General features: G+C 41.8%; 1 protein-coding gene across 1 annotated transcript; it reads right to left on the reverse strand.

Annotated features, from left to right (window-relative positions):
- Positions 1–30,525: 30,525 nt before the first annotated feature.
- On the reverse strand, positions 30,526–101,991 carry CACUL1 (CDK2 associated cullin domain 1). The gene is made up of 9 exons (XM_010388875.2): positions 101,350–101,991; positions 79,932–80,058; positions 78,939–79,041; positions 57,507–57,602; positions 52,659–52,761; positions 46,878–46,967; positions 42,924–43,062; positions 36,179–36,222; positions 30,526–35,754 (listed from the first exon to the last, which is right to left on the reverse strand). Exons 1-9 carry the CDS (start codon positions 101,714–101,716, stop codon positions 35,714–35,716), a joined length of 1,110 nt encoding a protein of 369 aa, XP_010387177.1. The 5' UTR covers positions 101,717–101,991; the 3' UTR covers positions 30,526–35,713.
- Between the last annotated feature and the right edge of the window lie 42,188 nt (positions 101,992–144,179).

Raw genomic sequence — 144,179 nt, forward strand, 5'->3', positions numbered from 1 at the left:
ATTTGCTTGGTAAATGTTCCTCCATCCCTTTATTTTGAGCCTGTGTGTGTGTTTGCATGTGAGATGGGTCTCCTGAATACAGCACACTGATGAGTCTTGACTCTTCATGGGATTTGCCAGTCTATGTCTTTTAATTGGGGCATTTAGCCCATTTACATTTAAAGTTAATATTGTTATGTGTGAATTTGATCCTGACATTATGATGCTAGCTGGTTATTTTGCCCATTAGTTGATGCAATTTCTTCATAGTGCTGATGTTCTTTACAATTTGGTATGTTTTTGTAGTGGCAGTTTTTCCTTTCCATATTTAGTGCTTCCTTCAGGAGCTCTTGTAAGAAAGGCCTGGTGGTGACAAATTCAGCACTTTCTTGTCTGTAAAGGATTTTATTTCTCCTTTGTTTATGAGCTTAGTTTGGCTGGATATGAACTTCTGGGTTGAAAATTCTTTTCTTTAAGAATGTTGAATATTGCCCCCACTCTCTTCTGTAGGGTTTCAGCAGAGAGATTCGCTGTTGGTCTGATGGGCCTCCCTTTGTGGGTAACCCGACCTTTCTCTCTGGCTGCCCTTAACATTTTTTCCTTCATTTCAACCTTGGTGAATCTGACAATTATGTGTCTTGCAGTTGCTCTTCTCGAGAACTATCTTTGTGGTGGTCTCTTTATTTCCTGAATTTCAATGTTGGCCTGAATTGCTAGGTTGGGGAAGTTCTCCTGGATAATGTCCTGAAGAGTGTTTTCCATCTTGGTTCCATTCTCCCTGTCACTTTCAGGTACACCAATCAAATGTTGGTCTTTTCACATAGTCCTATATTTCTTAAAGGCTTTGTTCATTCCTTGTCATTCTTTTTTCTCTAATCTTGTCTTCACATTTTATTTCATTATGTTGATCTTCAATCTCTGATATCCTGTCTTCCACTTGATCGATTTGGCTATTGATACTTGTGTATGCTTCACGAAGTTCTTGTGCTGTGTTTTTCAGCTCTATCAGGTCATTTATGTTCTTCTCTAAACTGGCTATTCTAGTTAGCAATTCCTCTAACCTTTTTTCAAGGTTCTTAGCTTCCTTGCATTGGGTTAGAACATGCTCCTTTGGCTCAGAGGAGTTCGTTATTACCAGCCTTCTGAAGACTACTTCTGTCAATTCACCAAATTCATTCTCCATCCAGTTTTGTTCCCTTGCTGGTGAGGAGTTGTGATCCTTTGGAGAAGAGGTGTTCTGGTTTTTGGAATTTTTAGCTTTTTGGTGCTGGTTTTTCCTTACCTTCATGGATTTATCTAACTTTAGTCTTTGATGTTGGTGACCTTCAGATGGGGTTTTTGTGTGGATGTCCTTTTCGCTGATGTTGATACTATTCCTTTCTGTTTGTTAGTTTTCCTTCTAATAGGCCGCTCTGCTGCAGGTCTGCTGGAGTTTGCTGGATGTCCACTCCAGACCCTGTTTGCCTGGGTATCACTAGCGGAGGCTGCAGAACAGCAAAGATTGCTGCCTGCTCTTTCCTCTGGAAGCTTCATCCCAGAGGGGCACCCACCAGATACCAGCTGGAGCTCTCCTGTATGAGATGTCTCTCGACCCCAGCTGGGAGGTGTCTCCCCGTCAGAAGGCACAGGGGTTAGGGACCCACATGAGGAGGCAGTCTGTCCCTTAGCAGAGCTTGAGCGCTGTGCTGGGAGATCCACTGCTCTCTTCAGAGCTGGCAGGCAGGAATGGTTAAGCCTGCTGAAGCTGTGCCCACAGCTGCCAGTTCCCCCAGATGCTTTATCCCAGGGAGATGAGAGTTTTATCTATAGGTCCCTGACTGGGGCTGCTGCCTTTCTTTCACAGATGCCCTGCCCAGAGAGGAGGCATCTAGTGAGGCAGTCTGGCTGCAGCAGCTTTGCAGCACTGTGGTGGGCTCTGCCCAGTTTGAACTTCCCAGCAGTTCTGTTTACACTGTGAGGGGAAAACCACCTACTCAAGCCTCAGTAGTGGTGGGCACCCCTCCCCTCTTCCAAGCTTGAGCGTCCCAGGTCGACTTCAGACTGCTGTGCTGGCAGTGAGAATTTCAAGCCAGTGGATCTTAGCTTGCTAGGCTCCATGGGGGTGGAATCCACTGAACTAGACCATGTGGCTCTCCTGGCTTTAGCCCCATTTCCAGGGGAGTGAATGGCTCTATCTCACTGGCATTCCAGGTGCCACTGGGGTATGGAAAAAAAAAAACTCCTGCAGCTAGCTAATTGTCTGCCCAAACAGCCACCCAGTTTTGTGCTTGAAACCCGGGGCCCTGGTGGTATAGGCACCCAAGAGAATCTCCTAGTCTGCAGGTTATGAAGACAGTGGGAAAAGCATAGTATCTGGGCTGGAACGCACCATTTCTCAAGGCACAGTCCCTCATGGCTTCCCTTGGTTAGGGGAGGGAGTTTCCTGACCGTGCACTTCCTGGGTGAGGCAACACCCCACCCTGCTTTGGCTCACCTTCCATGGGCTGCACCCACTGTCTAACCAGTCCCAATGAGATGAGCCAGGTACCTCAGTTGGAAATGCAGAAATCACCCACCTTCTGTGTTGATCTCACTGGGAGCTGCAGACCAGAGCTGTTCCTATTTGGTCATCTTGCCAGCCACCAAATCATCTGGCATATCTTCACCTGGAAGGTGGGATGCACACCAAGAGCCCATTTTGTTTCTAATTGAGCTTATTTGGATCTTCTGTCTTTTCTTGGTTGATCTTGCTAATGATCTATCAATTGTATTGATCTTTTCAAACAACCAGCTTTTTGTTTCATTTATCTTTTGTATTTTTATTTTTTCTCTTTTTGCAAATAAATGATTTTTTGTTTGACAAAATGCAGATTCCTGTCCCATACTAGATCTACAAATCAGATTTTGCAGGATGAGTTCTAGGTATCTACATTCTTTTCTTTTTAAAAACATTTTATATTTTTATTTTGCCTTAAGTTATTGGGGTACAGGTGGTATTTGTTTACATGAGTAAGTTCTTTAGTGGTGATTTGTGAGACGTTGGTGCACCCATCACCTGAGCTGTATGCACTGCACCAAATTTGTAGTCTTTTATCCCTTGTCCCCCTCCCACTCTTCCCCTCAAGTCCCCAAAGTCAATTGTATCATTCTTATTCCTTTGTGTCCTCATAGCTTAACTCCCACATATCAGTGAGAACATACATTGTTTGATTTTCTATTCCTCAGTTATTTCACTTAGAATAATAGTCTCCAATCTCATCCAGGTCAACTGCAAATGCTGTTAATTCATTCCTTTTTATGGCTGAGTAGTATTCCATCATGTATATATACACCAAAGTTTTTATCCACTCATTGATGGATGGGCATTTGGGTTGGTTCCACGACTTTACAGTTGTGAATTGTGCTGTTATAAACACTTGTGTGCAAGTATCTTTTTCGAATAATAACTTCTTTTCCTCTGGGTAGATACCCAGTAGTGGGATTAATGGATCAAATGGTAGTTCTACTTTTAGTTCTTTAAGGAATCTCCACACTATTTTTCATAGCAGTTGTACTAGTTTACATTCCCACCAGCAGTGTAGAAGTGTTCTCTGATCACCACATCCATGCCAACATCTACTGTTTTTTGATAGCTTATGGCCATTATTTTATTTTATTTTTTTTTTTTGAGACGGAGTCTCGCTCTGTCGCCCAGGCTGGAGTGCAGTGGCCAGATCTCAGCTCACTGCAAGCTCCACCTCCCGGGTTTTATGCCATTATCCTGCCTCAGCCTCCCGAGTAGCTGGGACTACAGGTGCCCACCACCACACCCGGCTAGCTTTTTGTATTTTTAGTAGAGACGGGGTTTAACTGTGTTAGCCAGGATGGTCTCCATCTCCTGACCTCGTGATCCGCCCGTCTCGGCCTCCCAGAGTGCTGGGATTACAGGCTTGAGCCACCGTGCCCAGCCTATTCTTGCAGGAATAACTTGGTATCGCATTGTGGTTTTGATTTGCATTTCCCTGATCATTAGTGATGTTGAGCATTTTTTCATGTTTGTCGGCCATTGTATATCTTCTTTTGAGAATTGTCTATTCATGTCCTTAGCCCACTTTTTTATGGGATTGTTTTTTTCTTGCTGATTTGAGTTCGTTGTAGATTCTGGATATTAGTCCTTTGTCAGATGTATAGATTGTAAAGATTTGCTCCCATTCTGTGGGTTGTGTTTACTCTGCTGACTGTTCCTTTTGCTGTGCAAAAACTTGTTAGTTTAATTAGCTCCTATTTCTTTGTTTTTATTACATTTGCTTTTGGGTTCTTGGTCATGAAATCCTTGTTTAAGCCAATGTCTAGAAAGGTTTTTCCAATGTTATCGTCTAGAGTTTTTATAGTTTCAGGTCTTAGGTTTAAGTCCTTAATCTATCTCGAGTTGATTTTTGTATAAGGTGAGAGATGAGGATCCAGTTTCATTCTTCTACATGTGGCATGCCAATTATCCCAGCAACATTTATTGAAAAGGGTGTTCTTTCTCCACTTTATGTTTTTGTTTGCTTTGTGAAGATCAGTTGGCTGTAAGTATTTGGGTTTATTTCTGGGTTCTCTATTCTGTTCCATTGGTCTATGTGTGTATTTTTATACCAGTACCATGCTGTTTTGGTGACTATGGCCTTATAGTTTTAAATCAGATAGTGTTATGTCTCCAGATTTGTTTGTTTTGCTTAGTCTTGCTTTGGCTATGTGGGCTCTTTTTTAGTTCCATATGAATTTTGAATTGCTTTTTCTAACTCTGTTAGAAAGAATGATGGTAGTATTTTGATGGGGATTGCGTTGAATTTATATATTGCTTTTGGCAATATGGTCATTTTCACAATATTGATTCCACCCATCCATGAGCATGGGACGTGTTTCCATTTGTTAGTGTCATCTATGATTTCTTTCAGTAGTGTTTTATAGTTTTCCTTGTAGAGGTCTTTCAACTCCTTTGTTAGGTATATTCCTAAGGTTTTTTGTTTTTTTGTTTTGGTTTTGGTGGGTTTGTTGTTATTGTTGTTATTTTGCAGCTATTGTAAAAGGGGTTGAGTTCTTGATTTGATTCTTTGCGTGGTCACTGTTGGTGTATAGAAGAGCTACTGATTTGTGTACATTAATCTTGTATCCAGAACTTTGCTGAATTCTTTTATCAGTTCTAGGAGCTTTCTGGAGGAGTCCTTAGGGTTTTCAAGGTAAACAAGCATATTGTCAACAAACAAGAACAGTTTCACTTCCCCTTTACCAGTTTGGATGCCCTTTCTTTCTCTTGTCTGATTGCTGTGGCTAGGACTTCCAGTACTGTGTTGAAGAGGGGTGGTGAGAGTGGGCATCCTTGTCTTGTTCCCGTTCTCAGAGGGAATTCTTTCAACTTTTCCCCATTCAGTATTATGTTGGTTGTGGGTTTGTCATAGATGGTTTTTATTACCTTAAGGTAGGTCCCTTGTATGCCAATTTTGCTGAGGGTTTTAGTCACAAAGAGATGCTGGATTTTGTCAAATGCTCTTTCTACATCTACTGAGATGATAATGTGATTTTTGTTTTTAATTCTGTTTATGTGGTGCATCACATTTATTGACTTGCATATGTTAAACCATCCCTGCATTCCTGGTATGAAACCCACTTGATCATGGTGGATTATCTTTTTGATATGTTGTTGGATTCGGTTAGCTAGTATTTTATTGTCATTCAGTTTGAAGAATTAATTTCCATCTTGATTTCATTTTTGACCCAGTGCTCATTCAGGAACAGGTTATTTCATTTCCATATATTTGCATGGTTTTGAAGGTTCCTTTTGGAGTTGATTTCTGGTTTTATTCCACTGTGGTCTGAAAGAGTGCTTGATATAATTTCAATTTTCTTAAATTTATTAGAGCTCATTTTATGGCCTATCATATGGTCTATCTTGGAGAAAGTTTCATGTGTTGTTGAATAGAATGTGCATTCTGTAGTTGTTGGGTGAAATGTTCTGGATATATCTGTTAAGTTCATTTGTTCCAAGGTATACTTTAAATCTATTTTTTCTCTATTGACTTTCTCTCTTGATGACCTGTCTAGTGCTGTCAGTGGAGTATTGAAATCCCCCACTACTGTTGTGTTGATGTCTATCTCATTTCTTAGGTCTATTAGTAATTGTTTTATAAATTTGGGAGCTCCAGTGTTAGGTGCATGTATGTTTAGGATTGTGAAATTTTTCTGTTGAACAAGGCCTTTTACCATTACGTAACGTCCCTCTTTGTCTCTTTTAACTGCTGTTGCTTTAAAGTTTGTTTTGTCTGATATAAGAATAGCTACCCCGCTCGCTTTTGCTGTCTATATGCATGAATTGCCTTTTTCTACCCCTTAAAGTTTATGTGAGTCCTTATGTGTTAGGTGAATCTCCTGAAGGCAGCAGATAGTTTGTTGGTGAGTTCTTATCCATTCTGAGGTTCTGTATTTAGGCCATTTACATTCAATGTTCGTATTGAAATGTGACGTACTGTTGCATTCATCATGCTCTTTATTGCCTGGGTACTTTGGTTTTTTTTGTTTTTGCTTTTTAATTTGTATTTTTGTTTTATAGGTCCTGTGCAATTTATGCTTTAAAGAGGCTCTGTTTTGATGTGTTTCCAGGATTTGCTTCAAGATTTAGAGTTCCTTTTAGCAGTTCTTGTAGTGGTGGCTTGATAATGGCAAATTCTCTCAGCATTTGTTTGTCTGAAAATGACTGTATATTTCCTTCATATATGATGTTAGTTTCGCTGGATACAAAATTCTTGACTGATAATTGTTTTGTTTGAAGAGTCTAAAGATAGGGCCCCAATCCCTTTTAGCTTGTTGGGTTTCTGCTGAGAAATATGCTGTTAATCTGATAGATTTTCCTTTATAGGTTACCTGGTGCTTCTGCCTCACAGCTCTTATTTCCTTTGTCTTAACTTTGGATAACCTGATGACAATGTGCTTAGGCAAAGATCTTTTTGCAATGAATTTCCCAGGTGTTCTTTGTGCTTCTTGTATTGCACGTCTAGATCTCTAGCAAGGCCAGGGAAGTTTTCTTCGATTATTCTCCCAAATATGTTTTCCAAGCTTTTAGAATTGTCTTTTTCCTCAGGGATGTTGATTATTCTTAGGTTTGGTTATTTAACATAATTTCAGACTTCTTGGAGGCTTTGTTCATATTTTCTTATTCTTTTTTCTTTGTCTTTGTTGGACTGGGTTAATCTGAAGACCTTGTCTTTGAGCTCTGAATTTCTTTCTTCTACTTGTTCAATTCTATTGCTAAGACTTTCCAGACCATTTTGCATTTCTAAAAAAATGTGTCCAAAGTTTCCTTAATTTTTTATTGTTTTTTCTTTAAGCTATCTATTTCCTTGAATATTTCTCCCTTCACTTCCTATATCATTTTTTGGATTTCCTTGCATTAGGCTTCACCTTTCTCTGGTCCCTCCCTAATTAGCTTAATAACTAACCTCCAGAATTCTTTTTCAGGTAAATCAGGGATTTCTTCTTGGTTTGGATCCATCGCTGGTGAACTAATGTGATTTTTAGGGGGCATTGACGAGCCTTGTTTTGTCAAGTTATCAGGGTTGGTTTTCTGGTTCCTTCTTATTTGGGTAGGCTCTGTCAGAGGGAAGGCCTAGGGCTGAAGGCTGCTGTTCAGAATTTTTTGTACCACGGAGTGTTCCTTTGCTGTAGACTCTCCCCCTTTCCCTGTGGATGTGGCTTCCTGTGAGCTGAACTGCAGTGATTGTTGTCTCTCTTCTGGGTCTAGCCACCCAGCGAGTCTACTGGGCTCTGGGCTGGTACTGGGGGTTGTCTGCACAGAGTCCTGTGATGTGAACTGTCTATGGGTCTCTCAGCCACCAGTGCCTGTTCTGGTGGAGGTGGCAGAGAGTGCAAAGGACTCCATGAGGGTCCTTAGCTTTGGTGGTTTAATGCTCTATTTTTGGGCTGGTTGGCCTCCTGCCAGGAGGTGAAGCTTTCCAGAAAGCATCAGCTGTTGTAGTGTGGAGAGGGACCGGCACTGGGTGAGGCCTTAGAACTCCCAAGATTATATGCCCTTTGTCTTTCCCTAACAAGATGGATAGGGAAGGACCATCAGGTGGGGTGGGGATAGGCTTGTCTAAGTTCAGACTCTCCTTGGACAGGTCTTGATGCAGCTGTTGGGGGAGATGGGAGTGAGATTCCCAGGTCACTGGAGCTGTGTACCTCAGGATTATGGCTGCCTCTGCTGAGTGATGTAGGTTGTCAGGGAAGTGGGGGAAAGTCAGTAGTCACAGGCCTTACCCAGCTCCCACGCAAACTGAAGGGCTGGTCATCTCACTCCCACCGTGGCCTCCCCGCCCCACCCCACCCCGCCCGCAATAGCCCTGAGTCAGAGGGCAAGACGGGCTTGAAAACTTGCCCAAGGCTTTCTGCCTCCCAGCTGAGAAAGAAAAGGACGTTAGTTCTGCCCCTGCCTGTGAAGTCTGCAAGCAGGATTCACACCCTCCCCCGACTTCTGACCAGGAGACTTCTTGCCCTGTTGAAATGGTTACAAAGTTCAGCCAAAGAATTCCTCCTCCCTGTGGAGTTTTAACCCCTGCTCCTCTGGCCACCCTCCTGATGGATCCCTGTGGTGCCAGCGGGAATGAGCTGCTTGGGGACCCAGCAAGCTCCCAGGGCCCTTCTGTGGCTTCCTCTACCCCTGTATTTCACTTGGCTCAGTTCTCTAACTCAATTCAGCTCCAGGTAAAGTCAGAAACTTCTCCTGCCAACAGATCTTTGGCTTCTCCAGTGGAGGGGTTCTGTTCGGGAGAGGAGGGTCTCCCTTTCCCGCTTACGCAGTTGGGGCACTCTCAGTATTTGGGGTGCCTCCATAGGTCCTGCGGGAGCAGTCTGCTTCCTTCAGAGGGTCTGTGGGTCCTCTCAGGATTGCTGGCTTGTTCTTGCAGTCAATCTAGAGTGAAAATTCACAGTGCGAGCCTCTGCATGCTGCTCTGTCCAGAGCTGCAATCTAGTCCTGCCTCCCATCTGCCATGATCCCAAAATCTGTTTGTTTTAATTTCATTTAGTTCTGCTCTTCGTTATTTCTTTTCTTCTGCTGGGTTTGGGTTTGGTTTTTGTTTCTCTAGTTCCCTGAAGTGTGACCTTAGATTATCTATTTGTGTTCTTTCAAACTTTTTGACGTGGGCATTTAATGCTATAAACTTTCCTCTTAGCACTGCTTTTGCTGCATCCCAGAGTTTTGATAGATTTTGTCACTATTACTGTTCAGTTCAAATAATTTTTAAATTTCCATCTTCATTTCATTGTTGCTACAAGGATCATTCAGGTGCAGGTTATTTGATTTCCATGTATTTGCATGGTTTTGAGGGTTCCTTTTGGAATGGATTCCCAATTCCACTGTGGTGTGAGAGAGTACTTGATATAATTTCAGTTTTCTTAAATATGTTGAGACTTGTTTTGTGGCCTATAATACGGTCTGTCTTGGAGAATGTTGCATGTGCTGCAGAAGAGAATGTATATACTGCAGTTGTTGGGTAGAATGTTCTGCAAGTATCTGTTCAGTCCATTTGTTCTAGGGTATAGTTTAAGTCCATTATTTCTTTGCTGACTTTCTGTCTTAATGACCTGTCTGGTGCTGTCAGTGTGGTACTGAAGTTCTCCACTATTACTATGTTGCTTTCTATGTCATTTCTTAGGTCTATTAGTAACTGTTTTAAAAATTTGGGAGCTCCAGGGTTAGGTGCATAAATACTTAGGACTATGATATTTTCCTGTTGGACTAGTCCTTTTATTATTATATAATGTTCTTTGTTTTTTTTTAACTGCTGTTGCTTTAAAGTTTGTTTTGTCTGATGCAAGAATAGCTACACTCACTTTTGGTGTTCATTTGCATGGAGTATCTTTTTCCACCCCTTTATCTTAAGTTTACGTGAGTCCTTATGTGTCAGGCGAGTCTCTTGAAGACAGCAGATACTTGGTGAATTCTCATCTATTCAGCCATTCTGTAACTTTTAAGTGGAGCATTTACACCATTTACATTCAATGTTAGTATTGAGATGTGAGGTACTTTTCTATTCATCATGCTATTTGTTGCCTGAATACCTTAGATTTTTTTGTTGTTGTTATGTTTTTTTGTTTGTTTGTTTTTTTGAGACTGAGTCTTGCTCTGTCGCCTGGGCTGGAGTGCAGTGGCTGGATCTCAGCTCACTGCAAGCTCTGCCTCCCGGGTTTACGCCATTCTCCCGAGTATCTGGGACTACAGGCGCCCACCACCTCGCCCGGCTAGTTTTTTGTATTTTTAGTAGAGACGGGGTTTCACCGTGTTAGCCAGGATGGTCTCGATCTCTTGACCTCATGATCCGCCCGTCTCGGCCTCCCAAAGTGCTGGGGTTACAGGCTTGAGCCACCGTGCCCGGCCTGTTGTTATGTTTTATAGGGCCTGTAAGATTTATGCTTTAAGGAGATTCTATTTTGATGTATTTTGAGGATTTCTTTCAAGATTTAGAGCTCCTTTTAGCAGTTCTTGTAGTGCTGGGTTGGTAGTGGCAAATTCTGTCAGCATTTGTATCTTTCCTTCTTTTATGAAACTTAGTTTCACTGGATACAAAATTCTTGGCTGATAATTGTTTTGTTTCAGGAGGCTAAAGATAGGACCCCAATCCCTTCTAGCTTGTAGGGTTTTTGCTGTGAAGTCTGCTGTAATCTGATAGGTTTTCCTTTATAAACTACCTGATGCTTTTGCCTTAAGATTCTTTCCATTGTCTCGACTTGATGACTGTGTGCCTAGGTAATGCTCTTTTTGCAATGAATTTCCTAGGTGTACTTTAAGCTTCCTTTATTTGGATGTCTAGATCTCTAACAAGGCCAGGGAAGTTTTCCTCAATTATTCCCTCAAATATGATTTCCAAACTTTCAGATTTATCTTCTTCCTCAGGAACACCACATATTCTTAGGTTTGGCTGTTTAACATAATCCCAAATTTCTTGGAGGCCTTGTTCATTTTTTTAATTATTATTCTTTTTTCTTTTTGTCTGATTGGGTTAATTCGAAAGTCTTCTTTGAGCTCTGAAGTTCTTTCTTCTACTTGTTGGATTCTATTGCTGAGACTTCTCAGTGCATTTTGCATTTCTTTAAGTGGTGCCCTTCATTTCCAGAAGTTGTGATTGTTTACGCTATCTATTTCACTGGAGATTTTTCCATTCATAGTCTGTATAATTTTTTTTAAATTTAAGTTGGACTTCACCCTTCTCTGGTGCTTCCTTGTTTAGCTTAATAATCGACCTTCTGAATTAGTTTTCTGGCAATTCAGAGATTTTTTCTTGGTTTGGATCCGTTGCTGGTGAGCTAGTGTGATCTTCTGGGGTGTAAAAGGACAGTTTTCTCATATTACCAGAATTGTTTTTCTGGTTCCTTCTCATTTGGGTAAGACTATGTCAGAGGGAAAATCTGGAACTCAAGGGCTGCTGTTCAGATTCTTTCGTCCCACAGGGTGCTCACTTGATGTGGTGTTCTCCCCCTTCCCCTAGGGACGGGGCTTCCTGAGAGCCAAACTGCAGTGATTGTTATTTCTCTTCTGGGTCTAGCCACCCAGCAGAGCTACTGGGTTCTAGGCCAGTACTGGGGAGTGTCTGCAAAGAGTCCTGTGATGTGATCCATTTTCAGGTCTCTCAGCCATGGATATACCAACACTTGTTCCAGTGGAGGTAGCCAGGTAGTGAAGTAGACTCTGTTTGGATCCTTGCCTTTCTTTTTGTTTAGGGTGCTGGTTTTATGTTGGTTGGCCTCCAGCCAGGAGGTGGTGCATTCAAGAGCTCATCAGCCGTGGTTTATGGGGAGGATACAAGCTTGCCCTAGGGTCACCTTTGGATAAGTATTCATGTTTCTCAGGCAGGAGGCCACAGGGCTCCCAAGAGTTTATGTCCTTTATCTTTGGCTACCAGGGCAGGTAGAGAAAGACCATCAGGTTGGGGCAGGATTAGGTGTGTCTGAGCTCAGATCCTCCTTGGGCAGGGCTTGCTGTGGCTGCTGTGGTAGATGGAGTGTGGTTTCTAGGCCAATGGAATGATGTTCCCAAGGTGATTATGGCTGCCTCTGCTGCATCACACAGGTTGCCAGGGAAGCGGGGGAAAGCCAGCAGCCACATGCCTCATCCAGCTCCCACGCAGCCCGCAGCCTGAAAGGCTGGTCTCACTCCCACTCTGTCCCCCAACCAGCACTGTATTTCCAGGAAGCCAATGAGCAGGGCTGGGAACTTGCCCCAGGCCACAAACCTCTCAGCTGAGAAAGCAAGCAGACTGTGGATTCTCTCAGCTTTCCTGGTATGTTCCTGTGGTAGTTCTTGGAGCAAAGGTTCATGGTGTGAGTCTCCACACACGGCTCAGTCTGTCTGGGTGGGAGCTGCCAGTTAATCCTGCCTCCTATCGGCCATTTCCCCCTCCCACCTTACTCCAACCTGAAAGCTTAATAACACACACTCTTGGTGGGGTTTTGGGCAGACTGTACACAGCAGTGGGAGTCTAAATTGACTGATATTGCTTCTAAGGAGGGCAATTTGGCAATCACAAGCCAAATCTTAGATCCATATGTTATTTTACTCTAAGATTCCACTTTTGGGAATTAATCCTAGAGATCAACTGGCTCATGTTCCACATGGCATATACACAGAATTTTTATTACAGGATACCTAGACTGGCCAAAGATTAGAAACCACCTAAATGGCCATTAATGGGGCACTAGTTGAATACATCAGTGCAATGGACTACTATGCAACTGAGAAAAAGAATGACATGCTCTCTGCACTGGAGGGAAGAAATGTCCAAGCAAAGTGAAGGGTATAGAGAAAGTCTATAGAGGGGGATAAATTAGAATTTACATTTGTATTTGCACATTGTATTTACATAAGTATAATCTAGAAAGATAACAAGAAACTTTAACATGATTGGTTACCTGTGGGCAAAAGAAAGGTAAAAATTCTGGGCGGATGAGAGACAGAGGTAGGATGAGAATTTTCCCTATATACTTTTTTATACTTCTAAAATTTGAAACTATGTGAATAATTTCTGTACAAAAGTTTAAATAAAAAAATAATGTAGCAAACCACGCTGGAGATGCGGTGTTCAACTACCTACAGATTTGCAGGTAGGGGCCTCATCTTCTGACAGTTGATGAGATCTCTCTTATCCTTTGATTACTGAGCAGTAGAAACTGATGGCTATTGACCAATTTCCTCCACTTTCTCCTATGTCAAGGTTCTCAGACTTCTCAGCAGACCTCTAATTCTCCCTGGTCCAGATAGTAACTCAAACCCCAGATCATCTCTACCTTGAGTTCCAGAGAATCGTTCTAGACAAGGAATCAGGAAGCCTGATTCTCTTACTGGGCTGCTATGTAATCCTGGGCTAGTCACCTTTCTGCTCTGAGCTTCTGTTTCTCCATTAGTATGTGAAAAGACCTCACTTTGAGATCCTGTTCTCTGGACTACAGGTCTCCCGGAAAAGAGATGGGGAAATGGAAATGACCAGACACTGCCTGTGCTCACTTGTCCTGAGCATGGGGTGGGGGTTGATGAAGTCAAATGTAATTTTAATTAAATATTTCCATGTGCCTGGTGGCTACAGACTTCATGATAAGTCTCTGTTCTGAATGGCAGCTAAGAATCCTTCAATGGAAAGGGAGGGACGGGAGGAGCCTTAGTTGGAAAAACCTGCTCTGGGGAACACCTGTCTCCCGGCACCCCAGGGAGGGTGTCCTGCATCTCTGTTTGAGTTGGGCAAGAGGGAGCAGATTCTGGGGTTTGCAGGGGAGGATGGAAGCGTCAGATTGGGCTTCTGTGTAGTCGTAGGTAGCCCCACTAGCAAGAGCCTGAATCATGTCAGGGAGAACTAGAATCCTCACCAGGCAGGACTGAGAAACCATGCCCTCTCTGCAGGAGCCAGACCACCACCCACCCCCCCCACCCCCCCGCTGGTTTTCCTGACTCTGGCAGCCTTTCTCGCAGGGCAACTGCAGGTGGTGATGAGCTCTTCCCTTGCAATTTCACATGCCTGGGCCTCACAGGAGGGTTTGGAAGATCGTTCATTCATCCCTCGTGTTCCACAAGCTGAAGTTGGGGACATTTACCTCTCTGCCAACACTGTCAGCCTCCCAGGGGACTGGCACCAGAAGGGTGGGTACAACTGATGCTGGAGCCCTGGATCTCCATTTGGAAGCTTTAGAGACCCCACCCCCACCCCACCCCGGTTGCAAGGATGGTACCTGGCACAAAATAGACACTGAAAAAATAATTGTTGCATGAACAACTAACTCAGTGGCTGTGAGCTCTAGAGTGGGAGCACATGGGTTGGCATCTAAACACATTGCTTGCTGGCTGTGTGACACTGGACCAGGGCCTAACCTTGCTGAGCCTCACAGAGCCACTGGGAGGGTGAAATGAGATCATGCCTGCAAAGAGAGCTTCAGATCATGCTCAAGAGAGGGCAGCTGCTGTCATGAGGATGAGGAGGAGGATTCCACTTGACTTGGGAAGACTGGTTCCCACCCGACTGCTTTGGCATCGGTCTGCCCTCATTCTGTGTACTAGGTCAGCGGTGTGTCTCTGGAGAGACCTCAGAGAAGCTGGTGGTGTGGGCTACCCACAGCTCCTCCAACAGAGTGTGCATCAAACTTTGTTTTTTCCCAATCATATAGGTGAACTATAGCATCTTGGGATGGTTAATTTGCATTTCTCTAATATTGATGGAGGCTGAGCACCTTTTGACATTTTTAGGAGATGTTATGTTCACTGCATTTGTCCTGCCTTCTGCCTGATAATGGATCAAAGCTCTTTTTCTTCTAATATGGAAAAACTTAATACAGAAAAGTAGAATCATTGGATCAAGGCTCTAGAGCTGTGCTAATAGAAATTGATGTGGAAATGGGAATGTTCTAGAGCTGTACTGTCCAGTATGGTAGCCACTGACCACACACGGCTATTATCTTGAAATGTGGTTAATGTAACTGAGGAACTGAATTTTAAATTTTATTTAATTTTCTTGAATTGTCAACAGCTACATGTGGCTACTGTATTTTGATAGCACAGCTCTAGAGGCAATAAAGCTGGCCAGGCGCGGTGGCTCATACTTGGGATGCCAAGGCGGGTGGATCACGAGGTCAGGAGTTCGAGACCGGCCTGGCCAACATAGTGAAACCTCATCTCTACTAAAAATTAAAAAAGTAGCCAGGCATGGTGGCGGGCACCTGTAATCCTACTCGGGAAGCTGAGGCGGGAGAATTGCTTGGACCCGGGAGGCGAAGGTTGCAGTGAGCCAAGATCGTGCCATTGCACTCCAGCCTGGGCGACAAAAGCGAGACTCCGTCTCAAAAAAATAAAAAAATAGGCTGGGCGTGGGGGCTCATGCCTGTAATCCCAGCACGTTGGGAGGCTGAGGTGGGCAGATCATGAGGTCAGGAGTTCAAGACCAGCCTGAACAACATGGTTGAAACCCCGTCTCTACTAAATATATAAAAATTCACCAGGCATGGTGGTGGGCGCCTGTAGTCCCAGCCACTCAGGAGGCTGAGGAAGGAGAATCGCTTGAACCCCAGAGGCAGAGGTTGCAGTGAGCTGAGATCGCGCCACTGCACTCCAGCCTAGGCAGCAGAGCGAGACTCCATCTCAAAAAAATAAATAAGTAAAAAATAAAGCTGACATCTGGAGTGTCCTACACTCCAGGAGACTGAACCATTTGTCAAAGGTAGATGACAACGAGAGACAGGCTGTCAAGCCCAACAGCATTCTTGCCCAGGAGTAGGCTGTGTATCGCGTAGCACGTGGGGTACTCACCCAGAAAGGTCCCGAGCCCGGCCCAAAGTCTCCTGATTTCCAGCCAGGGCCCTCCTCCACACCAGGCCCTCAAACCACCTTAGCAGGACACTTCTGGGCAGTGGTCTGCGGGCAATCTTCATGTTGTCCTCAAATGACTGAGAGTCACTGCTTCTGGCATTCAAGTCCGCTGGTGATGAGCCCTGCCCTCCTGTTCAGCCCACTGCCCTGGAACTTAGGGGCCTGCGTTGCCCACTCATAGCCTAAGTATCTACCCCAGATCTACCTTACTTCTGCTTAGGGCCTAGGCTCTCATACAAGGGGTCAGTGGAGCCCTGTAAATGACACCCCTCCTCATGCCACACCCTATTCTCACAGATTGTAAAATATCCGGGCAGGACCCTGATCCCACCAAGCTGAATCTTCCTCCCTTGACGATGAATGGGACCAGGCCTGTTTACCAGAGGAGCCATTCAAAATCCACTTATTTGAGGAAATCGGCGATCTTGTTTACGTCCATTAATCTGAGACCTTGATTGCAGAGGGTTCTAGGGGCTCCACTCCAAAGCCCCCCACCACATGGCCAGCTAGCCAGGTAATCTCTCCACCCTGATTGGGCCAGCGGACGGCAGGTTTCCCAGGACTAATCAGCCACTGGGATGTGACGTCCCTGTCTGAGCTGCAGCCAGAGAGGAGGGTGCCCTGGACAGGATCCATCCGGGAGGCTGAGAGCACTCATGGGGAAAGGCAGCGTGAATTCCAGAAAATACCCATGTTCTTAGCCGGGCGCGGTGGCTCAAGCCTGTAATCCCAGCACTTTGGGAGGCTGAGACAGGTGGATCACGAGGTCAGGAGATCGAGAACATCCTGGCTACCACGGTGAAACCCCGTCTCTACTAAAAATACAAAAAAAAAAAAAAAAAAAAAAAAAACTAGCCGGGCGAGGTGGTGGGCGCCTGTAGTCCCAGCTACTCGGGAGACTGAGGCAGGAGAATGGCATAAATCCGGGAGGCGGAGCTTGCAGTGAGCTGAGATCCGGCCACTGCACTCCAGCCTGGGCGACAGAGCGAGACTCCGTCTCAAAAAAAAAAAAAAGACCCATGTCCCCGACCTCTGGACCTACGTGGAGGGCTCCATTCCTCCGAGCTGCCACCAAGTACTCTCTTATGTGAACCTCCAGGAGGACAAGGACCACTGCCTGTGTGTCCCAGCAGCTCCCACTCCAGGTCCCGTGCCATCACAGGAGCTCAGAGAGTAGCAGCAGAATTAAACACAAGGCCCCGCTAAATTGGAATTTTAATTTTAGCCCTAAGATGAGACAAGTTGAAAGATGACTTTAGAATTATCCCCAATTAGACAACTGTCAGCCTAAATAAAAAAGAGAGCCTCTCCAAAAGAAAATGGTTATTTGGGCCGGGTGTGGTGGCTCACGCCTGTAATCCCAGCACTTTGGGAGGCTGAGGCGGGCAGATCACCTGAGGTCAGGAGTTCAAGACCAGCCTGACCAACATGGAGAAACCCTGTCTCTACTAAAAATACAAAATTAGATGGCGTGGTGGTGCATGCCTGTAATCCCAGCTACTCGTGAGGCTGAGGCAGGAGAATCGCTTGAACCCAGGAGACGGAGGTTGTGGTGAGCCAAGATTGTGCCATTGTAGCCAGGACTACAGGCATCTGCCACCACGCCCAACTAATTTTTTGTATTTTTAGTAGAAATGGGATTTCACCGTGTTAGCCAGGATGGTCTCGATCTCCTGACCTCGTGATCCACCCACCTGGGCCTCCCAAAGTGCTGAGGTTACAGGTGTGAGCCACCGCGCCCGGCTGGAAGACAAAGGTTTTCAAAGGTAAAATGAGAAGGATTATATAATTGTTTTGAAATAATTATCCTTGGCTACTAAGATCAGTTAACGGGTGACGCCAGTCCAAGGTTCCTGGGCAGAAGTATTTGTTGTGTAAGGTTGCAATGGCCTTTGTGCAAGGTTAAGGGTTTGCAGGCTTTTCTGATACTTTTTGTCTCCAAGGCATCCAAGTGTGAGAACCCTTTCTTCATGAACTTCCCCGGCTCTCGTGTTTTTAACACAAGAGATTCCATTTTGATTGACAACTTTCATACAATATAGAAATTAGAACCTAAGACCTAATCTAGCCAACAGGTCCCCACGTTTGGTGGACCCACCACGCACAGCCGAGTCCCCTGGAGCATGAGGCTGAAATGCAGGTTTCTGGGCTCTGCTCCAGACCTGCAGACTCAGAATCTCAGGAGGTAGGGAGGGATGGGGAGGGTAAAAGCTGCATTACTAACTAGCTCCCTTAGTGACAATTCAGCATGCTGGTGTTCAGGGACGCCCTCTTCTTGCCAATGAGAAAACAGAAGGGCAGTCTGTTGGCCAAGGGCCCCCAGCCAGGGAACGTCAGGACCTGAGGCACAGCTCTAAGAAACGCTGCTGTTGCTGAGAGTGGGGGCGAGGGGCACTGGCCAGACCTGGATTTGTGAGAGGCGGCTTACATGAGGCTCTAGACTTCTGCAGCAAGATGAGATCAGCTACCCATCAGGGAACCTGGACTTCCAGCAGGCAGCCCTTTTAGCCAGCACAGTAGAGGCACACCAGGTGGTGGGGTCTCAGTCCGGTGGGGTCTTCAGGAGGAAGCAAGGCTCCTGGGCTGAAGTCTAGTTTCAGGTGGGGCTGTGATTAGGGTCTGGCCATCTTGGTTCTGCCACCTACTGGCTGTGTAACCCTGGGTACCTCTCTGAGCCTCAACTCCTCGTCTGAAAACAGAATAATCAGGGTACCTACTTTTTGGGGTAGCTGTGGGGTGGTGCATGAGATGGCACAAGCTGTTCGGTGTTTGCCTCTCAGGTCCTTCTTGACTCCTTGGGGCTGAATTTATGTTCTTATTACTCTGTTTCCGAGCAGATGAGGAAGAGGAGGGTAGAACTCTAGCTCCAACTCTGCTCCCTGACCTAAGCATCCCAACTGCTCCCAGGCTGGGGACAGAGCAGTTCCATCGTGTAACTCCCAGTCCCTACAAGACTCTGATTAGGAAGAGGCTGCCTGCCCCTATCATGGTTAGGTGCTAACTCATTCTCTGCTTTATCTGTCACATCTTTAACTGCCCATCAGAGCCCATTAGACCAGAATGAGACTCCCAGGGTCGCCGCAGAGCAACAGCATTTCAGCTCATCAGAGGAAGCTGCCAAATGAGCCAGTCTGAGCAGCATTTTGGGGGTAAATATTCACTTCCCGTTAATGGGCTAAAATGCAGAGGTGGCTCAGAGTTTCATTCCCACTGTGCCACTCCCTGGGGTCTGCAGTGTGGCCCGGGAGAAAAAGGCACAGCCTCAGGGTCTGACCTGAGTTGGACCCAGCTCTGTCCCTTGGTACCTGAGGGACTCTGGATAAATTACTGGATTTCTCTGAACTCCACTTATCCCATTTGTAAAACAGGATTGCAAATGTTAGCAGCCCCGCCATGGGACTGTTTTGGTCATTAAATGCCAATTTGTATATAAAGCGCTTAGCGCAAGCCTGACGACAGAAACACTTGGTAATTGAAAGCTACTGTTTTTCCACAAGGACTTCCTTTCAGAGATTGCAGCCTTGGACGGAGGCCTGGGTACAGATTTAATCAGATGCAGGCGCTCCGGATTACCATGGAGATCATCTAATCTAATACGTGGAGGCTGCTCAGGGACTGTTTATTGAGTTAAAAGAAAACACAAATCTAATTTTGGCCCAAAGAAGAGAAAGTTAAAAGGGAACTTGAACATGCTTTGGCTAGACAGTATGATAATAATTACTGCTGTTTTTTTCAATACTTACTAAGTGATAACTGTTTTCCTTTAAAGAGAAAAGTCATCTAAATAATCGTAGCTACTATCATTCTCTGTAATGTTAGTGCTAACCCATTTCTAGTAGAGGGCATCCCTAGCTTATGGGTAGGGGATGGAGACTTCTGTAGGCAGACGCAGAGTTTTAGAGGCCTGTGCTCCTAACCAGCACCCATGCTAAACCCCGGGAAGATGACGTGACAACATTCAGCTCTCACTCCTCTCACTCAGAGGAAGGGGACAGAGAGGCGGCAGCCCTCCAAGAAGGCAGATGCCATGGTGCTGCTCCAACAGCTGCTGGCTGGGCTCAGGCTGGCAGAGCAGCAATGTCAGAGGGGATGGTCCTGAGGACAATAGGGAGACTGGCCTAGCAGTGCCACCAGTGTACCTGATGTCCCCCTGGAGTCAGCCCTGGTAGGACACAGCAACAAACCTGGCAGGAACATGAGAAATAAGATGCCAGGCACAAAGCAAGGACCCGCTCACTGGGGGCCTCATTTAGAGAACAAAAACTTAGGCCTGAGATTCGGTGTCCTGCTCAGGACCCAGCGAAACAGGGTAGGAGTGGAGGGTTCCTTCCAGCAGATCCTGTGACCAGTGATCAGAGGACCACCCTCGCCCCTGTCCATTCCAGCCATTAGAACCTATGGTGCGTGGGCAAGGGTCCCCAAACAGGGCCCGTCACCTGCCCACCCCCTCCTAGAATGACACCGGTCCTCTCACAGGCTGAGGCCAGGGCCAAAGCTGCCAGGCTGCAGCTGTGAGCTCCTGCTGCGGTGGTGGCAGAAATCTACCTACTGCAGCCTGGATATGGGAAATGCATTTTTCACCCCATCAGGCATCAGGGCGAAAGCAATTTACAAACGGTCAGTTGGGGGAGAGACGCGGCCAGCAGTGTTTTGCAGTCCATTAAAAGGTTTGGACCAGGGCTTTGAGAGATGTGCCAGCAACCGTGCAAAGGCATTCATTCACCAGAGCCTGCTCATGCAGCTCACTTTGGAGCTGGGCAAGGACTCCCGGGAGTCCAGTCAGTGTAAGAGGACACTTGAGTTTCTCTGCTGGTGGCTCATCAGGGATCAAGGACTCTGTATTAGTTAGGGTTCTCTAGAGAGACAGGACTAAAAGGATAAATGTATATATGAAATGGAGTTTATTAAGGAGTATCGACTCACACCATCACAAGGTGAAGTCCCACAATAGGCCATCTGCAAGCTGAGGAGCAAGAAAGCTAGTCCGAGTTCCAAAACCTCACAAGTAGGGAAGCCGACAGTGCAGCCTTCAGTCAGTGGCTGAAGGCCTGAGAGCCCCTGGCAAACCACTGGTGTAAATTCAAGAGTCCAAAAACTGAAGAACTTGGAGTCTGATGTTCGAGGGAAGGCAGCATTCAGCACGGGAGAAAGATGGAGGCCAGAAGACTCAGCCAGTCTAGTCCTCCCACATTTTCTGCTTGCTTTATTCTAGCCACACTGTCAGCTGATTAGATGCTGCCCACCCAGACTGAGGGTGGGTCTGCCTCTCCCAGTCCACTAACTCAAATGTTCATCTCCTTTGGCAACACCCTCACAGACACCCCCAGGAACAATACTTTCAATCTTCAATCAAGTTGACAATATTAGCCATCACAGGCTCTTAGGGACTGTCCCTCAGCACTCCACCCCAGAAACTCTAAATTGGGGATCAGCCTAGATAATCTCCCCCGTTTTTTCCAAAGAGAAAATGCAGAGGGAAGAAACCAGCAAGCCACCATCTCATAAATGTATTTACCACTTTGTTTTAGAAATGCTCAAAGCAGCTAACAAAGACTTCACTTACGAGGAAGTGATTACATGGAAAGCAAGAACACACACGGGATCCTCTGGGGGTCTTAGGGCATGTGGGCTGCAAGCAGCAAACACTGACCCTCACCCCTTACAGTGAAAAGGAAAGGCCACTGAGACGCTGTAGCCTTTGGGAGGGCAAGGATCAGATAGCCCCAGCACCGGTTCCAGGTGTCTCTGTTCTTGGGAAGGGCGGGCTCCTGCCTTTTGCATTTCAAATTGCCCCATACATAATTTCAGCTCCAGGAGAGGGGCCCGATTGGCTCAGGTACATTCCCATCTGCTGGCTGAGGAAGGCAGGACGCCTTCATCAGATGTCCCCCCACCCATCCCCGCCCAGAACTATGTTGAACAGAGAAAAGCAGTTCACCCAAGAAAATTATATAAAGAAGTGCAAATGGCAGCTGAGCAGGCCAAAAAAAAGAGTGTTCACTACCATGGGCCAGTTTGTTTTATAGATGAGACTGAAGGTCAGAGTGGTTCAGTGACTTAATAATGGTGCAGCCAAAATTCTGTCTGATCGGGATTCCAGGATGAGCTCTCCCTGCAATAGCATTCAGCCTCCTCTAGTAAATTTGACCTTGGCCTGAGTCTCCTCTCTGAACAGCATATGATGATTAGCCACTTGATATGGTCTGGCTGTGTCCCCACCCAAATCTAATCTTGAATTTCCCCATGTTGTGGGAGGGACCCAGTGGAAGGTGATTTAATTAGGGAAGCGGGTCTCTCCTGTGCTGTTCTTCTGATAGTGAATGTGTCTCCTGAGATCTGATGGTTTTAAAAATGGGAGTTTCCCTGCACAAACTCTTTGCCTGCTGCCATCCATGTAAGATGTTGACATGCTCCTTCTTGCCTTCTACCATGACTGTGAGACTTCCCCATCCATGTGAACTGTAAGTCCAATGAAGCTTCTTTTGTAAATTGCCCAGTATCGGGCAGCAGTGAAAACAGACTAATACACCACTCAACTGTGTTTTCTGGATCATTATTTTAGCTTAGGGAGTCAATGGTCCTGCTGAAAGATCATGCTCTTAATAGCCCTGTTGGGTCCCTCTCCCCACAATGTGTCCCAAAAATCTGACCTTGCACTTTCCAAATGCTGGGGCACTAGACTGGGCTGTCCGCAGGCCCAGAGGCTACCCAGAGCGTAGGGAGCCCTGCCCAACAGAGAATGCTGCTAACAGCCCACAGACACCCTCAGCAGAGATCCTCAGACAGTCCAGAGGCTGTGCTGAGGATGACACTGTTTGGGCATAAGGAGGCCGAGTTATTACAGCCCTTGGACTCTTCTGCCATCCAGACAGCTGAGCCACATTGCAGCACACTGCGATCTGCTGCCATAGGGAGGAATTGGGCACTCACTGGGTACATGCTCCATGCCAGGCCGTGTGCTATGGTTACGTCTTGAAGCCTTTACATCGACCGCTGACAGCCACTGTCCAGGACCAGCGATTGTTGATGTCTTTGAGTTCCAGCTTTCTCAGTGGAAAATGAGGTTGTTGTGAGTTGAGAAGAAAGAGGCATCGAGTGCTCTGTACGGTGCCAGGCGCACAGTAAGCCCTTGGGAACTAAGTGGGAGTAGTTACAGTAGTGGTAGCTGCTGTTATTCTGAGATCTGAAGGCTGGGAAACATCTAGCCAGGGAAAAACTGAAAGCGCCAGTGAAAGTGTGAGTACTATGGTTTCACAGGGGAGTGAACTGAAGCTCAGAGAGCTGAGTGACCTGCTCAGGGAGACACAACTCAACAGGGCCTGGAACCAGCTGGCCCCAGAGGTATCAGGTCTGAAGCATGTTCTTTCAACTGCACTGTGCTGCCTCTCCGAAGTCCTGATCAATATCCCAGCTCTGCCATTTGCTTGTTCCCTTCACCTCTGAGTCTCCAGGTACCTTCATGTCTCCTACCCACGAGGGCTCTCCTGGGCCCTGGCCTGAGGTGGCCTGCCCAGTTAAATAGCCCTGCTGCCCTAAGGCATCCATTATATGTAATTTCACTCCTGTGCATCTAGAAGCTGTTTACCATCCTTGGGAAAAGCGACAAAAATTATTCAAACACCGTTTTCTGCAGAGCTTTATTCATGGAGCCCCGGCTGAAAAGGCTCTCTCCTCTGAGGCTATGATGATCATGGATGGCTTCACCACCACTGCCAGGGAAGGTATGATTACTAGGGTCTTAAGAACAGCCCTGCTAGGTCTAACAGAGGCCCACAGCCCAGTGTTCACCTGTACTGGAGGATGTCAGGAGGGAGGACTGAGCAGTAAAACAAATCACCTTGTAGATGGGGGTTCAAATCTTCCATTGTGTGATTTGGGGCAGGTTAAATTTAAGTCTGACATCTGGGCTGTCTCATCTTGTAATAATTGTATTGCTGTGTAACAAATTACCCCCAAAATTTAGTAGCTTAAAACACCACACAATTATTTCTGAGTTTCCCTGGGTCAGGAATCTGGGCACAGCTTAGCTAAATTCTCTGTTTCAGGGTTTGTGGCAAGGCTGTGATCAAGGCGTCAGCCAGGGTCACAATCATCTCAAGATTCAACCAGACCAACATCTATTCCAAGTTCACTCAGGCTGTCAGCAGGATTTAGATCTTCTCGGGCTGTTAGACTGAAGGCCTCAGTTCCTTGGTAGCTGTTGGCTGGATGCCACCCTCAGTTCCTTGCCCAGTGGCCCTGTCAAGTGAAGGCTGAGCAGAGAACATCAGCAAAATGACGAGTCTTCTGTAACCTAATCACAGAAGTGACAGTCCATCACTTGGGCCACATTCTTTTCATTAGAAGCAAGTTGTTGGGTCCAGCCCACACTCAAGGTGAGGGGACTCCAAAGTGATCTCCAAAGTGAACATAAGGGTGTGAATGTGGGAGTGGCAGTCACTGGGGTCGTGTCAGAACTGCTAACCATACATCTGTAGAGTGGTGCTGGTCACTGCCTCACTGGATTGTTCCTAAGATGTAAGTGAAGCACCTCCCATGCAGACAGGTATCCAGTGAAGAGCAGCTGTCACTGTGTCACATGTGCTCAGATGACATCTATTTCCTTTCCCCAATGCTGTCTGAGCTGTCTTAGGGACAAGATTTTTCACCAAACACTATCTCAACAGGCAAGGCCCTATTTTTGGTTCCCAACACCTTGTTACAGACCACCATCCTGCTTAGCTTTGTTACGGGTGAATCTGGACATACCCAAGAAAAAATTATCCTTTTCAGACAGGGACTTTTTCTTTCGCCTATGCTGGCATAAGCTCTTTGTCTTCTTTAATCAGAGCTCCCTGGCTATTCTAGTCAGGAGGGTGACTGGATTCTGTGCTGTTTATAGATTCTACGATCAATGATCTACCATGACTGTCAAACCAAAGCACACTGGTTCATCCCGAAGAGCAGACAGAAAGACTGGTGTGTAAAAACAAAGTTGATGTGGAGTCAGAGTTTGGTTTTCCCATCTCCCAAAGGCTCCCAATGGGCAGCTGTCATAGACCCATGGAGTGGACTCATGCAACCAAGAGTCACTAGCAGCCATCCTTCCCCTTCACCGTCCTGAGACCTGGCTTTATCCAGACAGCCCCACCTCCTTAACCCAATGTGAGCTAGAGCCAGGTCCCAGCCCCAGCCCCAGGAGGGTAGATCTGTTTAGTGTAAGTCTACCACGGTGGTCCCATTCTCCTCCTGAGTTATCCCAATTCCCCTCAATGAAAACTGAAGGGAACTGGGCTGGTATGCTTCAGGGAAGTTTCACTGCTCTTAAAAGAGACATGCTGGGGAACCGAGGCTCTCTGCTTCAACTGTTTGTTGTCATTCTGACAACTGCAGCAGTCAAGTGAAGATCTTGAAGGAAGCAACACTGAAGACAAAGTGAACATAATGAGGCTGGCAGAGCAGAAAGCGGGAAGAAATCCAAGTCCTGGATATCAATTAATTGTATTTATCAGCCCTGGAACTGCCCAACCTTGGGACTTCTGTGAGGTGATATAAGTCTCTCTCATTGTTTAAGTCAATGATCTCCAAAGTGAACCAGGTGATCCACTGAGGTACAGGAAGAAAACCTAAGTTATGTTTTTAAGAGTAAAGAAGCCTTACCAGTACATAACAGACACACAGGCTGCATGGTAGTGGCCAGGCAGCACATGCCAGTCAGTGAAGAATCCTCAAAGAAGTGCTGAGAGCTCCATATCGCAGAGGGAGCAACAGGGGCACCACTCTCTTCCAGAATATTGTTGTCTGTGTGCACCATCAGCCAACTGGACTTAGATTTTTATTATCTTACACAAGAGCATCTTGACAACAGTATATAATGAGATGAGGACATTAAACCCTCAAATTTGCTGGTTATCTCATAGCAAAATTCTTAACTTAAATATGGTATATATATTTTAATTGATAAAAAGGCTTGAATGTGCCAGTCTTTCCTGTGGTGGCAAGTGTCTATAAGCAATATGCAATCTAGAAGGTATTTTTTAAATGGACAGATCTAACCTGACCCTTCTAGGTAAAGATAACACAATACTAATGATGACCAAGCAAGAATTCATGAAGATGTGTTGCCAAAAATTGTCACCTATAAAAACTCTTCAAAGTGTACATTTAAACTTGGGAAATGAAATTCAAAAATAAGTTGCAGCAGGTTTTGAACCCATTTTTAGCAAAAATAAAAATGCAGCGCTCCTAATTCAGCATAAACAAGATACTGACATTGGAAAAGATGAAAATTTATTATAAAAATTTCAACAAACACTTTTGCAAAATTGGTGGATGGAACTCAAAAATATTTTCAGTAAGCACAGCCATATTTGGATCCACAGATCTTAATTAATGAAGTGACTTATTCAGCTACAACAATCATTAAAACCAAGCATCAAAATAAACTTACCTTAAGAACATTAAGTCGTTTTTATAAAGTGTTAAAACTAGGAGTTTTGAAAATGACAAGCATTTTTAATCATGACTTTCTCTAAAAGAAATTTTTTTTTTTAGAAAGAGTAAAGGTTTATTAACCACAAATACCACAAACAATATTTCCAAACATTTTTACCTCATCTTTTTGATTTTCTACTTTTGTTTTATATGTATTAGTAACCTATGTTCAAATTTAAACATTTTAAAATATGTATGTCTATGTATACACACAAACACACGCTGGGGTGTGCACACTACGGCATTAAAGGCAGGTGAGTGAGTTTACATAGGGTTTTCTGTTTCATTGCTTGTATCCTTAGAAAAAACTTCTCCAATCCCAAGAAAAAAATGTTAGTTTCTAGTTTTTACAATATTTTTTTTTAGTTCACAATCTGGAATTTCTCTTGGTGAATGGTATGACAGGAATCAGTTTCGTGTTCTCTAATTATACCAGCACCTTTCATTAAATAATTGACCACAGACAGCATGTTTTCAAAAAGCCGCCTTTAGTGTACTCGAAATTCTAAATTTGAGTTCTTTTCTGTTTTCTAAACTACTCTTCCACTGACTTGTTGACACTGGCATAACTGTTTTAACTTAATTGCACTTAGAATGGGATGTATTTTTTGGTACAGCAAGTTCCTTCCATTTTTTTCCCACGTTCAGTGGGGATTTTCCTATTTTCATCTGTTTATACTTCCATGAGTTTTTTAGATTATATAAATAAATACCGTTGGTTATCTGAATTGGCTTTGCACTGAATATACATTAACTCAGAGAACTGGCATGTTTAGAATGGTCCAAACGTTCATATTATCGAGTGCTTACAAGCCCCCGTTCTCCCCTCCGTTCTCATTCCCCTCCACCACCCTCCTGAGGAAACTATGTTCCTGAAAGTTCATAACTGTCTTTCCTTTATAGCTTTACTACTTGTGTATGAGTCCCTAAACAATACAGTTTTTCCTGATTTTGAACTTTACATAAAGGTACCCACGCTGGCTCTATTCTGACTTCACTCAACATGATTTCTGAGATGCATCCATGTTGAAGCCCACAGTGGTATGATGCCTTGACTACTCTAGAGAATTCCACTGCATACACTTCATTTATTCACTGTATGCTAGATGGGCATTTGGCTCCCTCCTTCATTCCTTGTAATTATTACACATAATGCTGTTATTAAACATCCCTGTATATGTTTCCTGGTACACATGCACATGAGTTTTTCTAAGTATAAATAGTGGGCTATAAGAGATGCCTATGTTCAATTTCATTAGACAGTACTGTTCTCCCAAGTACAGATTTACACGCCAACAACAGATGGTTTGTTGTCATAATCTCTCAGACTGTTATTTTCAGACTTCTCATGATTTCTGCCAAGTTGTCAGCAAGGAAATGGTATCTGTGGTTTGAATGTGCATTTCCTGATGTCTAATGAGGCTAAACATCTTTTTACATTTATGGGCCATTTCTGTTTCTTCTGTGAAATGCCTGCTAGTGTTTGGGGTCTGTCTCTCTTGAGTTGTTTTCATTGCTGATTTGCATTCGGGTGTTCTTTAGCAGTTAGGTATATATTATGAACATTTATATCTTTTTCCAGATTTGGCTTCTCTTTTCACTCTGCAGCATGTTTGGTATTAAGTACGTATGATCAATGTAGCCAAAGTACTTATCTTTTAATTGACAGTTTGCATTTTCTATCTTGATGAAATTCTTCCCTACTCCAAAGTCATTGTTTTAATCACTATCTTTGGCAGTAAGTGTTAGAATCTTGCAGTGCTCGTTCCCCTCACAATCCATTCAGAAAGGTCTTGGATATCCTTGGCCCTTTGCTCTTCCATTTATATCGAAGAATCAACTTGTCAGGTTCCACAGTGAAAACCACTGGGAACTTTTTTGGAATTGCAATTTGGAGAAAAAGTTGAGATTTAGATAATATTGAGTGTTATCCCTTACATTCTCTACATTTATTTAGGTCCATTAAGTTTTTTTCATCATTTTCTCATTTTAAAATTTCTTAGGTACTTTTTTTGTTCCTATTATAAACAGCATTTCTTAAGTACATTAAAAAACCAACCTTGTATCGCTGAGACCAATCCATTTCAGTCATCATTTGTTACATTTTGAATACACTGTTAGATTTGGTTTGCAAAAAATGTTTATTTTCCTACTGAAAGGTACAACGTGTTTTACACATGTGTGTGTATTTATCTGTCAGATCAAACTCATTAGCTGTACTATTTAAATCTTGTATGTCCTTAATAGTCTTCCTGATTTGGTCTTTGCAAGATCTATTAATTACTGAGAGGGGTCTGTTGAAAATGTCCCTTATGCTGGTAGATTAATCTATTTCTCCTTGTAGTTGTGTTCATTTTTCCTTTTTGTAGTCTTTTTTTCTTTTAACTTTTTACATTTTTTTCTAGACAGGGTCTCACTCTGTTATCCTAGCTGAAATGCAGTGGTATCATCATAGCGCAATGCAGCCTCAAACTCCTGGGCTCAAGCAATCCTCCTGCCTCACGCCTTAGCCTCCCTAAGTAGCTAGGACTAAAAACAGGTACCACCATGCCCAACATTTTTTTTTTTTTTTTTTTTTTTTGAGACAGTCTCACTCTGTTGCCCAGGCCTGGAGTCCAGTGGTGCAATCTTAGCCCACTGCAACCTTCACCTCCTGGGTTCAAGTGATTCTCGTGCCTCGGTCACCTGAGCAGCTGGGATTATTGGTGTGTGCCACCATGCCCAGCTAGTTTATTTTATTTATTTTTTATTTTTTACTTTTAGTAGAGACAGAGTTTCTCCATGTTAGACAGGCTGGTCTCGAGCTCCTGGCCTCAAGTGATCCACCTGCCTCAGCCTCCCAAAGAATTGGGATTACGGGCGAGGGCCACTGTGCCAGGCCCAACTTTATTTATTTATTTTTTTGCTTCAGATAGTTTCACTCTTGTTGCTCAGGCTGGAGTGCAATGGCGCGATCTCGGCTCACTGAAACCTCTGCCTCCCGGGTTCAGGAGATTTTCCTGCCTCAGCCTCCCAAGTAGCTGCGATTACAGGCGTGCACCACCACGCCCCACTAATTTTTGTATTTTCAGTAGAGATGGAGTTTCACCATGTTGGCAGGGCTGGTCTTGAACTCCCGACCTCAAATGATATGCCCACCTCAGCCTCCTAAAGTGCTGGAATTACGGGCATGAGCCACCATGTCTGGCCCTAATTTTAAAAATTCTTTTTTAGAGATGGGGTCTTTGTTGCCCAGGCTGGTCTCAAATCCTGGCTTCAAGCAATCTTCCCACCTCAGCCTCTCAAAGTGGTGGGATTACAGGTGTGAACCACTTTTTCTTTATATATTTTGAGGTACACTATTAGACATGTAGGTACATTATTAGAAAGTTTTGAATTATTATGCCCTTCTGGCTTAACAATTTAGGGAGGGAGAAGGCTTAATAAAGGAAAATAGATTAAAAAAAAAAAAACCTACTCAAGATTACAACCAGTTAAGCTAGTTGCTCTCAGGTTCTATTATGTGTGATATTCATTCTACTATCATGCTTTTTGATATTCAAGGTATTTTAGAATTTTGGATTATTGAGAAACAGACCAAGAAATAAAATTCTCTCACACACACACACACATACACACACAGAGCTGGTTCTAATAGAAAAGGTTTGTACTTAGTAAAAAACAAACCTGCTAAAGGGGAGGGAGGTTAAATGGCACCCTACTTAACTGTGGGGCAGGGGAGTGAAAATGGAAATTGTCAGAGTCGCTGAATTCTGCCATATGTGATAACCGAACGGTAGATAAGGTTACAAATAACCTAGGGGATGACACTAATTTCACAGCAAGAAAACACAAAGGGTTATAAAAAAGCATAGTACCAATAAATGCAAACAAAAAAACAACCTAAGTCCAAAAGTTGATTAAAGGGCCACAGAAGAAACTAGGGTTTAAAAAACAAAAACTACAAATATACTGATATCCGTATCCATACTATATATGAATATAGAATAGATATGACCATATGTATTTTGTTACACACTGTTTTTTAGCACTGGTTACAGAGGTCAAGATCAACACTCACCCTGCAGGCTAAGTAACCGTGGTAACAAGACGCGTGCTCAGTGTGGCTGTCACTTAGGAGGCAATATTAATATGCTATAAGCAAAATCAAATGTTCTATATTATAACAAAGTTTCAGTGAACCAGGTATTAAGGCCAAGGACATCTGTACAGGATTTATAACATAACATAACAAGGCCAAGGACATCTGTACAAGATTTATTTCATTCACCACAATGTTTTAGAGTGATAGTATACGCCCTAATACAGAAGGAGTGATTCAGAACCCACCAAAAGATCAAGAGCCAAAGTCAGTGGCTTTGTATCCCAGGTCAGTAGGAGTTTCCTCCGCCATTTTGTTTTTCTTGGATTAATGAGATGATGTACAGAACGCCCTATGCTGAGCTCACTGGCTTCTGACAAGCAAGCACCACTAGGCACAAGACTTCATTGCTTTATCCTTGCTCTGGCTGTGCTAGTGAGTGGCAAAAGCCTCTTGCCTGTGCTTGCCATCCAAATTTTTCTTAAGCATTCCTGTTACTAGCCATAGCTTCCCATGACTTCATATTTGAATAAGTTATCCTGAAGTGCGTGGCTGTAATATTGACAAACAGGACTAATGAGAGTGAACTGCCATCTGTTTAACAAAACACACTCTTCTAAGAGAACACCCACAGTCTTACTGCATTTAGTACATAGTCACAACATTGCAAATGACATGTAAGAATTAATACAAAATATTTATTTTTTTCAAACCACAGAATTCTTAACCCCAGAGCCACACTATAAAGTTTTCAGAATCGTAAGCCATTAACATTTTTCTAAACAATGCAGTCCAGAGATGAAGGTAATTTCCAACCAGCAGGGATGCAATATATAGTAGGTTCCCCTAAGAATGAAGCTCGAATTAGCATTTCCTTTAATACTCCCATAGCCACTCCGTCAACAGAAGCAGAAACAGTACACGTATTCATGCCACTCGGCTCTGAAAAGAGGTTCAAGGTGGGTCTTGGCCAGTGGAGGAAGGAAAGTGTCTGGGACTTCAGTTAATCAACAGTGGGGACAGAGAAGGATAATTTCCCTTGGAAAAGAACAGGGTTCCTTTCTCATATTCTTGTGGCCAGAAACTGGGGTGAATTTCAACGGGGAAATAGGAGAGCTATTTCTCCATGAACTCCTATGACCTCCATTTTAACTTCTGACAAAAGTGAACTTCATTTACACCATTGTATTGAAAACAGTAATCACAACCAAAAAGGTGCTATAAACCTGTAATAGGTGTCAAAGGGATTGACATTCCGAACTTTAATTTTAAGGACCCTTTAAAAGGCCTAGACTTGGATTAAAGTAAACATAATATTCCAAGCTAAAAGAGGCACCATAAAAAATCAACTCAAAACATCCAAACAATAGCTAGATGACTAATGTGGGTTGTTTTGCTTTTTAGTTGCAAAGCTTTTCAGTATCTCAGATTAGTGTATTTCATAAAACAATGCTCAGTTATTTTAATAGCTGCTTATGAAACAATAACATTTTAACTCAAGGGCAATCCTTCCTGCATAATAATCACAAAAAGAATTAACTGCTATAAAACGGGGGGAAAAAGAAGAAAATAAAGCCAGCCTCAATAATAAAAAGGCAAAATCTGGAAGGGTTACTCTGCTTAAAAAGAGATTAACCAGGATTATTTAAATACTATAATACAAGTGCTCCTGCTCACTTCCAACTGCAGAAACCAATTTTGTTTGCTAGATCACCATTACCTTTGCTAGTATGTGTACAGACCACCACTCGGAAGTTATCCTTTTGTGCTGAAAAGCGTTCAAATCCCTTGTTTGGTCAGTACAGAATATTGCGAGGTGATGCTCATGCAAACTCTTCCTGAGGAATTTATGTGTGCAAATCTGCAACCTGACAGTATGGCATGCAGCCAGGGAGTGGTAGCTGCACAGGTGTGAGCACTGGAGATGGATGTGCAGTGTTCACAGCCATGGACATCCATTCTTCTGCAATCTCATCTACCCACAAATTAGCTTTCACTCTAGACCCCAAAGAAAGGGAGGGTAGTTGCTACAAATTTGTTAAAGGGACAGAAGGAAAGGACTTGTCTACAAAATAATGCACAAAATAATGCACAATCTACCCACAAATTAGCTTTCACTCTAGACCCCAAAGAAAGGGAGGGTAGTTGCTACAAATTTGTTAAAGGGACAGAAGACAAGGGACTTGTCTACAAAATAATGCACAATGCATGCATCTGGGTTTGTGTTGCTTCTTACTAACCTTGCCTAAGAACTATTAGGATAATAGTCACAACACCAGGTTTTGCTTTCTGCCCCACAAAAAAACACTAGTAATTCCTGTCAGGTTAGGGTACAGCTGTGACAACAAAAGGTCACAAAATGACAATGTTACTGAAGCTTAAGGCCAACCTTTAAAATATGTACCGTCTCTCAAAACAATTATCTATTTACTTTTACATGTCATTTTTTCAAGATGACTGACCTGGCTTCCCTTTCAAGGAGCTAGTTTCAGGCTGCACAAACATACTAGACAGTTTAAGCAAATCGGCCACTGACTAACCACACAATCAGCCTGCATGTATGGTTTTCTATCTTCAATGATTTGGGCCTTTAGTGATGTTGGTACAAAAGCCAGTATGTAATTGGGGTAGAAAAACCATATACTATACTGGCAAGAATACAAAAGGCCAGGCACGGTGGCTCACACCTGTAACCCCAGCCCTTTGGAAGGCCGAGGCGGGTGGATCACTTGAGGTCAGGAGGTCGAGACCAGCCTGACTATCATGGTGTAACCCCGTCTCTACTGAAAATACAAAAATTAGCTGGGCGTGGTGGCACGTGCCTGTAATCCCAGCTACTCAGGAGGCCGAGGCAGGAGAATCACTTGAACCCAGGAGGCAGAGGTTGCAGTGAGCCAAGATCACACCACTGCACTCCAGCCTGAGTGACAGAGTGAGACTCCATCTCAAAAGCAAAATACAAGAAAACAGAAGAAAATACTTTCTGGCAAACAGTCAATATAAAATGAGGGGAAGGGGTAGGAAATCTTACTTCCTCTCATATTGCAAACTCAGAATTTTTAAGAATCCCAATAAATAAGCAAAGTCTATTTCAACTTAAACAGGTCCTTCATACTGCGATGTGCCTCAAGGGGCCAAGATGATGAACAGCCAGGACATGCAGACTGGGAGACTATGTACAACCTTTCTAGAGTGCCTTCCAGGCAAGGTTTTGTTGTACTAAGCCCTGACCCATAGCCAGCTGCAGTCACTGAGCAAAAATTTAGAGAAACTAAATTTTGCAGACTTTACTTTGCCCACTTTTTATTAATACATACATAGTAAAATATAAAGTATTTCTCCATGAACTTAATAATGCAAAAGCATCCAAAGATTTTAATGCCAATTCACATTATACTGTGATGCTTTTATAGGGAAAGTTCTTTTGTAAAAGAATGCTCTCTCCCAGAAAAAGCATTTGGGTATATTAGGATACTGAAGAAATTGTCCACATTTAAAGAAACATTCCAATTTTATTCCTTTCAGAAAAATTACCACCACTCAGACTTCAGTTCTAGGTGTGAATTGTAAGCCTGCAGCAAGCATTCCACTGAGAAAAGTAAAATGTGAATGTCATGATGAATGGAATTCTCCTTGATACTAGAATGTTACCGGTGTAGCAACTTAAACTGTCCAGGTCATAGTGAGAGCCTGTCTACATTCTTACAGCAATTCAGTGTTCATCGATGCAATCCAGGATGCTCACAGAGTGAACTGAGTCAAATTAAAGTCCACAAAATCCACCAACTCTGGTTAAGTACTTTAAAAAATAAATCTGACAACCTTTATCTTTACTTCTCTGCATAACAGTTTTGCAAATCAAGGACTTCTATTACTGGGTGACTTACTTGCTCCCAATATCCCACTTCTAACTCTCCCATCCACACCACTCCCCCCAAAAAACAACAAACTGAATTGACAGAGGCAGCTTTATGAAAAACCTGCAGAGCAGACATGCAACAGTATCCCTGGGATGTTTCTTTTCCTCTCAAGTTCTCTGAAGAGGTAAATACTCTTAGTCTGATGTTGCCTAGTAGAGAAGCCTATGCTCAATTAAGATTCAAGCAAAATTGAGAAGAAAAGTATTTTTCTCTTGCTGCATCTATTTTCTTGGGCTTACAACAACAGCCTTTTATGAAGGACTAAAAAGCACTGTGGATGTAGAGAAACAGAAATATAGCTTTGCCACAGCTAGAAGGAAGCCTTAAGACAGCAGTGCTACTTCTTCCCTATCACACTCAAATATAATGTTCAAATAACAGACTTGTTTTAAGTAATTATCTCACTCATTTAAAATGAAGTGATGGGGAACCCCACCCCACTGGGTGTATTTGGACTTAATAACTATCTGCTTCCTAGAGCATTACAGGAAGTAGCTCTCAATAATACTAAGGGGAACTTCAGAGCTAAAGTACCGCCCATCCCTAAACTAGAGTACTGCCAATACTACAGCAGCTGGTGACATCGTGTTAAGTGGCATAGGGAATGGAAATGCTCTGTGAGAGTTGGTCCCCAACATTAACATGAATATGCTATGGTGAACCAGGGGAAAATCTAACCAATGTGCAACAGGTGTCTATTTTCCCACTTAATTAGCATCCTGCTACAGGGCCACACCTGCCATCTTGGTGGGTGAGTTTAGATACCATACACTTCTCCAGGAGGAGTTTGACAACATGGTCACACAGTTGCAAAGTGCACAAAGCTCAAGGCACAGAGTAGAAAAAAGTTGTGAACTGATGGGGGAAAGTTCTAGCAAAAGCAGAGTTAGCATTTTCCTTTACTAAGACTTTCTAATGCTAAACAAAGACCAACTCTTTTAAAGGGGGTTGTTTTGGTTATGGGTAAAAAATACTGTATTGTAATGATCTGCTTAGTTTTAAAGCAAAAGAGATCCTGACATGTGAAACCAATACACCAAAATGCCAAGTCCACAAATGAACAAAACAAGTGCTTAAAAAAAAAATTCTGCTCTTCTATTTTTGGAGGAAGCTGCTGATTTTGGCTGTCAGATTTCACTTAGAAATGGTCACTTTCTGAGATGCTTTTTCCTCACAGAATCTGTAGATAAACTCTTAATTAAAAGATTGTCCCATTTCAAAATCACCCCCAAGTCTAGCAGCAACTTTTTTTGTTTTTTTTTTTTTTTAGTTTTTGTTTTAAAATTACAAACCAAGTAAGAAGTCCAACATCCTCTTCCACGAACAGCTTTGTGACAGAGCTCCTGAGTGTCTGCAGCCCCCACTGTGCTCTGAATACAGTCTCTGCAGCTCCAGTGTGTCCTCTTTTCAGGAAGGAAAGCACATTCACTATCTGTACCCCCTGGAACTTGCACACGCTGACGAACTGTCTGAAAAAACATCAGAACAGGAAAAAGTATGAAGAGCAGACAGCATTTGATAGTAGCAGGAATCTGTTTATTCAACACATTTCTCACTCCTCTCCCAACTCCCCAAAAAAGGCTTTAAAAAAAAAATCCTCAAAACCATGTGGTGTGGAGAGAAGTAAAAGCGGACTGAGATCCTAAGGCACTGAGACTGGGCTACAATGTCATCCCAGTAGAAACTAAAGAACTTGGTGGCCTCTTGCCAACTCCCTGAGAACCATCACTACCAGCTGGAGCTGCCACAGCATGCAAAGCACCCTGATTACAAGCAGTGCTTTATGAGAACAACATGGGTATCATCAAATTCAATGCACTGTTATCACAGTGCATTAATATGGCTGCTTTACATCACAAAACCATCAAGATGGGAAGGAATATTATTACTTACTATAAGCCAACTCATCCCCAGCTCTCTTCCGGGACTGGTCACCTCTGGGGATAAGAAAAGAAGAGGCAGTCAACAAAACTGACTTCACATCAAAACAAGAGGAATGGATCAACATATTTGAAAATAAAAGTACAGCAGACATTTCAGTTCTAACCAAACAACCTATTTAAAAATACATATTAAACATCTTAGAATCTTGATGTACCTCACTATGCTTTCTGGAGATGGAAGAACATGAGCCTTTACCTGTATCAACCAGCTCATTGTCGAACACCTATGGAAGTTCTAGTTTCACTTTGGAGTTAAGTAAATACAGGTTCTCAACAAAACTGACTTCACATCAAAACAGGAAGAATGGAACAACATATTTGATAATAAAAGTATAGCAGACATTTCAGTTCTAACCAAATAACCTATTTAAAAATACATATTAAACATCTTAGAATCCTGACGTACCTCACTATGCTCTCTGCAGATGGAAGAATATGAGCCTTTACCTGTATTAACCAGCTCATCCTCAAACACCTATGGAAGTTCTAGTTCCACTTTAGAGTTAAGAAAATAGAGGTTCTGACTAGGCCCTAAGCTACCTACAAAACCTATTTTTTGTCTCTCCAGATTCTCAGACAATAACAGAAATGACTCAAATGCTTAGGTAATGAGTAATAATAATCACTACTAGCCTTTCTTTCTCAGCATTTTAAGTTGATTTCTTCCTGAAACACGAATTTTTTCTTTTTAGGCTTCAGTAATGCCACAGCACACGTTCCTGACCTTATTTCACCCTGTCTGTCATCCTTTTCAGGTCTCCTTTGCTGGCTCTACCCAGCGCTCTGTCGCTGGTCATCTTTTCTTCTCCACATGCATTCTTCTTAGTCTAGGATGGTGATCATACACTCTCTCCACAGGCCAGAGGCTCCCATATCTACATCTCCAGCTCTGCCTTCCTCTCTACCCTTGAGATCTGCAGGTCCAACTGCCTCATCACCATGTCCATTTGGATAATTTACATACACTGGCAAGTTTACCATCACCAGAATACAATGCTGACTCCAATCCATCTCCATACCTCCCTCAATCTTCCAGCTCAATCACTCAGCCCAAAATCCTTGGTCATCCTCTCTTTCCCTCACTCTGGGGCATTCTGTCCCAAAACCAATCATTCCTCATCAACTCCACTGCTATGATCCCAAGCCAAGCCACAGTCTTCTCTTCCCTACACAAGTACACGAGCATTATTTATCAACCCAGACAAGAGCCAGTGATCTCATGTAGAAGACAGATTAGTTCATGCCTCTCATGAAAGCCCTTCAGTGGCTTCCCACTACAGTCAAAAATTAATTCCAACTCACTCTCCAACCTCACTTTCCTCCACTCTCGGCCTCAGTTCACTACACATCAGCCATCCTGGCTCACTGGCTGTCCCTTGCACATCAGCACTTTACTACTTACTGTCCACTCATAGGACTTATTACTCAATATTATTTTTTTTTTACATGTTATTTGCCTCACAACATCAGAACGTAAGTTCCATGAAAACAGGAACTTAGCCTGTCTTGTTCACCCCACTGCTTAGAAGAGTATAGACAATAAATATTTGTTGAATTGATAAAGTAGTGAGTAACTTATAGTCTCAAATTATTAAAATGCTAACCAAGGTGATTTATTTCCTGCTTTTGAATAATCTTCCAGATAAAGTTTCCCATTTACTTTCTCTGGTTATGTTTAGGACCAGGGCAGAAACCTCTTGCTAAGCTGGGTAAGGAGCCTCAACTGACTGGCAGAAAGAGAACACACCATATGACCTCTGAAGGGTTTTTCTCTAGGCACCACATTCAGCACAAACTAGCTTCCACAGCCAAAAGAGCTCTAACAGGCCGGCCCTCAGGCCACTTTTTAAACACCTGTTGTTAACACTACACCTAGCCAAAGCCAAGTGAGTGTCTTCCATTGTTATTTACACTAATATCATCACCGTTGCATTCACCAAATATTCTGAAACAAGTTAATGATCAAAAAGGAAGACAGAATTTTATATCTGGAACCTTGACTTTCAGACACAACCTTCATTTCCATTCCTCAAAGGCTAAATAACTGAACATGTAAATGTAACAGGAGAAAAATACAGATGTGAAAACAACTGGAGGCAGGAAAAGGAATATCAATGTGATTTATGCAAGAGGCTGCTGAAGAGATTAAGTCCAGAATGCTCTCTCATAAACCAGACCCTTACTACAAAACGAAAAAGCCCGAATTTCAGCATCAACTGCTCAGCTAAAAGACCTATGTTCTTACCTTGGTTACTTAGATCTAGTAGTTATCTTCTGTAGTGTTACCTCTGACAACAGATACCAAACTCCCACCCCTCACCAATCAATTCAATTATGTAGGTAAGAGATAAAAAGCTGTTGCTTTTAGCTTATATGTTAATTCTAGCCTACTCTATATTTCCACGCACCTTAACGATTACAATTCACAAAAATTCCAGCTCAAATGAGAATCTGTTCACTAACTGCAAAAAAGGATGTATTTGACAACATTCACATTATTTTAAAACTTATTCAAAGACTTACTCTGTGCTATCCACATTAAAGCTGTTTGTTACCTACTCAGGATCATCACATCACTTAAGTTCATCTTACATGAAAAAGTACTGAACAGGAATCGTGGTTGGTTAGGCATAAACCATAAAATGACTTCTCAGGTAAGAAGAGGCAGAAACAGAATTCTTAAGACAGGCTGTACTATATTCTTCTTTTTGGGGGGCATCAGCGTACACCACTTCTTCCAAAATATTATCCCTAATCAAAGAAGGCATGAAGGTCCGTGCACAAGAGCAGAGGCAGGCTCTCCATCAGAGCTGCCAAAGGTGGCATGTGCACGTCCTTCCTGGCCAGCATGAGTAAGCTCGGAATTAGATACAAGAATGTCCACTTTGGCAGGCTTACTCTGTGCAAAGCACCTGTCAGAATAATTTATGAGGCAGAGTTTAATCCTCATAGTACATGTATAATAAAGTGTTAATTATAAAAATGGTCCCATTAAGTTTGTAAAAACATTTTATCACCCCTTGGTATATCACCTAATACTTAAATCCAGCCAGAAGTTTTATAAAATAATTCTGAGAAACAAAAATTCCTATTTATACCAAAAATCCAAGACATTTCCCTGAATATAACCAAACTGGCCATTGGCTGACTAGTGCCACGTTAGTCCTTCATGTGCAGAGGCAATGCAGCCTGAGGTTATTTACAGAGGAGTTACTCATCTCATCCCAAGCAAATCTGACATAAGAGCTACCATAAACCAAGCAGTCCTGTACCCTGTTCTCTTATTCCAGTACCAAAATTAGGATTAGAAAAATGGGCATGTTTGAGCAATTCCACACATTGCTCTGGAAGGCAAACTCAATATGCTTAAAATTCACAAGAGTTATATTCCTATACTGCTTCACCAAAAAGTTTTCAGAAGGTTGTCTTTTTTTTAAAGGTAGAAACTCATCCTAAATTAAGAGCAAATGTTTAAATAAAACATGAACGTATGAAAGTATAAAGACTTCAAAATTGGCCAGGCGCGGTGGCTCAAGCCTGTAATCCCAGCACTTTGGGAGGCCGAGACGGGCGGATCACGAGGTCAGGAGATCGAGACCATCCTGGCTAACACAGTGAAACCCCGTCTCTACCAAAAAATACAAAAAACTAGCCGGGCGAGGTGGCGGGCGCCTGTAGTCTCAGCTACTCGGGAGGCTGAGGCAGGAGAATGGCGTAAACCCGGGAGGCGGAGCTTGCAGTGAGCTGAGATCCGGCCACTGCACTCCAGCCTGGGCAACAGAACGAGACTCTGTCTCAAAAAAAAAAAAAAAAAATTCAAAATTATGGTAAGCCTAGAAAAAACCCTAAACATCATACATTTAAGAATGTTGGGCTGGGTGCAGTGGCTCATACCTGTAATCCCAGCACTTTGGGAGGCCAAGTGTATCACTTGAGGTCAGGAGTTTGAGACTAGCCTGGCCAATATGGTGAAACCCCGTCTCTACTAAAAATACAAAAATAAGCTGGGTGTGGTGGTGCAAACCTGTAATCCCAGCTACTCAGGAGGCTGAGGCAAGAGAATCACTTGAACCCAGGAAGCAGATGTTGCAGTGAGCCGAGATCACGCCACTGCACTCCAGCCTGGGCAAGAGTGAGACTACACCTCAAAACAAACTAAAAAAAAAAATTGGCCGGGCACGGTGGCTCATGCCTGTAATCTCAGTGTTTTCGGAGGCTGAGGCGAGAGGAACCCTTGAGCCCAGGAATTTAAGATCAGCCTGGGCAACATAGGAAGACCCTGTCTCTACAAAAAATTAAAAGTTAGCCAGGGGGGGTGGAGTGCCTGTAGGGCTAGCTACTCAAAAAAATTTAAGGAAAAACTATTAACTATAATTCAAAATACAGATATGGCCAAAAAAAACCTGAAAATCAGATACTTCTGCATGACTTCTGCAAAGCAAAACAACAAAACCACCATAAGCAAAAACAAATTGAGAAAAATATGTCATCTCTTGGACAGAGAATCAATGTCTTCACTATAGAGATTTCCTAGAAATCAAGACTAAGAAAGAGAAAAACAAGCAAAGAACTTTAAACAGGTAGTTTGCAGAAAAACAAATGCAAAACATACAAAAATATGCTCAACCTTACTCATATAAGAAATGCAAATTAAACCACTTCTGAGTAATTATTTTTCACCTACTAGGTTGGCAAAAATACAAACGTGTAACAACATACTGTACACACAAGGCCATAAAGAATAGGGACTTTCCACCTTTGCTGGTGGATATGCAAAATGGTACAAATCCCCTGTGGAGGGCAATCTGGCAATATTAATCAAAATTACAACTGCATTTATCATTAACCCAGCCATCCCATTCTGAGAATTCACCCTCCAGATATACCTGTAACAAGTACAAAATAATACATATACAAGGTGATTCACTGCAGCACTGTCCATTATAACAAAAGACTAGAAATAACTCATGTGGCCATCTACTGGGGACTGGTTAAGTTTCACTCTACACATATGATGGAATGTGTAAGAAACAGAAATATGAGCATATATTGTGTTTGCTTGTATTTATATTTTAAAAAATGAAGGAATCACAAACAAAAATGGTTACTTGATGGGGTGGGATGCATAGGGAGACAGGTGGGAGCAAAACTTCTCAATGTATACTTTTTACAAATGGCCTCATTCTGTGTATGAAAATAATACCACTCTCTGCTGGAACTTACTACAATTAATGTGAGGAAATACCTAATCCCTTGACACTAAAGAGAAAAACCTTTACATTCCAGCATTTCCCACTGGCCCTTCCTTCCCCTAGCCACAGAAAGCCCCAGGTCTCCCAGGCCCATCTCCACAACTTCACTGATCCCTTCCAGTGTTAAGCTGTCAGTGATGGGGTAAATGATCAGTGGATTACTCACTGCCCCCACTACCACACCAGTACAGATGTCACCAGGACAGAAAAAGGAAATACCAGTCCAGGGACCAACAAATTACCTGCTTTTGTCCCTAATCTGAGACTTCATAACAGTGACCCTAGTCAAGGCTTGTTTTTCTGAAATTCAGTTTGGCCTCAGACCCTTTGAAAAATGCCCAGCCCCAGCTCTAGCCAGGTAAGTGAGTCAACACTCAACCTACTATTTGTAGACATGACTATGCCTAAGATACCTCAAGCGTGTTCCTTTCCACAACTTTCTTCCTATCAGGAAGCCAGATGAGAGAAGACACATAGCAGTGCTAAGAGTAAGGATTATAAAAATGCAAGATATGACTGTGCCCTTCAATGACTTGCTGATATAGGTTGTTTTCTCATAGGGAATCACAAAAATTTTATAGTAATGTATTTTAGTTGAAAAATGCACTCTGCAAGATTTTCTGGGATATGACCACAATAATGAAGTGCAAAAACTTTAGGAAAATTATCAAAACCAAGACAGGCAAATAAAGAGATGCCCTACTTTTTAAGAAGAAAACACTAGAATTTAGGGCAAAAGGGGAAGTATGAAATACAGAATTTAAAGCCTCTTTGCTAGGTTAGCCATAAAAGTACATTATAACAGATCATAAAAGTTCTATAATGTTTTTCCATATGCACAGGACTAATACAAGAGAATCAAAGTTAAAAGAGCTCCTGGAGCTTGCCCACCTAACTGCTCACCCAGTGAGAAATCCCTTCTTCAAAAGGTATGGGCTGGGCCTGGCAGCTCATGCCTATAAATCCCAGCACTTTGAGAGGCCGAGGTGGGCAGATCACTTGAGGTCAGGAGTTCGAAACCAGCCTGGCCAACATGGTGAAACCCCATCTCTACTAAAAATACAAAGCAATTAGCCAGGCGTGGTGGCGCACGCCTGTAATCCCAGCTACTTGAGAGGCTGAGGCGGGAGAACTGCTTGAACCCAGGAGTGGAGCTGTGGTAAGCCGAGATTGTGCCACTGCACTCCAGCCTGGGCAACAGAGCAAGACTCCGTCACAAAAACAAAACAAAAAAAATGTATGTAATGAAGAGCAGCTTCCACAAAATCAAAACCCGGCTTCAACATTTCTACAGACAAGGAGCTAATTAATGTCTTCTTGCAGCAGCAAGACTCTTGGCCAGTTACCTCCCATTCTCAGAACCTTACCATTTATCCCATGTCAAGCCAAACTGGCCTAGGGAAATGGACATATTTGACCACTAAAGAAAAAAAAACAACTTGCCTTGTAAAGCCATTCTGTATAAGTTCTCTTTGAAATTTCTGATCTTGAGCAGCATATTCAGAAAGTTCAGATTCCACCGCAGGAGGAAGAATGTTTGGAATAAATTTAGAAAATAGAGTTGGAGCCATCTGAACCCACTCTGTGAGGAAAGGAAACAATTCATTAAGGAAAGCATATAAACACATCAAATTAAATGGAAAAGGTAAAGTTTTCTTTTAAAATACACAGTAAGCCAAATTTAAAGCAGGGGAAAAAAATTAGTGCAATCCCATTCTCGTAAAAAACATATAACAGTAAAATTTCCCTTCTAAAAGGAATTTTACAGGCTGGGCGCGGTGGCTCAGGCCTATAATCCCAGCACTTTGGGAGGCCAAGGCAAACGGATCACAAGGTCAGGAGATCGAGACTATCCTGGCTAACACGGTGAAACCCCGTCTCTACTAAAAGTACAAAAACTTAGCCGGGCATGGTGGGCGGCACCTATAGTCCCAGCTACTCGGGAGGCTGAGGCAGAAGAATGGCGTGAATCCGGGAGGCGGAGCTTGCAGTGAGCGGAGGTGGCACCACTGTACTCCAGCCTGGCCCACAGAGCAAGACTCCGTCTCAAAAAAAAAAAAAAAAAGAATTTTACAGTATGAAGAAAGCCATTTCTATATTTTACTGATTTAACAGAATTTAGTGAAAACCCCTAGGGAATTTTTGAACAAATCTTAAGTATGGAAGAAAATATGAATGTGATTACCACACAATTCTGAGTGGGAGGGGACTTCGAGGGAGGGGGCTTGGTGGAAATATCAGCCTTATTAGCCATTAATTAAAACAATATATAATATATAGGCCAAGAATAGAACAGTACAAATAATAAGTAGACATATTTAAAAAAAGAGGCAGCTCAAAAGGTAGGGGGGACTGAACGTTTAAAGTGGGCTGGAGGTAACTGGTTAGTACTCTGAAAATATTTTTTGACCCGTTAAATTGCAGCAAATATATATAAACAACAGTGGAAAAAAAAAAAGTGGTTATCAAATCATTTTTTAAAAGATCAGGAGACTATAGAAAATAAGGCAAAGAAGTTACAGGAAAACACCTGTACCAGATATGACAAAGATGAATTAGTATCTTTATTATAACGAATATGTACAAATCAGTGAGACCAGGTAAATGAGTGAAAGAACCTATAAGAGTAATATAACAGAATAAATAGCCCTGTTAATATTTAAAAAAAAAATTCAAGCTAAAATAAACATGCTCTCTCCCTTTTATTCAGTGAACATTAAAGAGAGTTAACACCCACCTGTATCAAGGGCATGGGGAAACCATTATTTCCCTTCCTTGGTGGTGGTCCTCAATTAACGCTATTATTCATTTTGAATTGTTTTAATCTAGCCTGTTCACATTTTTCCTCTTGGAAAACATTTTGGCTATACATCTCAAAAACTATAAAAATATCAATATCTTGAATCCAGTAAACCCATTTTAAAAACAATAATCTGAGTAAATGATTATAAATTAGAAAAAGCCACATTTGATGCTGTGGAACATTTGGTCTGTGTTAAGTAAAAAAGTGGAAGTTAACAAAATGTCTTGTTGAATAGCTAATTAAAATTGGCAAATAAACACTGCAAATGATACAAGGACCAATTCATTCAGTCACCCCTTGGGAGAAACTCATGGCAAAATGTTTCCCTCCTTCCAGTCCAGCGCAAATATGGCTTCACTAAGAGTCTCAATACAGTGCTACGGGGAACCACTAATCAGTCAGAGCTGGCAAAGTCAAACCCATCTGCTACAAAATAAAGATGAAGAAACAAAGTGTGTGTATTAACTGAAAAAGGGCAGAATAGGATTGTTGCAACTATTTCTAAAGACTGGATGCCAGAAATGGTAAGTCATCAGAATCTCCAAGGATTACAGCCCAGGAATCTAGACTTTAAAAAGCCTTCATAAGAGACTCAGATGCAGTCATACAAAGACCAGCACTTAAGAACTACTGCAGTGGAATAAACTTTTCCTTTCAAAAGTCAACTTTTAAAATATTCTAATCTTAATCTGTCAGGTGAATAAAATGGCTTTAATAAACCAGCAACATAATGGGTACTGGCAAAACATGTAAATGTCAAAATATGTTTTCAAGTATCTCAGAAAATGTGCAGGGCAGCAAAAGGTTAGTATGTGATAAAATTCACCTTTTCAAAAGGACAATTCTCAAATATAGAATTCTCCTTACAAGTAGTATAAACCCTATTACAAGAGTTTGAACCTGGATAAAATAGCATTTAGATAAACATGTACCCACAATACTTTTCTACCTTTAGTGATTAACTTTATTTTGCAATTTTGTTACTTATAAAAGCCAGAGCTTATAAAGCTGCCTACTTGGGAGGCAGAATTTGTCATACTGCACTTAGATGCTTTCAAAAGAAAAAAAATCATTCATAACCTAGTACACACACACACTATTTCAGGAGCCATCTTCATCACACTGCTGTAAAATTCTGAGAAACTAGATACAGAAAAATTTCAGTTTATTGGACACATGCAATAAAATATCTTTACTACTTTATACAAGTAATTTCTGTCAAAAATCAGAGAGTAGAGCTCAAAACCTAGATCCAAATTTAACAATAAATTTGAATACTCTAGAAGTCATTAATCATTTAAAGTAGCCTAAGAAGGTTTTTTTTTTTTTTTTTTTTTTTTTTTTTAAAGACAGGGACTCGCTCTATTGCCCAGTCTGGAGTGCAGTGGTGCGATCGGCTCACTGCAAGCTTCACCTCCTGGGTTCACACCATTTTCCTGCCTTCCGAGTAGCTGGGACTAAACACGCCCACTACTATGCCAGGCTAAGTTTTTTTGTATTTTTAGTAGAGACAGGGTTTCACTATGTTAGCCAGGATGGTCTGGATCTCCTGACCTCGTGTTCTGCCCGCCTCAGTCCCCCAAAGTGCTGGGATTACAGGTGTGAGCCACCGCACTCGGCCTAAGAAGGTATTTCTAAAATCAGTCTACCAGTACCAGTTTTCACTTGGTTTCCATTTTAGCTTGCTAAATTCTGACAGGTCGTTTAAATTAATGAAGCAAACAAGCCATCAATTAACTAAAATAACCATTAAACTCAAATGGATAGTAATAACAGCAGTGAATGTTTGCATGCTTATTACGTTATCAGGTACTGTGCGTTAAGCTCTTTATATCATGTTTTCTTTCATTTAATCCTCAAAAGAATTTCACAAAAAGGTAATTACTGTCTAAAAACCATCCCTTGTGTTTATAGATTGTAGAACAATGTTCTATCTTGATAACTTCTGTAATCTCTCTCCCATGGACATTTATAAGTTGCTAGACAACTCTATGACAAGTTTGAGGTTCTCGCTTATAGAAAGATATATACAAAAGCTCCTTGGGATTCCTTTAAATTTATAGTGTTTTATTCTAAGACAGACACATTAAGATAATTTAAAAACCATGCTTTTGATTATAGTTATCTTTGGTATTTCCTTTAGTTCTTGTGATTATTTCTATTTCTCTCCCCAGAACATCTTTACAAAATGACTGTAACTTTACCAACACTTACAGATTCTTTGCAAGTTACTTAACAGGCCAAAGAAGATGGACTTGTGAATGTGGATGTCTGTGAGTATGTGCAGCGTGAGGTAGGAAGTAAAGGATAAATTAAGACCAAATATGAGATTCAATTTTATCCATAAAATAAATTGTATTCTACAATTTATTTCTTGTATTTCCTTAATAGGTTCTGCAAAAAAACAAACTAGTTGGTTTCCACTAGCAGAGAACATTCCAACTGAGCTCTGAGTTTACATTTTACAATGATGAATATCTATTCAATTTTTTTGCTCCAGCAAATGCAAGTACCATTAGGCCTCACAAAACACATACAGAACCACTGCCGTCTTGGAAAAGGCTGTAACTACAACAGAAATGAGAAATGTTTACCTGGTCTGAGGGTATACAGGCCTTTCACAATATTTGCCATAGTTGAAGGTGTGACCTGAAATGGTGTTGACTGGGCTTCTAAAAGTAAAGCTGAAATAAGAGAAAACAGGTTAAAAAGAATGTAACACGTATTGATTGTCAAGATTTCTCTATTACTGTTCTCCCAAAGACTCCCAAAACATAAACAATTGTAAGAAACGAACAGTCAAATAAACCAATCAAACGTTTATATACTAAGGATTTTTTCAATCCAGTGCAGTAGCTAAAATACGTGAAGGTCTGCTGACACACTAATGGAAATGAATCAATTCATGGAGGTTCTGAAAAGTAAAAGCTTTCTAAAAGCACTAGTATAACCTATCATGAATGATACATTATAACTGAGCTGAGTTGAAAATGCTTCCATTACTTTTGGAAAATAAAGTATCATACAATAACCTCCCTCAATCATTTCTCCTTCCCCCAAATCACCATTAGTAATTATTTGGTAACTGTGATCAGAGACAGAAATTCATTTCCCCAAATGCTACATCTACTATTTTCTTACAAGAGCTAAGGGCAAGGGATGATGATGGCTCATCTTTCTCATTTTCACGTCTTTGGTGACCCTGACTCTGAACATGACAACAGAGACAGTTTTCTTTTAGGTTATCTACTGCCACACAAACATTTTTAAAAAGTTTTTAACGAGGAGGAATAATTCCTCTAGATTAGATCACTAACAAATACAACTAACAATTCCTCTAGATTAGATCACTAACAAATACAAATTCCATTGATTAGTGAACACAATAGATACTACTGACCTAAAATGATTCATTTTTAATTTATCTCAAAGACCTACATTTGCTAATAACAACAACAAACTTGGGACGATTTTACCCTAAGCCAGGCTTGTAACATCACATAAAAACTGATTTTGTTCTGTTCATGCCTTTCTAAAAGGAGAAATATCATCTTACTAGGCCAATGAGGATTTTATAGTCTCAAACATACAATTTGAGTTACGTTTGAATATATATGATGAAGGCCATCAGAGATGGACTGTTAAGTTTATCCTTCCCATTTTATCATCAGTAGACAGTTACAAGTTTGAATGGCATAGACCACCAGGGGTGTCCAATCTTTTGGCTCCCCTGGCCCACAATGGAAGAACTGTCTTGGGCCACACATAAAATACACTAACAACAGCTGATGAGCTTAAAAAAAAATTGCAAAAAAACTCATTTTAAGAAAATTTACGGGCTGGGTATGGTGGCTCACACCTGTAATCCCTTACACTTTGGGAGGCTGAGGAGGGTGGATCACGAGGTCAGGAGTTCATAGACCAGCTGGCGAAACCCCATCTCTACTAAAAATACAAAAAAATTAGCCAGGCATGGCAGTGGACGCCTGTATCCCAGCTACTCAGGAGGCTGAGGCAGAGAACTGCTTGAACCCGGGAGGCGGGGGCTGCAGTGAGCCGAGATCACGCCACTGCACTCCGTCCTGGGTGATAGAGCAAGATGTCATCTCAAAAAAAAAAAAGGTTTACAAATTTGTGTTGGGCAGCATTCAAAGCCTTACTGGGCCGCGTAGGGCCCGCAGGCCATGCGCTGGACAAGCTTGGCGTAGGCAAATGCTAAGCATTTCAGAAAGTCATGTTGCTTTAAAACGCAATGTTTAAAAATTTAAATTCTAAGTGTTAGGTTTTCAGAATTTTTCTACTCATAAGATTCTAATTTCAACATGTATCCAAAATCCAAGTGCTCTCTCTTTTTATTAATCCATCTTCCTAACCTTTTCACCATTTTGGCCTCCAATTAGGCATGATCCTACTAACTCTTCATATTCAACAACATATTGATTATGTGGTCAAGTATATACATTTGCAAACCATTCTTACCATAACTGTAATCACCTATGTCAAATTTGATAGCTATGAAGACATGATAAATACAAAGATACACAAAATGTACATAAATTTGAAATAAATTTTAAAATGATTACATTTAATAACAAAAGATTATTAGTTAATAACAAAAGATTATTAGAGTTGAGAAGGTGTAATATTTCACTCAAATCTCCACTTAAACTCTTTTTAGGAAAAGTGTTTAAAAGATTTTCTAGTTAATCTCCCCTTTTAAGGAAAAAGAAATGGGAGTTTGGGGGTGGTAACTTGAGAGAGGAAAGAGTACTGAGTATTTAGCAAGTGCTAGGTACTTTACATATATTTAATTCTCACAAGTTCGGTCATCTACCTTTTTATTTTTGACAGGTAAGAAAACTAAGGCCAAAACAAAAACCCCTCACTGAATAGTTCATCTAAAGTCACAGAGTTAGCCAGAGGCAAAAGAGGTTCAAGAACTTGTGTTTCACTCTAAATTCTGTACCTCACCATATCAACACCAAAATGCCTGCTTATATGCAACAATCATCACACGTATCAATAAGCCATATAGTTTAAACACAAGAATAGATAAGTTCTAACCTGAAAGTCTAGACAGGTTAAGTGCCTCGCTGAGAAAGTCACACATCTTTTGATACCTGAATTGGGACCAGAACGAAGCTCCTCTGCTCTTTCAAGTATTCCTCAGTGCTACACACTTGCTCAGGAGATTCTCTCCTTTATTAATTTGAAAAGCAATTCTTAAAATTAAAACTGAAAATACTCTTGGCTTCAAAAAAATTTCAAACTACAATGGTTTGAACTAAAAGGCAAAATTGCCTACTAAGAAAATTAACTAAAACGTAACTATTTAGAACACTATGCAAACTGAACTAGAAATTTTCTGCTGTAAAAGTCAACATACTATATTTTCCCACGAAATTTCTACCATTAACCCCATGCTACACATTTATTGTTACATTTGCTCAGAATCACTAACACACTATGTAAATAACCTTGATTAACAATAGATCCTAGTAGTTCTGCAGCTTTCAGAGTTTAATTCGAATAATTTCAAAGGAAAACAATTTTACTATCAGCCAAAAATAGAAGCCACTTTATTTTACAAGCAAATATGTATAAAAATGATTATACCATGGAGCCGGTAGAAAACTAGTTTTATCCCCAGTAAGAAGTTACTGTTTTCATTCATGAAACATACCAATAATGAATGATATGGGCATTCAATAACTGATTCTTTATTAACAGACAGTATTCGTTTTACGTTTTTGTATTGGTTTTAAGACATGGCTCCCAAATTCTTCTGACATGCCTTTTATCAAGAGGTGGGATACATTCCTCTCTCCTGGAATTTCGGCTCTGTGACCACTTGCCCAGCAGAATACAGCAAAAGTGGCACTGTGCCAGCTTCTGAGCCCAGGACCTAAGAAACCAGCAGTTTCCATTTCCTGTATCTTGAGATACTCACTCATGAAGGAAACAGGAACCAAGAGCTAGCACCAACTTACCAGCCATGTGAATGAGTTACACTGAAAGCCCCAGCACCCAGTTAAGCCACAACAGACAATGCTGAGCAGAGCAGACATAAGCTACCCCACCAAGCCCTCCCAAATTGCAGAGCAAAATAAGAGACTGTTGGTGTTTCAAGCCACTGTGTTTTTGGATGATTTGTTACACAACAATAATAAATGTGAACACTAGCTTTCCAGATCTATCTGAAGCCACGGGAAGGAAATTATTGATCAGATTGTAGAAAAATTACAGAAATTGAATGTAGTTATTTGTTCTGCTGCAGTAAAGGGGTAATATAAAAATGTATAAGTGGAAACGACATTAATAGCTGTGCTTTTCTGTTTGTTTGAAACTTTAACCTCTGTTTCTGTTTCTCCATTTCTAAAATGAGAGTAATGATTACACCTATCCTATAGGGTTAGGAGAAATATTTTTAAAGTATAGGTCCCACCAAATACAAGCAGTGCCTGTGTGTGTTTAAAAACCTTTGATGATCATCCACATAATACAGTTAAACATTGTCCCTTGTTGTTCTGAAGCTCAAACCAATGAGGCCAGTCATTTCTCTAAGTACAATGCCTGATAATTGCGCAATAAATATCTGACAAACTCAGTTTTGTCCAATTTACAAAAGCTTAAGGACTTTTCTGTTTACTTGGAAATAAAAAGATATATCCACCTTTAAGTGTAATTTTTATTGAAAACCAGACAATATGATTATGTTTTCTCTCACCAGATCTGGACTACTATATTCTTTCTTGAAAATTCTCTTTGCGGCCGGGCGCGGTGGCTCAAGCCTGTAATCCCTGCACTTTGGGAGGCCGAGACGGGCGGATCACGAGGTCAGGAGTTCGAGACCATCCTGGCTAACACGGTGAAACCCCGTCTCTACTAAAAAAAAAATACAAAAAGCTAGCCGGGCGAGGTGGCTGGCGCCTGTAGTCCCAGCTACTCGGGAGGCCGAGGCAGGAGAATGGCGTAAACCCGGGAGGCGGAGCTTGCAGTGAGCTGAGATCTGGCCACTGCACTCCAGCTCGGGCGACAGAGCGAGACTCCGTCTCAAAAAAAAAAAAAAAAAAAAAAAAAAAAAAAAAAAAAAAAAGAAAATTCTCTTTGCATACATCCAATAAAATTAGTTTCCAAATTACTGGCAAATATAAAAATATATTTACAAAGTAGACAGGCTTTTTCTACCAAATATTAGCATTTCTCTACAGAATTTTAACAAGATTTCAAAATGCTCTATCTTATCATGAAAGCAAAAAGACAATGTCAGTATCAGGAAATACTTAAGTGGTTATAATACCTGGAATACCTCATGAGACAATGTTTAAAGATGTATATAAACATCTCCCAGCCTTACAAAAAAAAAAATGCATGTCATATTCCCAAGACTCTCGGCCTCTTTTCTGATTCTGGAATCTCTTGGGAACATAATGAAATGTATACTATCTTCAACTACACTATTCTTTGAAAAAACCCTACCTTTCTAAACTAGCCCCATGCTCGGTAATTCTTTCACTTAACGTTAAAAACGGGGGAAAAAAAGTTTATGGTCAAGCTTGGAACAATTCTTTTGTAAATTCTAGTAAAAGTTCATTGTGGTAGACACTAATTATGGTTCACAGGAAAGCAAAAATACATCCTGCCAACCCAAATATGTGCCATATTCGAAAAAATGACTTGATGTGTCACATAAGATATGAGCTTTAAAAGGATGCTGAGACATTAGGTTACAGGGACTTCCTAACTCCACCTGGAGAAGTATATTCTTTCAGGAAAGGTAGGATGAGATGCTACCCACTGTGAGGGAAACAGGACTCAAGAATGGGGAGAGGAGAAACTAACTGAGCTTAATATTCTTAATAATCTACACAAGCACATGAAACATTTTACAAATCCTAATTCACAGGAGAGAAAACTCAGGGCCACAAGAGGCAAAGAAGTTTGCCTAAAATAGAGAATGACAGAACCAGACTAGAGAAGGGTTTCTGCACTAAAGAGTAAAAATCAGAGGATTCTGTACTACCATTTCAGAGAAACAACACTGTATTCCTTATAGAGTTACGGGTAGTAAAGTTAGAAGTGAACTTCCTAATAATACTTTCCCCACTGTCAGGGAAAAAAAGGGGCGGGCAACAAGTTATCAGGGCAGACACAAGAGCACTGTCCAATGACCTGGTAAAGGTGCTCACAGCTCACCAGGTGACCTTCAAGTCCCATTTTTAATTCCGCAGCGTCTCGGGTGGGCTTCAACACTTCCTATCTGGTTCAGAAGATGTTAACATTGGGATTTATGACATGACAGTGCTCTCAGACCAAAAAGAAAAAGGAAAGATCATTGCTAGTGTTATCTCACCCCTATAAGCTGAATTACTTACGCATTAGGCTGTAAATGTGCTTTTCTGCAACATGTTCCGTAAACAGCTTTATAAGGTCATCTTTTAAGTCTCTGTTAAGCTTGGTTTCGATGTAAAACTTATTCTGAAAAATAAAATGAAATCTTTTTTGTATATTAATTGGGGAAATGGTTAGTCTAATGAACTCGAGCTCTAAATATTTTAGAACACAATGCATAAAGGCATCAATTAAAACAGAAAAACTCAACATCCAACAACAAAAGCCCTGCAGCTGTTAGTTACTTGTCTTTCTGGCACGGGTTGAAAACATGAAAAAAAGTTTTGAATCATACATCTCAAAGAACACTGGGAGATATCCAACATTAACTAGACAGGGATGCACAAACATTGTAGAACCACACTGTGTGGAACACCCTTTAAAAATGCATCATCAAAAGACAACATGGAGAAACACTAATAAAAAGTACGCCATTTATCAATGATCTGGGTTGAAAGCAGGCTGTGGACATGCACTGGTTGACTCCCCAGCACACACTCAATTTCACTGATGAAAGTCAGTCAGCTTCTGTTATTCCCTGGGGACTACCTTTGATTCAGAGGTAGACACTCAAGGCAGCCCAAGCAGCCTTAGAGAAACCTTGGCATGAGGGAAAAATCTCTTGCAGTCGTCTTATAACCATGAGGGGAATGTCAGGCCTCTGAGCCCAAGCCTGCACCTATACATCCAGATGGCCTGAAGCAACTGAAGAATCACAGAAGAAGTGAAAATGGCCGGTTCCTGCCTTAACTGAGGACATTATCTTGTGAAATTCCTTCTCCTGGACAATGAGTCTCAGAAGCTCCCTCCCAGCTCCTAGCCTGAGCACCTTGTGACCCCTGCCCACCAGAAAACAACCTCTTTGACTGTAATTTTCCACTACCTACACAAATCCTATAAAACTGCCCCACCCCTATCTCCCTTTGCTGACTCAGCCCACCTGCACCCAGGTGATTAAAAAGCTTTATTGCTCACACAAAAGCCTTTTGGTGGTCTCTTCACACAGACACCCATGACAGGGAAGAGGATAAAACAGATGTTATGGACAGCAGAGAGACCAAAAACCAAGTCCTTAGTAATACTGTTGAACCACAGATTCAACCAACCTTGGACACAGCCTTATTTCTGGAGTTTTATTACAAGAGATAATACTCTCCATTATTTAAATCACTTTGAATCATGTTTTCTGTTTCTTGCAGCTGAAATCTTGACTAGAATTACTGGCAAGTCCAAAAAAAGTTGTGTTTGTTTGTTTGTTTGTTTTTTGTTTTTTATTGAGACAGAGTTTTGCTCTTGTTGCCCAAGCTGGAATGCAATCATATTGGTCAGGCTGGTCTCAAACTCCTGACCTCAGGTGATCCGCCCACCTCTGCTTCCCAAAGTGCTGGGATTCCAGGCATGAGCTACCACGCCCAGCAAAAAAAGTTTTTCATATTTAAGTGTTAATGCAGAAGAGTAGAAAACACATAGAGGAATGTTAAGTTGCTCACTGATTCTCTCAATTTAAAAAGATTTTTTTTTGGAGATAGGGTTTCACTCTATTGCCCAGGCTGGTCTCAAATGCCTGGCCTCCCACTTAAGCCACCTGAGTAGCTGGGATCACAGATGTGAGCCACTACGTCTAGCCATTTAATTCTTACACAAGTTTTTTCCGTCTTTTTAAAAAATATATAAAAATAAGATGCACATGGTTAAAAAATAGAAAGCATGCAAAACAGTATGCAATAAAAAGTCTCTCAATGCAGACCTTCTGACCCATTCCCAAAAGGTCCCATTCATTCTACACTGGGAAAACTTCTGTATATTCTTTCTAGGATGTTCCTTGCATATACGTGGATATGCTTTTTTCCCCCTAAAAAAAAAAAAAACTAGTGAGAAAATATTAAACACTGCATTGTATCTTGCTTTTTCATTTTTCATTTAATGTTATATATTGGAAGATTTTTCTCTTAAAAAAAACAGAGTTGTGTTACTTATAATTGCATATTTTTCTGTCTTCCATAAATTATTTAAATAATAGTCCCTACTGATGACAATACGAATGTTCCTCAATGTTCTGCTGTTTTTAAAACCTGTGTAATTCTTATATGTGGAATTCTTATAGGTGGACGGATGTTAGAGACCAGCCTGGATAACATACTAAGATCCCATCTCTATAGGAAAAAAAAAAAAATTCCTAACATTAGGTATGGAAAAATCTACTCCTTCCTTACTGATCTGAAATGTCACCTTTCTTATTAAACTTCTACATTTACTTCAGCTTATTTCTGGGCTCTGTTCCCTTGATCTGTCTATCCCTGCCACCAATGACAATCTGTTGGGAGCAAGCCCCCCAAAATCTGGCCATAAACTGGCCCCCAAGACTGGCCATAAACAAAATCTCTGCAGCACTGTAACATGTTCATAATGCTTTTCTCTCCTGGTATATTGTCCTATTGACATTTAAGATCTGAATGCACAGCATTTTAATGTACCCTTTCTACTCTTTGTAAGTAACTAGAAACCATTAAAAATAAATAGTATGAAACTTAGAAACTCCAATTAGTCCACCTCTTTTTAACTTTGTCTCAGGTACAATAATGTTAAATTCCAAAATCGTAAGCAAAAATAAATGTCTTTATTTGATCTCTGTGCCTTTCAACAAGACCTTAGTTACAATTAATCTTCTAGTGTAATGACAATTTCTTGATATTCATATAGACAGACTTCTAACAAAGACATTAATTTTGACAAATGTTTTAAAAAATTTGTTTCTGTGTCAGCAAAAGAAACTTTGCTTATTATGGCACTAGTAGGTTAACATTTCAAACTATTTTCTTTAATATACTTTTCTAACAAAGCAGTACCAAAGTTCAAATAATTTCTATCTTCTGGACAATAAAAACAATTTAAATAACAAATTTTCAAAAGTAACTACAAAGCAAATTCAGGTTCTTAATCTATAAGAAAAGTTGTAGTTAAACTTTACAATCTAGGATCCCTTATTTGAATTCTGCTAGCTGAAAGAGTAAGTTTGAAGTTCATTTACTCTTAATTGACACAAGACTTCTTAAACCCCAGGATCCCACCATAAAGTTTAAGAAAGCAACAATGACAATACAGAAAAGCGTAAATCACCTTTTTTAACCTATTCTTTTAATAAACTAGCTATTTACCTTTTGATTCAAAATTATAAATTAGACTTTTGTTTTTATTACTAATGCCACCTAGCCAACATGCTTACTGGTAAATGTCATTAAAATGGCAGACATGCAAGTCAAGAAATCTATTCACCCACCCTTAACTCCTTTATCCACAAATAGTCTTTCAGCTCCGCTTCCATACCTGGTCTCCACTGAAAACTTTAAAACTGCAAGAAAAAGGAGTCGGCTGGCACGGAAATAAAATGTTTGCTCTGTCAGTACAGGACATTTACCTAACACAGACTCCTGATGAATAGCCCATGATAGGATTTCACCAAACGATACAATGTAGCTACCTCCCAGGCTTACACTCTTCCCAATAAGTTAATTCTGCTAACCTAGAGGCACTTATTCCTAGTGTCATCAATAATATTTTTCCTTAGTTTCATGATTCATAAAGGAGTTCTGGCACTTAAACCAAAAGAAAAGCCTTTTATACATTTCTTTCTTGGTAAAAGGCAAAAACCAGTTTCTTTGGTTTAATTATTTCAGTAATGTTTGATAGTTGTTGACATAGAAGAACTTTTTTTTCTGCTTTGAAATTCCGTAACAATTGCTGAATAGACAAGTAGGCATTAAGATAAGCAGTCACCCACATGAGTACTTATTTTATTTCTGCTATGTGGAAGGCACTGTGTTTGGTTCCAGAAATATAAAGATATGTACCCTTTCTACTCTTTGTAAGTAACTAGAAACCATTAAAAATAAATAGTATGAAACTTAGAAACTCCAATTAGTCCACCTCTTTTTAACTTTGTCTCAGGTACAATAATGTTAAATTCCAAAATCGTTCATATAGACAGACTTCTAACAAAGACATTAATTTTGACAAATGTTGACATCTGTTTGACAAATGTTTGATAAAAACTAGTACTATTAAAATTGTTGTCAGTAACCAAGAAATAAGTGTAAATGAAAATCATGAAGTACTACATCGTCTTTTGGGAAGTGCCTTCTAAATTAGAGGTAGGGGTACTTTTGTTTTTGTTAAGTGCATTTTATGGAGAGTAAGTCATTCGTAAGATTGCCATCCACATACAGCAACCTACATGCTACAAAAAGTAGGATCAACCTGAACATCTCATTCCCTAGTCTAATAAAGAATGGGGATCATGGTTTCTAAGGGCTCCTCCATTCAACGGGAGCACTAACATTAAGACTCTATGACTGGATATTTAAAACAGGGAGGAAGCTGATCAACAAAGTCACAGTCTACAGCTTATACTCATAGCATAACTCTCCAAATAAAACAGATCATCAGAATGGCAGCAATGTTTTACTGTTCTATTTTTTATGGAAGAACTTACTTGGCATTTTACTTTCTGAGGACAAGAAATCTTACATATCTTTATATTTCTGGAACCAAACACAGTGCCTTCCACATAGCAGAAATAAAATAAGTACTCATGTGGGTGACTGCTTATCTTAATGCCTACTTGTCTATTCAGCAATTGTTACTTACGGAATTTCAAAGCAGAAAAAAAAGTTCTTCTATGTCAACAACTATCAAACATTACTGAAATAATTAAATTTCCATTTCTAACACAAATGTACTAAAAGAAAAACAGAACATGCTTAACTCTTTGCATCTATTTGTGCTCTGACCAATACACCCAGGTATTTGGGAAGGAGGAAGGAGTTCTAACTTACCATATATATGAAAAGAGGCACAATGCTCTGCAATGCTCCCATATATTGTCCAAGAGCTATATTAAATCTTTCAATATAGAGATCTGGAGGGCTGGCCTGTGAGAAAGAACAGAAGTGTGATCAATCTGGGAAACCTGGGAAAGACCTTCCACCACAATCTGAAATACAAATAGAAGGAATTCAAAAATTCATAGAGATTCACCAAAAAAAAAAAAAAGAGGAAGACACGTACACTCTGAAGGTAAGACTTCTACCTTTGTTCCAAAATCTATGTAAAACAGGTTTAGCCATCTTTAAAAGCTGTGTAACCTCAACATACTAATTAAAAGGCTTTTTCTTTTACTAAATAAAAAGGTGCACTCAGGCCGGGCGTGGTGGCTCACACCTGTAATCCCAGCATTTTGTGAGGCCAAGGTGGGTGGATCACTTGAGGTCAGGAATTCAAGACCAGCCTGGCCAACACGGTGATACTCCGTCTCTACTAAAACTACGAAAATTAGCCAGGTGGGGTGGCAGGTGCCTGTAATCCCAGCCACTTGGGAGGCTCAGGCAGGAGAATCACTTGAACCTGGAGGCGGAGGTTGCAGTGAGCCAAGATCACACCACTGCACTCCAGCCTGGGCGACAGAGCAAAACTTTGTCTCAAAAAAAAAAAAAAAAGATGCACTCAAAGATAAATAACATGATTTTTTAAAACTATTACTGAATTACATGGATATTCTATATAGAAACCAAAATATATCTGAAGCTGGAATAAGTTGAGAGGATATTCAACTAAGTGGTATAGGCTTCATGTATTATTAGAATGGCTAATGAAATTTACAATTACCTTAAGCACAGAAATATTCTGATTTCTATGCTAACTTGGTTGTAAACCACTTCTGTAGCTAATTATAAATATTAGTTAGAAAGCATGGACACAAATGACACATACACATCTTCAGCTCTGTAGAGTAGTAAAATACATTTCTCTATTAACTCACTTTTACAAAATACCAAATCATAAAACCATCAAAAGAGAACACTTCCAACTTTTTTATATGTTATATACTGAGTAGAATATAGACTGTGTTCCTCTAAAATTCCTATGTTGAAGCCCTAAACCCCTAGTACTGCCATACTAGGAATAAGGAAGTAATTAAGCCTACATGAAGTCATGAGGGTAGAGCCCTGATCCTACAGGATTAGTGTTCTTAGATGAAGAAACACTAGAACACTCAGGTTCTCACTCCTCCCACAGGGCTCAGAAAAAAAGGCCATGTAAGGACTGCAGTGAGAAGGCAGCCATTTACAAGCCAGGAAGAGGGCCCTCACCCGGAACCAAATAGGAAGCACCTTTGTCTTCGACTTCCTAGCCTCCAGAACCAGGAGAAACAAATTTCTTTGTTTAAGCCACCCAGTTCATAGTACAGCTGACCCTTGAAAAACCGGAGAGTTAGGGGAGCCAACACCCAAACACAGTCAAAAATCTGTGTATTACTTTTCACATCCCCCCCAAATTTAACTACCAGACTACTGTTGACCAGAAGTCTCACTGGTAACATAAACCGTCAATTAACACCTATTTTGTATATTATATGTATCATTTATACTGTAGTCTTAAAGTAAGCTGGAGAAAAAATATTAACAAAATCATCAAGAAGAAAAAATGTATCTATTCATTAAGTGGAAGTATATCATCATAAAGATTTTCATCCTCATCTCCACAGTGGGAAAAGGGTTGGCCTTGCTGTGTCACAGGAGTGGGAGAAAATCCATGGATAAGTGGACCTACGCAGGTCAAACCCGTGTTGTTCAAGGGTCAACTGTATTTTGTTGCGGTAGCCCAGTCGAAGACACTGTTTCACAAAAGTGCATCCATGCATGATTTCATTCTATTCTGTAAAGCTAAGTTAATTAGGTCCCATTTTAACACTAAAGAAACACCTAAATGGCCACTAATTTGTCTAAGATTAGACCATCAGCAAACAATAGATCCAGGTCTTCCAATTAAGAATTCATTTCTGGGTCAGAGTGTTAGGGGATGAGCATGGTACAAAAGAGAATGCAAACAAAACTGATTCTACACAAGAACTAACTTGTGGCAGTCCCACAGCCTATCAATCACATCTTACACAAAAAGTCTTGCTTTCAAATAAGGATATTAAGAAATGTCATATGGAAGGATTCCTAAATATTAAATTTTAAAACATGAAATTATAAGACCACTTCAGCTAAGCTGTTTCAGAAATGTTCAAATGTTTTGATACTACTTTCAAAGAAGATTCAACTCATATTTCAGTTCTACTTAGAAGCTTATATACATGTAAAGAATTGTCTTTACTTCTCCTAATTCATCTTCCATTACTGAGTACTTACAGGTTTGGTGCACGCTAGGTGTTTTTATTTACATTTCCTTTTTTAATTTTTTTTTTTTTCTTGTACATTTTGAGACAGGTCTTGCTCTGTCTTCCAGGCTGGAGTGCAGCTCACTGCGGCCTCCACCTCCCAGGCTCAACTGCTCGATCCTCCCACCTCAGCCACCTCCCAAGTAGCTGGGACAACAGGTATGCAGCACTAGGCCTGCCTAATTTGTTTGTTTGTCTGTTTGTTTGTTTTGGTAGAGATGGGGTCTTGCTATATCGCCCAGACTGGTCCTAAATTCCTGGGCTCAAGCCTCAGCCTCCCAAAGGGCTGGGATTACAGGTGTGAGCCACCACACCCAGCCCATTTCTTTTTCTTAGTCCTTCTGCCTATAAATTGAATGTTATTTCCATTTTACAGATGAGGTGACTGGGGCTCAGAAATAGTCACCTGCCTATAATTCTACAGTGAATAAACCCAAGAACTATGAGTCAAACCATGATCAATCCAAGGTCTTCTACACCTACTTAAATTCTCTTTCGGCACCTTGAAACCTTTTCATAAACTTCTCAATATAGGGCACAACTGTCTACCTCTGGTTGCACAGCAAAGAACAGGACTGACAATGGGAATACTAGCACTCCCCAAAAGACATAAGGCCTCCCTGACTGTTCTTTCTACCTGACCATCTCCATCCACACCCACTAAGCTGGCTAACTTCTCCTAGTCATTCCTTCAAAAATATCTGACTACATCGCCCTTCCGTGGGGCACCACTACATTCACTTCCCTCACTGGGTAGTCTCTGTCACTACCTTCAAGCCCCTGGAGGGCAATATTTGTGTCTTATCTGTGTATCTCCAGTGCTGACCACAGTGCGTGGAACATAGTAGATACAGAATGCATTGTTTTCCAAGGAAAGTGTCTTGTTTAAATCTCAACTTTGACTCTCAATCTAATTTAGCATTATTTAAATCTAAATTCCTACTTAACAAGGCTGTATGACATTAAGAAATTCATTTTGCCCTCAATATCTATATCTATACATTCAAAATAGGAAAAATACTAGCTGTGGTACTTCCAAGATGTGATGAAAATCAAAAAAAATAGTGGGTGTTTTGAAAATGTCAAGTATTCCACATGTATATGCAACTAGGAAGTAAACTCCTTTCTGAATTAACTACCCATTTGTCTAATGCTTCAAAAAAAAATCCAACAACATTTTTGTTTTTGAGATGGAGTCTTGCTCTGTCACCAGGCTGGAGTGCAATGGCATCATCTCGGCTCACTGCAACCTCCGTCTCCCAGGTTCAAGTGATTCCTCTGTCTCAGCCTCCTGAGTAGCTGGGATTACAGGTGTGGGCAACCACACCCAGCTAATTTTTGTATTTTTAGGAGAGATGGGGTTTCACCATGTTGGCCAGGCTGGTCTCGAAATCCTGACCTCAAGTGATCCGCCCACTTCGGCCTCCCGAAGTGCTGGGATTACAGCCATGAGCCACCGCACCTGGCCTAATAATATTTTTAAAAGCATTCTTTGTTAACTAAAGAACCTGGGGAAAATGGATCCATGTTATAAGCAAACTTTTACCTATAACTCGTGAACAGAATCATATGTAACACCTTCCTCTAAACTGCTTCGAAGAACTCTAAAAATTATTATTTCGGCAAAGAAATACATTTTAGAAGTATTATGTGAAAAAAATCTTAAAAGCTGTTGCATCAAAATAATGTTCTCTTTTTACAAAAGATCACTTTATCCTACACTCTAGGCCCCATTGGGGAAACTGTTACCTATTTGATTTACCTTATTTCAACATGACAGTATTTGTCTTGGACATTCAAGTTTTTACCCCTAAACAAGCAAGCTTTGCTTTTTCCCCAAAGAAAACAAGAAAACACTGCCAGAAAAATAACCATTGTTACAGGATCTTTGGGGTGTCGTTTTTCTGGCCAGAAACCCGTCTTTACCTGAGTTTTGCTGGGACACTGGGCTCATTTTGCCCACTCGACCTAGCAGGCTGCGCTCGGCTCACGCTACTGGCCTGGGTCCCATGCCTGCCAAAGGCAAGTCAGGTGTGGAATGGCAAGGGGTGTGTGAGTGAGCATGGGGTCCGGCCACTGAACACAGTCAGACATGCTGGCTGCTGCAGCAGGGCAAGCAGCTCCAGGTGCTGGCACAGGTGCTGGCTCTCTGAGAAGCTGTGGCCGGACCAGGCACACCACAAGCAGCTTCCACAGATGGCACTGGGAAATATGGTGGTGCCTGGAAGCTTGAAAACTCCAAGAACCAAACGGCCCCAAAGAGGGAGTGACAGCCCTGGCTCAGGGAGCTCACAGGTCTGGGCTTCCCGAAGGGTCACAACTCTTCTTTCCTTCTCTTCGCCCACAATGTGGCGAGCAAGGGGCATGTCTCAGCCCTGTTTGTGTTACAGCTCTTTAGCTTCACCATTCAGTGGGCCCCGAGTTCCTGTCCTGCGACCAGAAGAAAAGATCCGCAGACAAGTGGAGGAGCAAGACAAAGAGGAGCTTCACTGAGCAACAGAACAGCTCAGAGGAAACCTGCAGGGAGCAGCTCCTTTCCACAGCCTGGGTGTCTGGACAAGGGTTCAGCTCCTAGCAGAAAGGGTAGCTCCTCTCTGCAGCTGGTCGTCTCACTGTCTGCACAGCTCTCAGCAGAACACAGGCCCTTAAGTGAGTGGCTCCTCTCTGCAGCTGGTCATCTCAACAACTGTTCAGCTCTGGGTAAGCCCAGGGCTTTTATGGGCCCAGAAGGGAGGAAGTACGTGCCCACTGGTCCATGGCCAGCCACAGGCAGGCCTGGAAAAGGCACCACAAGTTCCCACTCCAGTCTGTAAGACTGGCAGCCTGGCCCCAGCCTTCAGGCCCTCCTTGGCTTGAAAGGGGGGCCTCACTGGGGACCTGCCCTCTTCCACCCAGGAACCTGTCTGCCTGCTGCTGCCGTTCATGGAGCCCACGCTGTAGGTGCCAAGAGGCGCCTGCAGGCCAGCGCCAAGCTGAGCTCGGCACCCCTCGGCTTCCTTTCTATACTTGTCAGTGCCCAAAGTCCGAAGGGGACTGAGGTAGCAAGGGGCTAGTGTGTTTACACTGCCCTGAGCATGTGCACACCTGGCCAGGCTGCAACAGCACCTGGGCTCACCCCCAACTTTGCTCCAAGATCAGAGTGGGTGCCAACAGCAGGGAGAAGCCAGGCAGTGGGAGCAGACTCCTCTGAGCGTTTGAGGGCAGGGGGTCCTTCCTGGGCCCCCAAGAATGCAGGGATGTCTGAGTCCACAGCTGTGGATTGGGTGGCTGCAGCAGCACCCAGTGTGCTCCCCTCCAACTTAGAAGAGGCAAGGCTCCTGCTTGTCTCTGGCTCCTGCCGGCTCCATGGAGCGTGCAGCCCCACCCGTGCCACCTCCCTACTACAGTGGCGTGATGGCAGTAGCCACTCCAGATGGGCCGCCACTGCCATCACTATTACTCCAAACTTGCTCCAATTTTTCGTAACAGATCTAGATTCCCTGAGTTTTGTAATATAGCTGTGTGAGAATATTTTTAAAACAATGAGTAATGCATTCATCTGGTTGAAAATTCAAATGAGTTAAAATAGGTTTAGAGTAAGTTTTCCTTTCATTCCTTCCTCCCTGAACCAACCAATACTTTTTATATCCTTCCAGAAGAACTTTATGCCTATACTAGAAAATAAATGTCCCATTTATAGCTCTTTATACACAAATGCTAAGGTATAATCACACACATCTATACTTTCCCTAACAATGGATCTTGTAGTCAGTTTTATTCCAGTAGTTCTCGCTAACATTTTGGTCTCCAGTAACCTTTACAATCCTAAAAACAACTCAAGATTCCAAAAAGCTTTTTGTTTATATGCAGGTTGTATCTATGAGTATTTACCATAATAAAAATTAAAACTAGGTTCTAAAAATACATATTAATTCATTCTAAAATGACAATAACAAACTCATCACCATCTTATTTTTATGAAAAATAACTATTTACCAAAACAAAATTTAGTAAGAGGAGTGTCACTGTTTTTGCATTTGTGCAAGTCTCTTTAGAGCCTAGCTTAATAGAAGACAGCTGGATTCTCATAGCTGCTTCTGCGATGGAATCAGTTGTGATGTGTTATTTTCTAAAATAATCAATGAATTTGTTTTACTCTATTCCATTAAAAGCCACTGGTCTATCTTCTACTTTGAATGGATCTTTTCCATATACACTTTATAACATCACATATTGATCATTTGGAAAATACTGATTCTCTGAGTTATGTAGATCTTCCCAATGTTGATTTCATTAGACAATATCAAAAAAATACATCTCTGATGAGACAGTATCAACACTTATCTCATCAGAAGTCTTTTTAAGTATTGGGAAGCTATCAAGGTCACCGTGGTAGATACAAATTTTCCAAAATTTTAATTTTCACTTCAAAATTCAAATTTCATTATTGGCAACAAATACTGTCAGTCATTTTCCTTGAAGTGACAATCTTAGTTCACTAATTTCTGAGAAAATGTCTGTCAAATGCCAAAGTCTAACCATAGTCTGTCAGCCATTTTTCAAGTGAAAATAGTGTTCTATGGGGAAAGGCAGGGTTAGTTCAAAATTCATACAATCACATAAGCACTTTTTCTCAAAACCGCCATTGTACTCTGGTATGCAGTATCCCATTTCTTTACATAAAATATTTTTTAAAGTATAAAGTCACAATTTAATAAAATTAATAATTTTCTCTGTTTCATCTGGGACATTCTTAATGAAAACGGCTTCCTCCCCCCCACAAGCATGTGGAAATGAAGATTCATGCTAAGGCACCAGCATCTATCCATCATTATTCACAGACCCCTCTGAAAGGCTTTTGGGGACCCTCCGAGGGCCTCAAAACACACACACTAAGAATATCTATTTCTGTAAGATGCTTGAATGTACTATTTATTTAATCAGATGTCATACTGATAGCTTGGTGCTAATCCTTTGTTACCAGATTGTTGCACTGAGTAACTTCATACAGATGTTACAGACAATAATTTCAAAACAACTTTCAAATTAAAAAAGGTAGAAATAGATAATAGTCTTATGCATAACTATATAAAAATAATTTCAGTGTCCAGTTTAAATAGTCAAATACCACTGTGAAATACCACTAAAAATATATACATATACATACATGGTCCTAAGGTGAAAAATGCCTCACAGCAAGAAAGGAAAAGACAGATTTGATATACATACCACACCTTCACAGAAGGGAAGGGGAAAGAAAGCTTGTCATCCTTAATTTTCAAAGCTAAACAAGAAAGGTTGGTTGGTCAGTCACCCTAATCTGATGTATATTAATAATTTTAGAAGAGGATGATTTGTTTAAACAATTTTACTAGTCAACAGACTTAAATATACTATCATGCGGGTCAGTACTGCCCAAAGGAACTTTCTTTGATGATGGGAATGTTCTATATCTGCACTGTTCAATATGGTAACCACTGGCCACAAGTGGTTATTGAGCCTTGGAATGTGTTTAATTAAACTAAGGAACCCAATATTTACTTCATTTTAATTGTACTAGTCATACATGACTAACTGGACAATGCAGATGTAAAATACAAACGAGTTCTACAATTTCATATTTATATCCTTCCTCCTCTGCCTACTCCCGTCCTCGTCCCCATCCAACCAAAATGAAACATGAAAAAAATTAAGAATATGTGCTTTTATCTTCACAAAAGCATTCTGGTTGTCTTCAAATAAATAAGTGACTTTTGCATGCTGGAATGAAGTAGACAGGAAGAAGGGGAGGAAGGCCCTAATAAACATGACGAAACATGTATCTTTGTGGAAGTAATATATGTTCGTTGAAATTTTTAAAAATTTAAAATGCAACTATAGAAAAATAACCACTACCAACATCGGTAGAAAATTATTACCAGGCCGGGCGCGGTGGCTCAAGCCTGTAATCCCAGCACTTCGGGAGGCCGAGACGGGCGGATCACGAGGTCAGGAGATCGAGACCATCCTGGCTAACACGGTGAAACCCCGTCTCTACTAAAAATACAAAAACTAGCCGGGCGAAGTGGCGGGCGCCTGTAGTCCCAGCTACTCGGGAGGCTGAGGCAGGAGAATGGCGTAAACCCGGGAGGCGGAGCTTGCAGTGAGCTGAGATCCGGCCACTGCACTCCAGCCCCGGCGACAGAGTGAGACTCTGCCTCAAAAAAAAAAAAAAAAAAAAAAAAAAAAAAAAAAAAAGAAAATTATTACCATTTTGGTAACTTTGTTCTTTTTTTTTCTTCCTGTGTGCATGTGTCTGTTTCTAAACAACTATGGCTTATTTTGTAACCTGATTTTATTTTTATTTTTTTTAGAGACAGAGTCTCGCTCTGTCGCCCAGGCTGGAGTGCAGTGGCACGATCTCGGCTCACTGCAAGCTTCATCTCCCAGGTTCACGCCATTTTCCTGCCTCAGCCTCCCAAGTAGCTGGGACTACAGGCACCCACCACCACGCCTGGCTAATTTTTTTGTATTTTTTTTTTAGTAGGGACGGGGTTTTACTGTGTTAGCCAGGATGGTGATCCGCCTGCCTCGGCCTCCCAAAGTGCTGGGATTACAGGCGTGAGCCACTGCACACGGCCTGTAACCTGATTTTATCGCCCAGCTAAAGATCATCACCATCTCTCCCAGGTCAAATTTCTTTCTATAACCTAATTTTAAAAACTGTTTGGACACATCATTGTCTATTTCATCAGTTTCTTGTCACTGGATATTTAGGCAATGCTTTGCTGTTTATGTTGTCCAGGTCTGTATGGATACTTCTAATCCAGACCAGCACTCTAGCTGTGCAAATGTATGAGCAGCATCAGCAACAACACAATCTTATTCTTTCTTTTTTTTTTTTTTTTTTTTTTTTTTGAGACAGAGTCTCACTCTGTGGCCCAGGCTGGAGTGCAGTGGGGTGATCTCGGCTCACCACAAGCTCCGCCTCCTGGGTTCTCACCATTCCCCTGCCTCAGCCTCCTGGGTAGCTGGGACTACAGGTGTCCGCCATCACACCCGGCTAATTTTTTGTATTTTTAGTAGAGACAGTGTTTCACCATGTTGGCCAGGATGGTCTCGATCCCCAGACCTCATGATCCGCCCGCCTCGGCCTCCCAAAGTGCTGGGATTACATGCGTGAGCCACTGCGCCTGGCCCACAATCTTAAACATAAGATACACTGCACTCCCTGCTTAAGAGAGAGACTAGGTTCAGGAACAATGATACATTTCCATAGGCCAATGGACCTCAAAGAATGCTTCTCTCCGAATCACTTGAAGGGACTGGTAATGATGCAGATTCCTTTGCCACACTCCAAAGTCTTGATGTGGAAACTTTCCAGAGGTGTGTATTTTTAGTGAGAACTTCAAGGAAGTCTAAACAGCTGGCCCACCTGTTAAGCATTTAGGAACCTCTACATCTTAAGCCTCTTCCAAGAAATGAGAGGAGCTCTACAGGAAGGAAGTCTGCAGGATTCAAGAGAAAACTGAGCAGTAATCACCCATGTAACACAGGCTTTACTGCAGGACAATTTAGCTGCAAACTGCACTGAAATCAGTAAAAATAGGATACACTAACATTTTAACATTATTGTTAGACTATAGGTAAATTTTTCTCTTAAAAGTTAATGGCTTCTTGACTCGTATCAAATTCAGGGAGTATAAAGTTATTAAAATACAACTCAAGTTCCACCTCAGCTTGGAAAGCAGAAAGCTGTGAAAGAACATCACTCCCATTCCTATGATAAGAAAAGCTGGTTAACCAAAACAATCACAGTTTTTGAGCTCATCAGACACCTAAGGCGTCTTTAACTTACACTTGCAATGTCCAACTAGGTGAGAAGAATTTCAGAGCGACAAGTTCCTCTAAAGAAAATAAAGGACAGATGGACTATTTCTCTGTTGGTGATGGTAGTCATAAAAGCATGTAAGCAAACTACAGAAACGGTAACGGCCAAGTGTGAACTAACAGTGCAGAATCCCTGGGAGCTTCAACACAAGGGCAGTCAGCACCTCCTCCCCAACTCTTTTCCATGGGTTTCCACTGGGTCATCAAGAGAGGGACTGTGGGCAGTGAAAGAAATCAGAGAGGCCATCCTCCATGACAGGACGTGCCGGGCTTAGCAAGACTTGAGGATGAAGCAGGAATACCTAAAGAAGTCGATGAACACATCATGGAGTCCTCCATGACAAAAAAGATGGTGATTAACTGCCAATGGAAGACATGAACAAAAACTGCCTGCGCCCTAGAACCTACCCAGATTCAAAGGAAAAGCCATTTGCTGAAGGGAAGGGGTAAGAAACCCTGCAACCTGCTGACCCTTCTTTGACCTTAGGCAAAAACTATCTACCACTGGAAGACAGGCAGGTGATCCTCCAGCCCTGCTGACAAAGGTCAGCAACCATTTTCAGGATGGTAGAAAATCCACTCATGCCCAGGTTTCCACACTATTACGAAGCAAAAATACACTGCTGCTGATGGAAGCGCAGGAAACTTGCTTACTCCCAAGGTTCCCCAAAGACACAAGGTAAAATTTGGTTGCCACAGGGTGTGTGCCAGGCAGGACGAGGGAGGGGAGAGTGGGGGAGGGAACTCACCTGCACACTGACCAGAGATCAACAAACTAGAGCCTGTGGGCCAAATCTTGTCTACCCCCCGTTTTTATTAAGTACAGTTGTTCTGGAATACAGCAATGCCCCTTCATTATGTAATCTGTGTGGCTGCTTTCATTTGCACCAGCAGAGCTGAACGCAGGAGCTGGACAAAGACCACACAGCCCATGAAGATATTTACTATCTGACCCTTAACTGAACAAGCTGACAACCCCTCACCTGACAAGACGTAAGGGCTATCCGCAACTGGGGTGGGGAGAAGGTGTATGGGAACACTGAGAAAGCCCCACCTCCGAGACTTAGGGGCACAGGGACTACCTATGACTGAGGCAGGAGCAAGAAAACAAAACAAAACAAATTCCCAAACAAAAACCCACACACGCAAACCTGCCCTGCATTCCCACCCCAAGCCGCATACCAAGTAACAACAGCTACGGGAAGCTGGGAGAGGGACAACAGAGCAAAGACAGACATCCCCCTACCCCTCCCAGTGAGACAGGGCCTGGTAGGAGCTGAGGGCAGGAGCAAAGCACTGAAAACACTCCTGAATCACATAAAGAACGGGGTAGCCACAGTCCACCACTAGAGGAACATGAAGCCTAAAGCAACAAGAAAACTCAAACTATCAACTACTGACAAGATTAACTCAACTCCTCATACTGACAGAAGAGAGGCATGCCCGTTTCGTTTTTTTTGTTTGTTTGTTTGTTTTGAGACAGAGTCTCGCACTGTCACCCAGCCTAGAGTGCAGTGGCGTGATCTCTGCTCACTGCAAGCTCCGCCTCCCAGGTTCATGCCATTCTCCTGCCTCAACCTCCTGAGTAGCTGGGACTAAGGCACCACCACCACGCCCGGCTAATTTTTTCAGTTTTTTTTTCAGTAGAGACGGGGTTTCACTGTGTTAGCCAGGATGGTCTCAATCTCCTGACCTCATGATCCGCCCGCCTCGGCCTCCTAAAGTGCTGAGATTACAGGCGTGAGCCACCGCGCCCAGCCAAGGCATACCCATTTCCAAACAGAAACTGTTCTTTTTAAGCTAAACTGGTTCTTTTTATTCTAATAGTTCTAAGTTAAACTGTTCTTTTTATATACAATGTCCAACATTCAATAAAAAACTAAGACCAAAAGAGCAAAAACACAGCCCACTGTCAAGAACTAAACATTCAACATGCACAGACACAGAGATGGCCCACATGAAGGAGCTATCATACGGACACTGTAAAATAACTATGATTAATACATGCAATGACCTAGTAGAAAAGGCAGATAACATGCACAAAAAGATGGGAGAATTTCAGCAGGGAAATGGAAACTATTTTTAAAAGAGTCAAATGGAAATGTTAAAAATTCTCAAATAGTTTATTCCAAGTCCTTTAACATTTATTCCTATAATAAGTACAATTTTGGCAGTTTTGTATCCCATACAAATGCACCTGGATGCCATCTCAAGGATCCTTAATACTATTTTCTCAATCAAATTGGGAATTTTTCTAAAAATCTGCCTTTAGATGACTATAGCAAAAACTACTAATGGGTAATATGCTTTCAGTCCAGCTTATTCCATGACTTTCCAGAGCAATACCATATACTACTACGGACAGCTGTGTCAAGGCTCTAGAAGCAACAGCCGTTACATACTGGAAGCTGACAAAGACGCTTCATAAAAACTGAATTTCTTGGCCGAGCACGGTGGCTCACACCTGTAATCCCAGCACTTTGGGAAGCCAAGGCAGGCAGATCACCTGAGGTCAGGAGTTCAAGACCAGCCTGACCAACACAGAGAAACCCCGTCTCTACCAAAACTACAAAATTAGCCAGGAGTGGTGGCACATGCCTGTAATACCAGCTACTCGGGGGGCCGAGGCAGGAGAATCGCTTGAATCTGGGAGGCGGAGGTTGCGGTGAGCCAAGACAGCACCAGTGCACTCCAGCCTGGGCAACGAGAGCGAAACTCCGTCTCAAAAAAAAAAAAAAGGAATTTCTTTCCAAATATACAAATACATCTGACATTCCATTCTCATTCTTGCTGTGCAGATATTTCCATATTAGAATAATATCCAAAAAATAGTGATATAGAAGGTAATGATCTTCAGGAGCTATTTAAGAGCTATTACATATCAGACACTTCTCATATAAACTATAAGCATGGTTTTCAATTGAAAGCTACAATAAAGTCAACTGAGTCTAAGAAGATATTTCTCTTTTCACTTAGATCTTTTACTTCTCAAAGTTAACTGCCACTACCATTATATGAAATTTTTTTCATTATTTATTTCTAAAATAAGACTTCCTTCATTTTCCAAATACTATTTGGACTTAATAAACTGAATTAAATCTGGCTTCTGTGATCCTGGGTTCATTTAGCTTATCTACATGAAACAATCTGTGTTCTAATCCTAGCTTTTAAAGTAACTAGCTAGGTGACACTGAGCAGCTATAAAAGGTTCAAGTATTACTAAATGGAGAAATATTCAAAGAAGCCAGATAAGGCTAGGCTGACTTCTCCCTTCCCCACACACTTTATCTCTATGTAACACTTAGCAAACACTAATTTACTTACACTACTTACACCTATTTGCTATTATTTTGGAAAGGAAACCTTTTTCCTTATCTTTTCTAACTTAAGTTACACAGTTCAGTCTCAAAGACAGTATATTTTAAAAAGAATACAATTCATAATTGTACTCTGTACACCATGATAATAAACAAATGCAAATCGCTATTATTTATGTGATTTTACTCTCCTGCTCATTTTCCAAGTTCTGAATGATGTTCCACCTGCAACAAATACCTGCCTCTAGTAATGTCAGTGGTAAAGCCAGCATATGTTTTTGTAACCAACTTATACCAAGTACTTTTTACTGGATCTCTATTTTGGGCCTGGGATTATGTTAAGTCCTATGAAGGCACATGAAAATGCAAACAAAATCCTTGCTTTTAAAGGAAGACAGTAAACTTATTAGAATCACGGTCCGAATGAGAGTCTATCAAATGATCGAGGGTTAGGGCGTCTCCCTGGCAAATTCTTGGGTTTGCCACAACAACTGCTTTAAGTTCTAGCAGAGATGAAAAAAGCAAATTTCCACATAACTTAGAAACATTTTCAGTAGAACACACGTGTAAAGGGCTATTTACCAGTTGCAATGATATTTATTTTATTTGAAACCTATGAAGAAAAGATATCAATTTTCTTATTATCTAAAATCTTACTTTAGCAAGGAACAAATAGAGTATGTGGGGGAGGAAAGTTTTCTTAGAATACACTTTGTAGTACAAGAGATTTAGAAATTAAAACCTTTAAAATGCATAAAAAATGTCAAAAGACCATACACAAGATAACTAGTTGAGTTATGCTGCCACCCACTGGACAAAAAATAAATAGCAAAGCAATCCTTGCTCTCATTTTAACCACCAAGGGATTTATTGGTAATCTGGCAGTTTATTGGCAATCTGGCAGTAAAGATTTTATATGCAAATTGGAGTCTATAAATAGTGAATCAAAGTTAAGTACTGTTGGCTGATTACGGTTTAGTTTCTATTAATTTCCATTATTAATTTATTTGACAGTCAACAGTCAACTTATTTTGCTTAAAACCAAGATATAGACATCAATATTACTCTAATTTCATTAAAATGGTTTAAATGTAATCAGTTAACTTACTTTTAATTAAAAGTTAAATATTTAAACTACTATAAATTCAACCTTATTTGAGATAAAAACTACATTTCCCAGCACCTTTGTCTCTGTGGTCTCTCCTCAACAGGACCCTGAATGCAGGTTAGTAATATCTGCGCTAATCCTCCCATTTGAATGTTACCATCCTGGCCTAGGAAACAAATCTCTGTGTCAACACTGTTTACTGGGGCTAACGGACAGTGTGAGTTCCAAAGCACTGACAAAAGAACTGTTAATGTGTCACTGACTACAAAAGTACTATATCAAAATGTCAGAATATTTTTATTTGGTGAAAATATGATAACACATTAGCATATACAATAAATGTATCGACATTAATTGGGGAGAAAATGCCTCACAATTGTTTCAATGGATTCTGGATTCAGAAATACACATAGAAAAAAATGAAATGAGGAAGTGTCATTTAAGACAGTTTTAAAAGATTATATATCCATCTATCCATTACAGTAGTCCCCCACCTTATCCAGTTTCCCTTTCTGAGATTTAAGTTACCCAGTCAACCACAGTCTGAAAATATTAAACAGAAAACTCCAAAAACAAACAATTCTTTTTTTTTTCCTAGAGTTTCACTCTTGTCGCCCAGGCTAGAGTGCAATGGTGTGATCTCGGCTCCGTGCAACCTCCGCCTCCCAGGTTCAAGCGATTCTCCTGTCTCAGCCTCCTAAGTAGCTGGGACTACAGGCGCCTGCCACCACACCCAGCTAATTTTGTATTTTTTTTTTAGTAGAGATGGGGTTTCTCCATGTTCCTCAGGCTGGTCTCGATCTCCCGACCTCAGGTAATCTGCCCGCCTTGGCCTCCCAAAGTGTTGGGATTACAGGTGTGAGCCACTGCACCTAGCCACAATTCTTAAGTTTTAAACTGCATGGTCTTCTGAGTAACATGATGAAATCTTACACCATCCAGCTCCATCCCACCTGAAATATCTATCAGCACTTTGTCCAGCATATCCACACTGTTGACACTATCCATCTGTCAGTCCCTTAGCCATCTCAGTTATTAGTTCAACTGTCACGATCATCACAGCACATGCTCAAACAACCCTTACTTTACTTAATAATGACTCCAAAGAGCAAGAAAAATGATGTTGGCAATTCAGATATGCCAAAGAGAAGCCGTAAGTGCTTCCTTTAAATGAAAAGGTGAAAGTTCTCAACTTCACAATAGGAGGAAGAACTCTACTCCAGAGGTAGGGCTTGGATATCAGGACCAAACGGAGGACAAGCTAAAAACAGGTCAGGGCAGAAGCACCTCCCCATAAGACATGCCCACCAGTGTGCCATGTCAGTTGAACACTGCCATGGCAACACCCAGAAGTTACCACCCCTTTCCATGGCAACAACCCAACCCAGAAGTTACCACCCTCCCCTTCGTTTTAGAAATTTCTACATACTGCCCTTATTTTGCAATAGTTAAAAGTGGGTATGAGTGCAGAACTGCCTCTGAGCTGCTACTCTAGACACACTGTCCACGGGGTATCCCTGCTCCACAAGGAACAGTACCAGTCTGAAACTGTCTTCCTCTTTTTAATGCAGCATTTAGTCTTTAACATTTCATATAATAGACATGCTGAAGTTTTATTATCCTACTATTTTTCTACTTATCTCATATGTTCTCTGTACTTTTAAAAAATCCTTTCTTGATTTATTTTAAAATTATTCCATTTTTTTCCCCTCTATGTCTTGTTAACTATGTTTTTTTTACTACAGACTGCATCCTTGCCTTATCATAGTCTAAAAGAAAGTAGATAAATGGCTCAAATGTTAGGTTCCTCTCTCTGAGTTTCCCTCTCTCAGATCCTGGCGCTGTAATTCACTTTTTTTGTTAGTTCTGTGGTCTAATTTTTGTAATTGCTCTCAGCGGGGGGACGGTCCACACTATCTAGTCTTAGCAATTTTATGTCCACTACCGGACCCAATAGAGTCATACTTAAATATGATACATTAGGGTTACCACTAGGAACCCCTGCAACCAATAAAACCACTCAGCTTTTTTACACTGACGAAAAAATCAGCTGTGCTTACTTAAGGAAAGTAGTAAATAGTATTTTAGATTTTTGAACAAGAAAGTATGTCCATCAAATTAGGGTTTTTAGATTGTTCAGCCAAAAGAAGAGACTGCAGGAAGACAATCAATTAAAAGAATACTCCACTAGTGCGGGCATGAGCCAATGATGACGTGGAAGAGGAAGACAACAACGGGAATGAAAGAGGACAGAGCAAGAGATGTTATAGTATTCCATCCACCTTAAGCACCCAGAAATACGAGAGAAAAAGCTAAGAGGAATATGAAATATCAAGTCTCAGAAAGAAACTAATTTGAATGAAGAGGAATTTAGATTTGGACCTCAGTATGAGGTATCTATAAGATGAAATTCAAATCCAACAGGCAAGTGTAGGTCCTAATCTGAGGGTCCTGGTCCGGGTCTCTCACCAAAAATATGGTAATTTCTAAACGTTTCCATACAATTTTCCAAAACTATTCAGAATATTGTTTACTGAATTGGTAAACCAATTTACTCTCTATAGTCACCTATTTCCATTCATTGATATAGGAAAATACCAGAATTGGAAATTTACATTTTGACGTTCTGGAGATACAGAAAAATAAAAATAAAAATAAAATTTCGTTATCACATTTAAAGAAAGAACAGCCGGGAGTGGTGGCCCATGCCTGTGGAGGCCAAGGCAGGATGATCACTTGAGTCCAGAAGTTCAACACCAGCCTGGGCAACATGGTAAAACCCCACCTCTACAAGAAACACAAAAATTAGCCAGGCATGGAGGTGTACGCCTGTAGTCCCAGCTACTTGGGAGTGCTGAGGCCAGAGGATCATTTGAGCCCAGGAGGTCAAGGGGCTGCAGTGAGTCAGGATCACACCACTGCACTCCAGTCTAGGTAACAGACTGAGACACTGTCTCATAATTAAATAAATAACTAAGAAGAGGGGAGTTAGTAAGGACAAGAGAAGAGCATGGTTTAAAAACATTAAGGCAAAATATACTGTCACAATTTCAAATAATCCAGCAGTAAGTTAAAATGTATAGATATACACACAGTGAAATATAATAGTAAGGAGAATACTAAGGGGACTTAGCTATTTATTAGTTTAACAGCAACAACAACAAAAAAACTTTTTAAAGTGCCTGAAGTAGAAATGTCATTATTTCCAAAATGAAAGAAATGTGTTTAAAAAAAAAAAAGAGGCAGCAAGTTAGATTATGCTGTCACGTAAATTTACATTCAACAAATTATTCTAAAATCTCTAAAAACCATGTTCTCTAGTTTTTAAGTCATCACTAAAAATAACTGGAGAATATGGGAACATTATTTTATATACTCTTCAATCTCCCCAACAGGATATGCCTTGGGATAAAAATAAATAAATCCCTCTGACATATAAACTATACAAACCCACAGCTATTTTAAGATGCCCTTGACTGAGGCTGACACCCTCTAGGTCCAAATCATTGATTTATCAACTCCAGCACTAAATTTCTGATTATCTGTCAAATGCAACTCCTCCCACACACTTGTTTTGGCTCATAACAACAATATTTCATTATGAAAACCAGAGCTGCAAACAAAATGCTCCATCCAAATAAAATGTTTCTGTGGCACAGTCTCTTGATCTGTCCCCCATGAAAACTGCCTTAAGGTCTCTATAAAATAAAGATTACATCAGTCCACACACACCACACTGAACAAACAAATAAAATGCCTACAAATCTAAAGAGCATAGGAGTAGCGGTCATCTGAAGCTAATTATGCTACTCTTTCCATTAGCACAGCTCATATTCAGTTACTCAGCATTCAGCCAAAACACATTTGCTGAGTTGTAATTGTGGCAGACACTAAGCATAAAAAGACAAACAAGACAGAGTCCCTCCCCATCAAGGGAGGGCCTGTGAAGTAGTCAGATAGGGAAGCAGAAACAATAACACAATCACTGCCCTAATAGAGTTCTTATTGCTGAGATGCTATGGATCCACAGAAGAAATGCCAATAGTCTGTTCTGTTTAAAGAGGAGTGCAGGAGTTCCAGGAAGGCTTTACACAGATGGACACAAATGAGTTTAAGCCTGAGAAAAGAATGAAGCAGCATTTGCCAGGCAGGAAGCAGAAGAAAAAAATACCTTACACCTTAGTGTAAAGAACTAGATATTGTAGTAAATCTACTTCCTTTTAATGTCGAGAAAATACCTTACACCTTAGTGTGAAGGAACGAGATATTTTAGTAAATCTACTTCATTTCAGTGTCAAGAAAATGTATAAGATGAAATATATATTAGCATGTTTAATAAAGAGGCAAACACACAAATACTGAGTGACAGAGCTGAAAACAGAGCCCCGGATCCCCATGTTTTAAACTACTCCCCACTGCTATTTAATAATGGTTACAAACTTTATAATCTTATAAAAGGAATCATTTTGAAGCTAGACTTTTCATAAGACCATGTTGCTGAACTCAAAGTGGGACATGTATTGATTCTAAAAACAAACTAAATTCCCTGGTTTTACATCATATATTACCCCTTTTAAAAACATTAACATCAGGCTGGGCACAGTGGTTCACACCTGTAATCCTAGCACTTTGGGAGGCCGAGGTTGGCAGATCGCTTGGGTCCCGGAGTTTGAGACCAGCATGAGCAGTATGGCAAAACCCCATCTCTAAAGCAAGAAACACAAAGAATTTGCCAGGCATGCTGGCACACACCTGTATTGTCAGCTACGGGGGAAGCTGATCACCTGAGCCCAGGGAGGTCAAAGCTGCAGTAAGCCATGACTGTGCCACTGCACTCCAGCCCGGGAGACATAGTGAGACCCCATCTCAAAAAAACTAAAAAAACACTAACATCAAAAGAAATATCACCCTGACTTATGTTTTAATCATTAATAAGAATCATCCCTATATTAAAATATAAAACTAAAAATTATTTGATTTCATAATAGGCTGTATTAGTAGGGTGAGGGAAAACAGACACAGTGATATACACAGAACTGATGGGAATGCAACTTGATACAACTTCTGTGAACCACAATATGGACTTAGTAAACGACATTCACTTCAGCACTGTTCCTAATAGCCAAAGACTGGAAGTAACCTAAATATTCATCAATCAAAAACTAGTTAAATTAAGGTATATCAATAAAGTAAGGCAGTTGAGATAAGCATTTACTTCAGTAAAACACTTGAGAAATGATGATGAACCTGACTAGGGTACTGGCAAGTGAACAGAAGTGGACAGAGTCCACAGCGAGACCAGAATTTCATAAATTGGATTCAGGTAGGAATTCAGGTAGATGGTGGAGTGAAGAATTAGAAAGCAAATCACTCAAAAGCTATAAAGCATAGATCTAGGGTTTCATCAACAATTTATACACAATGCCTAGGCACTAAATATATGTGTTAAATGAATAAAGATTTTATAGTTGGCGGCAAAAATATGAAGAAAGAAATTTATACTAACAACGAGAAAAGTGTACATTTGACTATGACAAAACACAGCTCTATCATTTGAAAAAGAAAACAAAATGCTACTTAGTACAACAACTGTTTGGGGGAGAAAAGACAAAAAAGACTAAACTATCTCAGACCACAAGTTGTGAAGAACAATATCCAAAGCCCAAAGCACAACCCAGCATATGCTATAAACTGTGGTTATTTCAGAACTGCTGGGGTGCTTCCTAATTGTGGTGTAGACCCTGGTAATCTATTGCTGAGTGACTTTTCTTTTTTTTTTTTTTTTTTCGAGACGGAGTCTCACTCTGTCGCCAGGCTGGAGTGCAGTGACGCAATCTCGGCTAACTGCGACCTCCGCCTCCTGGGTTCAAGTGATTCCCCTGCCTCAGCCTCCTGAGTAGCTGGGACTACAGGAGTGTGCAACCATGCCCGGCTAATTTTTTGTATTTTAGTAGAGATGGGGTTTCACCATGTTGGCCAGGATGGTCTCTATCTCCTGACTTTGTGATCCGCCCATCTCGGCCTCCCAAAGTGCTGGGATTGCTGAGCGATTTTTCTAGACATTGTTCTACTTCTATACCAAAAGCAAAGTGGGATCAAGCCCTGGTATAAAGATTATTTGGTTGGTGCAAAAGTAACGGAGGTTTCTGTCATTATTTTCAATGGCAAAAACCGCAATTACTTTTGCACCAACTTAATAATACCTGATCTTCTAGCACTGAAGGTTTACTGAAGTGGGGAGGGGGAGGATCAAGCTAAGTGCTCCCTTAAACAGAAGATTTTCTGCAACCTGCCCCAGACTTTAGAGCTGAGATGATGCCTATTTACAGGAGGTTTATCAATAAAGTGTTTACTTCAGTTGTTCATATTGAAAGGCATTATAAATTAGTAGGCAAACCACTCTTCAAAGATGATAGTACAAGTTCCAAAAAAAGTTAAAACATACACATATTTTGTATCATAAAAGTCACCAAATATTGACATTAACTGAAAAAAATAAGGTTTTAAATAAAATAAATGTTGACATGGTAATCAATGGAATCAGTTAAGTTCTGAAATATATTTAATCCAAAAATTTCCACAATTTATACCAAATTTTCAAATTAATAATCTATTCCAAAAATTACGTGATTTGATCAACATTCATCTAGAAAGCATTTATAAATTTATATCATAATCAAATTAACAAGCTTCCAAATGTGTATTAGACAAGCTAACTGCAACCAGTCAGGAAAACCCAAGGAAGCAAAAATCAATACAATCAGTTCTTTACCTGCAGCTCCTTCGAGACTCTCTCTAAGTGATTAGTTATCTTTTTAATCAGATCACTATACATCTGTTCCGAGTGCTGCTGGCATACACATTTATACACACAACTGTAAAACAAACAAAAACCCCCACAAACCAAGTTAATCATAAAGCACTTAACTCAGACCAAAGTTAAACACCACTTTTGATATACAGCCACAGATCCAATAATTTGCACCTTCAAAAAGTAACCAATCACAACTTTTAAATAAAAAATTTATCCTCCCCCATCAGTGTTCGGATGGAAAAAGATAGTACCATCTGCTGTAAATATGCTCTTCTAAGTCATGTATTACACATTTAATCAGTACCAGATAATCTAATATTAGGTGAGAATCTAAGGTCTGAATATGATAACTATTTATAAACCAGGTTCTCGCTCTCTTTAAATGAATGTCAAAATAAGGAAGAGAGAGTGATTGATTATCAGTAAAGAGAGGTTTCTAACTCACGGAAGTGTTTGCAATACAACCTCTTTGTACATCAGCTGTGTGGAACAACATACTTGCCACTTCCTCCTTTCACTGTGCTGATCTCATATCCCACCCCACTTCCTAATTTGCTGCTTCCATTTACCAGGAGCTGGGAAACAAAATAACCGAAGAGAGTTAGAACCGTGTGTCAATAAACACCAACAGATTAAACTAAGGTCTCCCTTTGAGACTAAAACTACGATTTTTACGCCAGATACTTCGGTCATTCTTGCTTTTATTGCTGACTTCCACAGTGTCTGCATTATGTATGGTGGAGGTGGCAGACTTACTCTGTCGTAATTTGAAAACCACTTTTCAATCAAAAGTATAAACCAAACCCTCCAATCCGTAAGTGTGGAAAACATAAAACACTTACAAAGCCTCATCTTTCGTTTTCTACATTACATATTTGTGTGCAGAATAATTCAAGTGCCCTGAACCTCGGTATACCCTTTCAAACCCAAGCAAATTAAATCTTGACTTACCTGTATATCTGTTCATAGGATATGGGGATATAGTCACCAGGACTCTGAGTTAAAAGTTGATCTATGGCACCATCCAATTTTGGCCAGTATGTGCTCTTATAATCTTCAATAGTTATAACATTCATTACTAAAAGTAAAAAGTAAAATAAATATTACTACGTGCCATATGTGCAGCAAACACAAATCACAGCCATTTTGCACTCTCAAATTCCTCTCACTTTTCTGATTTTACACTGACACTCTATTATCTGACTATCCTATTTCAATTAAAAACAAAAAAGGCAACCTGGTCAAGGATGTTAAGCAGCCATTAATCATGAGTTTAAGAGGAGTTAGTATGAACCTGTCCATCTTTAAAAATAACAACCCAACAAGCAATCATCACTGGTTTCCTTCTGGGTTTCCTGTAAGCCTCTGTCATCAGCGGAGCAGTCTCAAACATGCTCTGACCCTCAAATACACAGTCAATTATGTGACAAAATGACCTATCAATGAACCACAGGAAAATTCAAAGAAACTGTGAACACCAACAATCAATCTTTGTAGACATCCTTGAGGAAATGTACCTAAGGACAGGACTATGAGGATTAAGGTCCAAATGCTGCAGTCACAAAGAGGTTGCTGGAAAACTTGCTGAGATTTACGATACCACCAGCACCTCTTCATCATTACTACAGCTCCAACTCAGGCTGCTACTATCTTAAACTGGATAAGCCCAACAGAAAAGAAGTCAGTGAACTGGCACCCTGCGCTGAGGCTTACTTCATTCCTACAGACAGGCTTTTACTCCCACACTACAGGTTTCACAAAGCGTTTGTAGAGTGGATCCTAACAGCTTTGAAATCCAAGTAACAGTTGCTTCACGGCACTGAAATGTTAATATTTTAAAAAGAGCTACCAGAAGAACCTACCAATATTCTGTGTCATGAACCACAGTTACCTCAGGAGTAACAACAACGAGACCAGGTATTTCACTATTTTGCCAGACTAGGAAGCAGAGTGGTTAAGTGACTCAAGAACACAAGACTCATTACTGTCAAAGATACCAGGTAAAACAAAGCCTTCCCAGCGTCTTTTTATCACATTATCGATTTCCACACCTTCGTCATCCAGGTTCCAGATTTTTTTCTATGTACCATCTATATCACTTTTGTTCAATACTTTCTTTAAATCAATTCACTTGTTATTTAATTTTATTTCACAGGACATCTGAGGAATGAACTACTGAGGAATGTTCACAAAACAACATGGTATAATCTTAAATGCATTTTGCTAAGTCAAAGAAGCCAGACCCAAAGGGCTACATATTCTAAGAGTCCCACTTACATGATACTAATAAAGGCAAAACCACAGGGAGGAAAACAGATCAGTGGTCGACAGCGGCTGGAAGGTGGGGAGAAGGATTATCTATAAAGTAGTAGCATGAAGGAATTTTTATGGCAATTAACCGTTTTGCATGGAACTGTGGTGGGGGATACACCACTTCACGCATTTGTCAACACCAACAGAACTGTATATCAAATGACCATGTAAATTTTAAAAAAAAACCAACAAGGCTGTAGTGGTAAGGATGGAATGCAAAACACAACAAAATGAACCTAATTACAAATGAATCACATAACCCACACTGAAGGGAATGGGGAATAAAGGAGTGTTTTGACTAATGTAAAGCTAAAGACAAAAAGAATTGTACATGCATGTGCGCAAACATACAGTAGGAAGAGGCCAGACCATGTAGGTCCTTATGGGCCATTGTAGACTTTGACTTTTACTCTAAGATGGAGGCCTCTCTGGAGGGTTTTGAGCAGAGGAGTGACATGATCTGGCTTAGGTTTTATACGGATCATTCCAGCAGCTGTGCTGAGAGTAAACTCAGTTTAGAGGCTGTGAGCTGATATGGGGTTGGGCCAGAGGGTGGCACTGAGGACAATAAGGAGAGGTCAGATTTTGAAGATATTTTAAAAATAGAGTCAACAAGATTCACTGATAGATTAGCTGTGAGATGTGAAAGTAAGGTCAACAGTAGCTCCTCCAAAGCTTTTCACCTGAGCACCAAAGGATGGGGTTGTCGTTTACTAAAATGAGGAAGACTGCACAAAAAGCTTAGCTGTCCAGGGGGCATAGCAGATACTGTTGGTGCCCCACCCGCCCATTTACCCCATCCATACCCTAAGGCTACTTCTCTCAGTGTTTTGTCCAGCTGCCAGAGCTTGCTCTGCTTGCAGAAGGAGAGGTAAGAAATTGTGGGAGAATTAACAACCCCAAAGCAGCCTTCAACCAATGGCTACTGAGGATTCAGTGTCATTACCCCAGTAGCTCCCTCTCCTTTTGGGTGAGATGACTCTCAGGCCCCTGTGCTACACTGACTCCCAGAGCTCCCCACTGGTACTAAACTCCAGCTGCCTGCAGTGGTGACTTTACCTTACTGGCTTCCTTACCTTCCCTGTCTCACTTCCCCAATCCCCCTAGAGCTGCTTCCCAGGGTCACCCTCTTGCACTTGGTACTGAAAAGTGTTACACACTAGCTCTAGAATATGACCCTTTGTATTTATGTAATCCTTAGGATTCAACAAAAACTGACAAAGAAATTACATTCTCACTATGTGATTCTGAGTTAGAGAATCCCTTATCAGTGTACCACCTAAACCACATGAAATACCTCTCTACACCAAAAGTTGAGAGTTGAAGCTTAGATAACATGCTCAAAAAGAAAACTACAAGTAGTAATGCCAGTAATTAATATACCAATCTCCTGGGCTCCTAAAATGCTTAGTTCAATAAACCACATGCTATGGCTCCAGCTGGGAGCACTCCTACTTCTCAAGCGCAGGCTTCGCACTTTCGCAAATCACCAAGTCAAAGATATGAAGAAGGGGGGAAAAAGAAACCAAAATGTAAAGTCCTGTAGTTCTAAGTACAAAATGGGGACTCACTACAGAAACAGTGACTGCTGATGCTTTTAGATATCTTTGAAAAGAGACTTTAAAATCAAATTGAAAAAGGCATGTGTCACAGTAGAGAATCTAAAACCCTATTTCCACACATAAAAAAAAAGCTGTTTCTATTTCCACACGTATTATTATATACAATATACATCTATTATATACAATATACATCTATGTTACTTGAATAACTAATAGAAAGCCAATTCAGTGATCTTACATGCTAGCTAACATAATTTCTTCCCAGGAAGCTTCTTCATAACAATCTGCAGTCAACACTTAAAATGACAATCCAGGAAACTTTAAGATATTTATTTACTTGCTTATCTCAACCCAATCCTTGTTTTAAAAAACAAAAACTCCTAGCTATTTGTTCAGTTTAACATCTGACACATACAGTCTCAGAGTGTGTGTGTAATCTTGAACTTAAAAACTAGATCCTTATGTTAGAGATACGTAATCACTTTCAACTTTGCCCATAGAAAAGTTTACACTGACCGAAAGAAAGAGTAGGCCAGGCGCACTGGCTCATGCCTGTAATCCCAGCAGTTTGGGAGGCCGAGCAGAGAGCAACGACTGAGCCCAGAAGTTCAAGACTGCACTGGGCAACATGGTGAGACCTCACCGCTACAAAAATTTAATTAAAAAAAAAATTAGCTGAGCGTGGTGACGCATGCCTGTGGTCTCAGCTACTCGGGAGGCTGAGGTGGGAGGATCTTTCAAGCCCAAAGATCAAGGTTGCAGCAAGCCATGTTCACACCCCTGTACTCCAGTCTGGGCAACAAAGCAAGACTGTCTCAAAAATGAAACAAAACACAAAAGAGTAGCCAAAATTCATGCTATGTGTAGAAGACGGCTGATTTACTACTTTAAAATGGGAATGCTAAGATCAGAGAGCAGCATGACGAGATCTTAGGAGATCTGCAGGGCTGCCTATTTAGACAATACTTTTCAACTTTTTATTTCTTGATTTCTATCGTTCAGTATTAAGCCTGTATTAGAAAATACATAAGCAAAAGGAGGAAATAAAAAATCACTCATAATCTCACCACCAGTATATTGTGGCTGTGCCAGTGTATTGTGCCAGTCTTTTCAATGTATATTACATGTGGCTAAAGAGTATATACAGACATCTAATTAGCTAAAGAATTCCTTGAATTTTACTTTTTAGATAATTAACTAAATTCCTTTTCTGTATGTAATGAGCATTATCAGCAAGTAAGAGCCAAAATGAAAGTATGAAACCGGCTGGGCGTGGTGGCTCAAGCCTGTAATCCCAGCACTTTGGAAGGCTGAGACGGGCGGATCACGAGGTCAAGAGATCGAGACCATCCTGGCTAACACGGTGAAACCCCGTCTCTACTAAAAAAAATACAAAAAGCTAGCCGGGTGAGGTGGCGGGCGCCTGTAGTCCCAGCTACTCGGGAGGCTGAGGCAGGAGAATGGCGTGAACCCGGGAGGTGGAGCTTGCAGTGAGCCGACATCGCGCCACTGCACTCCAGCGACAGAGCAAGACTCCGACTCAAAAAAAAAAAAAAAAAAAGTATGAAACCTAAAGAAACTTAAGTTACCACTAAATTACTAAATTTCATCTAGGTTAGATTTTCAGCTTGAAAATAATGAATTACTTTTTAATCTATTTAAAGAAGGCACTACAGGTACAAATACCTACAAGAGCCATGCTAATAACATAAACAAGTAAAGCAGACCTGGTGCAAGAGTAACAAAAGTGGTGAGGGCTTTATTGAACTGCAGAATGTGTGTTGCCCTCTAGAGGCATTGAAGTTCAAGAAATTTTAAAACACTTATTTAAAAAAATGTAAAACCATCATGCCACAAGGCTTAAACCTAGAAACACATATTTATAAGATAACAAGCTCACACAGTCTAAATTCCACTGAGAAAGTAGTTTAACTGACCTTTACTAAGATAAAATGAAACAAAGTCTAAAACACATGGAATAGCTGGAATCTTCATTCAGGAAATATTATCCGGTTGCTGATAAACAGGAAACCATTAGAGTTCTATAATTCATACCAGGCAGGAATAAGTATGTTCAACTCTTACACTTTTTTAATCCAAATAAGTTGACATATTATTTATTGTCAATCTCCCTCAAACTAGGCGTAAGCCCCATGGAGAAGGAATTCACTGCTAGAACCCTAACTCTAAACAGGATATGACACCTGGTAGGTACTCAATAACACCTGTAAAGCGAATTAACTTAGTGAGTCAAAATAAATGCTGAACAGAAAAACAGTGCAAGATATACTGCTTATTAGCTGTTTTGGAATTAAAGCTTAAATCACATGTGATTTCACACAGGCTAAAGCAAACCGGATTAGCCCTACTATACAATCCTGTTAAGGTTTTTTTGTTTGTTTTATAAGGGAAGAATAAATTCAGAAATTATAGTAAGCATTATGAATTCATACTTGGTCTACTGCAGAGACTGATCATTACTTTCTATCAGTGCTTCCAAAGTGTGAGATCCAGAGCAGCAGCAGCAGCATCACCTGGAAACTTGCTGCAAATGCAGATGGTCAGGCCCCAACACAGATCTGCTGAATCAGAAATTCTAGGGGTGGGTGGAACCCAGGAAGTTGTTTAACAAGCCCTCCAGATAATTCTTAACGCCTGTTGAAGTCTGAAAAACACTCTAATGCTTCAGCAGCTCAGGACAGCCAGGGTTCACTTAGGTGTTCCTCTTTCCTCAACTGCTAATATATGGTTTGTCTGTTCTCAACAACTTGAAGAGTCAAATAAAGGTGTGAATATATCAAACAAAATGTTAAAAAGGTAGCTAGGAACTGTCTTCCTACCAAAGATTCACTAAAACTCTTCTCTTCCATATCCTTTCTCCCCATCAAAAGTCACCTTCATTTAGAATAGACTCTAAGAATGTAGTAATTGCAATTATAAAATAAATTAGCCAAATTTAAAAGGCTAAATTATGAATGACTTTTTAGATTAATTATAATTAACTGCAACTAGATAATCAGAACGGACAAGGAGAAAAGAGCCCTTTGTTACCTATTTAACTTCAGCTAGTTAATGTATGCTATCTAAAAGAAAAATATGACTTTTTGTCACTAGATTACGCTTATCTGTCAATAACAATCCAATAAATCTGGCTGAATGTTTCAGCAAAATGTTCTGCTCCCTCCAGCACAGGGGGACGACTGAACTCTTCCAAGTGTTGGACTCAGAGCAGCTGAAGGCCAAGAACATAACCTGAGGAATGGAAGGGAAGCCCTTGTAGATAAAGGAGAGGAATGGTCATAAAAAGTGTAAGAAGTAAAAATCATACAGAAATATTTTTAAACAGAAAAAACTTTATCAAGATAAGAAAATATTTTTGTATAGTTGTACTGTGTTTATGTTTTAAGCTAAGTGTTATTACAGAGGAGCCAAAAAGTTTAAAACTTAAAAGGTTTATAAAGTAAAAAAGTTACAGGAAGCTAAGGTTGATTTATTATTTAATTTCTTTTTTTTTTTTTTTTTTTTTGAGACAGCGTCTCTCACTCTGTCGCCCAGGCTGGAGTACAGTGGTGCAATCTCAGCTCACTGCAACCTCTGCCTCTGGGGCTCAAGTGATCCTCCCATCTCAACCTCCAGAGTAGCTGAGACTACAGGCAAATGCCACCACACCCAGCTAATTTCTGGTTTGTTTTTTTTTTTCTTTGGTAGAGATGAGGTTTTGCCATGTTCCCCAGGGTGGTCTCAAACTCCTAGGCTCAAGTGATCTGCCTGCCTCGGCCTCCCAAAGTGCTGGGATGACAGACGTGAGCCATAGCATTTGGCCAGAGCAATTTTTAAATAAATTTAGTAAAACCTAAGTGTACAGTGCTTTTTAAAAGTCTAGAGCAATATACAGAAAGGGCTTCACATTCACTCATGCCACTCACCCACACAACTTCCAGTCTTGCAAGCTCCAATCATGATAGGTGCCATATACAAGTGTACCATTTTTTTATCTTTTATACCATGCTTTTACTGTACCTTTTCTATGTTTAAGTATACAAATACCATTATGTTAGTTGCATACAGTACTCAGTACAGTAGCATGCTGTACATATCATACAGGTTTGTAGCCTAAAAGCAATAGGCTATATCCTATATAGCCTAAAGGTGTAATGGGCTATACTACCTAGGTTTGTGTAAGTATACCCCATGATGTTCCCACAGTATGCAAAATCGCCTAACAAAACAATTCTCAGAATGTATCCCTGTTGTTAAGCAAAGCATAACTGTACTTTATCCTTTTCCTTATTAGGAGGGGAAAAAAAACCTGTACCATCTACTCAGGTATATTTTGATTTGCCAGTACAAGAGGGCAGCAATTGTTTCTAAAGTAAGTTAAAGCCTTTTAAAAGTTGTGTGCTTTAGGTATTTGTTTGGGAAGTTTCTAAGCTTTAGGGTTTATGGTTTATATAATTCAATTTAAACACTATGGACAATTTAAAATGTCTACTGTGATCAAGAGTTAGTCATTCCTCAATGTATCGTTACATTCACGTAAACAGCCAGATGACACTGATGTCTTATTTTCATTTCATCTAAGTTCCCATTAACATACTCTTTAAGGGTTCTGTGCTCCCCACCCCATAACAAGACAACATTTTGGTCCAGATAAGCCTTGTAACATACAAGCTGTATAAAACCTTCTTTGCCTTGCTTCAAATGAAGTGCCTCGTCCCCCAAAACACTGTCAAACTTGTAGAGCAAACACACGGTTACCGTTTTACTGCTTAGAAATCTACACGATTTTCAGTTAGAGGAAATGTAATAAAATACTAGAAACTTCCTTCATCACTACTATCTAAAAAAAAAAAAAAAAAAAAAAAAGCCTAGCTGTTGTAGCCTACCAGCAGATTGAGATCTATGTTCCTGTAGAATAGTTACTGTACAACACTGGTTCTACCATTACAACATCACATAGGAGCCTGTGACACCGTTCCTAAAATGGACATGTTATGACATACATACATATACAAAAAGTTCAAGAGCTATCAAGACATCCAATCTGGCTCCAACTCCACCTAATCCAAAATCTCATAAAATTCAAAGTACTCAAAATTCAAAATAGAAAAGTATTTGCCCAACTGAGATTACATAGGTGTAAACTATGCTAACTGCAGGTTTACCACAGTTTTAAAATTTAATGGTGTCTTCCAAGATTTAAGTAAGCCAAGCTCTCTTTGGCATTAAAAGCCCAGTAGAGTCTGAATCTTGAAGCAGTAGCCTGGGCAGGTGCTGAGGTGGGTATCAATGGTGGATAAACAAACCTTGCCCTGTAGGCCCCTGAAAAGGTCAGGACTTGAGGACAGAATACTACAAAAAGGCATTTTTGGAAATGGGTGGGAGATGCAGTAGAAAAGTTTGCAAACTAAACAGTAAAAAGAAAAGAGAAGGATTATTCTGTGGAGAAACTGAGAGACAAAGGGTTAGCACTCTGAGACCTAGAAACATGCGGGTCAGGACTGTGAGGGAGTGAGAAGCACAGAACTGGCAGATTAAGATTAAGCAGGAGTCAGCATGAGAAATGCTCAAACATCTAGCCCCACTCCTTTCATTCCAGAATGCTATGCGCCAGGAAAAATATGCTTTACTTCCGCCTCCACCTATCCACTCTGCCATTCTCTCGGAGTGGAAGATCCTTCTCTAGAGAAACTAAACAGTCCCAGAGAAAAGACATTCACATACTAATATTTGGCAGTTCCTCAACAAAATAGCAGCTCTGCATTCAATCAGCCTAACATGAAGCCCAACACTTAAACCTGACAAGGCCCATTATAAACACAGAGCTAGCAATTATCTTTTTTCACTTTTAAATATGGATAGACAACTAAGAATCAGGAAAGATTTGTAGAAAGTCTCAGACAAGAGATCAAAACAAAATTTGAAAAGCTAAAAACAAAGATAATCCAGAGAATAGAACTTGTTTAAAAACTATAATTACTACATTCAGAAAGGTAAGATAAAAATTAAAAACCGTGTCATAAAAAACAAGCAATCCAAGCGCTCTTTTTCTTTTTTTTTTTGAGACGGAGTCTCGCTCTGTCACCCAAGCTGGAGTGCAGTGGCGCGATCTCGGCTCACTGCAAGCTCCCTCTCCCGGGTTCACGCCATTATCCTGCCTCAGCCTCGCGAGTAGCTGGGACTACAGGCATGTGCCACCAAGCCTGGCTAATTTTTTGTATTTTTAGTAGAGACGGGGTTTCACCGTGTTAGCCAGGATGGTCTCCATTTCCTGACCTTGTGATCCACCCACCTCGGCCTCCCAAAGTGCTGGGATTAGAGGCGTGAGCCACCGTGCCCAGCCCCAAGTGCTCTAAAAAAAAAAAAAAAAAAAGGCCGAGCGCGGTGGCTCATGCCTGTAATCCCAGCACTTTGGGAGGCCAAGGCGGGAGGATCACGAGGTCAGGAGATGGAGACCATCCTGGCTAACTCGGTGAAACCCCATCTCTACTAAAAATACAAAAAAAATTAGCCGGGTATGGTGGCGGGTGCCTGTAGTCCCAGCTCCTCGGGAGGCTGAGGCAGGGAGAATGGCGTGAACCCGGGAGGCGGAGCTTGCAGTGAGCCGAGATTGCTCCACTGCACTCCAGCCGGGGCGACAGAGCCAGACCCCGTCTCAAAAAAAAAAGTCAGTGTTAAAAATACAACATCAAGGAAATCTCCCACAGCTTTATGAGAAAGGGGATGTAGCAAAATGTGGTCAAAAGACTTAGAAGATCAAAACAGAAATTCAACATTTGACTACCAATAATTCCAGAGAAAACAGAATAGAGAAAACGTAAAGGGAGAGAAATATTAACACATTAATTTTTTAAAATCTCAGAAATTTTCTCAAGGGGAAAAAACGAATGGCACCTGACTTCTCCATTGTAATATGCGTGCTTAAAGTTAATGAAGCAATACTTTTAAAATGCCAAGGAAAAGTTATTTTCCGTTAAGAATTCTATACCCAAACTATCAATCAAGTGTGAAAACAGCATTTTTAGATATGCCAAGACCTGAAACTTTATCCACACACTCTCAGGAAATGACTAGAAGATATGCTCTATACACATACTCGGAAATTCATCAATAAAAATGAAGACGAAGAAGCAATCATTCCAAGTATCTGGGAAGTCCCTGAGTGGCAACTATCCACTGGCCCTAAGCAATAAACAGAAGCAAGAGGACTAAGCTTCACAAACAGACAAAAACAAAAGCTGATTTGTTCGAGCATTTCAAAAACACCAGTGCCAGGTACATGGTGAATCAAACGAAGCTACTGAGAAGTTTTAAGAATAAGTTCGGTTGGGTGCGGTGGCTCATGCCTGTAAACCCAGCGCTTTGGGAAGCTGAGGCAGGTGGATCACCTGAGGTCAGGAGTTCAAGATCAGCCTGGTGAAACCTCGTCTTTACTAAAAATACAAAAAAATTAGCTGAGTGTGGTGGTGTGCACCTGTAATCCCAGCTACTGAGGAGACTGAGGTGGGAGGATCGCTTGAACCTGGGAGGCGGAGGTTGCAGTGATCCGAGATCACACCATTGCTCTCCAGCCTGGGCGACAGAGCAAGACTCCATCTCAAAAAAAAAAAAAAAAAAAAAAAAAAGGATAAGTTCAACAATAATTATGCCAATACAAATAAGGCAACTAACAACATTCTATGTAAAATAAAATGGAAACTGAGTATACTTTAGGCCCTTCAGTAAATATTTACATAGCTATAATGTAAATATGGCTTACTGATTAAACCACAAATTGTGGCCGGGTGCAATAGCTCACATCTGTAATTCCAGCACTTTGGGAAGCCAATGCAGGCAGATGGCTTGAGACCAGGAGTTCAAGACCAGCCTAGCCAACATGGCAAAACCCCATCTCTACTAAAAATACAAAAACTAGCCGGGCATGGTGGCACATGACTGTAATCCCAGCTACTCAGGAAGCTGAGGCACCAGATTTTCTTGAACCCAGGAGGCAGAGGCTACAGTGAGCCGAGATCACACCACTGCACTCCATCTCTACTAAAAATACAAAAAATTAGCTGGGTGTAGTGGCGGGCGCCTGTAGTCCCAGCTACTCAGGAGGCTGAGGCAGGAGAATGGGGTGAACCTGGGAGGCAGAGCTTGCAGTAAGACAAGATCACGCCACTGCACTCCAGCCTGGGCAACAGTGCAAGACTCCATCTCAAAAAACAAAACAAAAAACAAAACAAAAAAAAACTGTGATAATAAAAGAACTAGAAAGGTAAGGTATGTTAGAGGTATAAAAGAATTAAATCCTGGAAGTCAATAGACAATATAAAAATGATAAATTAAGCAGTAACAATATCACCACATTGAAATGTGTGGCTAATACCAGAAGAAACAGCTAAATGAATCGTAATTAAATGACTGACTTTGAGTAACAGGTCCAGGAATGGGAAGGGGTAGGGAAAGGAACCACTGATTTTCATTATGTGTCTTTTTGCATAATTTGAGTTTTAAAATTATAAACCTGTATTATTTTAATAAGAGCAAAGTACTGTTTTTGTTTTTTAAGTACAAAGAGTTTGGTGAATCTCAAATCCTCAGAAATGAAAAAGCAAAATCTACTGAAATTAAATTTTTGTTTCAGGATCAATTTTGTTTCATAGTATCTCCAATATTCTAAGGCAAAGGAAATGAGAAAACTCAGAATTTACCAACTGCCTCTGGACCTCTCTCTACCTGACTGTTCCACAGACACCTTAAAACAGACAGACACACACACACACACAAACCCTCACTTCACACCTTTACTCCTTCACATCTGGGTCAAAGGCACTGACAGCTACCCGTCATCCAAACCAGCAATCTTTAATCTTCATCTTCCTTCCCTCACCCCCCAAATTTTATAGATTCTAGTCCCTAAATATCTCCAAATTGAAACCTAAACCCCCTGTCTTGTAAAATTTTATTCGTTCAAGTCTTCATCTTTTGTCTAGACTACAGAAATTCTAACACCCCTAACTAGCCTCTAGGCCTTCATTCTCTCTCCGCTCTAAATTAACACACTAAAACAAATTTCTCCCTTGAAACTTCCCATTACTACAGAAGAAAATCCTTCCTCTAACACTGTCCTTCACTATCTAGCCTTTTCTATCTATCCATGTTTAATTTGTGCCACTCTCTCCTCATACTCTGTATTCCAAAAATAATTTCAATTCTGGGTCTTTGGCACAGGCTGCCCCTCTGCAAGGAAGTCTCTTCCAGTTCAGCTTCCCCATCCCCACCCCCATCCTCCTGGCCAACTTCTATTCATTTTTATAAAGACTCTCTTTCCTGAATGCTACCAAATACATAACTCTTTTATAGCATTTAATCATAATGTATCATAATTATCTTTCTGTCATCTCCCACATTAAACTGTGTCTCTTCATTACCAGAGGCTAAAATATTACTTTGGCATACAATAAACACTTAATAAAATGCCATTCAGATGATGAATCAGCATACCTGCAACTACATATTACACATCTATTCAACTTTATCTATAGAGGTTAATAACCAAATGTCCACAGAAGCAGGAAGAAAAATGAAAGGCCAGTTTGCCCTGTCAAGACATACCATAAAAGAATATCAACAATCAACTTTTACATAGTGCTTAACAGTTTACAATGTGAATACATATGGTCTACGGTTTACAGAGTTTACAGTAAATAAACAGTATTCAATTTCTTTAGAGATTTGGGACTGGGCCTTAAGTAAACATTAAAATGGCTTTCTCTTACAGTTTCATCAACGTCATTTTACATGATGCAGGTCAAAAAATAGCAAGACAAGATCCCCAATAAGATCCTGAAGTTTGGCCGGGAACAGTGGCTCACTCCTGTAATCCCAGCACAAATGGGGCCAGTTTGGTGGAGTATGATCAATCTGAAAACCCTGACCTCATGAAACTCTGCTTACACACCCCTCCTTCCCAATATGAGACTAACTTTACTTGATTGAAGACCTTGCCATGATATTACCTGAAACCTCACAAAAAAGATTCTCTCTCTAAGCAGAACTCACTGTCTCTAGATCTCTAACTAGAATCAGATTTCCTAAGGGAATAAGTACCAAACCTAAATAAATAGGAGACAGCTTACATTCCAAAAGAACTATAAGACTTTAATACATTATACAGCAGAAATCTGGGAATACATGTGGGAATGGATTCGGAAGGTGCTGAATAATGAAGATAGAACTTTAGATGAGACAAGTCATTAAAAGGAATGCACTTACTAAAGATTCTTTATTCACTATACTACTTCAAGAAGCTGGGTACAGTTCTAACAGTTTGGTTAACTGAAACCTGGACTGTCACCCTGCATTAAAAACACTTGGAACTCTCACTGATTAACAGCAGGATTAACAGCAGATTAGATACTGAAAAAGAGAACATTTGTTAGTGTGAAGACATAGCATTAAAATTTATCCAAACTAAAGCACAGAGAGTAAAAAAAAAAAAAAAAAAATCTTTAAGAAAATGAACAGAAAGAACCTCAGTGACTCATGGTACAGTAACAAGTGATATAACGTATGTGTAACTAGTGGCAGGGGGGTTCTGACAAAAAATAATGAATAATTTTCCAAATTTGACAAATTCTAAAACCCCACATATTCAAAAACTAAACACCAAAAAAGAACATAAAAAATTGCTGAAAACTTAAGATAAAGTAAAAATTTTTAAAGTATCCAGAGAAAAAAGGGACATAAATAGAGAGAAACAAAGATAAGACTATACAGACATTTATTAAAGAAACAATAAGACCGGGTGCAGTGGCTCACCTGAGATCAGAAGTTTGAGACCAGCCTGGCCAACATGGTGAAACCCTGTCTCTACTAAAACTACAAACATTAGCCGGGCATGGTGCCACATGACTGTAATCCCAGCTATTCAGGAAGCTGAGGCACCAGATTTTCTTGCCCAGGAGGCAGAGGCTACAGTGAGCCAAGATCACACCACTGCACTCCAGCATGGGAGATAGAGTGAGTCTCTGTCTCAAAATAAAAAAATTTTTTTAAACTGTGATAGTGGCTGGGCACTGTGGCTCACACCTATAATCCCAGCACTTTGGGAGGCTGAGGCGGGCGGATTACGAGGTCAGGAGATAGAGACCATCCTGGCTAACACGGTGAAACCCCATCTCTACTAAAAATACAAAAAATTAGCTGGGCGTGGTGGCGGGCACCTGTAGTCCTAGCTACTCAGGAGGCTGAGGAAGGAGAATCGCTTGAACCCGGGAGGTGGAGGTTGCAGTGAGCTGAGATCGCGCCACTGCACTCCAGCCTGGGCAACAAGAGCTACACTCCGTCTCAAAAAAAAAAAAAAAAAAAAAGAAGAAAAGAAAAGGAAAGAAAAGAAAAGAGAGAAACAATGCAGGTCAGAAGACAATGGAAAGACATCTTGACATCTTTAAAGTGCTTATAGAAGAAAAAAAAAAGGCTGTATAGTTAGAATTCTACATCCAGCAAATATCCTTAGAAAATGAAGATAAAGATTTCTGCAAACAAAAGCTGAATAAATTGAAGGCCAACAGAACTACATGATAAGAAATATTAAAGGAAGTTCTAAAGGGGGAAGAAAAATAAGAGGTGGAAACTTCCATCTACACAAAGGAAAGAAGAGGGACAGAAATGGCAACTATCTGGGTAAATACAAAAGATTTACATTCCAGTTTATTGTTATTTCAAAGAACTCTCAGTATGATTCCATTCATATGAAATATCTGGAGGCTGGGCAAGGTGGCTCACGCCTATAATCCTAGCACTTTGGGAGGCTGAGGTGGGCGGATTACCTGAGGTCAGGAGTTCGAGACCAGCCTTGCCAAAATGGCAGAAATCCCGTCTCTACTAGAAATACAAAGTTAGCCGGGCATGGTGGTGCATGCCTGTAGTCCCAGCTACTCGGGAGGCTGGGGCAGGAAAATCACTTGAGCCCGGGAGGTGGAGGTTGCGGTGAGCCGAGATCACACCACTGCACTCCACCCTGGGCAACAAGAGCGAAATTCCGTCTCAAAACAAAAACAAAAACAAAAACACACAGACACAATGATCTGGAACAGGTAAACCCATAGAGACAGAAAGCAAATTGGTGGATGCCAGGGGCAGGGAGAAGTGAGGAAATGGGACTAATTGCTTAACGGGCATGGAATGTTATTTTGGGTTGATGAAAATGTTTTGGAATTAGATAGAGGTACCTGCACAACACTGGGCATGTACTAAATGCCACTGAATTATTCACTTTAAAATAATTAATTGTGTGTTACATAAATTTCATTCCAACTTTTTTTGGGGGGCCGAAGTGGGAACAGATTCTCATCATGTCGCCCAGGCTGGAATGCAATGGTGCGATCTCAGCTCACTGCAACCATCACTTCCTGTGTTCAAGCGATTCTCCTGCCTCAGCCTCCTGAGTAGCTGGGATTATAGGCGCGCACCACTATAACCAGCAAATTTTTGTATTTTTAATACAGACGGGGTTTTACCATGTTGGCCAGGCTGGTCTTGAACTCCTGACCTTGTGATTCACCCACCTCAGCCTCCCACAGTGCTGAGATTACAGGCAAGAGCCACCACGCCTGGCTCATTCCAACTTTTAAAAAAAGATAAATGACTGTTTTGAGCAAAATTAATGACAGTGTATTTGGGGAATTATGACATACATTAAAGTAAAATGTACAATAGCATAAAGGACAAGAGTGGATAAATGGAAGTATACTGCTATTAGGCTTTTACATTATAAGTAGTCTAATACTATTTAAAGGTAGACTGTTGTAAGTAAAACTTTCGTAATCATAAATCCTAGAGTAACCTCCAAAGAGCAAAACAACCATCCTAATAAGCCAAACTGGAGACAAAACTGCATCATAAAAATAACAAAAAAGAAGACAGGAAAAGGGCTGGGCACAGTGGCTCACGCCTGTAATCCTAGCACTTTTGGGAGGCCAAAGTGGGCGGATCACCTGAGGTCAGGAATTCAAGACCAGCCTGGCCAACATGACGAAACCTCGTCTCTACTAAAAATACAAAAATTAGCTGGGTGTGTTGGCACATGGCTGTAATCCCAGCTACTCGGGAGGCTGAGGCAGGAGAATCGCTTGAACCAGGGAGGTAGAGGTTGCAGTGAACCGAGATCATGCCACTGCACTCCAGCCTGGCCACAGAGCAAGACTCCATCTCTAAAAAAAAAAAAAAAAGACGGGAAAAGAGGAAGATTTTTTAAATAACAGATGGACAAAGAGTAAACAAAAGTGCAAGACAGTATGATTTAAACCCTACCATATTGGTAACTACATTAAACACAATGGTAGCAGAGGTTGTCAGACTGGATTTTAAAAAAGCAAGATCCAACCATATGCTGTCTACAAGAAATGTACTTTACACAAATAAAAGTAAAATGATGGTAAATACACTATGCAAACAACAATCCTTTAAAAAAAACCTAGAATGCCTACAAGTAAAAGTAGTCTTTAGGGTAAGGAATATTAACAAGGATAAAGACAGACATTCCATCATGATAAACAGTCAATTCATCAAGAAGATATGCAATAATCCTAAATATGACGGACTAAGTAAGATTAATGAAACAGAACTGACGCCCATACATACATGATCAGTTATTTCTGACAAAGTTGCCTCAGTAAGAAAAGGATAGTCTTTTCAACAAATAGTGCCAACACAATTAGATATCCATATGTAAAAAAGGAGCCTCAATCCTTATCTCACACTATAAAGATATCAACTCAGAATTCAGATCACAGACCTAAACATAAAAGCTAAAACCATAAAACTGCTTGAAAAAATACAGAAAATATCTTGACTTTGAAAATATCAGACAAATATTTCTTAGGATACAAAAAGCAACAGCCAGAAAAGAAAAAATTGACAGTTTAGACATCATCAAAATTAAAAAACAGCTACTCTTCAGAGGACACCATTAAGGAAAAAAAAAGACAAGCCAGAGAGAGAAAACAGTAATAATATATGCCTGACAAAACGTGTATCCAAAACTTACAGTGAATTCTTTACACACATTAAGACAAACAAGAAAATAAATGAGCAAAAGATGTGAGCCGATGCTCACAAACAAAATTATAAGGCAAGCAAATGATCACATGAAAAAGCCAATGGCACATGTAAAAGAGAAATGCAAAGTAAACACACAAAGAGATACTACTACTTATCCTCTAGAACAGGGGTCCCCAACCCCAGGTCGTGGGAACCAGTTGGTGGCCTGTAAGGAACCAGGCCACACAGCAGGAGGTGAGCTGTGGGCTTACCACCTGGGCTCCGCCTCCTGTCAGATCAGTGCAGGAATTAAATTCTCAAAGGAGCGCCAACCCTATAACGCAAGGGATCTAGGTTGCACGCTCCTTATGAGACTCTAAGATATGATGATCCGAGGTGGAACAGTTTCATCCCAAAACTATCCCCCAGTCCACAGAAAAATCGTGTCTTCCACGAAACTGGTCCCTGGTGGGGACCAATGCTCTAGAAAGGCTAAACTTCAAAAGACTGACAATACCAAGAATGCAGAACCTAACCAGTTTAAGTGCCAATTAAGTGGAGCAACTGGAGCTGTCATATACAGCTGATGGGAGTGTAAAATGGTGCTACCACCCTAAAGAATTGTTTGGCAGTTTCTCATAAAGTTAGTATCAATAACATATAAGCAAGGAATTCCACTTGTATGAAACCTTTACCCACATCAAACCTTGTACATGGTTGTTTACAGCAGCTGTGTTCATAACAGCCAAAACGAGAGACCACCTAAATGATCAAACTAATGACCAACAAATTAATGATTTTTTGGTAAAAAAAAAAAAAAAAAAACCTACTTTGGGATATCCAAAAACAAAATAAAATACTACTCCTCAGCCAGAAAAAAGAATAAGTTACTGACATATGTGAGAACATGGAAGAATCTCAAGAACAGAATAAGAAGAAACAAGTCAAGCACAAAACAATACACATTGTATGATTTCATTTATATGAAATCCTACAGTGAGTGACACAAAGCAGATCAGTAGGAATGCTTGGGGCTGGGGGAAGCAGGCAGGGCTAACTGACTGCAAAGAGACACAGCGAAGGCGGAGCATGGTAGTTTACAACTGTAATCCCAGCACTCTGGGAGTCCGAGTCAGGTGGATCACTTGAGGCCAGGAGTTCGAGACTAGCCTGGTCAACATGGTGAAACTGCATCCCTACTAAAAACACAAAAATTAGCTAGGCGTGGTGGTGTGTGCCTGTAATCTCAGCTGCTTGGGAGGCGGAGGTGGGAGAATCACTTGAACCCGGGAGCCGGAGATTGCAGTGAGCCGAGATTGTGCCACAGCACTCCAGCCTGGGCGACAGAGTGATACGCTGTCTCAAAAGAAAAAAAAAGAGAGAGAGAGAGAGAGAGGGAAGTATTTCAGGGTGACAGAACTGTTATCTTGGTGGTTGTGGTGGTTACCGCTGGACAGTCCTCCGTGGGCCACATGCACTCCCACATGTCTTACTGAGTATGCCAGGAATGCAAGGCCATGACCAATCACTCTTGAACCTGGGCCATTCTGTACCTGGTAACCTTGAAAGACGAGATAACATCTCCCCCTAGACAAAGAGCAGGCTTGCTACTGCTTTCTATAAAAGTAGTAGATTCCCCAAGTTAGATGTTCTTCAGCTGCAACACAAAACCATTGAGAAAGCATCCATCTTGGCCATAGCATGTCACCCTCTTGGGACTTGGGGCAAGGGAGAACCTATGCAAATATAGCAATTCTCATGCTGTGTGCTATAAGAAAAATAAATTCTTTCATCTCTCACCCAGGAGTCCCCCAGCTTATGTCAGCAGCCAGTAATACAAGTTGAGAATTCTAAATCCAAAAATCCAAAATCTGAAACTTTTTGAGCACCAACATGACGCTTAAAGGAAATGTCCATCGGAAAATTTTGGATTTTGAATTTGGGATGCTCAATCATTTAGTATAATGCAAATATTCCAAAATCCAAAATAAATCTGAAATCCCAAACACTTGTGGTCCCAAGCATTTCGAATGAGGGATAGTCAACCTTTAATTGTAATAGGCTACCTTTTAGCTATTAGTAGGGTAAAATCAAACTCCACGCCAGATGGTAACACGGGTTAAAATGCATCAAACTGCACACCTAAAATGGGTACGCTCTATTGAACGGAAGAGAAGGAGAAGAGGTGTGGAGGAAGAAAATGGACACAGAAGAAAAAGAGGAGAGGAAAAGGAAGAAGAGTCAGGAAGAGGTGGTCAGAATAGAAATGCCTTAGTAGGTAGAGAAATGAGTCCAGACACATGAAGAAAGGAATATGAATGTGTCATGTTCTAACCCACTCTTACTCCCTAAACTGTGCTCTGAGAAGGTCCTTCACCAACTGAGAAATATATAAATAATTAAATATAATTACTGGAAAAAAATGCTGTGGTGGTTGTCCCTTGTAATTCTGGGTTAAAGATGGGCAATATTGCCATTAAAAGGGGTTCCCTGATTTCAGTGGAATAGTTCTACTTCCAGAGCGACAAAGTAGACGTTAAACCATGCTTACATCTCTAGGATTAACTCTATGGATCATGACTGTTAACACACTGTTGGATTTGATGAGCTAGTATTTTTTTGCAGTATTTTCATTTCTATCTAAGTAAAACACACCTATAATTTTCTCTTCTTACACGTCCTTATCTGTTTTAGAATCAAGATTTCACAAGCCTCATAAAATGAACTTGGTATTTTTTCTATTTTCCAGGACAACTTGCAAAAAGAATTAAGTGTTAAAGTCTGATGGAACGCATCAGAGTATCTGGATCCAGAGCTTCTAAAAAGGGAGATCTTTACCATTTCAGTTTATTAGTTCAAGATATTTCTTCTGATACCAATTTTCACATTTAATAGTTTTCTAAGAATTCTATTTGTCATTTAGGCTTTCAAATTTATCAGCCTAAGTTCATAACGTTCTTTTTTTATCTGATATTTGTAGTTATTTTCCATTTTTCATTTATTGGCATCTTTTTTTCTTGTTCATTTTATCAGAGGTCTGCCTAGCTTACTAAACTTTTCACAAAAATAATCTTTTGGTGTGACAAATCCTTTTGTTCTCAATTTTACTGATTTCTGTTCCTAACTTTATGCTTTTTTTTTTTTTTTTGAACTCTTCAAATGAACTTTACCAAGGCAAGCTTCCTTCATGACTCAGGTGAAGTCATTCTGCCACTCTACAGAAGGTCTGGTTCCACAACACAGCCTTCAACCCACAAACTATACAATACAAACATGATTATCATGAATAAGGAGACAAAGTTATATAAATTTTACCAAACCTACATATCAATGTCTTTGACTAAGGCAGTATCTTGAGGCAAATAAAATTACACGCTGTTCCCACACACAGTGTGTAAGAGTTCGACTATCTGCATCAAGGCAAATATTTTCTCTGCACAGCTAACTGGACAAGTACAGCTTGATAAAATTAGTAGCTAGAAATGAACTCTCCAGCTGCTTTACCAGATGCCATTCACAACTTGCAGTTAATAATAGGAGAGAAAAACCTGGCTGTGATGGTCACATCTCATTTTCAACATCCTATCACCACCACACACACACACACACACACACCCCAAAGTAAAAGCACATTCTTTTCCTAGCTATGGAAGCATACATACACCCTGGTCAGAGGCAGTTTCGGATTACAAAACAGATTTTGGTCTTAAATCTTTCTGCTTGCAATTGAGCATTAAGACAAATCATAACATAAAGTTCAACATGCGACCCAATCTTGGGTTTGGACACAAGACATAACCCATCCTGAAAGGCTTATTCTTATGAGTGTAAACTCTGAAGAGTGATTTTATGCATTATTAGCTTCAAAACAATGTCGGAGCTGCCACTGCGTAGGAAAGCAACTCACACATTACCCTAGCAGGATGCAAAGGTGTAACACAGAAGAGGAGGAACAAGGTGTAGATACAGGTCAACTTCCAAAGTCCTGACTTGTTTAATACGGACTAGCCAAAAGCACAAGAACACAAGTTGCCAGATTTCTTTTTTCTCTCTGGCTGCAAAAGACTGAAGGCCTTTCCCTAACGAGACTCAGGCAGCCTTATTTTCCCCTCACTTTGAGGGTGAAACTTCAAGAGAAGACGGGTGCGAAAAGCGGTTCCCAATGTTGAGAGACTGCCAGCTGTGATAGGGATCGCGGTGGTAGAACTTGGGGCTCCGTGTGTACCAGGCTGCCTCTCTAGACCAGGTAATACAAGAAGCCAGGGCCGCTCAGGCGCTGGCCGCAGACACCAAATGAGGGGGAGGGGACGGTGAGGGGGAGGGAGGCACGGAGGCGAAGGGGGACGGGAGAAGAGGAAAGACCGAGGCCTGAAACAAAGGAAGCGGGGCTTTCTCCAAGAGGGGGTGGATTCGGCGTCCGAGTGAGGTGGAGAAAAGCCAAGGCTGCTGGGAAAGGCTGGACTCACAGAACTTGGAGGTGGAGGTGTTGATGTTGATGGTGGAGCTGGCGGTGGGGGCGGGGGCCGCCTTGGCCACGGCGGCGGCCGCGTCGCAGCTCTTCAACATCATGATCACCCCATTAGCCTCAGGCGGTGGCGGCGGCCCCATCGGGAGCCCCTCCTTGGGGCCTTTCCTGTCCACGGAGACCGCGGGCACCGCCAGCAGCTGCCCCCCTGGAGGCTCTCGGGCAGAGGCCGGGATCGAAGAGGGATGCGGTGGGGGTGGCAGGGGCTGCCGGAAGCCGTCCACCGCAGCCTCCCAGTTGTTGTGGTTCTGGTCGTCCATCATCGCCTCGTAGCTGCCCCCCTCCTCCTCTTCCATGCTTTCCTCCATCCTGCTGGCCCCCGGCACCCGCCCGCCTCACAGGCACCTGCCAGCCGTCTCAACCCCGGGCCAGCGGGCACCGCTGCCTCCCCGAGCTCACATCGCCGGGGGCAGGAATGGGCGCAGCGGAGAGGGCTGTGGTGCGCAGGGTCTCTCGCTCTCCACGGGGCCGACTAGCTTGGAGACGCGGCTGACGGCGGTGGGCGCTCCGGGGCTCTAGTCTGGGAGAGGCAGCCGTAAAGCAGCGGCGCTCCTCACGACATTTTACAGCGGCTTCCAACAGGCAGTTGGAAAGGGCAGCGGGGGGCGCGGCCAGGAGGGCACGTGGTGCGAGGGACTGGCCGCAAGAAAGCGAAGCCAAAAGGGGCGGGAGCTGTGAGTCACTCCACGCAACAGGGCAGAGGTTCGCCCCGCCTTGGCTGGCAGGGAACTGACAAGGGAGGTGCGACGGGTCCGGACGGGCAATCGCCGGCCCCGCCCCCGGCCCGGACTCACGTGACAAAGGTGTTTGTCCTGCGCACGCGCGGTCGCAATCTGGTTACCATGACTACGAGGAGCCGGCCGGCTACAGAGGACGCGCGGAGCGATCTTGGCAGTAGCCGTGGATTGGCCAGACTTACCTGAGGTGTTTTTCTCGAGTCCTCCAAATCTACCGGGCCTTCGCACCTCTGAGTGTCTCGGGGCCCCGGCTTTTGCTTGGGACGGAGATACGGTGCCACAAGAGACCCCGGGGTCGCAGGTTATAAGCAGATGAGACCGCCCTGGGCGGCCTGTGGTCCGACTGCTCCTTGGGTCGGTCCCCAGCTGTCGGGACACAAACGCACAAAACCGAGACCAAAAACCGAATCACACATAGCAGGATGGCGCAAAAAATAAATGCGTTTGAGTTACTCATGCGTGTTTTTAAAATTCCTTTACGCTTGTATGCACTGAGGCCAGCAATCCAACTTTTAAAAATGCCGGCTCCGGCCGGACGCGGTGGCTCACGCCTGTAATCCCAGCACTTTGGGATGCTGAGGCGGGTGGATCACGAGGTCAGGAGATGGAGACTCTCCTGGCTAACACGGTGCAACCCCGTTTCTACTAAAAATACAAAAATTAGCCGGGCATGGTGGCATGTGCCTGTAGTCCCAGCTACTCAGGAGGCTAAGGCAGGAGAATTGCTTGAATCCGGGAGGCAGAGGTTGCAGTGAGCAGAGATCGTGCCACTGCACTCCAGCCTGGGCGACAGAGCGAGACTCCACTCAAAAAAAAAAAAAATGCGGGTTGGGCGCAGTGGGTCAGGCCTGTAATTCCACTACTTTAGGAGACCTAGACGGGAGGTCCGCTCGGGCCCAGGAATTCGAGACCAGCCAGACCAACATAACAAGACCCCGTCTCTCAAAAAATATTAGCAGGGCATGGTGGCGTGTGCCTGTGGTCCCAGCTACTCCGGAGGCTGAGGTAAATCACTTGAGCCCTGGAGGTCGAGGCTGCAGTGAGCCGAGATCACGCCGCTGCACTCCAGCCTGGGTGACAGAGTGAGACTGTCTCCAAAAAAAAAAGGGGGGGGGGGGGGAAGAGAATTAAGTGGTATGCTGAAGGGGAAAACATAAAACCTTAGAATTACATGTGTGGCAAAAGAAAGGCAGAAGGAAGGCAAATTCTGTTTCAGACAACTGATGATTTATCATCAACAGACACTTTCTAGGTAGATGGGTGGGTGCGTGCGATGAGATAAAGGGTCTTTACATTAAAAAAAAAGCCCACTATACAGGGAAGATAGAGTCAAAAAAGTGTCTCTAACATACTGTGTCATAAAGCAAGTCTTTACATATCTAAGGATTTATATCATAGCCACCATATAGCCACAAAATATATGAAGCAAAAATGAACAGAAGTATAAGAAGACAGAGAAGTCTACCATCAGAGTACGTGATTTTTCACTCCCTCTCTAATTGCAGTGAGTTGAATACGGCCTCCCACAAGGTATATCCATATCCTAATCCCTAGAACTTGTGAGTATGACCTTATTTGGAAAAACGGCATTTGCAGATGTAATCAAAGTTCTTGAGATGAGAAGATCATCCTGGATTATCCAAGTGGGCCATCAATCCAACGACAGTGTCCTTATAAAAGAGAGGTAGAAGAGGAGAAGATGCAGAGAAGAGGAGGAGGTAATGTAACTACAGAAGCAGAGATTGGTGTGATGGCATTCACAAGTCAAGGAATGCTGGCAGCCACCCAAAGCTGGAAGAGACAGATTCTCCTCTTGAGCCTCTGGAGGGCGTGTCATCCTGCCAACACCTTGATTTCAGACTTCTAGATTCCAGAACTGAGAATTGATGTCGGTTTTTTTAAGCCACTTGTTGTGATAATTTGTTAAGCAGCTGATTACAGGAAACTAATACATAGATCAAGGGGGCCAAAAAAGTCTTCAAGGGACTGGAAGAGTTGAATAACACAATTACCAAGCTTAATCTAATATATATGTGTAGAATATTGCCTTAATGACTGTAGAATACACACTCCTTTCAAGAATATGCTCAACATTCACAAAAATTGAACATACTGTGTCATAAAGCAAGTCTCTACATATCTAAGGATTTATATCATAGTAACCACATTTTCTGGTCACTATATAGGTAAGTTAAAAATCAATAACCAAAAGATAACTGGTAAGCCCCATATTTCCACTATTCCAATTAACTCATGAGTCATAAAATCATAATAGAAATTAGAAAACATTTAGAACGGATGGGCTTGGTACTATCATAGCAATATAACTTCTATCCTCTTGAGGGCCCTGCTCCAAGGGTTTTTACCCAGCACACTGCTGAATACTAAACCTTTTGTATGTGTGCTGTCAAAATGATCAATATAAGACACTCATTTTTGCTGTAATTAAACTAGTGTGACAAGACCTAATGACAGTTGAGCGAAACCAGTCACTGACGGGACAATTTTCTATAAGAAATCCTACTGAAAGGAAACCAAATGAACATATTGGTAACTGGTTGATTTTGTGGCACTGTAAGACATTGTTATACTTAAGAGCATATTATACTTTAATAGTTATTAACATAAAATCTTTGATTTGTTCTGGGCTGTGGAGATGGGGTATAACATTATTGGCAACATTGACCCAAAAACAGTGAACACAGGTTAATAGCCACTATGACCTTCCATAGTCACAGATATTCATCTATTCGTTTGGTTTTTGTTTGTTTCTATTTCCCACTAGGGTGTGAATTTCATTAAAGCAGGATAAATATATGTGTAAAATTTCTGTGTCAGTTTGGATACATAAAGAGGAAACTAACTCAAAACCCAATAGTTATCTAGGGATAATGAGATTATAGATGGTCTTAATCTTCTTTGTATCTTTCAATGTTTTCTTGGTTCTCTACAATAAGTATGTATTATTTTTATAATCAGAAAATAATTCTGAAACTTAAAGATAAACAAAAACGTTAAGGAAGTATAAATTGGGATTCCATAGGTTAAAATGTTTGTTTTGGCTTCCAGAAGTGAAAACTCAAATAAAAATTGCTTTAAAATCAAGGTTGTTCATTGGCTAAGAGACTGAGAAGGTCTAGGAATGGCAGAGGTGAGGCAGGGCTCAGCGATTACTGAGCTCTGCTTCTCTGTGGTGTTATTTGTTCTGTTATCTCTTGTGCAGGCTTCACCTTTAGGCTGCCTACAAAATGCCTGCCACAGCCCCTGGCCTCATGTCCATGTACAAGAAAGTCAAGATGAAAAGGGCCTGTAAATTCTGGTTGCTTTCTATTATGAGCAAATTCCCAGAAACCCTCAGCAAACTTCCTCACAGTGTGTCATTGGTCCATTCCTAAACCAATCACATGGCACTTAGACCTGGATTCCAGAGCCCTTTACTGGAAAGGGTATGGATTCATTCCTGGAAAATAAGGCCCATTCCTGGAACTCAGCATGGGATCAGCTTCTCCCTAAGTACATTGGCTGAGTGGGGAAGGAGTGGATAGAAGAACAAATATTGGAGTCAATCTGGAAGGTTTAAATAAGTGCTGGGTAGGCTACAATGTCCATTATAGGCTGAAGTATAGAATCTCCTAGAACTCTACTACCTAACCTTACCCCAGCCTCTCCACTACCTGCCCTTCATAAATGCCTCCCTAATCAATATATCTATGCACAATTATGTATGTACTGATTAGAATCAAGAAAGACATAGCCGGCCAGGCACAGTGGCTCATGTCTGTAATCCCAGCACTTTGGGAGGCCAAGGCAGGTGGATCACCTGAGATCAGGAGTTCAAGACCAGCCTGGCCAACATGGTGAAACCCTGTCTCTACTAAAAATACAAAAATTAGCTGGACGTGGTGGCACATGCCTGTAATCCCAGCTACTCAGGAGGCTGAGGCAGAAGAATCAATTGAACCTGGGAGACAGAGGTTGCAGTGAGCTGAGATCGTGCCACTGCACTCCAGCCTGGGAGACAGAGTGAGACTCCATCTTAAAAAAAATAAAAATAAAAATAAAAAAGAAAGACATAATCCATGTTTCTTTAATTATGAAATGCATATGTGGCCAATTGTCTAAAATAGTTAAAACATGGGGGTAGGATGCTACAGAGACTTGATTACTCAGGATTAGTCTTTGTATGACTTTAAATACATTGTCACTTTCCCACACAATATTTATTTGTAATTGTTCAATACTTTTTAATGAATAAGTGTATGACTAGCTTAAATCTACTTGAAATCATATTTTATATCAAAAGACGTTTTTCTTTTTGAGATAAGATCTTGCTCTGTTGCCCAGGCTGGAGTGCAGTTGCATCATCATGGCTCACTGCAGTTTTGACCCCCCAGGCTCAAGCGGTCCTCTCACCTCAGCCTCTCAAGTGCTGAGACTACAGGTGTGCACCACCAGGCCCAGTTAATTTTTGTAGAGATGAAGTTTCATCACGTTGCCCAGGCTGGTATCAAACTCCTGGGCTCACTTTGTCCTCTGAAAGTGCTGGGATTATAGGTGTGGCCCATGGTGCCTGGCTGAAAAGACTTCTGTCCTTTAGTCAACTCTGACAGCACAGCATGTACTATGTGATACATTTGTCCCTAAGAGAAAGTATTATTGCAATTTTTATTTATTTTCATCTGTCCTTCCAACCTGGCATTTGTGGCATTGTTAGTGAAAGATGAAATTGCTCAGAAGTGAATAAGAGGAAAGAAGAGGAGAAAAAATATATGCGAAAAATCCAAAAATTATACATGCCTCTTCTAAGCAGTCAAGAACTCATTGAATCAGAAAAGACTGTAGTAGACAACATACAGACATATAGATGATTTCTCTTAATTGCTATTCATTTTAAATTGACTATTAATTACACAAAGGAATTAGCATGGAAAACTGAAAAACTCAACTTTGATGGAGATAAACTATATTAGGATAAAGAAGAATGAATACTTGTGTTTAATCCCTAGGAGATTAGAATTGTACCAATACAGCATTGACAAAAAAATAATTTGTGAATGCATAATGCAGTTGGAAGTCTAACTGCAAAGCTATCGGAATGATCTTGATTAGAAGGTAAGAGGATTAGAGCCGTGTAAATAACTCAAGCCTCAACAGTTGCACACTGAGATTACAGATTACAGTGAGGACGTGTAGCCACTCGGGGGAGTATTCTGTATTCAGTATTTCTTTCCATGTTCAATTTTATTCCTTCCTTTTACGTCTTAACATCTGAATTCTAAATTCCATCCTAGCAGGGAAACAGAGAAAACGATGCAGATTCTCTCATAAAGCTGATGAGTTTAGGAACTGAAGGAAATTACTTGAGGCTGAAGGAGGTCAGGGGAAAAGAAGCAGGCAGGGGACGGGGAGTTATGTCGACACCTCACTGCAGGCCTATCCCTTTCACTCAGTCATTCACCAATATTTCTGTGTTCAGGTACTGTGTGGGGGCTCTAAGAGTAAGTGGATTGCTGGGTGCATGGCTTACGCCTGTAAACCCAACACTTTGAGAGCCCGAGGCAGAAGGATCACTTGAGCCCAGGAGTTCAAGACCAGCTTGGGCAACATGGTGAAACCATATCTCTATGAAAAATACAAAAATTACCTGGGCATGGTGGAGTGCTCCTGTAGTCCCAGCTACTCAGGAGGCTGAGGTGGGAGGATCTTGAGCTCAGAGGCGGAGGCTGCAGTGAGCCAAGATCACACCACTGCACTCCAACCTGGGTGACAGAGTGAGACCTGTCTCAAAAAAAAAAAAAAGTAAACAGACAAAAAGCACTTCTTCTCCTCATGGAGTTTCCATTCCATGGGGGTATCAAGCACCAAACAACCATATGAGCCAAGGCATGACAAGCGCTACGAAAGAATGCCATGACTGGGCATTACAGAGAGAATTCTTTTACTTTGGAGGATCAAAGAGAACCTCTCTGAAAAAGAATATTTCTGCTAAGATGAAAGGATGGGTAGAAGAGAGCCAGACCATTAGTTAGGAAGATAATATTCCAGGCAGAAGGGAGAACACAAGGAAGATGTTTGACATCATCTCTGAACTGAAAGAAAGGCAATGAGACTGCAGTAGCGTGAAGGGGAGTGGATAGGAATGGCATAGGCAGAAAGGACACGGCTGGGTCATGCAGGTCCTCATAAGGCCTGTTGAGGATTTAGTGTTTCTGTTTGAATGGAAAAGAGTTAGAGAAGTGGCATAGGAAGTGACCTACATTTGATAAGGACATCTAACTGCCTTGAGGGGAATGGCCTGTGGGAAAGGAAAGAGTGAAAACAGAGACTAACTGGGGAATTGTGGCAATACTTCAGGCAAGAGATGATGGTGGCTTGGACTAGGATGGCAGTGGATATAGAGAGAACCAGGAGGCTACAGATTTTGACATTAGAATGGACAGTTTTTGATGGTGGATTCAACATTGAGGGCCAGGGAAAGGTTTCAAGGATGGCTCGTTCTAGTATACACCAGGATAGATCATCACGTTCTATTCAAAGCTGGGAATTTATCAGATGCATGCAAGGGAAGGAAAGTTCAATGAGCAATGGAAATGATGAATCAGCCATGGACTCCAAGCTGAATAAGAAAGTGAAGATAGATGGAGCAGATGGGTAGAGAGAAGGTAGAGTTTTTCATGGATGAGAGGTGTCCGTGAGGTTGAAGAGCTATTGCAAGGGACATCTGTCCTTAAGCAAGAAACTAGCAGGTTGGGTCATAACCCAAAGTTAGGCTGAATTCATGATTTCAAAGGTATTGCAGTTACTGCTGGTGACAAGACCTACTGTGGGAATAGCAGACATTGACTTTTGTTTTTGTTTGTCTGTCAAGTGCCTGATTTCCTTCCTATTTGTACACATTCACATTTGTTTGCTTAGGCAAGTCCCCACCTACTGTGGTGCAGGAAGCCAAAGGGTGCCAGACATTCCCTCTCCCCATACGCTACCATCAAGAGCAAGGGCACACATGCTGTGCTCAGCCAACCAGATCCCTCTGCCAAGGTATCTGAGTCTGAAGAGAGTAATACAAAACCACGGGAATCACTGGAAATGATTCATGACATCTGCAGAGTTCAGGTTTCACAGTAAGGGTGGGACTAGAGGCAATGTGTTAACCAAGCTGCCCCTCTGGCATGACCTCAGCTGTATTCTCAACTGCCCAGCTTTCCTTGCTTTCTGTCTGTGTTCTAGGCCAGTCTCCTCAAACTCAATGTCCTTCCAATAAATTCCTCTTCTACTTTAGTTAACTGGCATTCGTTTCTGTTGTTTGCAACCAGAAACACAGACAGGTATAGTGGGACCATGGGAGTGGTTGGCCAAGATGGAGTGGAAGCAAAAGTCCCTGGGTGGGAGGAGACCTCACCTCAAAAGGGGCCGCTGCCATGGGCCCCACATTTTAAAGAGCTCTGTATGTGCCTTTTGTATGCTACACACAGTAAATTTACCAAGGGCATACAAGCATTGGTATTCAGTGCTCAGAGCTGGTGCAGCATAACCACACCCCACACATTCACTCTCATGCCTCACACCACGCAGCTCCCATTAAGTGCTTCTCTGCACTCTTGGTCCTCAAATCAGAAAGCAACCACATCTGGAGGCCATGAAGGTTTCTGGATGGTGTCATATGAATGAAAGAAACTGCTTCAGAGTGCAGACAGGATCTGAACAACAGAAGCACTTAACTGAGAGAGAAAACTAACTTTTCAAATCCTTTTCAGTTGGCATTGATGCAGTAGATTCTTGCAAAGCAAAACCTCATTTCTCAGTTGCATAAGTGACCATTTTTGTGTTCTCATGCAGGGTCCTGGAGCTACTCGCTGCATTAAAGCAATTTAAGTTAGACAAGATAGATAGACACTGGAAGAGTTCAGTGAAACAATAAATGATGTTCAAATATGAGTGAATTGTGGTCTTTAGTGGAAAATGAAATTACTTTTGTATTTGCACTATCCACAGTTGCACAACCACAGTTGGTGTGAACTGTCACTTACAAGAAAAAACTAGAGTTGTCTATTTTACTTCTTGAATTTACTTCTTGAATAATTTTTTTTAATTTTTAAAGAAAATTTGAAAGGAAATAAACATGTTTGTATGACCATGAAGAAAATTAATGTATGATTTTCCAAAAATTTCCTTTAATTTCTTTGGAGAATATTTTTGGCCATTTTAGATCATGATACAATCTGGAAAAAGATTTTAATAAATTGAATAACATGCTGCTGTTGTCAATTTTCTTATTACATCCCAGCATTAAAGAATTTGAAAGGAAAATACTTAAAAGTACTGTATTGATCTTGATGTTGCTTGGAGACAGTGAAACTCATATCAGTGATAGAAATTTACATAATGAGGCCAGGAACGGTGGCTCACACCTGTAATCCCAGTACTTTGGGAGGCCGAGGCAGGTGGATCACGAGGTCAGGAGTCGAGACCATCCTGGCTAATATGGTGAAACTCTGTCTTTACTAAAAATATAAAAAATTAGCCAGGCGTGGTGGCCAGCACCTGTAGTCCCAGCTACTCAGGAGGCTGAGGCAGGAGAATGGCGTGAACCCGGGAGGCGGAGCTTGCAGTGAGCCAAGATCATGCCAATGCACTCCAACCTGGGGGACAGAGTGAGACTCCATCTCAAAAAAAAAAAAAAGAAAAGAAAAGAAAGAAATTTATATAATGAAATTAAAATATTTTGTACTATTTTCTGTGACAGTAATTGATTATATACAGCCTAACCCCATTAAAATGTTTGAGCATGATATATTAAATTTATAGTTCATTTCCCATCTAAGTATGGCTTTAAGAACTTAATTGATAATTCCAGTTGCTCTGACCTCAGCAGAACATAGTTTCTGCATTTTCAAATTAATGAAAAACACCCTAAGAACCATAATATCCCCAGAAAGGTTGCCTAATTTGTCATTACTCTCAATAGAACACAAATTACATAAAAGTCTTGATTATAGCAACATAATTGGTAATTTACTTAAAAGATGGCAAGAAAATTAACTTTCATAAAATACATATAATTTATGAATTATGTATGTTTTTTTATTACTCATCCACATGTTGCCAGTCCATCGGAAGAACACCCAGAGATACACAATAATAGTTCCATTCAGTCATCCTTGTTATTTTACCATAACTTTACATGCATTTTTTATTTTGGTATCATCTGAAGGTATGTTTGTCAAGGAAGGAAGATAGGAAGTGTGTTACTTAGCAGTTTGTTAGCTGTATGTATAACATTTAAATATTTAGACATACAAATGAGTCAATTTGCACTTGTGATGCAAAAGTTAGAATTAGGCCTGGTGAGGAGGCCAGGGAGGTAAGAGGCCAGAGGACTGGAAGGGCCATCCGTAGGGATGTTGACGTTTCCCTCAAGAGAATGAATGATGGCAGGAGTTGGCATAGAGATTAAGTCCACACAGGAACAAGAAAGAGGAGGTTGGCTGGGCGCGGTGGCTCACACCCATAATGCCAGCACTTTGGGAGGCCAAGGTGAGCAGATCACTTGAGGTCAGGAGTTCAAGACCAGCCTGGCCAACATGGCAAAACCCTGTGTCTACCAAAAAATACAAAACTAGCTGGGGGTGATGGCGCACGCCTGTCATCCCAGCTACTCGTGAGGCTGAGGCAGGAGAATCGCTTGAATTCTGGAGGCAGAGGTTGCAGTGAGCTGAGATCGCACGACTGCACTCTAGCCCAGGAGACAAGTGAGACTCCATCTGGAAAGAAAAAAGAAGGTGGGGGGGGGAGTTGATAATGAGCAGGAAATCGTTTCTATGAGGAGGTGAGGTGGAAAACTTCAATGGTGAGAGCCTCAGCGGAGCTCACAAGAGGGAAGGGAAGGACTGAAATGGAAGCAGTGTGGGAACAAGGAAGACACCAACACCACCTCCCTATCAGAGGAATATAGGACATGAGAAAACAGTGTGCCCTTCAGAGGTCACAATGGAGGCAGTGCTCAGAGAATAGCTCAGGTTAAGGCAAGAACCTGGAGGGACTATTTCAAGCAAAAAATATATCAAAGAATGTGCTGCCAGGCACAGTGGCTCATGCCTGTAATTCCAGCACTTTGGGAGGCCGAGGCAGGTGGATCACCTGAGGTCAGGAGTTCAAGACCAGCCTGACCAACATGGTGAAACCCTGTCTCTACCAAAAATACAAAAATTAGCCGCCGGGTGTGGTGGCACATGCCTGTAATCCCAGCTACTTGGGAAGCTGAGGCAGGAGAATCGCTTGAACCCGGGAGGCAGAGGTTGCAGTGAGCCGAGATCGCGCCATTGCACTCCAGCCTGGGTGACAAGAGGGAAAGTTCATCTCAGAGAAAAAAAAAGGAACTCAGAAGTTTATGAAAAGTCATTGCTTGCTTGTACTTTGGGTGATGAAACAACATTGAGTGGTCCAGGGTGTCCAATCCCAATGGAGTCTTAGAGGAAGAAGGTACCTGGGCCTAACACAGTTCAGCTGTGGCCTGCAAGGGAAGCCCTTCCTGGCACCGAAATGCAGGACTGGATCTCCACTGTCAGCCATCACTGCCAGGTTCCAGGGGCAGATCCGAGGTTGGCAACTGTGAGCAGCAAGACACCTGGTTCTTTGATCTTGGCACCAACACTCTCAATGGATTAACCCTGGGTAGAGGCCAGTGTGTCTTTTGAAGGCCACACTAATCATCCAGGAGGAGTTGGTATCTATCTTGTCATATTTAAGAGGCAGCAGATACAAATGAGTCTCTACTTCACTTGTTTCACACACAATCAGCTCTTTCATACACCATACCTCAAATTGACTTTCATACTCTAAACCCAAACATCAGCTTTGGCATGGGGGTGCCTCCTGCTAGCCTACAGGTCAGTTTTGGCAGCAACCCTCTATGTATCTGGTCAATATTATATGTTTATAAAAAGTGCATGCTTTGCCTCATTACTTTATAAAAATGAGTAGAAAATGGAAAACTGGATGATCTGGTACCAGTGATTAAGAAAAAAATCTATAAAGTTAATCCGATCTAGACACAGATAGAAACCATTAGGAGGAGGCAAGCAGGCATTCTAATCTCTATCCGTCCATTCATGGGACTTCAGCCAGTCATTCATGTGTTTCATTGCAAAGTAAAGAACAAAATTAAGTTCAAAAGGCAACAAAGTACTGTCAAGGACTATTGGAAAGGACAGTTGTAATTGAGGATTTTATAATATTTCTAGCTTTATGAGAACCGTTCAGTTGTCCCAACATTTTGAGAGGCATGTTTTGTAAGGAAACAGAGGCCTTCCTGTGCAGTCATCAGAAATTCAAAACGGAAAATTCTTTCCTGGGGCACAATATCTCCGAGGTGAGAGTTTAAGCATCATCCTTAAAGTGTGAAAATGGGAAGGTCATTGACTTGGTTGTATAATTCTAAGTCAGGGAAGGCATCCGATAGCTGTTGTAAAGCTACTGGGTGCCTGGCCCATACCAGTGGCTTTTTCATCCAGCCTGGGCTGCCTTTCCTTTAGACAAGAACTCCCCTTAAAACCAACACTGAGGAGCCTGAGGGTGAGGATGGCCACAGCATTATACAGCTTTTCCACGTGGCCCAGAGCACCATGCCTAATAATACAGTCATGCGTTGCTTACTGATGATAATGCATTCTGAGAAAGGGGTTGTTAGGCAATTTTGTTGTTGTGGGAACATCATAGAGCATATTTATACAAATCTCAATGGCACAGCCTACTACACACCTAGGCTATGTGGCACAGCCTGTTGCTCCCAGGCTACAAACCTGTACAGCATGTGACTGTACTGAGTACTGTAGGCAATTGGAACGTGTTGTGAATCTAAACATACCTAAACATTGAAAAGGTACAGCAAAAAAATATGGTATCAAAGATAAAAATGGTATACTTGCATAGGGCACTTACCGTGAATGGAGCTTACAAGACTGGAAGTTGCTCTGGGTGAGTCGGTGAGTGCGTGGTGAGCGATTGTGAAGACTTAGGACATTGCTGTGCACTACTGTAGACTTTATACAGTACACTTACACTACACTAAATTTATTTTCAAACATTTCTTTCTTCAATAAGTTAACCTTAGCTTACTTTAACTTTTCTACTTTCTAAGCTTTTTAATTTTTTAACTTTTTGACTCTTTTGTAATAACACTTAGTTAAAACACATGCTGTCCAGTTATACAAAAATATTTTCTTTCAGCTGGGTGCAGTGGCTCACGCCTGTAATCCCAGCACTGAAGGAGGCCAAGGTGGGTGGATCATGAGGTCAGGAAATCGAGACCATCCTGGCTAAGAGACCAACATGGTGAAACACCGTGTGTACTAAAAAATACAAAAAACTAGCCGGGCGCGGTGGCAGGTGCCTGTAGTCCCAGCTACTTGGGAGGCTGAGGCAGGAGAATGGTGTGATCCCAGGAGGCGGAGCTTGCAGTGAGCTGAGATTGCGCCACTGCACTCCAGCCTGGGCGACAGAGCGAGACTCTGTCTCAAAAAATATATATATATATTTTCTTTATATCCTATAAGAAAGCTTTTTTCTATTTTGAAAATTATTTTTTACTTTTTAAACTTTTTTGTTAAAAACTAAGAAACACACATTAGCTGGGCCTACACAGGGTCAGAATCATTAAGACATCAGTAGGTGACAGGAATTTTTCAGCTCCATTATAATCTTTTGGGACTCCCGTTATGCATGTGGTCTGTTGTGTACCAAAACATCCTTTATGTGGTGCATGACTATATTAGTAATATTAAGGCTACTACTAACAATGATAATAACAATGGCAAACATTCACTGCATGTTAACTATGTAGGATATAATAAATTCCTCTTCAAAGGTTTTAGCCTGTAGATTGTTAAGTACAATGAGTTCTGAGATCCTCTCCAAGGAACCAATGTATCAGTATGTTCAGCTCCCCTGTTCTTTGTCCTTCATTTTAAAGTTTAACTTCCTCATAGTTTCCGTAAACAATCTTTTCCACCAGTTTTAATCAGTAGTTCACATCTGTTCTTCTGGTCACCTGCTCCGTCCTGACTCATACTGGTCACCTGTTTTTGTTTGTTTGTTTTTTGAGACGGAGTCTCGCTCTATCGCCTAGGCTGGAACGCAGTGGTGCGATCTTGGCTCACTGGAAGCTCCGCCTCCCGGGTTCACACCATTCTCCTGCCTCAGCCTCCCGAGTAGCTGGGACTACAGGGGCCCACCACTAGGCCCGGCTAATTTTTTGTATTTTTAGTAGAGACAGTGTTTCACCGTGTTAGCCAGGATGGTCTCGATCTCCTGACCTCGTGATCTGCCTGCCTCAGCCTCCCAAAGTGCTGGGATTACAGGCATGAGCCACCGTGCCCGGCCTGGTCACCTGCTCTGACCTAAGTCACCTTTAGTTACCTGTTCCATAATCATCTTTCCCATCGAAGCTACTCACCCCTCCACTCTGATTTGTACTCCTACTCTCTTTAAAATAGCCAATCAGAATTAGCTTAGACTCCGTGGTCCAACCCTAGCCAAGAGGGGAAGGACACAGCAGCAGGAGCTACCTGCATCAGGAATAAGAACCTCTTCCCCTCCCTTGTTCAGCATGCTCTTGCCATTGCTCCATCCACAAGTCACACCCTTCTATAGAAGTAAAAATTGTCTTGCTAAGAAAATTAAATTTATGTTCGAGCGCTATTTCTTTGGTGGCACCGAAAATTTATTTCTAACAACTGCATGCCAGACACTGTGCTATCTTATTTAATCCTCACTAGAACCCTATGAGGTAGAGTTTTTACAGCTGAGGAAGCCGAGGCTAAGAGAGCATAAGGAAAGTCCCACGGTCAGAGGTTAGGAGCTGGAATGTAAGTAGGTGTCCCCCACACCCCATTCTGGAGGTGTCCACAGATGGCCCAGAGGGATGCACATGCCCTGGAGAAATGCAGATGGCTGGCCAGCAGGAGGATGGTCAGTTCCGGAGGCAGCCTGGGGCAATAGGACAATAGCATTTAGGTCAGACAGATAATACTTACCTCTGAGAACTGCTGGGAGGGTTCCCTGAGGTGCTGAGGGCCTGTCTCCTTCTTCCTGATATCCTCTTTCCAAGAGGCACCGCTCTCAATATTCCCCAGAGACAATGGAGGTGTGGATGGGAGGGCTTGGCCACTCCCTAGCCATTTGCACTTTTCTTCCCATCAGCTAACCTCCTTCTTCATCTTTAGAAGGTCCTCTCTTTCTCCTCTTTTTACCATTATTTTTCCCCACCTCTCTATGGCTTATGCTGCCCACACTACCTAAAAGCAATGCTAAAGCTTAGCCCTGTAAGCCGAAAATAAAATTCTAAGCCCCACAACCAAATTGAATGAACCCCTCCTCTCAACCAAGGGGATTTCAAAGAAACCTGAAAAACTAGTTCAGGCCGTGATGGGAAGAGGGAGTTGAACATGCCTCATTGTACTCTCCTCCCCGTGGCATATCAGGCACAACTGACCAGCATTAACATTAAAAGGGCAATCTGAAGACAGAACAGATTCTTGGTAGCAGTAAGATACCGAATCCCAACCTGACTCTATTATAGCATCACATGACAGATAGCAGGCCCTGAAAAAATTCCAAATATTTTACCCCAAAATATATTTATTTGACATAATCTGATATGGCCCTGCAAATATCTCTCTTGTGGGAAAAATTTACTTTCTATTGAGAATCCCCTTCCCTTTTCAGGTCTTCTTCTGATCCTGAAGAGATTGGCTGAGAGTCCAGCACCTTTTAAGGGTCTGAATAGAAAACACTTGTCATTTATTCCCTCTAAGGGCTGCCACCTATGAGACTTCATCTACATAATAAGAACCTTGGTCTCACAACCCTTTATCTTAACACAGACACTACTTTCTATTGATTCCAAGTATTTAGATAATAGCATAGCTGTCTCAAGCCAATCAGGAAATCTTTGAATCCACCTGTGACATGTAAGGCCCCAACTTTGAGTTGTCCCACCTTTCCAGGCAGAACCAATGTATACCTTAGATATACTGATTGATGATGTCTTATGTCTCCCTAAAAGGTATAAAACCAATCTATAACCCAACTACTTTGGACACATGTTCTCAGGACCTGTAAGACTGTGTTATGAGTCATGGTCCTTACACCTGGCTCAGAATAAATCTCTTCAAGTATTTTACAGAGTTTGACTTTTCTGCCAACAGCCCTACGAAACACAGAGATGGCAGATATCTGATGCAGAGTCAAGAAGCAATTATTTGCAGCTGGATTTCAATCTGTACCAGACTAGGTACGCCCTGGGAACTTGAGTCCAGTTATTACCACCCCAGACCTGGGCAAAATCCAAGTGAGTAAGTGGGAAATTGTGAACTTTCCTTGAGGCCGGGAGAAGTGTCAAAGCACTTTACAATCAAGCCTAATTGAAAACAACAGCTCTTTAATCTAAATTTCCAACATAATCAGCCTTCTGGTCACCTAATCATAATTAAATTAGACTGGCAGTGTATTTCATACGTGCTAATTAAAAGCACCAAAAGAAAAAGCTGTGTCTGTACACTCCCTGCTACAGCCAAGAGTGAAAGAACTCCCTGGGCTGTAAATATAGAGATGTGGGTTCCAGTTCTGCCTCTGCTCAAACTGGCTCTGTGACTTTAGGCAAGTCACTTAGTCCCTCTGAATCTCTCTCTCTCTCTTTTTTTTTTTTTTTCGAGGAAGAGTTTCACTCTTATTGCCCAGGCTGGAGTGGAATGGCGCAACCTCAGCTCACTGCAATGTTCACCTCCCGGGTTCAAGTGATTCTCCTGCCTCAGCCTCCTGAGTAGCTGGCATTACAGGCACCCACCACCACACCAGGCTAATTTTTGGTATTTTTAGCAGAGATGGGATTTCATCATTTTGGTGAGGCTGGTCTCCAACTCCTGACCTCACATGATCCACCTGCCTAAGCCTCCCAAAGTGCTGAGATTACAGGCGTGAGCCACGGTGCCTGGACTCTCTCTTCTATCTATAAGATTCCAATCAAAGGAATTCTTTCTGGGAAAGTGCTTGGCATTGCACAAAATGTCACCATTGATTAATTTTGCTCATTCTTGAACATAACTAAAATAATACAGTATGTACGTTTTGTGTGTGGTAAGAAGCCCACTACATTTTTTAGGGCATTTCATTGCCAAAGAAAAGACAAGCCGAAACTAGGAAAGGTTTTGACTGTTCAAGCATTAAACAATTCTTGGGTCCCATGGATTGCACAGGCGGGAAGTTGACTTACACACACTGTGCACTCTCTAAGAGGGGCAAACTCCCCAGTACTAACTTTAGATGTGGCCCAAGAAATAATGATCAAGGAGGAATCTTCCAAAGGGTGGGGTCAGGGCCACCAAGAACAATGGATCGGGGTGCTTCTTCTAGGAATCAGAATGGGGTTTAATGGAGGGATTCCATCAGTGGTCTCACCTCCCTAGTGCCTGCCTTTGCAGGATCTCACAATTGCCATAGCCAGTGGCTGCTGTCTGCCATCCTTTCCTTTCTGAATTCAAGTGTGTAGTGTCGTTGCACTGTTCCTTTTTGTTTGTTTGTTTCTGAGATGGAGTCTCACTCTGTCCCCTAGGCTGGAGTTGGAGTGGAGTGCAGTCACGCGATCTTGGCTCACTGCAACCTCCGTCTCCCTTTCAAGCAATTCTCGTGCCTCAGCCTCCCGAGTAGCTGGGACTACAGGTGTGCACCACCACACCCGGCTAATTTTTGTATTTTTAGTAGAGACAGGGTTTCTTCATGTTGGCCAGGCTGGTCTTGAACTCCTGACTTCAAGTGATCCGTCCACTTCAGCTTCCCAAAGTGTTGGGATTACAGGCGTGAGCCACTGCGCCCAGCCAGTAGTCATGCTGGCTGTTCCTTTCTTCCTTCCTTCCTCCCTTCCTTTCTTTCTTCTTCTTTTTTTTTTTTTTTTTTTTTTTTTTTTTTTTTTTTTTTTTTTGAGACAGAGTTTTGCTCATGTTGCCTAGGCTGGAGTGCAGTGGCATGGTTTCGGCTCACTGCAACCTCTGACTCCCAGGTTCAAGCAATTCTTCTGCCTCAGCCTCCCGAGTAGCTGGGATTACAGGTGTGCTCCACCACCACGCCCAGCTAATTTTTGGAATTTTTAGTAGAGACAGGGTTTCATCATGTTGGCCAGGCTGGTCTCAAACTCCTGACCTCAGGTGATCCACCTGCCTCTGCCTCCCAAAGCTCAGGGATTACAGGCATGAGTCACTGCACTGGGCCATCATGCTGTTTCTACTCTGCCTCTGTATGCTGGGTGTGGAGGTGGGGGCGGTGGGGAGTCATTTGGATAACTTGTGCTTTTAGTTTGTGTCACCAAAGCAAGAGAAGCTGCATCCAAACTCAACAGAGGACTGCACATCCTCAGCTTTGAGTTGGATATGACCTAAGAGGTCTTTGAGATATTTCCTTTGGGGAGAAGGTGTGTATTCTGGGGATAGTGTGAGGCAGATATGTGCACACAGATATTTAGCTGGTCACCAAAGATAAGTGACCCCCTTCTGGATTGTGGGGTTATCATTAGGAAGCAGCAGCTGTCCAGCCAGGGATAACATTTTCCAGCCCCCTTGCTATCTTTTTAGAAATTCAGATGGGCCGGGTGCAGTGGCTCACGCCTGTAATCCCACCACTTTGGGATGCCAAGGCAGGTGGATCATCTGAGGTCAGGAATTCGAGACCAGCCTGGTCAACATGGCAAAACCCCGTCTCTACTGAAAATACAAAAAATTGCTGGGCATGGTGACTCACGCCTGTAATCCCAGCACTTTGGGAGGCCAAGGAGGGCAGATCACCTGAGGTCAGGAGTGCGAGATCAGCCTGACCAACATGGAGAAACCCTGTCTCTACTAAAAATGCAAAATTAGCCAAGCATGGTGGCGCATGCCTGTATTACCAGCTATCCAGGAGGCTGAGGCAGGAGAATCGCCTGAACCTGGGAGGGGGAGGTTGTGGTGAGCTGAGATTGCACCATTGCACTCCAGCCTGGGCAACAAGATTGAAACTCTGTCTCTAAAGAAAAAAAAAATGCAAAAAATTAGCCAAGCATGGTGGCAGGTACCTGTAATCCCAGCCAGCTGGGAGGCTGAGGCAGGAGAATCGCTTGAACCTGGGAGGCAGAGGTTGCAGTGAGCTGAGATTGTGCCACTGCCCGGCACAGAGTGAGACTCCATCTCAAAAAATATAAAAATAAAAATAAAAAATAAAAATAAAAATAAAAAAATTCTGATGAAATTCACATAACATGAAATTAGCCATTTTAAAGTGAGCCATCCAGTGCCTTTTAGTATATTCACAGTGTTCTGCAGCCACTCCCCATATCAACTTCCAAAACACTTTCATCACTCCAAGATTTGAAAAGCCTGTACCTACTAAGTAATTACTCCCTATTCCTCTTTCCTCCTAGCCCCTAACAACCACCAAACTGCTATCTGTATGGATTGACCTATTCTGGATATTTCTTATAAAAGGAATCATTCAATATGTGGTCTTTTGTGCCTGATTTCTTTCATTTAATATATTTTCCAGGTTTATCCACGTTGTAGCATATATCAGCACTTCATTCCTTTTTATGGCTAAATAATATTCCATTGCATAGGTAGACCACAATTTGTCTATCCATTCATCACTGATGGACACGAGCTCTTTTCACCTATGAGCTGTTGTGAATAATGTTACACACACTTGTGTACAAGTACTTGTTTGAACACCTGTCTTCAATTCTTGGGGATGGAAACCTAGAAATAGAATTTTCCAGTGCTGGGTCAAGATGGTAATTCTATTGAACTTTTTGAGGAATAGCCGTATTATTTTCCATAGCATCAGCTCCCTTGGATTTTGGTGGGATCATGTGACTGAAAACCTGTTTTTGCCAATAGCAAGTGAGTGGAGGGGATCTTTGTCACATTTGGGCAGGATGTTTCCCACAGGCCTGGCCTAGGCATAGTTGACTGCAGAGGACTCCAAGGTTATATACAGGAGGGAGGAGCCACAAGAAGGAAGGATGTGCTTCCTGGGTGAAGGCTGCCTGAACACAAATAGCCACGTCTGTGGTACAAACAAGAAATAAACTTGTGTTAAGCCACTGAGGTTTTCAGGCTTTCTCTGCCACAGCACCTGGTGTTATCTTAACTAATGCATCACTCAAGAACCATTGCTCAATCCCCAGCTTCCTGGTAGAGTTCCACATATATGGTCCATTCCTGCATCTCAACTTGCCTATATCAGAAACCATATTTGTCATTTCTATTCTATTCTTTTTTTCCCCATTATTTCTATTCTAGACAGGGATATGTCGGTTGCAAGGATCAGAAACCATTTAAACTAACTGCAGCAGAAGGCAGGGTTTATTATAAGACTACCGAGATCTCATGAATGCTGGAGGTAGAAAAACAAAATACCTCCAAGCCTCCTGCAAATGATCAGAGGCATAGCAAAGGGAGGTGGGGGGCAGAGAAGATGCATGTCCCTGAGTGCCAATCAATGAGGGTGCCACAAAGATAGAGGCAGAGAACTTTCACCATTTTGGTTTTTGCATTGAGTTCCTATCTTTAGCTATGTTGAACATGAAACCTCTGGTTAGGTGTTTCCTATTAGTTTCCAGGAAAATTCTGGTCCCCAGCCTCCATTTATCTCTCCACCCTAGGACGGGGATCCTTATCTCTTACTATAGGGAGCCAAAGCAAGTACTACTGTTACGGAAACATCAGGGGCTCGGTCTAGGTCCTGCTGCTTGCCACACAGAAAGTCAGTCATTTGGATGACAGAATAAGGCTTTAATCGGGTGCTGCAGCCAAGAAGATAGGAACTCAGGCTCAAATCCATCTCCCTGACCAACCAAAACTAGGGGTTTATACAGCCAGGAATAAATGTAACAATGTGTAAGAAAACAGGAAGTAGGTGGGGAAGGAACCAATCATGATGAATGAAGGGCCTGGAGTCTTTTGTCTGGATAGGGTGATCTGATGAGTTTCAGTTCTTGATTACTTTCTTTTTTTTTTTTTTTTTTTTTTTTTGAACTTTTTGCACAGGCTGGAGTGTAGTGGCACAATCTCGGCTTGCTGTAACCTCCACCTCCTGGATTTAAGCAAGTCTCCTGCCTCAGCCTCCCGAGTAGCTTGGGTTACAGGTGCCCGCCACCAAGCCTGGCTAATTTTTTTGTATTTTTTGTAGAGACAGGGTTTCACCATGTTGGCCAGGCTGGTCTTGATCTCCTGACCTCAAGTGATCCACCTACCTTGGCCTCCCAAAGTGCTGGGATTACAGGTGTGAGCCACCGCGCCTGGCCTGATACCTTTTTTGAGAGGCCTGAAGGTCATTTCCTCAGGAAGGAACTCAGATAAAACAAATGTAAGTTTCAAGCTTTAAGACCAAAAGGGTCCATTTCTATGTATTAAAAAATAAAAATAAAAAATAAAATAAAAGATCATGGGACATTGGGTTGGTTTCACTATCTCCACCTCCCCATCCAGGGCCCACGTGGTCTCTGGTCTCTGCTTCTCTCCTGCAACTGTTCCACACACTCTGGATCTAGACCATCATCTTTTGCCTGCTTCTCCTTTCCTGCACTCCACTCCCCCACTGGAGATGGCCCAGCCCTCACATCTGAACATCCAGCCCTCACATCTGAACATCCAGACCTCACATCTGAACATCCAGCCCTCACATCTGAACATCCAGACCTCACCGGCTTCTTTCTGTCCTCTGAAATCTTAAGTTGTGCATGCTCCACTCCTGTTTGTCACCTGAAATTTATTGCCTTGTGTGGCTGGTTCCTTCCTTAGTGCATCTGTCTCATCTCCGGGCCACAGTTTGACCCCCAGGTCAGAACCTGGCTCCACCATGTCACCTTGTGATCTCAAGCAAGTTATTTAATGTCTCTGAGCCTCGGTTTCCTCAGCTACAAAATGCATAGAATAATCAATGTACTAATTGTGTTTTTAAAAAATAAAAATAAAATGGGTAGAATAGTACTCATTGTTCTCACAATGATTTTTTTTTTAAAGATAATGCAGATAAAGTGCTTAATAGAGTACCTGATACACAGTAAGAGCTCCCAGTACCAATGGTTCCAACTCCCTCCTCAGTCTAGCAGGGGCTTAGTGAGTAGCAGATGTGATGATTGAGTCAATCAGTGGTTCTTAGACTTTCAGATGATCAGACTCAGATGAGCAGTTTGGGGAAAGGTCCCTGCCTCTTCCCCCTATGCAACTGGGTCAGAATCCCGGGATTGGGTTTGGGATCCTTATTAGCAGCCAGTTTTGACACACTCAGGGAGACTCTACCAGGCTGGGTGGGCCACCTCCAGTGGGAAATAGGGAGAAAGTGCCGATGTCCACCTCAGTTGGGTCTTTCCACAAGCAGTCACAGGAATTCCCCCCTCACTCAAGTCCTTGTTCAGTATCCCTTCCTGGGAAGGTGGCTGTCTCCCTCCATGCCCTTCCTACTCCCTCATTGCACTTTTCACTCCTTGACCCTGGAGTGTGTGTTTATTTGTCATCATCTGTCTCTCCTGCTGCTCGATGAGGGCAGAGACCTGTGCCCCTGGCAGTGCCTAGCACATAGTATGTGGCAAGTACATTTGGCAAATCAAAGAATGAACCAGTCTCTGTTAACCCTTCCTTTCCCATCACTTCACAAGATCTTGGGCAGATTTCAGAACTTTCGGATCCCTTTCCTTATTGAAGCTCAGCCCCCTCTGGTTTAGAACTCTAATCTCTTATCTGACTCCAAGGTGACCCCCCTCCCCACCATAGATGGGCTCGCAGCCACAGGGTTTTGCATGAGGTCAAGCAATCTGCCTTCCCGTCTTCCTCCTCTATGACCTAGGGGTGGAGGGAAGCTTGGTCTGTCTCTGGGACAACCCTCCCCTTCTCTTCTCCAGCTTCTTAGGAGTAGGAGCTGGGAGCCAAAAATTCAGGATAAAGGACAGCAGTCTCCTAGTGTAGCTGTCACATTGCAGTCTTCTTGGGGTTGGTGGGTGCTGCTTACAGGGCTAACACTTACTGGGGGCAGCTTCCAGAGGCTGGTGCCTTACGGGATGCAGACATGAGTTCACCTAGATCCAATGGGGGCCTTCCATTGCCTAATTCCCTAACATGAGCAATCTAGCTCTACTCCACCACACACCTGAGCTATCTTCACTGGCAGTTACACCCACAACCCCTTGCTGCTGGGGGGTCTTTTGCCTGGAGGCAGCCACCTTCCACCATGTACCTTGGACGCCTGGGAAACTCACACATATGGGTGTTCAGGGCCACACATGGGTGGACAAGCGTCTGCCCCAGCCTACTGTCTGCCCTCTTCTCCCCTGCTCAATGAGGCTCATCCAGAGATCCGCACATTCAGAGATCAGCAAGTCCAGGGCCTGGGCATTATCTGACTGGGATGGAGTACCAGGCTGTGCCCCCTGAGGGTACCCCTGAACTCTATAGGGATTCTTTAGCAATCTTCCCCCTTCACTGGGCTTAGAGGCATAATAAGGGGAACAGCCCCTCCTCCCACGTATACATCCTGGGGAGAAAAGGAACTTGCCCCTCCTTCACAAGGCCCAGTACAGTGACTTCCTCTCCTCATCAGTCTTGGACCCAGAACCACAGGGCAAGTCCCAGTGTACAGACTGTCCAACAACCAAGCACTTCTTGATCTTCTGATCAAAGCTTCTAGCTTACAGACTCTGCCAAGTGCAACCAGCCCATGGGCCTTGTGAAAGTCAGGCTCCTAATACAGCCATGGGAACATAATTATTGTTTCCTCCTCCCTCTATTCCTTCCTTTTTCAATTCTCCTAGTGGCTAAAGGACTATAAACTGAATTGTTGCATATGACTTCCAGGAAGTGGTCCTGAAAGAACAAGGCAGGAATTTCCCCTTCTTCCTGATGGCTAGAAGGCAGACATGATGGCAGGAGCTGCAGCAACCATCTTGGGCTATAAAGTAGATTCTAATACGGATGGCAGAGCAATGGAGTACATTGCTGACAATCATAGAACAGATTTTAAAATCCTAGGCTGCCTGCCTCTGGTTCATTTACATGAGAAAGAAACATACTTTATCTTGTTATACCACTCTTTAAGCTTTCTGCCTCTCACAGCCAAACCTCATCCTGCTAGCCTGGCTCTGAACTTGAGGCCTGCTCCTTTTTGGAAAAATTATTTTCTTGAAATAATCAGAACTAAAAGATAAATGGAAAGGAAATGACTTTTGCATTATAATTTAATATTTTTTTAAATGTGCTTGTGCATGACTTAAATTCTCTCTCCTACCACAACAGGTGGTACCTACCTCACGCTTTAGAAAACCTCACAGGTTTCAAAGTCAGTTGAACCCAAGTTAGAATTTAGTTTCTAAGATTTACTAGCTGTGTAACTATGAGTAAGTTACCCAACATTCCTAAACTTCAGTTTTGCTTTATTAAATACAAAATTAAAATGTCTTTCTTCAAGAATTTATCAAACAAGGCCAGGCATGATAGCTCAAGCCTATAATCCCAGCACTTTGGGAGACCAAGGCAGGCAGATCACTTGAGGTCAGGAGTTCGAGTCCAGCCTGGCCAACATGGTGATACCCCGTCTATACTAAAAATACAAAAATTAGCTGGGCTTGGTGGCATGCGCCTGTAATCCCAGCTACTCTGGAAGCTGAGGTGGGAGAATAGCTTGAAACCGGGAGGTGGAGTTCATAGTAAGCCGAGATTGTACCACTGCACTCCAGCCTGGGTGACAGAATGAGACTCCATCTCAAAAAAAAAAAAAAGTTTTTATTATACATCTGCTATTTGCATGATATTATGCTGAAGATATGGAGAAAAAGACAGGTAAGACTTTGACCTTCATGGAACTTGAAGCCCAATGGGGAAGAGATGATAAAGAAAGCAAATAAATACACAAAATCATCACAGCAAATAGTATACTGTAATGGAGAATAACAGCATGGGAACACTTGGAACTGGGAGCTCATTCCCTTCAAGGACTGAAAGAATACCCTCATGTAAAGGTCTGAGCACACTAGCCAGTTACATGAGAGTCCTCTCCTAGAAGCTGCCAGACCTGTTCCCTTCAGACTGGAGCCTGCCGTAAACAAAGCCCAAGTGGCCCAGCATGCACCCCGTGTGTAGATCCTACCAGGCCAATCCAATCTGTGCTGCTTCTGTCCATCTGAAGATGAATGCAGGTCAGGATGGACAGACAGAAGGCCGCACACAGACTGCTACCAGGGAAAGCTATTGGCTGCAGAAGCCCTGCCTAGTGCAGACTCTCTACTGAGCTGGCTTTGTTCCTTTGCATAATGGGCACCACCTGGGTCCCAGGGACTGCAACTGGCATCAATTAGTTCTCATTGAGCCCAAGCTGGAGCACAGCCTGGCTCTCCTCCTAGGTACTAGTGCTGGAAGCAGCCAGTTCCTGGTCTGCATCTTTTACTCCTAACGACCTCCATTGGTGACCTCTTCCCAATCAAGCAGGGCCCACCAGGCACACAGCTGCCACCATGATGAGAAACCTGGTTCTCAGAGCTAAGTGATCAGACCCCAACCACCACTGTATGCATGGAGGGGTCCAATGAACTAAGGACAACTTAAGCAACAGAGGGACTCTGAAAATTCTGGTACTGGCTTTTATTCTCAGAATTTCATTCCATACAGAGGGACAGGCAGTCTAGAATTGGTGGTATTGCACAGCACCTAAGCGGCTACTATGCAGGCAGACAGGCAGGATGGGAGAGACCCAGTCCCTACCCAGTTGTTTCCAGTGGTCTAATCTCAGGCAAGGGAATTAACTTCCCTAAGCTTTGGTTGCCCCATCTTAAAATGGGCATGAAAATCATAGTACCTACCTCATATTTTGGGCAAAGGATTAAGTGCAAAAATCCATGTCAACATATTTAGGAACTGTTCAGTGTGTATCTGCTATGATTTATCTTCTGCATTCACTCACTCGATAAATGTTTTTGAGCATCTAATATGTGCTAGGCCCTATTCGAGGCTCTGGAAATGTCACACATCTGATGAACATCCATTTGTGAGGCTACAAGGCATTTAAACTGGGCAAAAGAGCTTGTGATGTACCTACCCCACTGTAGGACTTGGCTCTTTCTCCATAACCACCCAGAAACTTAGTGGCTTCAAGCAACAGACTCATGACTCTATGGGTGATCCGAGCAATGCTTGTGTTCTGGACCAGGTTAGCCAGAGATGGGTGGTCCAGGATGGCCTGATACATGGGTCATCCAGGATGGCCTGATACATGGGGCCTGGGCCTCAGCTGGGATGTTTGCAGCCACCTTCCCCATGGTTTCTTAACCTACAAGAAGGGTACAATGGGCTTCTTCAATAGGTGGCAGAAGGTCCCACAGTAAGAAAGAAGGCAAACTCCAACTCACAAGCACTTTCCTCTAGCTATTTTTCCATTGTCCAAAGCAAGTCACAAGGCCAGAGTCCATGGGAGGGGACCACCCAAGGGCATGGAACCAGGGAACCAGGAACAAGTGGGAGCTGTTACTGCCACAACCAACCACAATGACCCATTCCTCAGTGGTCTCCAAATGTTTTTGATCATATATCCCTGTATTAGTCTGTTCAGGCTGCCATCACAAAATAACACAGACAGAATGGCTTAAACAACAGAAATTTATTTCTCATAGTTCTGGAAACCCAAGGTCTGGGTGCCGGCATGGTTAGGTTGTGGTGAGGTCTCTCTTCCTGGCCTGCAGATGGCCGCCTTCTTGCTATATTCTTACATGGCCTTTCCTGGGTGCATGCACGTGGAGAGAGAGTACAATCTCTCTCTCACCCCTCTCTTACAAGGTCACCAATTCAATTGATTAGGACCCCACCCTTATGACCTCATTTAACCTTAATTCCCTCCTAAAAGCCCCATGTCCAAATACAGTCACATTGGGCTTCAACATATGTATTTGTTGGAACACAGTTCGGTCCATAGAAATCTCTATTTTTTAAAAAACTTGCAGCTCTAATACACGCATATTTATGTATACATTACATATAAATTTCATTAAATTTTTAAAAGATGAGTTAAAGAGGTAATATTTTAGTTATGTATACATTACATATACATTTCATTAAATTTAAAAATGTAAAAGATGAGTTAAAGATGTAATATTTTGGTGCTTTGATGGCATTTTACTATTAATAAATAATATTCCTAGGTACAATACACACTAAGGCTCATTATGAATGACAGTGGCCGTAAATCCATCTTTCAGGGGACCCTCTTGATCATTTTAGTTTGGGGGGCAAAGAGGCTGACTTCTTGGCAGATTTCATTTTACCTCATAATGTGCTGATACAGAGCTGATACTAGCCACATAAGCTCTGCCAATTTCTTATGGTTTTTTGAGACTTGTACTATTAGTATTATCTTTAATCTTCAATCTATAATAATCTGTTAAAACCATATTTTCATTTTGTAAAGACCAATTTAGGTAAAACTAGATCATGGGTTGGGTGCAGTGCCTCACATCTGTAAATCCTAGCAATTTGGGAGGCTGAAGCCGGAGGATCTCTTGAGGCCAGGAGTTTGACACCAGCCTGGGCAACACAGAGAGACCTCATCTCTACGAAAAAAAAGAAAAGGCTCGGTGGCATGCACCTGTAGTCTCAGTTACTCAGGAGGCTGAGACAGGAGGATTACCTGAGCCCAGGAGTTCGAGGCTGTAGTGAGCTAAGATCACACCACTGCACTCCAGTGTGGGGGACAGGGCCAGATCCTGTCTCTTTAAAAACAAAAACAAAAAAGGATCTAGGTTGTGTAGTTTGTAAATCCGTCTACCCACTTGCAAATAGACCAAACTATCTCAGATTCCCCTGAGTGTTGATGTGCAGGTGGTGAGGTTACCAGCACCGGCCCCGACATCATAGAGCCTTCAATGGTGCACCTGTGCCATGGGTGACAAAGGAGCCTCTGAGGAAAGCTATGACTATTAAGCTGAGTCCTTTTTATGCTTTGTGTTTTTTTTAATTTTTAATACTTTTTGGTGTTCTACACATTCAGAGAAACTTTTCTAGTAACAAATGATAGAAATGATCCTTGAAAGTATCATCTTCTGAATATTAAAAGATTAGGAAAATATAATTGCTTTCTTATTTTTTTAGCCCCAAAGTTCCAATATTTTTCACACAACCCAGCAGATTATACTGAGCACCCCACTTGGAAACCACTGATTTGCTTTATCAAAAAAAAGTGGTTTTATACATGATATTAAAATGTAAAACAATGCCTTATGCCCAATGTTAGTAGCAACTGAATAGTTTATATAAAAGTATCTGGTAAGTAGGGCTTGGTCTTCTATAAAATTGTAAATCTGGCTGGGTGTGGTGACTCATGCCTGTAATCCCAACACTTTGGGAGGTTGAGGCAGGCGAGTCACTTGTGGCCAGGAGTTCAAGACCAGCCTGGCCAACATGGTGAAACCCCATCTCTACTAAAAATACAAAAATTAGCCAGGCATGGTGGTGTATGCCTGTAGTCCCAGCTACTCAGGAGGCTGAGGCATCAGAATCACTTGAACCCAAATTGCTTGAACCCAGGGGGCAGAGGTTGCAGAGAGCTGAGATCAGGCCATTACACTCCAGCCTGTGACAGAGCAAGACTCTGTCTCAAAAAAAAAAAAAAAAAGGAAATCTATGGGATTGTGAGTGATTTACTCAAAAGAAACCAAAAAAGGCTTTATATTCACATGAGCTTGTGGCCCTTGGGGAGGACATCCTCAGCTCCCTCTCCACCTCCCTGACCACAGACTGGGCTTTAGGACTCTAGTCCTATGTCCCATTAGTTTTCTACAACTGTCATAACAAATTACTACAAATTCAGTGGCTTAAAACAATAGAAATTTGTTCTCTTACAGTTCTGGAGGCTGGAAGTCGAAATCAAGGTGTCGGCAGGGCTACGTTCCCTCTGAAGGTTCCAGGAGAGGCTTCTTTCTTGCCTCTTCCAGTTTCTAGTGCCATCAGCATTCCTTGGCTTGGGTGGCTTTGCTAGGTCTTCACTTTACCTTTTCCTCTATGTGTCTGTCTTTTCCTCTGTGTGACCTTTATCAGGACATGTGTCATTGGATTTCAGGACCACTCAGATAATCAGGATGACCACTTCATCTCAAAATATTGAATTATGTCTGCAAAGACCCCGTTTCCAAATAAGGTCACATTCGCAGGTTTTTAGGGTCATCATTCAACCCACTGCACACGTTCTCCCTGCAATGTCAATGGATGAATTGGGGTCCAGAATGACAGGTGGGGCACCGTGTGGAGTAGCCTTTGTCTTTTCCTCCTTCCTGACTATGCAGGACTCCTCTGAACACCATGCTTTATCACGGAAGGCTTCCTCCTTGTACTCCACAGTTAACTCACATCTTCCATGAGAAGGAAATGCCTGAGACTTAGAAAAGGGGCCCTATGCTTCCTTCTCCCTGTCTTCCCACAATCATTCCATGCATTTCCTCTCCTCTATGATGCTTCAAAGCACTCTCCAGGCAACCACCAGCCTAGTTTCTGATCTCCAGAAAAGGAGCCACTCTTTTGGTGGGTTATCATGTCAGCCCAATGGCAGTAAAGCCTGACTAGCCCCATGGCAGAGTTCTTACAAATGGGGAAGGGAAAAGTGGACCAGAGAGACTTTCTCTGGGCCTTGGAGTCAGACTACTTTCAAATCTAATCAGGGGCCGGGTGTAGTGGCTCATGCCTGTAATCCAAGCACTTCGAGAGGCCAAGGCAGAAGGATTGCTTGAGTTCAAGAGTTCGAGACCAGCCTGGACGACATGGCAAAACTCCATGTCTACAAAAAAATACAGAAGTGAGCTAGGGATTGTGGTGTGTACCCGTAGTCCCAACTACTTAGTAGGCGGAGGCAGGAGGATTGCTTGAGGAGGCAGAGATTGCAGTGAGCCAAGATCACACCACTGCACTCCAGTCTGGGCAACAGAGTGAGACCCAGTCTCAAAAACTAATAATAATTTTAAAAAATAATAGGCAGTGCTCCTGGAATCTGAGGATACCCTGGCAGTTGACAGGGCAGTGGTGTTGGCTTGGGGTGAGAAAACATCAGACAAGAAGACAGAAAAATAGCTGGGTGTGGTGGCAGGGCTAACGTGCCCCAGCCTTGAGGTCACACTTCAAGGAACTAGAGAAACAAGAACAAACCAAACCCAAACCCAGCAGAAGAAAAGAAACAATCAAGACCAGAACAGGACTAAATGAAATTGAAACAACCAAACTAACAAAACCTATACAAAAGATAAATGAAACAAAAAGTTGGTTCTTTGAAAAGATAAACCAAATTGATAGATCATTAGCGAGATTAACCAAGAAAAGATGAGAGAAAATCCAAATAAGCTCAATTAAAAATGAAATGGGAGATACTACAACCAATACCACTGAAATACAAAAGGCTACTGTGGACACCTTTATGCACACAAACTAGAAAATCTAGATATGGATAAAGTCCTGGAAATATACAACCCTCCCAGATTAAATCAGGAAGAAATAGAAACTCTAAATAGACCAATAACAAGATTAAAACAGTAAAAAAAAAAAAAAAAAATTGTGAACAAAATAAAGTCCAGGACCAGACGGATTCACAGGCATTCAAAGAAGAATTGGTACCAATTTTATTGAAACTATTCCAAAAGATAAAGAGGGAATCCTCCCTAAATCATTCTATGGAGCCAGTATCATCCTGATTCTAAAACCGGGAAAAGACATAATAAAAAAAGAAAACTACAGACCAATATCCCTGATGAACACAGATGCAAAAATCTTCAACAAAATACTAGCTAACTCAATCCAACAGCATATCAAAAAGATGACACACCGTAATCAAGTGGGTTTCATAGCAGGGATGCAGGGATAGTTTATCATATGGAAGTCAATAAATGTGATACTTCACATAAACAATTAAAAACAAAAATTATATGATTATCTCAACAGATGCAGAAAAGGCATTTGGCAACATCTAGCATCACTTTATGATTAAAACCCTCAGCAAAACTGGCATAGAAGGGATATGCCTCAAGGTAATAAAAGCCATCTATGACAAACCCTCAGCCAACATCATACTGAACGGGGAAAAGTTGAAAGCATTGCCCCTGAGAACTGGAACAAGACAAGAATGCCCACCTTCACCACTTCTATTCAACACAGACTGGAAGTCCTAGCCAGAACAATCAGACAAGAGAAAGAAATAAAGGGCATCCAAATCGGTAAAGAGGAAGTCAAACTGTCGCTGTTTGCCGATGATATGATCATATGCCTACAAAACCCTAAAGACTCATCCAAAAAGCTCCTAGATCTGATAAATGAATTGGGTCAAGTTTCAAAATCAATTCAGGAGACAAAATCAATGTACACGAATCAGTAGCACTGCTATACACCAACAGCAACCAAGCCGAGAAATAAATCAAGAACCCAATCCATTTTACAACAGCTGCAAAAAATAAAATAAAATAAAATACTTAGACATATACTCAACCAAGGAGGTGAAAGACTTCTACAAGGAAAATTACAAAACACTGCTGAAAGAAATCACAGACAACCCAAACAAATGGAAACACATCCCATGCTCATGGATGGATAGAATCAATATTGTGAAAATGACCATAGGGCCAAAAGCAATCTACAAATTCAATGCAATTCTCATCAAAATACCTCCATGATTCTTCAAAGAACTAGAAAAAACAATCCTAAAATTCATATGGAACCAAAAACGAGCCCACATAGCCAAAGCAAGACTCAGCAAGAAGAACAAATCCAGAGGCATCACATTACCTGACTTCAAGCTATACTATAAGGTCATAGTCACCAAAACAGCATGGTACTGGCATAAAAATAGGCATGTAGACCAATGGAACAGAATAGAGAACCCAGAATAAAGCCAAACACTTACAGCCAACTGATCTTCGACCAAGCAAACAAAAACATAAAGTGGGGAAAGGACACCCTATTCAACAAATGGTGCTGGGATAATTGGCAAGCCACGTGTAGAAGAATGAAACTGGATCCTCATCTCTCACCTTATACAAAAATCAACTCAAGGTGGATCAAAGACCTAAATCTAAGACCTGAAATCATAAACATTCTAGAAGATAACTTTGGTAAAACTCTTCTAGACGTTGGCTTAGGCAAAGAGTTCATGACCAATAACTCAAAAGCAAATGCAACAAAACAAAAATAAACAGATGGGGCCTAATTAAGCTAAAAAGCTTCTGCAGAGCAAAACAAATAACCAGCAGAGCAAACAGAAAACCCACAGAATGGGAGGAAATATCCACAAACTATGCATCTGACAAAAGACTAATATCCAGAGTCTACAAGGAACTGAAACAAATCAGCAAGAAAAAACAAATAACCTCATCAAAAAGTGGGTAAAGGACATGGATAGACAGTTCTTCAAAAGAAGATATGCAAATGGCCAAGAAACATGAAAAAATGTTCAACATCACTAATTACCAGGGAAATGCAAATTAAAACCACAATGAGATACCACCTTACTCTTTAAGAAAGGTCCTAATTCAAAAATTTAAAAATAATAGATGTTGGTATGGATTTGGTAACAAGAGAACACTTCTACACTGCTGGTGGGAATGTAAACTTGTACAACCACTATGGAAAACAGAATGGAGATTCCTTAAAGAACTGAAAGTAGATCTACCATTTGATCTAGTAATCCCACTACTGGGTATCCACCCAGAGGAAAATAAGTCATTATGTGAAAAAGACATATGCACACACATGTTTATAGCAGCACAATTCACAATTGCAAAAATATGGAACCAGTCTAAATGCCCATTGACCAATGAGTGGATAAAGAAAATGTGTTATATGTACACCATGGAATATTACTCATGTGAATAGCATTCATAGCAACCTGGATGGAGTTGGAGACTATTATTCTAAGTGAAGTAACTCAGGAATGGAAAACCAAATATCACATGTTCTCACTTACAAGTGGGAGCTAAGCTATGAGGACGCAAAGGTATAAGAATGACATAATGGGGGGCTGGGCACGGTGGCTTGCACCTGTAATCCCAGCACTTTGGGAGGCCAAGGCGGGCGGATCACGAGGTCAGGAGATCAAGACCATCCTGGATAACATGGTGAAATCCCGTCTCTACTAAAAATACAAAAACTTAGCCAGGCATGGTGGCAGGCACGTGAACCCAGGAGGCGGAGCTTGCCATGAGTCGAGATTGTGCCACTGCACTCCAGCCTGGGCAGCAGAGCAAGACTACATCTCAAAAAAAAAAAAAAAAAAAAATTACATAATGGACTTTGGGGACTCAGGAAAAAGGGTGACAGACAAAAGACTACACATTGGGTACAGTGTACATTGCTTGTATGACAGAAACTACCACTAAATTATTTATCCATGTAACAGAAAACCACCTGTTTCCCAAAAATGACTGACATTTAAAAAAAGAAAACAACCCCCCAAATAATAATAATAATAATAACCTTTAATTAGGTATTTGCCCTTTGACCAGAGTTGCTGTATTTAGCAAAGAAGAATACAGGAGGCCCAGATGAATTTGTTTTGTATAGGGGACAAGTGGTATTTTAGTATGAGTATGTCCCACGGAATATTTAAAAATTTACAAATGCAGCCGGGCATGGTGGCTCACGCCTGTATTCCCAGCACTTTGGGAGGCCAGGGTGGGCAGATCACGAGGTCAGGAGATCAAGACCATCCTGGCTAACACAGTGAAACCCCATCTCTACTGAAAATACAAAAAAAAAAAAAAAAAAAAAAAAAAATTAGCCAGGCATGGTGGCGGGCGCCTGTAGTCCCAGCTACTCAGGAGGCTGAGGGAGGAGAATGGTGTGAATCCAGGAGGAGGAGCTGGCAGTGAGCCAAGATCGCACCGCTGCACTCCAGCCTGGCGACAAAGCGAGACTCTGTCTCAAAAAAAAAAAAAAAAAAAAATTACAAATGCAATATTTGGAACATATTCATACTAAAAATTATTTGTTATTCATCTGAAATTCAAATTTAACTGGGTATCCCATATTTTATCTATCAACCCTATGTATGACCTTCCTTTCCTTCCCTCTTCTTTGCTTCCTTCTTTTCCTCCTCTTCAAAAAAGCCTTTGTTGTGAGTCTACTGTCTGCAGAGTCCTATACTAGAAACAAATAAAGCATAATGTTCCTCTTCAGGGTATTCGCAGCATAGGGGAAGGGGAAAAGCAGTAGCAAATGCCTTTAGCACAATGCAGTTCCCCTACTCCAATAAATGTACATATAAATAGTTCAGGGACCACAGAGAAAGAAGCAATTAATTCTCTTTGGGGTAGAACCGGATAAGGTGGAGGAAAAGAAATTGAGAAAAGGTGCAGGGTGCAGGCTCTTGGCCCATTCTTGATGGACAGGTGTAAAGCAATGGAAAGGTATTCAGGCCAAAGGCCAGTTCAGGCGAAGGTATGGCATGAGAAAGACATGCTCTATACGGGGGATATGGCAGATCTGCCATGGCTGGTTTGGTGAGGTGGGATCTGGATGTGTCTGTGGATAGGGGTGGCTCTGATTTCAGAAGAGAGGATCAGAAACCCCACCTTGCTTGGATGCTCTATACAGGGGACATGGAAGATCTGCCATGGCTGGTTTGGTGAGGTGGGATCTGGATGTGTCTGTGGATGGGGTGGTTCTGATGTCAGGATAGGGGATCAGAAACCCCACCTTGCTTGGAGTCAAGTGTGAAGGGCTCTTGATTCCATGCTGAGGAGTTGGAGCTTTCTCTGATGTGTCTTGAGAGACTGAATATACAAATGGACAGTGGCCAGACCTTAGATGACTGTGGACCTCTGATCCACAAACTTAGTAGTAACTTGACCAGAAGCCAAACCACAGCCTCTGCAGCAATCAGCCAGAAAAGTCAGGTCTTGGGCAACAACTGCCAGCTTCCCTATTTTTTGCCCCTGCTTCCAACCACCTCAGGACCAATCACATAAAATGCCCTGTTTCTAATTAGTCTGCCTCCAGCTTCCCTGTGTCAACAACCTCCAATCAAAGTACACACGAAATCTTCCTTTCTCTTCACCATAAAGGTTCCCCTACTCCCCTGCCTGCCTTTGAGTTTCTGTTCTAAACAAACAACGTTGTATGTTCTCATTTCAGTGGTTTTCGTTTATTTCCTCAATATACACTGTACAGATTGCTTTTGAAGAGGGGGAGAGGGAGCAATGGGAGTAGTTAGCTCTGTGAAACTGATACCCTAATATATAGCGCTAATAGAACAATAGGCAGTGGTGGCACTCAGAGCTAGAAAAATCTGCTTTTGAGATCCTTTGCTATGTATACACACATACCCACATACAACTTTTTAATGTTTATGTACCTGAATATCCTCTGATTCTTTTATACTCTAAAGAAAGATTTTAAATCTTTAAAGTGTATTTTAAAAAAAAAAAAGGATTTTTAAAGTTACCCTTAATTTTATTTTATTTTTAATTTTTATTTTTATTTATTTATTTATTTTGAGATGGAGTTTCCCTCTTGTTGCCCAGGCTGGTGTGCAATGGCGCGATCTCGGCTTACTGCAATCTCCGCCTCCTGGGTTCAAGTGATTCTCCTGCCTCAGCCTCCCGAGTAGCTGGGATTATAGGTGCCCACCACCCTACCCAGCCAATTTTTTGTATTTTTAGAAGAGATAGGGTTTCACCATGTTGGCCAGGCTGGTCTTGAACTCCTGACCTCAGGTGATCCACCCGCCTCAGCCTCCCAAAGTTCTGGGATTACAGGCATGAGCCACCATACCTGGCCCAATTTTATTTTCAATGTAATATTTTCTTTCTTTCCTCTTGGGTGGGAGATTGCATCATTGACTCCAGTTTGTCACCCTTGCCTGTATTTACACCCTCGATCATTTGACTCTGGTACTTTCCATGAGGTGGGCATTGGCTTTCCACCCCACCAGTGCCATGGTAGGCCACGAGACCTGCTTTGCCCAGTGGGATGTTGGCAGACATGATGCAAGAAGAGGCTTGGAACAGACCTACACTCTGGGCCTGGGCTCTGGTACCTCGACCGTCTTGGTGAGAAGAAAATGCCCAAGCCAGTCTGTGGTCGCAGGAGAAGGGTAAGAGTCACGTGGAGCTGAGCCATGTCCAGCCAGGCCTAGTCTACTTTAGACTACCTCCAGCTGACCCACAGAGATATGAGCTCAATTGGCTATTATTGTTTTATGCCTCTGAAATTGTTGTGGCTGTTTGTTATGCAGCATTTCCATAAAATAGTTGAATATTACACCCCTTGATTTCAGAAGTTGAAGAAATGTTCTGTTATTTTTAACATGATTGGTTTTTTTGTTTGTTTTGTTTTTGAGACAGTCTCGCTGTGTTGCCCAGGCTGGAGTGCAGTGGTGCAATCTTGGCTCACTGCAACCTCTGCTTCCCAGGTTCAAGAGATTCTCCTGCCTCAGCCTCCCAAGTAGCTGGGACTATAGGCATGCCACCACGCCCAGCTAATTTTTCGTATTTTTAGTAGAGACAGGGTTTCACCATGTTGCCCAGGCTGGTCTTGAACTCTTGAGCTCAGGCAATCCACCCACCTCAGCCTCTCCAAGTTTTAGGATTATAGGTGTGAGCCACCACGCCAGTCCTTAATAAGTGATTGTTAATAGCAGCTCTTATTGGTTACCTACCCAAATCCATTCTTTGCTGCTGGTAGAACCTTGATTTTCTTCAGGATTTCACCCTCTGCCTAGCCTGGACAAGCATTCAGGGAAGGTGCCCTCTTCAACATAGGGAAAAAAATCTTAACTAATCCAAGCCAATTGCAGTTTGCTGGCAATTGGTTGAAGAGAGAGCATATAACACAGTCACAGCCAATGAGATGTGAGGAGTCAGCTGAGGGGCTTTTTGGAAAGGCTTCCCTCCTCTTTGAAAGAGATCCATGAGATGATTCTTCCTTTCATCATGCCAGTAGACTTTTGGAACTGTTGCCGCCATCTTGGGACCGTGAGGGGGCCAGGAAGAGGACAAACCAACAGGCTGAAGACAGACTGGGAAGAGCCCAAGTTCAAAATGTCATTGAAAATCCACCCAATTGGCAAACCTTGGAGCTGCCCTAACTCAGGGATACTTGGTACCTATCCTTATAGTTTAGGCCACCTTTCTTTGCAGGTTTTGTTCCTTATAGTTCAATTATTCCTAGATGATTCAGATACCTCCTCAGAAGAGGAAAATCCAAGTTACAGAGAAAGATGTATTGCTTTTCTTTTCTCTCTCACGTTTCTATCCAAGTGATTCATCCCTGAGTGAGGACCTCTGACAAACTCTTTAAAGATGGGCTTAAAGAATGTTCACTCAGAACTCCCATTCACAATGCTAAAAAAAGAATAAAATACACAGGAATACAACTTATAAGGGATGTGAATGACCTCTTCAGGGAGAACTACAAACCACTGCTCAAGGAAATAAGAGAGCACACAAACAAATGGAAAAACATTCCATGCTCATGGATAGGAAGAATCAATATTGTGAAAATGGTCATACTGCCCAAAGTAATTTATAGATTCAATGCTATCCCCATCAAGCTACCACTGACTTTCTTCACAGAATTAGAAAAAACTACTTTAAATTTCATGTGGAACCAAAAAAGAGCCCAGAAAGCCAAGACAATCCTAAGCAAAAAGAACAAAGGTGGAGGCATCATGCTACCTGACTTCAAACTATACTACAAGGCTACAGTAACTAAAACAGCATGGTACTGGTACAAAAACAGAGAGATAGACCAATGGAATAGAACACAGGCCTCAGAAATAACACCACACATCTACAACCATCTGATCTTTGGCAAACCTGACAAAAACTAGCAATGGGGAAAGGATTCCCTATTTTTAATAAATGGTGTTGGGAGAACTGGCTAGCCATATGCAGAAAACTGAAACTGGACCCCTTCCTTACACCTTATACAAAAATTAACTCAAGATTGATTAAAGACTTAAATGTTAGACCTAAAACCATAAAAACCCTAGAAGAAAACCTAGGCAATACCATCAGGACATAGGCATTGACTAAGGCTTCATGACTAACACACCAAAAGCAATGGCAACAAAAGGCAAAATTGACAAATGGGATCTAATTAAACTACAGAGCTTCTGCACAGCAAAATAAACTATCATCAGAGTGAACAGGCAACTTACAGAATGGGAGAAAATTTTTGCAATCTATCCATCTGACAAAGGGCTAATATCCAGAATCTACAAATAACTTAAACAAATTTTCATGAAAAAAACAAACCCCATCAAAAAGTAGGCAAAGGTTATAACAGACACTTCTCAAAAGAAGACATTTATGCAGCCAACAAACATATGAAAAAAGGCTCATCATCACTGGTCATTAGAGAAATGCAAATCAAAACCACAGTAAGATACCATCTCATGCCCATTAGAATGTCAATCATTAAAAACTCAGGAAACATCAGATGCTGGAGAGGATGTGGAGAAATAGGAATGCTTTTACACTGTTGGTGGGAGTATAAATTAGTTCAACCATTGTGGAAGACAGTGTGGCGATTCCTCAAGGATCTAGAACCAGAAATGCCATTTGACCCAGCAATCCCACTACTGGGTATATACCCAAAGGATTATAAATAATTCTACTATAAAGACACATGTATGCATATGTTTATTGCAGCACTGTTCACAATAGCAAAGACTTGGGACCAACCCAAATGCCCATCAATGATAGACTGGATAAAGAAAATGTGGCACATATACACCATGGAATACTATTCAGCCATAAAAAAGGATGAGTTCATGCCCTTTCCAGGGACATGGATGAAGCTGAAAACCATAATTCTCAGTAAACTAACACAAGAAGGGAAAACCAAACACCTCATGTTCTCACTCATAAATGGGAGTTGAACAATGAGAACACATGGACACAGGGAGGGGAACATCACACACCGGGGCCTATTAGGGTGTGGGGAGCTAGGGGAGGGATAGCGTTAGGAGAAATACCTAATGTAGATGATGGGTTGATGGGTGCAGCAAACCTCCATGGCACATGTATACCTGTGTAACAAACCTGCATCTTCTGCACATGTATCCCAGAACTTAAAGTATAATAATAATTTCAAAAAAAAAAAAAAAAAAAAGAATGTTCACTCCAATGGATGGCTCTGAGACTTTGAGGGTTTTACCGTGGCTCTACTATGTTAGGAAATTATTTCTGGCCTCTCCATTAGACCCTCTGATCCTTTGCCCAGTGAAATGGGGACCCCTTGAGGACAACTTCAGAACCTGGCAAGTGCAGGAAGAAGTTCAATTATACAATTCCTTGGTAACATCGATCCTCCCAAAGAGAGACTTCCAGGCTCTATTGACTTGGAGCTGCTTTAAGTAGCAAGGGTGAAGTTGACCTTTTTAACATATTGGCAGCAAAATTACAAAAAGCAAAGTCAATGTACAAGAATGCTCTTTCTCCAGAACAATGAATATACTTCACTGGTATGATACATTTCATTTCAATAGACAGTACCTTCAGAAAACACATTAAAATGTCATTAGATTTCATCTAAACTTGCTGGTAATTTCGGTAACCTGACTATCTCTCCCTCCTCCCACCCTGTGCTCAACAGAAACAAGCTCATACCAAATTAACATTCATTTTGTTAAAACTAAACCTCAGACCACCTTCTGGACTTGCCCAGCTTTCTCCTGCCTCTGGGCCACTTGTCTGGTTCTTTTCTTCCCTGGAATGTCTCTCTCCCACTCACAACCTGCAAACTCATCATCTGACAATACAAAGTTCAAAGGTCAATTCCTCCCCAAAACATTGCCTTGGACCCGTGAGGCAACGCTGCATAGAGGGGAGGTTGAAGTCAGGCTGACCTGACGGTGGATCGAGCTCTGTACCCAATTAGCTGGGTGACCTCTGCCAAGGAAGCCAGTTTCTCTGAGCCAAGTGTCAGCTTTCTCACCTGTAAAATATGAATCATGGTTACCCCTGCCTCGGGCTTGTGCTGATGATGAGATGAGCTCATGTAAGAATCCCTGGCATGGAGTTAAGGACTCAATGTGTTCTGGCTGTTGCTACAGGATACCTTCCCACAGAATCATAAAGCTTTATAGCCATAAGGGACTTCGGAGTAGCTCTTCTCGACCTTCCATGTAAAAGCCAATCACCTGGGGACACAGATTCTGAAGTTCTGGTACAATGCCTGGATTTTTTGTTTCGTTTTGTTTTGGTTTGGGTTTTTGTTGTTGTTGTTGCTGTTGTTTTTTGTTTGTTTGTTTTGCATTTCTTGCAAGTTTCAGAGTGCTGCAGATTTCCCTTGTCCCAGGAGCACACTCTGAAATGGCAAGACTTTAGGAGACATTGACTTCCTGCTCATTTTACAGAAAATAAGCATAAAGCCCAAGAGGAACTGTTCCTAGCCCAAGAGGTCCAGAAAGCGGCCGAGAAAGGCAACACGGAACACAATCGGCACGATCTGGTGGAGTTTGAGGAGAGATTCACTTTCAAAGCAACTGCTGGGCAGAAACAACCTTGTGAGGTTTATCTGTAAATTGTGAATACATTTCCTCCACCCAAGAGCCTGTACTCCACTTGCTGAACAAGGTAAGCTTTATTCCTGACGCTGAGATGGAAGAAAATTGGGTGAGATGGGCAGTTTCAAGAACAGAGACGTTAAGCGAAAATGAGTAGTATGCTATCTGGGGAGGAGCAGAAACACATTACCCAAGGGCCTGTGGCATAAAACATAGCTTAGAAGGAGCAGCTGTGGGGTTTTATTGTTTGTTTGTTTTAGACAGAGTTTTGTTCTTGTCGCCCAGGCTGGAGTGCAGTGTCGTGATCTCGGCTCACTACAATCTCCGCCTCCCCAGTTCAAGCGATTCTCCTGCCTCAGCCTCCCGAGTAGCTGGGATTACAGGCATGCGCCACCACGCCCGGTTAATTTTTGTATTTTTAGTAGAGACAGGGTTTCACCATGTTGGCCAGGTCGGCCTTGAAATTCTGACCTCAGGTGATCCACCTGTCTCTGTCTCCCAAAGTGCTAGGATTACAGGCATGAGCCACCACACCTGGCCGCAGCTGTGGGTTTTTACTCTTCTCAGAATATCCTTAAAAAATCAAAGTTTTCAGGAAACTGAAGGAGAGTGAAGGAACAGTCGTTGCTTTTCCAACGTAAGATAATTTCCAGATTTGCAACATTCGGGAAATGAGCACAACTCACTCCTCTTTGAGGCAGCACCCAGCTGAGGCAGCTCCACTGTGTGGCGAACTGAGAGGGTCCTGCAGGTTTCCTAAGTGTATCCCAGAGTTATTCCTTCAGGAAGAGGACCTAAGCCATTCCATTCCACGGTCTGTGGTGCTGCCCAAAAGCCCATCGTATGTACGGCTACTGTGGGTACTTCCTTCTTCCCACTTCGGACCCTTTATCCCATTTGGCTTATTCCAAAAGCTCAGCCCATGCTCCCAGGCATGGATAGGAAAGAACCCACTAAAAAAATGCATTATTCATCAAAAGTACTAGGACCCACCAGTCTCTGAATGCAGTCCTTTTGAGAAGGCATGACACAGTCCTTTTGAGAAGGCATGACTCAGTCCTGAGTAACATCTGATACTTAACAAATGTCCCTGAGCCATAACACCTACTGGTGTCTGAGTGGTTTTCCCATCAACCTCTAAAATAAAAGCAAATCAGTTAGCCAGGTGTTGCATGTGCTCAGAAGGCTATAGAAGCTCAGAAGTACAAGCACCTGGAGAAAATATATCAACCCTTCTGCATTATAACAACAATTACTGCAGAAATTCTTGTCATTGTCTATCAAAGTGAAATCAACGAACCCCCACAAGTTTCTGCACTGTTTGCCAGAAGTAAAGAGACAAATGAGACAAACAGCTCTTGCCCTCAGAGAGCTGACAATCTAGTAGAAGGAAGAAGCCATCCAAATAACTAGGAAACAAGGTAAAGAGCAGCTCCTGCCCTAAAAAGGCAGTAGGATTGCAGAAGGGAATGTGAACCCTGGTCTTGTCCTTCAGGCAATTTTTCATAGTTATTGATCCTGCATTCTCAAATTACATAGGGATGTCTCAAATATGAGACAAGCCTTCTAATTTAACAAGTAAGTGAACAGAAAAACTGTACACAGGCAGTCCTCTGCTTTTATAAATATGAAAATATATATCAAATTAACTGTATAGAAGTGCAATAACTTATGCATTATAAGTGGTTGTTCCATCCCAAGCAGCACTGTACAGTTGGTAAGGTTGTATACTATACAATGGCATCTGACCAAGGGTTAGACTGAAATCCAGATGTGTATCCTGATGTAGAGTTGTACTTATCCAGAAAACAAAGGAATTCCTTTTCCCAATTTGCACAAGATGCCATTTAGCTCATAGTGGCCCTGATTCCGAGAGGTCCAAAATAGTTTTAAATTCCAATTACATATGTATAGCACTTGCTTTTATGTTTTTCTTTTCCTTTGCCATTAAGTCTACAGTAGACCCAGTTAAGCCAAGTAAGCATTCAACTGAACCCAAAGATTGGTCACTGATCTCCATTTTGGAAGCAAGTGTATTAAGCATAGAAAACTTATGTTGCTTATCTTTGAGATTACTCTTTTTTTCCTACTTTCCACTTGTTTTTGTAAAACAACATGGACAAAGTACAGTAAAATTTTCAAATAGTTGCGCATATTCTGTTGAACAAAGAGAGCGACTGCCCACAGTGAATGGTTGGCTGGCAGGCAGCACCACCTGGGGGCAGCTCAAATTATTTTTCTCAGTAGCTAGTGTATGACAGTCCACATCTGTTATGTCCTGTAACAGAGCGATGAGGGGTGTCAGTGGTTTAAAATGCTTATCTGGGCCAGGTGCGGTGGCTCACACCCATAATCCCAGCACTTGGGAGGCTCAGGTGGGCAGATCACAAGGTCAGGAGTTTGAGATCAGCCTGGCCAACATGGTGAAACATGATTTCTACTAAAATACAAAAATTAGCCAGGCATGGTGGCGCGCACCTGTAATCTAGCTACTCGGGAGGCT

Source organism: Rhinopithecus roxellana, chromosome 11, assembly GCF_007565055.1.
Source record: "Rhinopithecus roxellana isolate Shanxi Qingling chromosome 11, ASM756505v1, whole genome shotgun sequence".
NCBI classification, from domain to species: Eukaryota; Metazoa; Chordata; class Mammalia; order Primates; family Cercopithecidae; genus Rhinopithecus; species Rhinopithecus roxellana.

Excerpts from the sequence above, each read along its gene's own strand:
- CACUL1 (XM_010388875.2), bottom strand. The coding sequence starts at position 101,716 with ATGGAGGAAAGCATGGAAGAGGAGGAGGGGGGCAGCTACGAGGCGATG. Across the intron at positions 80,059-101,349 it reads CACCTCCACCTCCAAGTTCT|TAATGAATGTTATAACTATT; the intron begins GTGAGTCCAGCC and ends TTTTACTTTTAG. Across the intron at positions 35,755-36,178 it reads TGGGGATGAGTTGGCTTATA|ACAGTTCGTCAGCGTGTGCA; the intron begins GTAAGTAATAAT and ends ATGTTTTTTCAG.